Here is a 144,179-nt window from a genome sequence, read left to right as displayed (position 1 = left end):
CGTATGTTGAATTTGCTAGGGAACAAGAAATGATGTTCGATAAGTGGTGTAGATCACTGAAAGTTGACAAAGATTTTGTTCACCTTAGGGAAGTTGTCCTCCTAGAAGAATTCAAAAAGAGTCTTCCTTTTGGCATTAAATCCCACTTGGATGACCACAGAGTTACTGAAGTCAGTAAAGCAGCCATAGTAGCTGATGAATTTGAGGTCACACATAAAGGTAGTGGAGATAGGCCTCCTTTCAAGAATTATTGGAAAAAGAAAGGTAAAGGGTCATTTGAATCCCACAATAAACCTAGTGAGGGGTAATATGCTAGCAAGGACAAAGACACTAACAAGAATCAGGCTAGTGGGGGCACAGAATCAACCAAAAGGTCTGAGAGTCGCAGTTCCTAAATTTGTACTCATTGTCATAAACCGGGACATTTGAAAGAATCATGTTGGAAATTGGTTGGAATGCCAACCAAAGTTAAGAAAGACATGGGTTTGTCAAGCAAACAAGTGTTCCCTCGATGGAGTTTGTCCCATCAGAGCCCAATCGAGATGTTGAGAGTGTTTCTCTGGTATTTGCTGATAAAGTCAAGCAGGGTGATGAAACCTTTAGAAGTTTTTTGTATGATGGTGAAGTATCCCCTTGTTCGGCTGATGCTGCTGGTAGGTCAGTGGTTATCCTTAGGGATACAGGGGCTGCACAGTCCCTGATGGTGCCAGGGGATTTGGCTCTTCCTCCAGAGAGTTCAGAGAATGCCAAAGTCTTAATTCAAGGTATTGGCCCAAATTTCATGTCGGTTCCTTTGCATAAGGTCGACTTAAAGTGTGACCTAGTTAGTGGTCCTGTGACTGTTGGTGTCGTTCCAGAATTACCCATGGAAGGTGTTGATTTCTTGTTAGGTAACGACTTGGCTGGAGATAGAGTTGTTGCATCTCCAGAGGTTTCGGAGAAGCCCGTTGAGGTAGCTGAAACTGAATTGTTGCAGGAAGATTTTCCAGGGATTTTCCCGGATTGTGTTGTTACTAGGTCTCAGACTCGTAGAGCTGAAAAGGATGATGCGGAATCTGCTGATGTAGAGGAGAGTACTGATGTCTGGTTAGCTGAAACCTTTTTCAAGGATTTGAATGGGGACAGTGTTGAAGGCTCTGTTGCTAACAATGATAGTTTGTTTAGTAAATCCTCCCTTGTACAGGCACAACAGGCAGACCCAGAATTGAAAAGCTTGTCACAGAAAGCATGTTCTGAGGCTGAAGCTGATAAGGTTCCTGAGTGCTTTTATATCAAAGATGACATTTTGATGAGGAAGTGGAGACCTCAACGGAGACCAGCTGATGAAGATTGGTGTATAATTCACCAGGTTGTATTTCCTCCCTGTTACCGCACAGATATTCTGAAAATGGCTCATGAGTTACCTATGGCAGGTCATGTCGGTATTCGGAAGACAGAAGATAGAATTATGAGGCATTTCTATTGGCCTAAGATGCACAAAGATGTTGTGAATTTCTGTAAGACATGTCACACATGTCAGATTATTGGCAAGGCACAGCCTTCTATCAAGCCTGCTCCATTGATACCCATTCCTGCATTTGATGAACCTTTTACTAGGGTTCTTGTTGATTGTGTTGGACCCTTACCCAGAACGAGGTCGGGTCACAGATTTCTCCTGACGATTATGGACTTGTCTACACGTTTTCCAGAGGCGATACCTTTAAGGAGTATCACTGCAAAGACAGTGGTGCAGGCGTTAGTGCAGTTTTTCACTAGGTATGGTCTCCCTAAGGAAATTCAGTCTGATCAAGGGTCAAATTTCATGTCAGGAATATTTCAGCAAGTTATGAAGGAGTTGGGAATGAAGCAGATCAAGTCCTCTGCTTATCACCCACAGTCCCAAGGAGCGTTAGAACGCTATCATCAGACTTTGAAGACCATGATTAGGGCTTATTGTGAAGACTACCCCGATGACTGGGATAAAGGGATCTCATTCCTACTGTTTGCAACTAGGGATTCCCCTAATGAGTCCACAGGTTTCAGTCCATTTGAATTGGTCTATGGTCATGAGGTTAGGGGTCCCCTAAAGCTTATCAAAGAGAGGTTTATGGTTGAGGATGATGATGTAAACCTTCTAGACTATCTGTCAAAGTTTAGAGAAAGGCTCTCAAAAGCTTGTGATGTGGCTAAGGAACACTTGAAAGAGTCGCAGGGAAAAATGAAAGCTCACGCTGACAAAAATGCAAAAGAGCGAAGTTTCAAGTCTGGAGACAAAGTGTTAGTGTTGTTGCCTTTGCAAGGTGAGCCCTTGAAAGCTAGGTTTAGTGGTCCCTTCATAGTCAAACAGAAATTGAATGATGTCAACTATGTGATCAGTACCCCTGATCGAAGAAAGTCTCAAAGAGTTTGTCATGTAAACATGTTGAAAGAATACTTTGAGCGAGAGGCTAGTCAGCCAATAGGTACAACACAGGTCAAAGAAGAAAAGAAACATGTAAATGTACATGAAGAAGAATGCTATGGAAAGACATACAATGAATTGTCTTATACAGATGTATCTAAGAACGAACCATGTGGTATAAAGTTGTCTAACTCAGAGATGTTAGGAAATATGGATGAGGCATTAAAACACCTGCCTGAAGATCAGAGAAATTATATATCTGGCCTGTTAAGAGACTATGAAAATGTATGTGAAGACAAACCAGGTCGTACACCTTTAACTGTACATGATGTAGACGTAAGTGATGTAAGACCTATCAAACTAAATCCTTATAGGCTCATTCCAAGCAAGTTGGAAATGGTGAATAAGGAAATACAGTTTATGTTAGATAATGACATAATCGAACCGAGTCAGAGTAGTTGGAGTTCCCCTATTGTAATGGTTCCAAAGCCAGACGGCTCTCAGAGATTTTGCATTGATTACCGAAAGGAAAATGCAGTAACTAAGACTGACTCATATCCAATTCCTAGGTTAGAAGATTGTATTGATAGAGTTGGAAATTCTGCCTATATCACAAAGATAGACTTGCTTAAAGGATAATGGCAAGTGCCATTGACTGACCGAGCCAAAGAGATATCAGCCTTTGTCACACCTAAAGGTTTATTTCAATGCAAAGCCATGCCTTTTGGAATGAAAAATGCACCAGCAACCTTCCAAAGGTTAACAAATCAAGTGATTGCCGGACTTGACAATTGTGTCGTATACATAGACGACATCCTAATGTGCAGTGATACTTGGAATGATCATCTGGATCATCTGAGAGCACTGTTTGATAGGCTGGATAAAGCCAATCTAGTAGTGAATCTGATGAAGAGTGAATTTGCCAAATCAAAGGTCACATATCTTGGTCATGTGGTTGGTCAAGGGCAAGTGCTACCAAGAGAAGCCAAGATACAAGCTATCTTAGACTTCCCAATTCCCACAACTAAGAAAGAATTGCTCAGATTCTTAGGTATGAGTGGCTTCTACAGGAAATTTGTTCCAAATTACAGTACAGTGGTTAGTCCTCTGACAAACCTGCTGAAGGCAAAAGTGAAGTATGTTTGGTCTGAAGAATGTCAGAGATCATTTGAAAAATTAAAGGCCATTTTGGTGAATGAGCCTGTTTTGGCAGCTCCAAACTTCACAAAGCCGTTCAAAGTAGCTATTGATGCTTGTGATGTTGGAGTAGGAGCAGTATTGCTCCAAGAAGATGAAGAAGGCATCGAAAAACCAGTGTGCTACTTCTCTAAGAAACTCAATCGGTTTCAGAAGAAGTACTCAACTATTGAAAAAGAGGCCCTTAATCTCGTACTAGCCCTTCAGCAGTTTGAGGTGTATCTAACCAATGGAGAGATTACAGTCTATACAGACCACAATCCTCTTGTGTTTTTGGAGAAATTCAAAACAAAGAATCATAGACTGTACAGATGGAGCCTCATGCTCCAACCATTCCCTTTGAAAATTGTACACATAAAGGGAAAGAATAATGTAATTGCTGATTAGTCCGGTCTGTTAGCGTCAAAAACACCCTACTTGTGGACACGGTGGACAAAAGCATGATTTTTTCTCCAGACCTTTGTTTATGTATGAGAATTAAAAATGGGGTATGCTCCAAAAAATCTGGCTGCAGGAACAGTGAAAAAATTGATAAAAATGTCAGAATTTATGAGTTTAGATTTGTCTGATATATAGACTAGCGCTAGTGCAAAACTCAATAGCAGTGCATTATTTTGCATTGGTTTAGTTCTTGAATTCAGACCCTTTTTGAACAGATATTCTGTTTGTCCTCACATCTCAATGCACTAAATATCTGAATGCAGATGCTAAACAAGCCGAAGGGTGGTGGTGGAGGGGGTTGAATGTTGGTATGTATGTACATATTTTGGTCTTGGGGTAAAGATGTGCAAGACACATTTTTTGCATGTGTTGGAAATTGTGTTACCATGGTAACAGTGTATTATGGCAAAAATAAGGTACAAATCTTGCAGTTAGAACTACTTCCTCTGTTTTCATCCGATTCTCATGAAATTTGGCATACACATTGGTCTTGAGGTGAAGATGTCTGTCTAAGACACATTTTTGTGTGTCTTTCGGAAATTTTGTTGCCATGGTAACAACATATCATTTGGTGAAAATTTGGGGAAAAAACCTTACAATTCAAACTGCTTCATCAGTTTTCAATCAATTCACATGAAATTCGGCACACACATTGGTATTAAAATAAAGATGTACAAGGCACTTTTTGTGTGTGTTTCAGAAATTGTGTTGCCATGGTAACAACATATTATATGGCAAAATTTAGTTAAAAACCTTGCAATTTGAACTACTTCATCAGTTTCAAACCAATTCTCATGAAATATGGCTCACACATTGGCCTTGAGATAAAGATGTGCAAGAACCTTTTTTTCATTTGTCAGAGAGTGCATTGCCTTGGTGACCACAAAGTCATATAGTCAGAAATACGGGGAAAACTTATTAATTGTGGATCAATCTACTTCTCAGTTTTCAGCCTGTGCTCAGAAAAGTTTACACAAATATTCATTTTGAGTAAAGATTCATATTCAATGTTAAAGGGGAATCCAGCCTTGGTCATAAAATGTTGTGTGCATGGAAAAGGAGAAAAATAAGAATGGTGAAAGTTTGAAAGCAATCGACAAGCAAAGTAAAGTTATGGCTGCTTTAAAATTAAGATCCCTAAGGCTACTAGTATGTAGATTTCAAATTGGCAATGGGTAAGTAAATTATGACAAGGGGCGAGGCCGCAAGGACAACTTTCCCATTGGCCTTGTACTTTGATTTTTGTTCTCCTTAACTCCATTGGGGCCGTAATATAAACCTGTAAGTATAATGTTTTATGTCTCATGAAAGAAAGACACAATTTGAACTAAAAACTTTTGAAAAAGACATTTTAGTCAATTATTTATTCCTATACATGGAAGAGTGGTCCTTGCCTTACATTATTATGACATCACATATACGGCCAATTTGAAGGCTTCATGGGTATAGTGATTACCAATGTTTACAACTTTTATATATTCACAACTTTTTATGGTTTGTCCGATATTCAAATTTTGACCTATTGTCTGATTTTTCCTTTTCCTCTAAAAACAAGTGTTTATTTGGGTTGGATTCCCCTTTAACATCATATAATGTGGAGCGTTGTGGCCCAGTGGATTAGTCTTCGGACTTTGAAACAGAGGGTCGTGGGTTCGAATCCCAGCCATGGCGTAATTTCCTTCAGCAAGAAACTAATCCACAGTGTGCTGCACTCAACCCAGGTGAGGTAGATGGGTACCGGTAGGAAGTAATTCCTTAAAAAGCTGTGTGCGCTATGAACGCCTAGCTTAGCCGGGTAATATAGGAGCGCCTTGAGCACCTAACAAGGTGGATATGTGCGCAATATAAATATCCTATATTATTATCATTAATAGCGCAGGGTATTCATGGTATTAATCACCTTCAATAATATTTATAGGTTCTTTTTTGGGGGGGCGGAGGAGGTCCTTAAAAAACTGACAACATAAAAATATAGAAGGTTAAAGGCAATGACCATTAGGAATTTAAACACTCTTAAAGAAAGCACCCCTTCCATTTTTTTTTTTTTTTTTTTTTTTTTTTTTGGGGGGGGGGGCTTTAGAAAATTGCCACATAAAGAGTAAAAGGAAATAATTACAACTAGGAACTGAACCCCCCCCCAAAAAAAAATGGGGGGGGGGGAAGAAAAATCCTTTACACTTCAGCGTATTAATTTAAAGCCTAAAACATTCTGGTTTGATAAAAGATCATTTCCGGTGCCCAATTAATCAACTTTTTATTTATCTCCTACACAGTCTTTGTTCATTTTAGTTCCTACTCTGACTTTCTTACATCACTTTTTGCACTTTTGAGCTTTGCCATACCTTCTTGTTTTGTTTCCTCTCTCCCCCTCTTTTTCTCCCTCTCTATTAAAGTACATTTTTCTTTGCTATTTTAATTCATTATTATCTAGCAACAATTATTCCATTTTGAATGCTTACACCTACACTGAAATATAATACCATGACATTTATTGTTTTCTTCATAATCTATGATAATGGTGTGGTGAAGCTCAAAATCAATAGAATAGAATATGAATAAAAGACTGAGTAGGAGAGTATAAAGAAACAATGATTAATTGGCTACTGTAAACAATTTTTTTACCAAAGCAGAATGCATTAGACTTCAAATGAATGGCCTGAACTCTAAAGTGCAAAGGACTATTCTTACATTGTAATGGGGAGGGGCATTTTTCTGCTCAAAAATATATCAGCCCCCTATTTTTTTTTTTTGGGGGGGGTTAAGTTCCTAGTCATAATCCTTTAACTTTTACTTTTATGAGGTCATTTTCTAAAGACCCAACTCCCCCAAAAAGGGAGTAATGTCTTGCTTTAAAATGCAAAGACCCCTGAGGGAGGGGCAAAGGCGTAGACTGGTTGAGCATGGGGAGATAGAACTAAAAGTGGTATGGGGAGGGGTGCACATCTTGGGGAGGTGGAACTAAGGTTTGGAAAATCAGCCGTTGAAAGTAGAAGTACACATTTTGTTTTGCTTGCCAGTGTTGGAACTCCTTTGCCACAGCGAAAGGCTTCACATTCACCCAGTGTACCCCCAGCCTATATGCCCTTAGAGCGGATGCTTATTTTAAGAGTGTTTATGTTCCTAATGGCCACCGCCTTTAACCTTCTTTATTTCTATGTCAGATTTTAAGGACCAATCCCGCTCCTCCACCCAAAACCTAGAAATATTACTGAAGGTGATTAATACCCCCACACTCTGGCGTGAACATTTTAATGCAGTTTAAAATTTAATATGAATTTTTACCCAAAGATGAATATTTCTTCCAACTTTTATGAGCACTGACTAAAAACAGGGGAAGTAGATTGATCCACAATTGATAAGTTTTCCCCGCATTTCTTACTATATAACTTTGTGGTTACCAAGGCAATGCACTCTCTGACAAATGAAAAAAAAAGCTCTTTCACATCTTTATCTCAAGGCCAATGTGTACGTGAGCCATATTTCATGAGAATTCGTTCGAAACTGATGAAGTAGTTCAAATTGCAAGGTTTTTACCTATATTTTGCCATATAATATGCTGTTACCATGGCAACACAATTTCTGAAACACACACAAAAATTGCCTTGTACATCTTTATTTTAATACCAATGTGTGTGCCGAATTTCATGTGAATTGATTGAAAACTGATGAAGCAGGGGTTTTGTAAGTTTTTTCCCCCAATTTTCACCAAATGATATGTTGTTACCATGGCAACAAAATTTCCGAAAGACACACAAAAATGTGTCTTAGACAGACATCTTCACCTCAAGACCAATGTGTGTGCCAAATTTCATGAGAATCGGATGAAAACAGAGGAAGTAGTTCTAACTGCAAGATTTGTACCTTATTTTTGCCATAATACACTGTTACCATGGTAACACAATTTCCGACACATGCAAAAAATGTGTCTTGCACATCTTTACCCCAAGACCAAAATATGTACATACATACCAACATTCAACCCCCTCCACCACCACCCTTCGGCTTGTTTAGCATCTGCATTCAGATATTTAGTGCATTGAGATGTGAGGACAAACAGAATATCTGTTCAAAAAGGGTCTGAATTCAAGAACTAAACCAATGCAAAATAATGCACTGCTATTGAGTTTTGCGCTAGCGCTAGTCTATATATCAGACAAATCTAAACTCATAAATTCTGACATTTTCATCAATTTTTTCACTGTTCCTGCAGCCAGATTTTTTGGAGCATACCCCATTTTTAATTCTCATACATAAACAAAGGTCTGGAGAAAAAATCATGCTTTTGTCCACCGTGTCCACATAATTCCGCTAACAGACCAGACTAGATGCTCTTTCAAGAGTATAAAAAGTGAAATTATTCATGCTTTTGACCAAGTGTGTCATTTGAAGAAAATGTCTTTGATGTTCATTTATTTAAATATGTTAAGTACTATACCTTTGTACACGATAACTGTAAACAATTTATCAAGATGACTTAGAAAAGTTAAAGAAAAAAAGTAACCTTTACTACGGTAAAGCTTTCTTTTCTCCGGTGGGGGAGGTGTTACATATAAGAAGAATTGTAAGAGCAATTATATTCATTAATTTAGTTATTTCCTCTTTAAGGATAGCCAAGAATGATAAAGAACATTCCAGAGCGTGTTTGTAAAAGCTTTTGTTATGCAGGCCTCGCCTATTTAAAGGCCAAGGAGTTTTATTTTTTAATAGGGAAAAGCAAACAATATATTCCTCAGGCAGTGGAAGAGAACAATAGGATTCCAGTGGTAGTGGACATGAACAATAGAATTAGCTATGTTGTTGATTTTTACTGAGGTCATTTAAGAATGTTTTAGAAATGTAGAATGCTCCAGAAAGGAGAATGTTCTAAATAATAGTGAATACTAGAAGTCTCTAGAATAGTTGAAATGGGTATATAAAAGCTGCAGTTTCTTCACGAACATCATCATATGAGATCACTTCATCACATCATATTAGATCACTTGATCACATCAGATCACTTTATCAGATCAGAACTCAGAGTTTCATGCCAGACTTTATGTCAGAGCAGAGCTTATTTCCCCCTGGAATATTTATCTTCTGTGGAATTATTTGCCCGCCATCAATGAACTGTTTGCAGTTATTTTGAGAGAGGAATTCTCAGTTCTCATCGAGATCATCAACATCATCAACCTGTTTAATGAACGCTTTTCAACCCATGGATTGCTGAATTTGACTGTTAATCATCATCAACATCGTCTTCACGGACATTTGAACTTGTTACAGTGACTCTTATTATTCATCGTGCTTCAACATCGGTTTCATCGTCGATATCATTGTGACCTTTAAGGAATCTTTGCCAACCAAGTGGGATTTTATTTGGATTTACTATTATAACCCTGGATTGTACATCGGACACTTCAAGAGACTGATGTAAGATCATTGTTTTTGGTTTAATTAGTTTAAGTACATGATTTATTACCTGTAATATAAAAAAAGGAAATCAAGTTTAAACTTTAAAATCTCAATTTCTGATTGTTATTTGTTGCAGTATCGTAACAAGTTGCAGACGATCTCTAGGCCTATTGACCAAACCATTTAAATATTTTGAAGATATGATAAAATAGTACAGTCAGTACTAAAAAAAGGATGTTTGGGCATTAACAAATTATCTTAATTTTGAGAAATATCACTGCAGAGTTGCAGCCAGGTTTTTTTTTGCGGCGTTCGGAATTTTAAAAAAAGTGAACCTTTCCACATGTAGCTTATGATCATAACCGTACCCATGTTCAGCTCCCTTACTTCCAGGGGCGGATCCACCTTTCCCGAATAGGAGGCGGAATAAACTAGTTTGTAAAGAAATGGATGAAGGGAACAATGGTAGGCGTAGCTTAAATCAAGGTTCCCCAGAGCTATCTACCCTTTGGATTGTTCTCTTCATCCATTTCTTTACAATATTTAAATAAAAGAGTTGCCAAAGCTGTTGTACATGTATAACTTTACACATTTGTATACTTTCTGCCATACGTGTACTGTATCAAAGCAATAGCTTTGATCTAGCTGAAGCATGGCGGCTTGTCATTGTTCGAAACCCACCTTCACCCGACAAAGGAAATTATAATTGGTATAGTGTCGAAAATCTGTCTATCTGACGGTCAATCGGATCGGGGTCGCCCTAGCCACTAACCCGTCTCTGTGGTCTAGTGGTTAAGGCACCGGCGTTCAAAGCTGGGGGCCCGGGTTCGATTCCCGGCAGAGACATTTTTCGGCATCACCAATTTTTCCAAAGGGTAGATAGCTCTGGGGAACCTTGATTTAAGCTACGCCTACCATTGTTCTCTTCATCCATTTCTTTACAATATTTGAATAAAAGAGTTGCCAAAGCTGTTCTACATGTATAACTTTACACATTTGTATACTTTCTCCCATACGTGTACTGTATCAAAGCAATAGCTTTGATCCAGCTGAAGCATGGCGGCTTGTCATTGTTCGAAACCCAGCTTCACCCGACAAAGGAAATTATAATTGGTATAGTGTCGAAAATTTGTCTATCTGACGGTCAATCGGATCGGGGTCGCCATAGCCACTAACCCGTCTCTGTGGTCTAGTGGTTAAGGCACCGGCGTTCAAAGCTGGGGGCCCGGGTTCGATTCCCGGCAGAGACATTTTTTCGGCATCACCAATTTTTCCAAAGGGTAGATAGCTCTTGGGAACCTTGATTTAAGCTACGCCTACCATAGTTCTCTTCATCCATTTCTTTACAATATTTAAATAAAAGAGTTGCCAAAGCTGTTGTACATGTATAACTTTACACATTTGTATAGTTTCTCCCATACGTGTACTGTATCAAAGCAATAGCATTGATCCAGCTGAAGCATGGCGGCTTGTCATTGTTCGAAACCCACCTTCACCCGACAAAGGAAATTATAATTGGTATAGTGTCGAAAATCTGTCTATCTGACGGTCAATCGGATCGGGGTCGCCCTAGCCACTAACCCGTCTCTGTGGTCTAGTGGTTAAGGCACCGGCGTTCAAAGTTGGGGGCCCGGGTTCGATTCCCGGCAGAGACATTTTTTCGGCATCACCAATTTTTCCATAGGGTAGATAGCTCTGGGGAACCTTGATTTAAGCTACGCCTACCATTGTTCTCTTCATCCATTTATTTACAATATATATATATATATATATATATATATATATATATATATATATAGTGTGATGATAAGTTTACTTCTACCAATCGCTGTTGAGTTGTGAATATTAAACATAATGAGATGAGGCGAGGCCAACTCAACAGATGACGCAGGACACCATTATATATATATATATATATATACATTCTGACCTGAACTGGCCATATTAAGCAATTATTGTAACCACGAACAGGAGGTTGTCTTATCAAACAATTAATGCGATCGCAAAGCGCGAGGTTTGTTTGTTTGTTTTTATTTCCATATAAAACAAAATATATACATGATCAAATTAAAAAAGAAAAAGAAATATCGTCAAATAAAATATGGATGATTGCCCATTTATTAACATAATACCGCTGTTCTGCCATGGGGTCCTGGCAACTTCAATACATATTATAAGAAAGATAATAATATACACTGTAGATACACAATACATAATCGAGTACATTACAAGAAAAAATGCAAAGACTAAAACTAAATTACGGTTACAAAATATACCATTGCTGAGAAAATGCCACCCCCCTCCCCTTTAACCCACCCTCTATAATTATTGATTACCAAAACGCCCAATTTAGTGTGTTATTACACCAATTACTATCGTATGGCAGGGTTAAACCTCGTAATTCCGAAGGTTCTTTATTCCGAAATTCGCAATTCCGAAACACGCAAATTGCCTATACCTCGATGTTCGTTAATCCGAAAACGTAAAAGGGTTCGTTAATCCGAACATTTGTGGCGTTATTCCGAAGGTTCGTTATTCCGAAGGTTCGATAATCCGAAAACGAAATAAGGTTCGATGTTCCGAAGGTTCGTTCATCCGAAAACGAAATAAGGTTCGTTGTTCCGAAGGTTCGTTTATCCGAAAACGAAATAAGGTTCGTTGTTCCGAAGGTTCGTTAGTCCGAAAACGAAATAAGGTTAGTTAATCATTTAGTTTTCGGACTAACGAACCTTCGGACTTACGAACCTCATTTCTTTTTCGGATTAACAAACCTTCGGAATTACGAACCTCACTTCGTTTTCGGACTAACGAACCTTCGGAATTACGAACCTCATTTCGTTTTCAGACTAACGATCCTTCGGAATTACGAACCTTCGGAAATACGAACCTTCGGAATAACAAACCTTCGGAATATCCGAACCTTCGGAATAACGAAGCTTCGGAATTACGAATGTATGCGGTATGGCAGTGAATAAGGGATTGCGGATTTCAAATATCAAAATAGAAAAAAAAATCTGAATGTGTTTATTGAATGTATTAAGTGCGTCCAGTTGGCGTCGCTTGAGTGGTAGTTCATTGTACAATACAGATCCATGATATAAGAATGTACGTTTACATTGATTTGTTCTTGGTTTGGGAAGCATTAGGTTTGAATTTGATCTTAGTCCATAGTGCTTTTCGTTAAAAACAAATTTGTCAGTCATAACTATAATCGGGTGTTAATTTATGCATGGACCTATTACGAAGGTCCATGATTTATGGAACGTTTTAAACAATAATGTGTACATGTGTCTCCTACGACGAGACTTCAGAGTTTCCCACTTCAACATATGGTGAATGTGATGAAATGATTTATGTTCATAGGGGTTGACTCAAATAATAGTTCTTCCCGCTCTATGCTGGAGCTTCTGGAGTTGGTCAAGATAATTATTATTGGCACTTTGCCAAACAATGTCCGCATAATCGAAATGGGGTAAAATCACAGAAGAAAAAATACATTTTAGATTTGACTCATTAATAAAATATCTCAGTCTCCTTCGAAAGCCAATAATTTTCCCAATCATTTTGTTCAGTTGCTCTATATGAATATTCCATTTAAGTTCAGGGTCCAAATTTAATCCAAGACATTTGAAACTAGTGACTTGATTTAGTCTAGTTGAATTTAACTTGATATTGAGAGTATGACGTTTAGAAAGCATACTCTTTGTTCTAATTAACATGCATACTGTTTTACTGTAGTTTATCATGCGTCTATTTATATTCATCCAAGATTGGAGGTAATACCTTGGTCACATTTGTTCTAGGGCGGCCGTACGGCGAGTCGAAAACAGTCGTTTTATTCATTTTTATTCAAACCACCTATATGTAGCTGGTACAAAAAAATGTTAAAACGATTGTTTTCGACTCGCCGTACGGCCATCTAGAACAATTGTGACCAAGGTATTACCTAACTCTTCATTTAATACTGATTGATTCTCATCAACATCATTATGGGAATAATACAGAACCGTATCATGGGCATAGAAATGCAACTTACACAACAATGGTAAATCGTTAATGAAAATCAAGAACAACAGCGGGCTTATTATTGACCCCTGAGGCACTCCATAATCAAGGGTTATGACGTCAGATAATGTTTGCCCAATTGAAGTTACAATACGTCTATTTATGAGATAGTTTTGGAACCATTTCAATGCTGTTCCTTGAACGCAAATACGAGAGAGTTCTTTTTATAAGGACATGGTGGTCGAGAGTATCAAATATGTAAATCTACAAAGACACATCCATTGATCCAGCGCTTTAAGCCATTCATCAGTCACATTGATTAGAGCAGAAGTTGTGGAGTGCTTCGACCTGAAGCCCGATTGTTACTAGTAAATCATTGTCATTCAAGTAACGGAGTAATTGTTTTTTAACAACCTTCTCTAAAACTTTTGAGACACAAGGCAATAATGATATGGGTCTGTAATTATCCTGTTCACATTTATCGCCTTTCTTGTGCAGTGGTATAATTTTTTCAATTTTCCATTGGGAGGGAACAATACCACCCATTTTAATTTATTAATTAGATATGCAATTATTTGATAAATTTCCGTTGCACATGTTTTTAATGCAAAAGAACTGATTCCATCCAGCCCGACTGATTTCTTATTCTTAAGACTGTATATTTCTTTCAATACGTCTGTTTCAGAAACTGTCGATAGTTTAAAATTGATTTCAAAACGACTAAGCAACAGGTTTCCCATATCATTATTTGCAACTATACACATTTGTGAGATATTAGCATTATTACCTGCATGTCAAACATTGGCAACACTGGCAAAATGGCTATTAAAATGATTTGCAGTTTCAAAAGTATCATGATTTAAACTCGAAATAGATGACGAGGAAGTTATGTTGGGTAGGAGAGATTTAAGAGTTGGCCCAGTTTGGTTTCTGTCTTTAGTTTCAGTCAGCTTATCGAAACAATATTTTCTTTTAAGTAGTCTGTTTTCAATGTAACTTTATTTTTCAACTTTTTATAGTTTTTCCAATATAGATCACTGTTATTAACCTTTGCCTTTTGTTTCATTTTTATCTCGTTTCTTCATCAATTCAAAAAAGGGGTTTGTTCAACCATGGGGAGCGTTTTTTCTCACTCGCTTAGTTTTGATTGGCATGTATTTTTCAACTACACCCAACATAATTTCCTGCCATCTATCGACAGCGCCGTCCACACTGCCCATTTAAGAAAATAGACCAGTCACTGTCCTTGACTTCTGTTTTAAAAGCATTTAAATCTATACCTTTTGACTTACGAAATGTGACAAACTTAGACTTAAAGAGTTATCAAGTGATTGATGAGCGTTCAAAATTAAGAAACTCATGGAGTGGTCACTAAGACCGTTATGAATTACACCATAAGAATGTACATTTTCTTGACAGTTCTTTATAACATGATCAACAAGTGTTGACGAATCTTTGCATATTATTGTGCATTCGGAAGTATTTATTAGTTTCAGACCATAAACGGCATTTAGTTGGTTGTATCGTTTACATTCACTTGCCGGTGGTTGTTTTAAGATATCAAAATTAATATCTCCCATAAGAAAAATAGGTTTAATAAATCCATCAAGAAATGTTAACATAGTTTCATAGTAATCAAGAGTATCACATGTGGAGCTAGGAGGCCGATACCATGTGGCAAATATGAACGGTTTATCTCTTTTTATATGGGGAAACGGGCTTCAATTGATGAAAATTAAACTATTGTGAACATAGATAGCTACCCCTCCCCCTTTTCTGTCACAATCATTTCGAACAATAGAATATTGAGGTATATAGATCTCTGCATCATTGATACTATCGTCTAATCTTGTTTCATTCAGAGCTAATAAATGAATGTCGTTACTGCATAAAATTGATTTTATTTCGTCAAAATGTTTGAAAAGACTGACCACGTTCAGATGTAGGCATTTTATTCCACTCTTTGAAATCTGGTCGTATTTCAGCCCCAAATTATGGACAACATTCCCATCTAATTCTATATTTGGAATATAAGATACACTTGCAGAAATTTTACTTTCACCATAAAACTGTAAATGTTTCATTGCACACTGTGGACATTCCCAATTCAAGAACATTTCAGTGTTATCACCGTATAATTTTACTGGCACCAGAGCACATGATATGTGAATCCAATTTTTACATTGCGTACATAAAAGGCCTCTTTGATTTGATTTTACAGACTTCCTACATAATCCGCACGGATATTTCCTTACCATCAAAATTTAGCTTAAAAGAAAATGGAGTTCTCAAGATAAATAAATTAGTAAAACTACTTAAACAGGTTAGATATACAAATGTCGAACATTGAAGGTCAATCGAAAAAAAAAAAGCAATACATTTGTCTTTGTTAGAGTGATACACCACACACGATGCCATCGCAATTCACACGTCATAGATTCATCAACGGAAAAAGATGTTTCTTACAGCTTTTTTAAGATCTTCGACGGATATGATCAACTTCTTATTGGTTTTTCCATTCCTTGCTGGCTGGGCTACGGAAATCCGTCCATCTTGCGACCAAGCGGAAGCGACATTACTTGATTCCCTAGCTGCTCTCGGTAATTTGTAGTTTGCAAGAGATAAATCTTCCGCTATTGAGAGACCAGAATCTTTCAGCTTTCGCCTCGCCCTCATGACAGATTGGCGAGCGCGGTGTGTTGCGAATTTAACAAGAATCGGGCGATGACGAGATTAAGAATTATTCGGCAATGAACCGGACGAATTCAATGGTGTTGATCCTCTCCTTACTGGGCCCGTCTGTTACGATCTTATAAGCGAATCGTGCTCTAGCCGGGTAAGTTCGCGTAAAAGTGTCCTATTGCAAATATAATGTACGAGCGCACAGTGAATGGGGAGTTTATGCGAGAATATCGCTTCAATAAAATATTCACGCACAAACACTCTGTATGTTTCGTTTTTCCAACTACTTACGTTTTTCTTTTGGGGTGGGGAGTTGTAGTCCGTTCTAGAAAAAACACATCTTTCTCATCACAAAATAAAAGACATTTAAGACATATACCGTATTTATGTCAGTATTCGGACAGATGTGGTCTCAATGTAGATGATCAATAAATTTACCTTACCAAGTGCTAAAGAATATTCTTGCATTGATTCCAATGTTCATTTCATGGCCTGCCGACGTCGGAGTCGAGCGTAACAACGTTTGTTTCGTACCCCTTCCGCCCTTTCAGTATTCGGACAGTAATTTTCGGACAGCTGGCAAAATACGCGCGCGCGCTCATTATCGATACCGGTACGGTACCGGTACTATTGTTTTATTTTGCTTTTAAAGTGAGAAGATCGATGGAAGGGTCTTCTTTGTTTTTAATTTAAATAAAGGGGTGGGTGAGCTTATTAATTGTTTGCTTTTATTTAAATTATGATCTCATTGATTCAAATTATAAAGGGGGCTTCATTGTTGTTTGTTTTTATTTCATTTCTTATTGAATAAATTATTCATAGTGATTGAAATGATAGGGGGGGGGAGGGCTCGTTTTTTATTTATCATGATTTTATTAGAGATTAATGATAAAAGGGGAGAAACATGGCTTGTTAATTCCGTATTTTTAAAAATATCATTCTTATAGATATTGAATTCAATAATAGCATTGCTTTATTCTTTGTTGCTTTTTATCTTAATTTTCATTTTGTGATTGGAATGATAAAAAGACGATGCGGGGCTTCTTGGTTGTTTGTTTTCTAATTTACTTTTATTTTAGTGATTATAATGGTAAAGGTTGGGGGTAGGTTGCCTCAACTTTTTGGGGGAAAATATGAAAATATAGGGAAGTTAAATTATACATTTAATTTTTTCTGCTCAGTGGAAATGAAATAAATGAATTTGAAAATAGTGACAAAGCTAGTCCTATATCCATCCCGCTTTTTAATGATGGCAGCTAGGATATTTTTCAAATATTAACCTATATATTTTGTTATTATTTTCTTGTATCATGCTTACACCCAGAAACAATCACTCCCTTGGCATTTTATCGTTTTGTTTTGTACTTGTCAGGATATTTCTTCTTCTCATGATGGAATTCCTCTCTTGACAAATGTAAAAGTTCTAACTTAGGCTCTTTGCTTTCAATTAAATGTAGGCCTAATATCACATCATGTAACTATGTAATGATTTTCTAATATCTTTTGGTTACAAGATAAAATTTAAGAAAAATTGTGATTGATTACGAAGGGGCCGCCTGTCATCATCACTGATCGTCGTAATTAACGTCACATCATTATGATTATATCAATATAAGTAGGTTGCGGGGCAAAGTAAAATATTTTTAACAATATCTTTTGGGGAGGGGTTGTGTGCCAGTGTGCTTTAATTTTTTAGTGGTATCTTTATATATACCATTATTGATGATCTTTGTTCCATTTCTTTTCCCAGGTAAAATAACGGAGAATAGAAGAATTTTCAAGAAGTACAAGGCCTATACAGGATGATATTAAAGGAAGTGGAATAGTGAAAATAAATTTAGTGACGCTCGATCGTAGGGTGACGAGTCCCCTTTATCAGAATTTGATGATGAAAAATGATAATAAGAAAACCCCGATAGTGATAATTTTCGTGTTTTCTCTTTCTTGGTTTTTAAAAGGGAGTAAAAAAAATACACAAAAGGAAGAAATGGAAAAAAACGAGTAGAGTAGGCCTATCTACGGAAAGGCAATGGAGGCTGAATACTAAAAGAAAAGAGAGAAGGGAGATTAATAGAAAGATGAAAAGGGAATACTGCATGAAGGAGGGAAATGCAAGGAGTGGACATGCATATAAAAGTAAAAGAGGAGGGGATGAGGTCAAAGAGAAATTGAGAACTTAAAAAAAAAAACGGAAGTGAGATAAAAACTGGTGAAGACGGAAAGGATAAGAAAGTGAAAATGAAAGAGAATTAGGTAACGAGTAGGGGAAAAGAAAAAAAAAAGATTGGGAAGGGGGGGGCTGGAAGATGAACATTTCTTATACCAATATCTTTGATGTTGTGCAGAATCCTGATAGGTGAAAATATTCAAAATGGAGATAAATGTAAAAAAAACATGTTGGACTTGTTGGTAGTCATTTGTATACTTTGAAAACAAACAGAACAACTCTTTCTTAGAACAATAAAAATGAAAGACACGCTTATTGTGGATTATAACCTGACATGGTACTCAGAACATTATTATGTATTTCCAATTTTTAATGACTTTTAACTTACCCAAGTATCAGCACAATAACTAACAAAACAATATTCTTGACTCAGTTATACCATGCCGCATCCTAGATTTTATTCTCCTAGCTCTTCCACCGCTTTTTTTTAAATCTTTTTCTTCATCTTCTTGTTTTTTAATGGAGGTCCCAGTTTTATTTCCTTTTCTTCTGCTTTTTTGTTATCTTCTACTTCCTCTTCTTTTTTTTCCTCCTCTTCTTCTTTTTTCTTTTCTTTCTTCTTCTTTGCCTTCTTCTTTTTCTTCTTTTTCAATCCTTTTCTTCTTTATTATTATTATTTTATTCAGCATTTCAACAAAAAAAGGTTTACAATCAATCAGTTTACATGACAATATAGGGCCTACAATGACAAAATGAACAGGGATGTTTACAGTACAAGTCCAAGTTGTCTGGGAAAGAATTACTATAGCCCGCAGGCTTTCTTCCCCGACCTGCACATATAAGGTTACATCCACAAGAATAAAACATATATATAAACTTTAAATCAAACAATAATAATTTCAAACAATATTCTTTTTAGTTAGAGAGGGATCTGTTGCTACAAAATATATGAATAATAAATCAAAGTGTGTCTAATGACATTTTTTTAAACGAGATTAAATATGATATAAACAACTGATCAACTAAAAAAAGCAAACGCACATGTATCAAATACAGTTTTAGTGGGGATGGGCATAATCCAAACCATAAATGCCCCCACCCCCGCAAAAAAACCACAAGAGATAAATTTATCCGCCTGATGGACACTTTTGTTCCATAACAGTATTGTAAATAATTAATTCACTATATCATACATTAAAAATAGTGGTGGTATATTAATATTTTGGCTTCATAACTTTAATATAAAGAATTAATTTAATACATTTATTTTATTTCAATCACTCAGAATAAAAATTAAAATAAATAATACAGGACAAAACACATGCCTACCATCCCTTATACCAACCATTTTAATCACTAAAATAAAAATCATTAACCATTTTGATCACTAAAAATAAAATCTAAAATAACAAAATCTTTATATTACATTTCTTATGAAAGTTTGAATTCCCCCCAATATTATCATTTCAAAAATTAGGCCCATGTTGATAAAAATGGCCTCATTCTAGAATACTGACTCATTGATTGCACAAATTCATATAAAATATCTAGCTCTTCTCAATTTAAAAACAATTGATAAAACCGAAAATAAATTGCCTAGGTTTGAGACTCCTCATTATTATCCTCTAGTAAATCTGGCGAAAAAAATATTCTAGAACCAGACAGACTCACTGGTATAATAATAAATTTGCCATTTTTCCATGAAAAGTTCGTGTCAAGATATTCCTACAGCTAGGTCCAATTATCGTAGTTGATTTTTACTATAATTATAACTGAGAATGAAAAAAATAATAAATACTTCTAGAATCTAGACTACGCACGCTACGCGCATGAACTGAGTTATCGATTCCAGCTGTCCGAAAACTTAAAGGAAAATCCGAAATCGATCAGCTGGCGGAAAAGGTGACGTAATTTACGTCAGGAATGTCATTGCAATGGCAGCGGCGAGAGGAAGGTAGGTCGTCATCTCGTCTTTCCAATAATCCTTCAGAAATGCAGCTATGATCAACAAGAAGTGTGAAAATGTGAATTTTCGACGACGGTTAATTTTAGCCATCGGCGCTAATCTAGGAGCAAAGGGAAAAAAGGTCAGTGAATTGGGGATATTTTAGCGTAAAATTTCGGATTTTGCAAGGGATTTCCAAACGGGACTAACTGGCATACTGTGCGCAAAATACTACGATCCAGCCTAGCGCGCATTTGTGTGCGTATAATTGACTAACGCGCTCGTTCTCTATCGATTAGAAGCGAGACGTCAAAATCAGCCCGCTGTCCGAATACTGACATGAATACGGTAATAACCTGGTAAAAAACTGCAGCATATTTTTCATTTAGAGCAAATCATAGGCGATCGTGTATGTGTGCATGCAGTGAATCCTATGCGTGCATCCGGTGCGTTGGTGTACAAACAGGCCCCCGAAGCTCCGCCATTTTGTCGGAGACATTTGGGCAAATCCTAAGCCCCCATTTGCATATGCATGAATAATTCATCAGTTCGCTGCTCCACACATCCCAATAGACTCTTTATATGACGAAGCAGAAAGTGGAGATCAGCGTCACGCATGCGCATTGAGCGAGGTCAACTTTGCGTTAATTATTCATGAAATTTAATATATTCATCACGTGACTAATCTACTTCTTACTACTATTGACCAATCAGCGTTCTTCACTACAATGAGTCATCATGAATGCATGTTTTTCAATCCGTGCATAGAATGCAGTTTACATGCAACGTACACTAGCACCGCAGCCTGACACTTTTCTTAATCTTGTTTAACCTGGAGATGGGGGGGGGGGGGGGGGGGAATCAGCCTGTTTTTATCTTCTTTTTAACATCGGTGTAAATGAAAGGGGAAGATATTTACGAACTAGTTTATTTCACAATAACAATACGCCAATATAAATAATAACTATGTATTTCAGTTTGAACGTTTCACTTACTGGTTTTGTAATTTGGTTCTTTCATTTAAAAAAAATACGACCTTTCTCTGCTGTTCTCCAGATCAGAATCACTAGAGGCATGTTTCACATCGCAGTGTATGTTAGTAATGATATAGTAAAAACAAATTCTGAATCCAAAATTTCTTTAGAAAATAGGATTGGATTTAATTAGAACCTATTTATTTTCTGTAATTAATTCATAGTGTGTTTTTTACGCTAAGCCTTTCCAATTATTGATAATGATCATTTAATTCTTTTTTGCAGGGGGGGGGGGGTAATCTAATTTCTTTGTGTTCACTCTTTTTAAGAGCACAGATAAGTGACATGTCATTACCAAACTTCATCAGTTTCAGGCAGGGCGGATCTAGGATTTTTCCAAAGGGGGGCACATTTTCTCAAGGAAAAATTTGAAAAGCAAAAAAAAGGGGGGGTCTTCACTTTCAGAAGGGGGACACACTTTACATTACAATTTTTAATTGAGCCTGTCAAATTGGGGGGGGGGGCGCACTGGTCGGCTTTGCCCCCCCCCCCCACACACACTCTGATTGGCCTAATTTTTGTCTTTAAAAGTCATCTCTATTCATCTTATTCCTCTTCCCCACTCTTTATAAATTGTTTCTCCCTCATTTATCCCCGCCTCCTCTCAAAATAAATAAAGAATAAAATGGCCCTTTATGGTTTCTCCTTGTGGGTAAATTGTCAATTGGCTCTGTCCACTCTCTTGTGCACCCTATGCCCCTTCACATTATCATTATAATACATTATCTATTCTTTTAATCTCTCTTTGCCATATCGCACTCTCATTATTAAACCACACACACAACTCTTTCTCTTATATTTTCCACCTCTCAGCTCTTCCCGCAATTCATTAAAAAAAGAAAATACACTGGGTGATTCTAACTTTGGCGTTGGTGTTCGTAGCACAATTGAGTTCTTCCTTCCTCCAAAACCTAATGTGAGTTTACAAAAATAATCCAAATCACATTAATAGCTCAACATCAAGTGAGATGAATCTATGAATCAATTTGATTGTAATTTTGGTGCTGTGATGATGATGTAAAACTTGTAAGACGCCACACCAAAAGTTCAACAGCAAACTTGAAATCACCCATGTATCTTTCTCATTTAAAAAATATATATATTTAGAAATTCTCTATCACATCTACATAACAGCCATGGATCAAAAATTCTTTAAGGGGGGGGGGGAGTCTTTTGCCCTCCACCTTAAAGGTCCTGGTTCTCAAAAGGATTGTTTTCTATTTTATTTTCAAATTTATTCATTTTTTTAAAATATCTTTATATATTATTTGTTATGTTTTTTAATGGGGGTGATTTTTACAGAGAAAACCTGCAACTACCACCCCCTCCAACCTTGATCCATGGCTGCAAAATGTAGGTCTCATTACTCTTAAATTTATGCTGCTTGTTCACTATTGCTTGTCCATTAATTCTACTAGTACTTTCAGTGTCTCCTCAAATATCTTGATTCACCTAAACTCTCAGCTAAAAGAATTATAGAAGACTTGTTAATTCAGTGACAATGACAAAATTATTATTTCAATTCATTTTATTCCAAATACATAAATCAGGTAACAATTATTTTCCTCTTGAGTTTAAAGATCAAATTTTGATCAGAGCTCGTTCCCATCTGCTTAAGATGAAATGGTGTGAAAGAGACTACTGTCCTCACAAACACAGATGCAATGTCACATGCCCCCCCCCCCCGAATTCATTGATCATTATTTTTGTTAAAAATTCTTCATTGCCAAAATTGTTACACAATTTCATGTACATATTATAGTGCTGAATTATCATATTTATTCATCATTACTGTTATGTCATCGTAATGAATTTATTATTCTAAGTATTATTATCATAAACATCATCATTAACTGTACATCCATATTTGTAAAAACTACTGCTACAATCAGCAAGGATAATTACCCCTAAAATAACCCTATCCCTCTAAAATTGTTTGTGGGTTTTGTTTGGTCAGTGGTGAGGGGGAAGCGGTTACAATACTCTATTGTAAATACATGCAGTAATTCAGTTTGATATAGGATGTTTGGCATATTGTCAATGCATTATTCCCTAATTCTTTCACCAGAAAATTGTTATTGGAATTAAAAAAACAAACCCTTAATTTGGTCTTGTATTTCTTGAGTCTCTAAAACAAAGGATGTGAAGCAGAGTCATGTTCCATGTCTGTTGAAAAAAAAAACACACAAAAAGACAGAAATGTTAGCAATTCAATCAAGCCATCATCAAAATAAAAAGAAATTAAAAAAAATATAAAAGCTTAATGAAATCACAAGCCGAATGAGTCGCCTTTACAAAATCTGGTGTGGATTGAAGAATTCATGAGTGGGTAGGAAGCAAATAAATTGATTACAAAATGACTTTCCACTTGCTTAGCCTATAGTATAGTATATTCTGATTTTCTTATTTAATTTTGACAAGCTAGATCTACCGGTAGATGATATTAATTGTCCCGTGAAAATATGACAGGTGAAAATGAAAATGGAGCCTGTCAAAACGACTCCAGCCTAGTCTCTGAGCTGATTTTTTTTCATTTACTCAATAAAACTTAGATCTTGGTCTACCGTGTGAGCCCCCCCCCCCCAAAAAAAAAAAGGGACACCTCACAAAACCCCAATTTAAGGTAAAAATATGTCATGAACGCATATTATATACCACTAGAAAGAGTATATTCTCCCAAATTAATTTGATATCATATTCATGGTTGGATAGTCGGTATGTATTCTTTGCAGAGATGTAGATTTTGATTTGCACCAAAATAAGGCATGGCTAAAATTAATGACTCCAGATGCCAATGATGTCAAAATCTATAAGTTAGCAAAATTTCAAAGAAATTAATTTGTGTATTGACACTAAAAAGAATTTACTAAACAATTATCTTGTAAATTATTGAACATGGCTATTGAAATTTGAAATGGGTTTTAATATAACCATTGTAGGATTATGAAATCATCGACATCTGGAATCATTCTTGGATAAAGTCGTTTGGTATGTAAATACATGAAGTCATTCAGTTTGATATATAGGATGATTATTGTTTTTTTTACCTTTTTGAATCAGGAGGGTCCTGCAGCTTAATTTGGTCTTGTAATTCTTGAGTCTTTAAAAGAGGATGTGAAGCAGCATCATGTTCTATGTCTGTTGATTAAAACAATACACAGACAGAAATGTTAGCAATACAAGCTATTGTATTTGTAAAAAAAAAAAACATAACACTTGGACTATAGCGTATATATCTAGATCTAGTCATAGACTCTGACGTACATAGATCTGGAACTAAATGTAAGTAGATCTAGATCTACATCAAAAGTAGGCCTAGATCTAAATTTCATATTTGTTAAACCTACTATTCTGCGAACTTTCAATTTATTGAATCATACAAGTGTTAGATCTAGACTAAAGCTGTCTTGACCTAGACGTGTCTTTAAAATAGTTTCATGACATTTGCTCTGATGACAAGTGCTCCGATGGAAAATCTGCACGTTAGGCCAAACAAAAGCTAACCTCCAAAATTAAATAAACCCTTTGGCCTTAAATTAAGACCCTGACTGAAATAATACTAAGCCTAGGGCCTATATAGATTCTACAGGTCGCTTTGACTTTGTTGTAGGCCTAGATCCAAGTCTAGTCTAGGTCTATAACAAGTTAGACCTAGCCTAAGCTAGATAGGCTGGGAGGTAGAAATGTTTTCTTTTAGCTTTAGCCAAGACCTGTAATCAGATCTACCGATGAATTAGGCCCAACTTAGACTAGATCTCTAGTCTACTCCCCTCTACTCTCTAGATCTATGTTGCCGAGTCCGAGGCTGTCCGAAAGTGGCGACGTTCAGACCCCGGGGTAGGCCCTACGTCTAACTCTAAGTTTGATTAACTTAGACTTGGTCTAGATCTAGATCAAGGCGGTAGGCCCAACTTTCAAGTTTAAAAAAATAAAAGGAAACATAAGAACTAGTGTAGTACCGTATTATTAGTAGAAATAAGTTTGGGAAAAACATCTTTTTTTACAAAATGATCGAGGACTAGACTCTAGATCTAGTCTAGAGGCTACGGTCCTATTGTCTTGATATGTGAATTCAAAGGGACGGGTTAATGGAGTGAATGTCTTTCTAAACTCAATATGTGTAGCCTAAACGTTATCTAGATTCTAGTTCATTTCATGCCTGCTGAGATCTTCGGTAGGAATCGAAATTTCAGAGAAACTCTCGCCCGAAAGTCTGGCGTGAATTGAATATACGAGGTCTCAAATGGTAGCAGATGGAGATTTACATCAAGTAATATAGGCTTTATAGCCACCATTTTTAGCTCACGACGATGGAAATAGTTTTGAGTTTTCGCAAGTCGTTTGCTTCCTAATTGTTCACTTTTTATAAACAAAAATTAATTCACGTTATACCCATGACATCTAAAGATCCCATATAACATCAGATCTTTTGATTTATTTTTGTAAATGAATTAAAATTCAGCGTTAATCTGACAGTACTCACCGAAAATCTTTCAAGGAAATAACCTTCTTCTGTGCGGATTATGACGTACGAATTTCAATAGAAAAATACATTATTCATGAGGTAATGTCCAATCAAATCACAGTATCTTGCGAATACGCAAAGAAAAAATAAATGATTCATTAGCAATATGCAAATGGGGGCTTAGGATTCGGTTCAAATGTCTCCCAGGAGGTGTGGCCAAAAGTGGTACAAAATACGCTTATCACCATGGAGCTTCTATGGAGTATCTGTACGTTATATGCAAATGTTATTTAAATGAGGCTTTTCCGCGGGTGCTACCTTTCCGTCTATACGTATTTATTAGTCTATGTGTACAAACAAATGGTACCAAACAACACAGAGGCAGTGCGCGCACACACTGGACACATTTTCAATAAGCTAGGGAGCAAGTTACACTATAGCAAGAGTTTACAGTTTAAGACCGTAACACCCGTCCGGTGACTCCTGTCTACATCGTTGATGCTGATTTGCACTCTTAATTTATATTTAGCCATACGAAGAATGATATCGTCGGTACTTTCTCCCTCTGATTCTGGGCAGCCAAAAATCCGAATCGAGTTCCGTCTTGAATATTGCTCGGCTTCTTGAGACTTGTTTTGTAGATTTAAAATCTCCTCACTCTGTTCAGCTAATTTCTGCATCGCTCTGAATTTCGAAGAGTTCAAATCTTTCTCTGTCTCAAGAGAGAAGATTCGAGATTCATACATGGAATATCAAGTTGATGTGTAACCTTTTCAAGCTCTCGCTTAACGTCTTTCAAAGCATATTTCACAGCTTCTGTAACAGCTTTCTTCACCTCACACAAAAAATCATAATGATGAACGATCTCCTTAATAATTGTATTCGTTTGTGGGGTTTCAGCTGATTGAGACTGCCTGGTTTGCCTCGTAGATACAGATACATTTTGTAGTTTAGACATAGTGTAAGATCAGTGAAACCTGATAAGAAAACCCGGTAAGTTTCGTGCAACTCAATCCAAGAATGACAGCACATATTCTCTCACCCTAAAATGGTCCTTCAGTTGATGATTTGAATCACAAATCTGGTATAATGGATGGCATAAGATGGAAATATCACCGAATGTCACATGCTTAAGACGAAATAATCATACAAGCTGTCAAAATGTTGCAATGTTCATGCAAAATCTTGGAAAATGTTGGTAGTCGGTGTATCTCAAAACCACGAGGTGATTTTTGTTTTTAAATTCCGACCTTTAAACCGGACAGATTAAGAATATTTTTATTAATAATTAAGTACACGAGCACAAAGAGCGAACTGAAATTTTTGGCGATTTAAAGCTAAATAGGGCCATTCTAAGCAGATTTTGTAATGCAGGATGGATATCTGATATAATACATTGACTGTTAAATTACATTTTTAACAAAGAATAACCCAGTGGCGGATCCAGGGGGTGGCGCAGGGGGCGCCCCCCCCACCCTTATATTTGAGCGGCGCCGAAGGCGCCGCTCAAAAAAAAAAAAGTAAAAGAAAGAAAATGCGCTGCTTAAAAAATAAAAATAAAGGAAAGAAAAGAAAAGGCGCCGCTTAAAAAAATTATACACTGATATAATATTAGCAACAGTAAGGAAAGACTATCACCCAGCAAAGCACAATCATACCATCTTCCTAATCTTTTCTTTTAACTACCCTTTTCCCAACAACTTTGCCGGTTAAAAATAATCATCAGTGCGCTGCCTGCATATAACTGGCGCCAATCAAGAATAATCAGCGCCACCTAAATCTAAATCGGGGCCGGACAAGAATAATCAGCGCCATCTGGTTATAAATCGGCGCCAGTAAAGAAAATCGGCGCTGCCTGAATTCGTAACCGGCGCCGATCAAGGATAATCAGCGCCACATATATCTAAATCGGGGCTGGTCAAGAATAATCAGCGCCATCTGGTTATAAATCGGCGCTGCCTGAGTCTTAACCGGCGCCGGACAAGAATAATCGGCGTCCCCTGGTTCCAATCAATAGGCGCCGGTAGAACAATGAAGAAGGGCCTATTGCCAACCAAATCTAGATCGGCGCCGGACAAGAATAATCAGCACCACCTGGTTAAAATTCGGCGCCAGTCAAGAATAATCGGCGTCTCCTGGTTCTAAATCGGCGCCAGTCAATTATGAATTGCTGCTGCCTGAATCTTACGTGACGTCGGTAAAAATAATCAGCACTACTTGTTCTAAATCGGCGCCGGTCAAGAATAATCAGCGTCCCCTGGTTCCAATAAATAGGCGCCGGTAGAATAATGAAGAAGGGCCTATTGCCAACCAAATCTAGATCGGCGCCGGTCAAGAATGATTAGCGGCACCTGGTTATACATTTTATTGTTGAATGGTCATAACAAAGCTTATCGCATGCCCTTACAGAGTGGACTGGGGCGGGGCAGTTGCCCACAGAATGACAGATGTCATGAAATCTTTAATTTATTTTAAAAATCCCAGAATCATACAAAAGCGTAATACAAATCCTTTAATTTTGATCTTATTTTCCAATGCTTTAATAAAAAGAAGGTCAGTCACTTTTCTTCTTTACACATTCCACATTGTGCCACCTCTATGGCCTTTAGTTTAAGACAGCTACTATAGTGTTTTATGAAGATGATTCGATATTTTAGCCCAAAACTTTGCTAAAACCCGTTGCTAGTACCGGGAGTGTATAATTACGCAACCAGTCGTATATTGAGATTGAGCTACACAACTCGTTCTTTATTTAAAATCGTGCTTAAATTATCCGCTTCTCAGATGGAATATAAAAATTTTCATCTCGCGCTTCGCGCTCGCATCATTTCTGTAGCAAAACCCCATACTTTTCATGATTAAATAGGTGAATAGAATGTCCCTTTTTAGGACTAAACGTCAAAAGAACTCCCGCTTCGATTTGCAATAATCTTTTTCTGGATACAATCTTGTTCTTTATTACAAACGTCCATTAAACTGTCATTTTTTTTCAGATCGAAATATAAAAATTTTAAGCTCGCGCTTCGCGCTCGAATCTATTGTTTTTTTTTAGATACCCATCTTATTCATTGGTACCAAAAATGCATAGAATATCAAGCTTTCTGGTCAGAATATAAAGAAATTTCAGCTCGCCCTCGGCACTCGCATTGTCTGTGTAGTGAGATATGTATCCTCCTAATGAGTTACTACAAACAGTCCTAAACAGGCACATTTTTCCTGTTTTCAGGTCAGTATACTAAAAAATTTCAGCTCGCGCTTCGCGCTCGCATTAATTTGTTGGTGAGATATGTGTTTCTATCTCATGAGTCATATAAATATATATATATGCATATATGTGTGTGTGTTTGTGTGAGTTTGTTTGTTTTGTGTGATATCGAGCGCCTTTGGAAAGTTGATTCGTGATTTTGCTCCCCAAATCTAAAAAAAAAGGATCGACGCCCCTGTGTATATATATGTATATATATATATATACATATAGTAAAAAAAAACTTGTATCTCTATTAATATACAAAAGTATTGGCCTCATCGCAATAAAAGGGTTAATACACGAAATTTTGAAATCGCATATAACATGCATAATTTGTGTTACTTTTTGCTTGTTTCTTTCTTTAATAAGTTTTTCAATCTCTCTCTATATATGTTTTAGAAAGATTATATGTTTAAATTGATGTATATTTCTGTTATATTGAGATATGTTTAAGTGGACTTCAGGGAATGGTCGTACGCAGCAAGGGGGAAGGGGGTCACATTCGCGATCTGCTGTTGTGAAAAACAAATTTTTTTCCTTAACATTTCATGAAAACTATGAAAAATGTGCAAATGTGAGATGTGCACCAAATTTTCGAGTCTTGCCCCCCCCCCCCGGAAATATTATCTGCGTGTGGTCATGCAAAATGGCATGACTGGAAATCCTACATTCTGAAAAGAGCATTTGACAGGGTCAGACTTTACCCCTTTTTCAACATTTTCTTTTATGGCGCCGGCTAAGTGCAAAAATATGCGCCCCCCCCCCCTTTCGCCAAAAGCTGGATCCGCCTATGTAACCCAATATATAATCATTGCGAAAGCAAAGCGTGAGGATTTTTTTTTTTAGGTTTAGAACCTAAGAACTAGAAAATCTATAAAATTTTTATAGTATCTTGCTGAATAAGTTAAGTTGCAACATTATAAAACTCCCCTTGTAAGTATTATACTGAGGTATTATCACTGTTAAAGGTTGGGATTTACGTTGCTCAATTCAATATGCATAAATGCATAAATACATGGACATTATCTGTCACAACTGTGATGGATGGTTGAAATTTACCTTCTCCACTGCATATGACCCCCACGTCTTCAGAATGGTGGCAGTTATGGTTCTCATAACCACCGTGATTACAATGTGCGAGATGTGTTTCCGATCCGTCGCAGTCCACATCGTCGAATATAATGTCCCCGGTAGCCTCCCCGAAACGGACCAATGCAGAAGAGACACCTGGATACCCAAGCATTCGACAGACGACCCTTGCATCATCGATATCCCAATAGTCGTCGCAGATAGTACCCCAAGAATTGAGATATCGTACCTCGACACGACCTTCATTAGTTGCATTCCCGTCAACAAGGCGGACCGGCACTGTTGCAAATGAATTAATTACAAAGCATTGTAAGAAATCGACAAATCATGATTGTATAATATATTTCCCAAAGTGATTATCTTTGTAAAACACTTGTAGTTTGTGTAGGTTTCGTGTGTGGGGTGCACTTGCGAGTGCGTCTGCGGGCGTGCGTTTGATGCAGAGGCCGCTGAAGCGGGGGTGGGGGGCTGGTGAAGCCCCCTCCCCCCCCCAAACACATACACTTTTTTTCCAAAACCTTGTTCACAAACGTAAAAATTACCATGTGATTGTGATTTTTTGCATGGCCAGCCCCCCACTTTTTGTTTAGCACCCCCCCCCTTGAGAACCGTTCTGCGGCCCCCGTGATAGTGTCAGGGATAGTGTAGGCAAGCGTGTGAGTGTGTGTGTATGCAGTTATGGAAAAGTGATATAGGGTGTGTGTGTTGGGGTGGGTGAGTGTGGGTGTATATTGTCGGCGGGCTATCTGTTGCATTTTGCGTAGTAATTGTCGGCGGTAAAACTTTACTGTACTGCAGATGAATGAATCGTCGGCGTTCATCCGAACCGTCGTATCAGTCAATTTTGGTAAAAAAAAAAAAAATAAAAAAAAAAAAAAAAAAAAAAAATCGATTTTAAGTTTTTGCAGATAATGAATGCACAAGTCCTATTCTATTCATAAATGAATTTCTAGGCAGCAGTTTATTTTAGTTTCTGAGATATAAGGGGATTTTCTCGGCGATGCCATACAATTTTTTAATAAAATGCGCAAATCCCATTGGAAACGTGTACTGTAGCAGAGCGATACGACGTTTTGACTGACCGCGATTTCAGTGCGCGCAGTCAACCAAACTGTCGTATGTAGTATTATATCGGCCATCTGACTTTGCAGGTGAAAAGCGATACGACGTTTTGACTGACCGCGCGCATTGAAATCGCGGTCAGGGTTGTTGTAATCTAAACCACTCAAACCGAAATTACAAGCACGGAGCTCATTTGCGATATTTTCTATAATCCTTGGTTTTGTGTACAAATAAGGATACAATTGTCAAGCAATTTGGTCTTTCCAAGTTGGAATTCCAACCATGTATTTGTCTAGCAATGAATATGTTCTAAGGCCGGAGAACTAAGTGTGAAATTATAGTAAACTTTGAAGTCGATTTTCTCTGAAATGGGTTTTCAACCGTGGTATGTGGATACGACGGTTCGGATGACCGCCGACGGAATGTCTGGGGTTATATAAGCCTTTGAAAACATTTGTTGCTTATCAAATGCACATTACAAAAGTGAAAGTCATGCAGGCATTATTTACGGGAGCTTTTCAATTGCCATCGACTTCAGTTTGACGAGATGGAAAGATGTTTCACCTTGCCATGTCGACATAATGTTAATATACACAACAAAAAAGTAAGTCCCCCCTAAATCAAAATGATGTAATTTTTGAACGGAATAATTTTAACATATATTTCGTAGGTGGTTGTCTACACTCATTAAGCAACTCCTGGGGAAAAATGAGATTGATTGGTTAAGTCATGCATGAGTAATCAAAGATTGAATTAAAAATGACCATTTTTGAAAGTCACAAGAGTCGTTTTTCAGATTGTGTAAATACAAAATTGGGCGAAGGTTGTTTTTTGGTGAATTTCATGGTGCTATATAATGATGTTTTACTATCCATCATTTAGCCACGTATCCACAAAAGATTTTGTTAACGAATGTTCATGGTTGAGTGAGCACAATTTTTTGTGACGTATCATCATTGGGATTTATGGTAGTATCCTCTATAACTTAAAAAAACGTGTAAAAATTGGAAAATATTAGTGGCTCCCCTCCCCTAATTTCTCGGACCCCCTCCCCATTTTCAAATTCTGGATCCACCACTGATTATTTTGTCCATAAATTTAACTGATCCAGAGATCCAGATATTATGGATATTTGTTGAAGGGGGGGGGGCTTACTTCTTTGGTGTGTATAATTATGTCAAATTGGTGATATTCATTATCTTGCCAAGTCGACTAAACAAGTTGTATGTCAACATGGCTAGATACGTTATCTCGCCGAGTCGACTAAATAAAGTTTTACGTTGACATGGTTGACTTGGCAAGATTTGTCCACCACCGATCTTGCCATGTCTACATTATATGGCTAAAAAAATTAACTTCGCAAGATGAAATATCTCCTCAAGTCAATGGTACTTGGAAAGTAATAATGTGCGTACATGTTTTAATTTTGGTTATTTTATTGGAATCTGTTCGAACTAATTTTTAGTAACCACGGGATACTAATTAAGAGAATCCATATTAAAAGATGCTTATAAACAGTATTAATGTTTATTTGATATAAAAGGTATATTTTTCACTGAATTTGTCATCATCATCAGCATGAATCATCATCATCACCATCAACATTTTCATCATCACCAACTACCACCAGCAGCATCACTTTAATCATCATTGCCATCATCATAAGCAATAACGTTATTATTCTTACGTCTAATGCACGTGACTCCTGCATCTTCACTATGTACACAGTTGTGGTCTCCAAATGGCCTCTGATCGCAATGTCCAATAGTCACCTCGTCTCCCGTGCATTGGAGATTGTCGACAACAATATCGCCTGAACCTTCTCCAAATGCTGCACCCGTTGAATAGGACTCAGCGAAGGTGTAACCGAGCATCCGGCATACTACGTCCGCATTCGCAGAATCAAATAAATCGTCGCATACAGTCCCATAAGAGGTTTGGTAGAAGACCTGCACAGTTCCTTCTCTGGAGCTACTACCACCCGTCAGATATGCGCTAACTTTTTCAATAAAATAAAATAAACAAATATAAATGAATGAAATTAAATGAGTTTCCAAAATTTAATTCAACCGATTAATGACCTTCAGAATTAATGAGGATTCCAAATGTATGTTGAGGATGTCACATTGTTTGTTCTGTTTAATTCATTATGTTAAATTCAATTAAGAAATATTATGTGTCACGGTTAATCGCTCAATGAAGCAGGTATACACTCCTAACAAGTAGAACACCTCTGGCAGTCTCGCCTGCATTACGCAATTCGATATAGCAGCACTGCTGCATTTGAAAACAGCAAATGAATGAATATTCACAGAAGAAAACACTAATATGATAATAAAATATTATGTCCATTCACCCAAAATGACCTTGACCGTGATCATGTGACCTAAGGCATGTGCAGAACCGTGATCATTCATACTTGACTACCCTTATGTCAATGTTTCATGAGCTAGATTCATACTTACTAGGTTATGATGCCAATTCAACACATACTCCCAACACTGCCAGAGGTCATTAATCTTTAAATGACCTTTGACCTTGGCCATGTTCATGTAACGCGCAGGGGTATTCGGGGATACATTGCTGCTCTTATATCAAATTTTCCTGAACGAGATCCATAAACTTTTAAAATTATGATGACAATTCCACAAATACCCCCAACATTACCAAAGTTCGTTGACCCTAAGTGACATTTGACCTTAATCATGTAACCTGAAACTCAGGCAGGATCTTTAGTGATACACTATTACCCTTGTGTCAAAGTTTCATGAGCAAAGTCCATATACTTTCTAAGTTATGATGACATTTAAAAAACTTAACCTTGGTTAAGATTTCAATGTTGACGACGCCGCCGTCGGAAAAGCGGCGCCTATACAGTGCGTATCAAAAAAAGTTTACACTTAGAAAAAGTCCTGTAAAGTTATACATTTGTAATATCCTGAAGATTTTTGCACATTTTAACATTGGTTCATGTCCATTTAAGCAAATGGCGATATAACTGTCGAAAAATATTTCCGCTTGAGTGAATACCACTTACTTTTGAAAAGTTAGTGAAAAATGATTTGCGAAGAATTTTGAAATAGTTATGCGAATAAAAGTAGACCTTAATCATGAAGAACACATGGAATTTAGTTAGTAAAATTGATTTGAAAATATCTTTTACCTTTTTTAACTTGTTTCCTTGCCCAAAACACTTCGAAGAGTGCATGACGCCCCACCCCACTCCCCCACACACCAAGGCCATCGTGATGATATTTGCTTTACACTGAGCTGTGATTTACATGAAATGGCTTAGGCTTGATTTTCATTTTGTTAATCATTGTCAAGCTTGGGAAGTGTGGAGAAACAAGTATTGAATGAAAAATAAAACGTAAACCCACTTTAAATTATAAAACCTTAGTGAAAAAATGCTGGAGATGTCTGATATAAACTTTTTTCAGATTCAGTTATGTCCTCAGATCCAGCTGGCACAAAAATGGTAAAGGATGTGCTTAATAAGTGTTGAAATTTCAGTTTGGGTGGCAAAATTGTTACAAAATGCTTGAATGTATCCGTTTTATTCAATTGACAAAAAGTGCAAGGGAATTGTATGAGAAACGTTTCGCAGGGTAAGTTTTATTTCGCCCTTTTCCCTTGACACAGCGTGAAAACGAGCATTTCTGCGCAAACAGATTTCTGCGAGCTTTACAAAAATGGACAGTGCTCACTCAAGTGTAACATTCTGTCAAAACTTTTATTTTCATTGGATAGATGAGACCCAAACCCAAGATTATACGTGAAAAAAATACCCACATGTTGTATATTTTTTAATTCCCAGGGCTTTTTCAAAGTGTAAACTTTTTTTTTATACGCACTGTAGTATCGCTCTGCTATGCAGGCGAGACTAAATGTTGGGCAACATACTTTCTACACTTAAATTGGTTAAAGATTTATCTAATTCTGGGTAGTTTTCAACCAATAATGCGTGCTTTGGGTGAAAACTAGAAAACTACCCAAAGTTAGATAATTTTTCAAACCAATTGTCGTGTGGACAATATGTTGCCCAAATTACCTCTACTGATGATAAAAATAAAAACATTTATATCAAAATTATCAATCACTTTCATTAAAGAGCATTATGAACGTAAACTGCACAAGTACACAAAGTATACCTAAATATGCGACAAATAATTTGCAAGAATACAGGGTTTAACAAATTTAACAGCTTCGTTAATTAGTACGTTTTACCTTATCAATGATTTATCTAAACATGATTTGCTACCGTAGATACTTGGTATAGATCTGGCCCTGAAACATGTCGTGCCGACTATTATAATCATTGTGATTGAACTTGGTGCACAAGCACATTGCGCAGTATAAAGAGGAAGTTCCTTCCCTCCAAAAAAAAATTATTTGAATAAAAGTAGAAAAGTCCAACAAGGATAACACTAAAATTTTACCGAAATTGGATATAAAATATTAAGGAAAGTTTTAGAATATCGCTTAATTACAAAATATAGCTATATGCGCATCCTGGCCGGTATGCAAAATCTCAGATCAGATGACGTCACCAAATCGATTTTTGTTTCTGTATTTTATTATGAAAATTGTTTTTCTTCTTAAGGTCGAACAAGTTTGATTCCTCCCTAAACATGTGAAACTGAGAATGTTGTAATATTTTGTGATTCAATCAAGAGTTTCATTTATTGTAAAACATGCAAAGATTAGAATATTGCATTATTCATACAAAAATGTGAGAAATATTAATTAGTGTGCTACATTATTGAATCTCTCTTTTTCACATGACTGCTTTGCATATTAGTAGAGCGGATAAGCCGAACAATTGGGAAAATTATGACTAAAGCATGAAACTTCCACAAGTATTAGTATATGCCGTAAGATTTATTTTAAAGATGGGAGGTAAATTTATAAATGCCATTTTCGGTCGTTGCCATGGCAACGGATTTATTTCTCCAAAATAACATACATTCCCCTGTAAAAGGTAAATAAACGTGATATAGATGACCAAAATGATAATTTTCAGGCTCCCAATTGAATACATATAAAATTTCGAAATATTCAAGAACACCAAGATAGTTCCACTTGGTCTGTTGCCATGGCAACGGCTTGTTTTTCCCCAGAAAAATAAAAATTTTGATTAAAAAAACGTTGTAGAATATGATTTATCTTTAATTTCCCCTAATTTTACAGCGCTAAGCAAAGATATTTTGGTTGCTAAATGTATAAATTACATTTCGAGCTATTGCCATGGCAACCAAATAACTTCTAATTTACAAAAATGATATGGTTGACAGGAGAATGGACAGGTGGAAAATACAATTGGAATAGACTTAATCTGTATGCTTGTTTTGACCCCCTCATTTGAAAATAAAATACTGAAAGTGTCCTGCCGTTCTTTATAAAGATTTAAAAAAAGATGTTGCCTTGGTAATGCTTGAATTAAATTTAAAAGAAAACAAAGGGGGCGTTGCCATGGCAACAGCTTATTTTCCTCGAGAAAGGTAAAAATATTGATAAAACTGTAGAATACATGTATGATCATCATTCCATTTTCCCTAATTTTAAGGTACTAATCGAGATATATTTGTGACTAAATTTATGAATATAGCATCTTAAGCCATTGCCATGGCAACCAGATAACATCTAATTTAAAAAAACAACATGGATGACAAGGTTATGGACAGGTGAAAAATACAATGAAAATTAACTTAATGTACATGCATAAGGTTTTCAGAGAGTATTTCACTCCTGCAACACAAATACATGTATCGTATAACCAGTGTGCTGGCAATTTTATGATTTTCATGGGTAATTTGCGTATTTTGGCGGCCTTATTGGATTTTGCCAATTTGCGGAAAATGCTTAAGGTTACACGAGTGGCATCACTCAGATTCGTAATCAGCACCTTCGAATTGACAAGAAACCATAAAAAAATATTGTATATATGAAAAAACAAGGTTTGGTCAATTTTCTATGGGGCCTATCCTTGACTAATATCTTACATCTTATCTTCCTTTCCTTTCCTTTCATCTTATCTTTTTTGTTCTAGGTTGTAGAACTTTTGGGAGCCAGTGCTATGCGGATCGGGTCCGGGGCATTGGCGGCACGAGGATTTTTAACCCGGGGGGATACACACGACTTTTTTTTTCCTATTTCACAAAACGAGCGAGACGCGTGAGCTATTTTTTTTTCAATTTAGGCCCTACTGTCTTGAAAAGGGACCTTGAAAGGACTAGCTGTTTGCATTGGGTCATGAAGATGATATCTCACCAAATAAATAATGCGAGCCCGAGCTGAAAATCTTTGATATCCTAGGATGATAACTGGACGTTCTAAGCAATTATGAAATGGATGGCCATCTAACAAAACAATTGATGCGAGCGCGTAGCGCAAGCTAAATTTATTTTTTTTAATACGCAGGATGTGTATCTCGCTTAAACAAATAATGAAAACTCTAAACGCGAAAAGCATATCGATTTGAACACTGGACTTTTTAGCCCAATGTGAACAGATAATTTACTTATTGTTGGGAGCTAAAAGAAAGAAAAAACCTGTTTTGGAGCACTTTGCAGCTGCAGTAGGATGCTTATGACAATACATTAACTATAATTTTTTTAGTTTTCAAAATATCGGGGGGGGGGAGCAAGTGGAGGGCAACTCACTGGGGCAAATGCCCCCGTGCTCCCCCTTGGTGCCGTCACTGGTCCGGGGCGGAGCCCCTGGATCCTCGTGATATTTTTTAAAATTGCAGATGGCCACTCTTTTTTTATCAAACCGCGGGTACATACACAACACATAGCTTCAACGCAGTTGCGGATAATAAACGAAATATTTTGTGGCAACACAGCACAGCAACTGTGGTAATATTAAAAAAAGTCGCCAGTGAGCGAAGCGAGCCAAAAAAAAAAAAAATTATATTATAATAGCTTTGGAAATTTAGCCAAAGTAAACATTATGTGGCTTTTTACGGTAAATCTATCAAGCGTATAAAGCTTAACTTGGGCTAGGACATAAGGGTAAATAATAGTCCTTGGCTAAGGATTTTTTTGACCTGATTGTGACCATTATTGCATAAAATTTAGCAAGCTTATAATAGACGCCGTCCACCTTTCTTCCCGTTTATTATATTTTTCAATCCTCGGCAGCCCGGTCGTGTTATTAACTTCTTTTCTTTTTTTTTCTTGTCCCTTTTCTTCATATTCTGATTTTCCAATTTAGTTTTGGGGTCTACCTTCATTTCTCATTTCTTTTTGCCTCTTTCTCCCATTTTCCCCGCCATTCTTGTTCGTGCCATTAATGCACATCTTTTTATTTTATATCCCTCTCTTGCGAATGATGCTTATGTTTTTGTATTTCAGGCTGTTTTGTACTTTCTAACATGTTCTTCTTTCCTCCCCTTTCCCACTTTCCTTCCATTTTCCCTATTGTTGTACTTTTCACCCTTTCCCTTTCCTTTTTTCCCCCTTTCGTCTTTTTCTTTCTTTATTTCCCTTTCCTCCTTTCTTCTTTTCCCCGTTTTTTCCCCCGGTGAAATCTGCCAGGGGAGAGGGCAGCTTTCCCCCTGCCCCCACCCCCCGCCTGTTACGACCACTTCCAGTCGTAATAAAGTGGTCAAGCATGTACCGCGGGCGAGATAAAATAACGGGGGCTTTGGAGCGGGCTTATTGTAAAAAGGAGGGTCCTGGGAACGGGGTTCAGAACTACAAATGTTTGTGAAAACGGGGGTCCCTGGAACGGGTCGCCTGCGTGTGAGTGCGTATGCATCCCTATGCAAAGGGCATGTTACAACCGATAATCCCGACCTTTCGTTGGAGGACGCGAACGCTTATTTGCGACGGTAGTTGATTTTGGAAGAGACATTTGGGCCCGTCGTCATGGTCGTAAAACTCTGTCCTGCAATGCAAATTGTGTGACATGAGATTTTTTTTCGTTTCGCATCTGGAACGGAAACATTCAATCTGCGTTTCGTGTGCAAAATTCTGGTTGCTACTATGGTAACAGCGATATATCCGATTTAGGACGACTTTCCAAAGCCACATTTGGTTCCTCCCAGAGCTCGAGAGGCCGCCTGGGGGGCCCACTTCCATTGAAGAGTGGATACCAGGCGCGACCACGTGTAAAAAGGGAAAGAGTGGGCAAGTACGTTACGTATAGGCCTATGTAACGTTATAAGAGTGTCAAAAACGATGTTTAAAATATTGAAAAAGGAGGATATGTTTTCAATACTTGTAGGGTTTCACAAGCTAAATTCTTGTTATGAGATGCATTTTCATAATCTGGAAAAGCCTTGCTTCCCTTGTTTAGGGTGCTTTTCGAAACCGCATGGTTGTGCCTGGTATCCACTCATCAATGGAAGTGGTCCCCCCGGGAATTCGAATCTAATCCCCCATTTCTGGGGAAAGTAAAGCATAATGCCCATTACATTCTGTGCTAGAGGCATATCGTTTGTGTAGGAGTAAACAAAATTTAAAAAAAAAACGCACGTCTACATGATGTGTACATAATCAACGTATGCGAAATGGTTTCGGCTGGAGAGGTGATTTGACCCATGGAATCAATTGCCAGAGATCCACCAATAATCCACATTAAATGCAATATCGATTCGATGGACTGTAATGATCTATATCTAAGCCTTAATTCAGTAACTTTTTCTTCACTCAATATGTACTCGATTTGTTTGAAAAACCACTTTCTTATCCATGTCATAATCTATTTTAAGTCCTGCATTTCGAATATCTCCAGCCATCAGTCGTAATGTACATGCATGTATGGTGCGGGTGTCGCGGGAAAGAATTTTGCACACGATAAGCAGATCTGTAGGGCCTGTAACCCCCCTGTAACACAAAGCTTAGCATTGATTGTAGAGCAGTTTTCTACGTTTGATTCTATTGACTATAATGTACAATCAATCTTAAAAATCAAGTGTATGATTAAGCGCTAACTTTTGTGCTAGGGGACCCTAATATTAGCGTCCGTGAGGATTGCGAAAGGTGGCAATTGTCGCACCAACGCATAATGTCGCAGATTGCGACAGTAACCACAGATCAGTGACAGTTTTTAACGCATAAGATCCCATGTCTCAACGCATAATGTCGCAGCAAATTTTTAACGCATAACGTCACATGTCGCAACGCATAATGTCACAGCAGTATTTTCTTCAGGACTCGAGCTACAGATAAGATATAAAATATTGTGGCGGCCCTCTGTCTTGGAACGGGTCCTAGATGCTGGGGGCCGGCCTGTCCCTTGCCTCTATCACCTTCATCTGTTGATGAATTGCTAGCCATCCTAAATGCGAGCGGTTTCCGTATGGCGTTATGTAGAGACCCGGGCGTGTTCCGTTTTCCCAAAATATATGGGGGTGGAGTGTTGAGAGGTAGTGTGAACAGGTGAAATATAGAATTACAGGGGATTTCTATTGGAGCTGTATAATCTCTATGGGAAGGCTTATACTGTAGAAGTCAATCGGATTCCATAGATCACACAGGTTGGAGACGATGATTACATTTGGTTTATGACAACGGTCATAATTTAATTATACATTCAGCATCTCTTACATGTTATCACCATTAACACCGTCACCAATTATCCAGAATTGTATTTGCAGTAGTAGAAATTAAGCGAGCAATGTTCATTTCCAAACCTTTTCTTGATTCAGCCCTGTTGGAGAGGAGCGCAGAGAGTTCGTCGTCCGACTCCGACCTCAGCCGCCGTCGAAGTGACGAGATCTGTGTGTGTGTATTTGAGTTTTGTCAGACGTGTATCAATCAGATATGATTATTTACGTCTGGGACCGACCTTTAACGTCACCATCCGAAAGACGTGACCAGGGCTCGAACCTCGAACCTCTGCATCAATTTGTAACTTCCCCACAGCTTGGATTACAGGCGCACGCCACAACGCCCCACAAACGGAGTTTCGCAGTGACGAGATCACTGCGAAACTAGCCTGACGCACGATCCGCGCATTGAAAATTGGAAAATAGGACCAGTGCGTCGTTGTGCGCTCAACTCTTGTCAGAATTTGTGAAAGGCTAGCGAACTTGCATCGAATACATAACATATTGCTAACGCGCTGCACGTATACTTGGCGCATACTGACCGTACACAGAGCGCATATACAAAACCTCCCAACGAATGCATCACGTATTGCGAGCGTGTTGAACGAATGGCTAGCGCATGCACTGCGCGTTCAACGCGCAGCCCGCGACCGAAAACTTCCAGTCACGTGACTGTGGCTGCAAAACTAAAAAGAACCTCGTGTAGTGATAAGTTTAGACCTACAACCCAAATTTTCATCTTTGCATCTTGGCAACAAAGACAATGACTGGTGGTCGTCGTAAAGGAAGAGGTCGTGGAGGCCGCAGAGGCAACAAGGAGCTTCCCAACCCCAATCCGGACACTCAGCAGCCAAGCCAAGAACATGAGCTTATTCCCAACCCGGATCATCGGGAGACCAGCCTGGATCATGAGCTTACTCCCAACCTGGACCATCGCCAGCCCAGTCTGGACCCTGATGTTGCCCTTGAGCATGGAGACGTGGTGGATGCTCAATCCTTTCCTTCCTCGTCCCCTCAACGCTCCCCCACTCATTCGCATACTGGGTCCGTAGACAGCCATGTGTCACTGGCATCGCATGTGTCGTCAGTCGCAGAGATCCTCCCAAAAAAAGGCAAAAAGAGAGAAAAAAGAGCCAACAAGCTGTCTGATGAGGAGGAGGAATTGATGGTCGCCTTCCTGGAGGAACACGATATGCTATGGAACAAGAAAGTTATGAACTACAGGAGGACAGATATGAAGAACGCTGCGTGGCAGAAGCAGGCGGAAACCATGTCCAAGGAGGTATCTCATCTGCAAGGTTGGTTCAGGGGCATGAGGGACAACTTCACGCGACTAGAAAAGATACCTAAGTCTGGGCCCGGGCAACGGGTATTTACAGAGAGGGAGCTCTGGACATTGACGAAGTTCCAATTTCTTCAAAAGATTGTGTACCACAGACCAGAGCCACTTAGCAGTGTAAGTACATATTTTCGAACTTTTTATATTGTTTAATGTTATTTAACTTGTGATGTTACCATCGTTCAAAAAATGTAATTGTATCTATAGGTCGAATGTTTTTATACCAAACTTTGTAGTCAATTTAGCCTTAGGAATGTCTAAAAAATATTGTTTGTAAATCATGGTATATTTTTGTTTTGTGCTTACAGGTGAAGGATACAATTAATGCAAACAGTGGAGATCTCTCGGCTGCTGAAACTGAGTGCGCCCTGGTCGGCATGGAGGTGACCGAAGAGGAGGAACAGGCTCCAAAATCTCCCATAATGCTAGTAGAAAGAGAAAGAGCACGAAGTTGGAAGACACAGTCCTGGCCACATTACAGGAGCGGCTGCAGGAGTCTGGCCAGCAGATGATCCAGTTGCAGCAGGCAATGCGACCACATACACCTGCAGAAGTCTTTGGGAACTACGTGAAGGGGACACTGTTGAACTTGTCGGAACGAAAATTCAAAAAGGCGCGCACGGCAATCAGCAGGATCATAGAAGAGGCTATGGAAGATAGCGACGAGAAAGAGCCTCCACGAGTCACACCATCACGTTCCAGCTCCTTCCAACCCAGCTCTGCACCCCCCTTCTCGTCTTCTCCCAAGCCGGCGGAGCAGTGGCAGCCGGCCCCAGACCTGTGGAAGAGCACCAAACCACCAACTGCGTCGATATGGCAATCCCAGGACTGCGGTTACGTGGAGAGGTACAGATCCAGCATGACCAAACAGATCCCGCCGCCTCCTCAGGGTCCAACGCAGCTCTCCCACCATCTGCCTTACACCCAACTGCAGCCACATCAATACCCGCAGCAGCAGCATCATCAACACCAGCACCCCAATCATCAACATCGATATCAGCAGCAGCATCAATACCACCACCCCAAGCAGCAGCAGAGCGTGTCCGATATCATCCGCAGTGCCCACCAAGTGCTCCCCACAACCTGTGAGCGGGACCTAGGAGATATGGCTAACATCTCAGGCTTATCTTCATTATTGGAGACATCTTCAACCTCAGGTCAGATGGCATCTTCGACCTCGGGCCAGATGACACCCAGGGATTTAAATACTCCTACTATGTCTGGTGCCGGTGAGAATCAGTCTTGATCAAGATTGGGAGGGACGCTAAAGAAAGATGCACAAGGACAGTTTTGGATTTTAAGACATATTTCATTGTTGAGCTTTTAAATAATGAGGACGCGGTGGCGAGTTTTACGCATCTATTAATTGTTAAGAAGTTGACAATAGTCATGTTCGTTATTTAATTTTTTGAATGTGAAAATAATGTTACTTTCTTCATCCGTGTTTAATGTTCATGAGTTTTGTAAATGGAAAAAAGTGTTATAAGTTGTACAATTAGGAAGTTGGATATGTTATATTTATGTGAAACAAAGCATTTCGTGTTTGCCTATTTCTCATATAGACTGTGTAGTTGTATAAAAGATTGAAAACAAGTTTTAAAAAAGTGGTGATAAATAATTGCTTTTACACAAAACGTTTTGTAGTATTTCATTTCATTGTTAAAAAGCGATTGTTGATAGAGAAAAAGTTAGATATTGAATCGTTTCAACGTACAATTAATGTGTTTTGTATTCATCCGTTTTTTAAGTTAAAAAATTAAATTGTTACAAGTATTTCAAATAGAAAACTGGTTATTTCATATGTTTAATTGAAATAATGACCTTTGTGTTTGCCCATTTCTCACGTTGACAGTGTGGATGGATATCAAGTGGTAATGAATGTCTTGGTAAATGATTGTTATCAACCTCTCATTTCAACTGTTAAACAATGTGCTTTGTATTCGATTTTAATATTACAAAAATGTCAAAAGAGAAAGCGTTGGTTATTGAACATAGTAAAATTTTTATTTCACCGTAATCAATCGATTTTGTCCTTCTAAGTATAACACGTCTTGTTTAATGTGCAGTAGATTATGGAAACTATCCCTCTTAAACAAGTACCTCAATTAAAGTTTCAGTGCTTGTACCAATTTTTTGTTCATTTTTGTTCGTTTATATTGTTTTAACTATTGATTTGCTATTACCGGAATAGCTTCAAATCATACCAATAAACAATGAAAACTGATATAGTAACTATGGTAAACTAAATCTTGAGTTTAATGGGTCAAGCATGAAGGGGACTTGCCAAGTTAATCAAAAAAATATTTAATGCAAAAGATTAAGACAAAGATTTTAATGTTATAGAAATGCTATGAAAGAAAACACTTATAATGATTTTAGTTTATTCCATTTCTGTTTTGTACCCCTCCCCCTTCCCTCCTCCCACTAAAAGTGGATGGGGGTATAACTAATTTAACTTTGCAAGGCCTTTAATAAAAACAATTGGTGCAATGAATAAATACAATACAGTCCTGTTTCTTGTCAAACTACATGAACATGTGTTTATTAAACTTATACTTCTGCAACATGCAAGTTGGATCTACACAATATACAAGTCGACATAATAATCAATGAAATGGAAATATAAAAACGCGAATACATTTAGTTCTTGAAATAGCTCTAATTTATGATAATTACAAAATATAATCACATAATTAAAGAGAAGACATGAATAATGAAAAAAGATAAAAAATAGGAATTGAAAGGGATATCAGGAAAATGGGAGCAGAAGTACATTAGAACACATTTGGTAAAAAAGACTCAGGTGATATCCAGTAAAAAAAAACCCTATAAAGCAATGTATACATTTGTAGAAATAATACTATGTTATTAAGAAAATATATTTTGTTACTTACACTACCAAAGAAAAATAGTTTGAAAATATTTTATATTCAAATCAGTGTCAATTTATGTTAAATGAAAGTTAAGTTTTGTCAATTTATGTTAAACAAAAGTTAAGTTTTGAAGAAAAAAAAAGTTTCCGGCAGGTTTAAAAAGAGCCAAAAGGTAAAGAGAGGGGAAATATGAAAAAAAAACTAAGAATAGACACATGTAGGAGAAAAGTGTGTGTGGATTTGTAATCAAATGTATTTGCGCTGTTAGCGAGAGTGTGTGTGTGTGCGTTTGTATAATTATGTATGTTTGCAAGTGCATGCTTGTCAAATAAACAGTTTACAAAGAATGAAATGAAATAGTACAAAGCATTAATCAACCATCATCCAATCACATCTCTGTATAATCAAAGCTGCCCGAACTGTTCACATAAATGTCTATATCATTTTGTCCTGCCATGGAACGGCACCGGCTTCGGAGTTGACCCAGTGCTTGATAAGATTCCTCTGCATTTTTCCTTCCCTGCTGGAGGTATTGCTGCCAGCGACAGAGATGGTGTCTTGCATGTTAAGGCTTGATCTCCATGCTCCTGGGACGTAGTCATGCCCAAGATTCTCGGCACGGCCAAGCTGCTGGTTCTGCATACCTGGGTACCTTGTCTTCATCAAGTTGTGGAGGATGATGCATGCCGTGACAATGAGCTTGACGGTAGCTGGCTGCTGCTGCATTGTGGTCAGGAGAACTTCAAACCTGTTGGAAAGAATGCCGAAGGCATTTTCGACAACCCTTCTGGCTCGGGAAAGCCGATAATTGAAGATGCGCTCCGACTGCGTCATACCTCTAAGACTGTACGGCTTCATCATGTTAGGGCGTAGAGCGAATGCATCGTCGCCGACGAAAAAGTATGGTACATCCTGGTTGTCGTTGGGAAGAGGATCTGGATCCGGGAGACCTAAACTGCCATCTTCAACACATTCTCTCAGCTCAGAAGCATTGTAGATCTGAGCGTACGATGCCGATCCCATACCACCAATGTCTACCAAGATGAAGCGATAATCAGCATCCACAAGCGCCATGAGGACAACGGAGTAGAATCCTTTGTAGTTATAGTAAAGAGAACCACTGTTTGGAGGACATTTGCAGCTGACATGCTTTCTATCGAGTGCACCACAGATATGGGGGAAGTTCCACTTCTCCATGAACTGGTCAGATATGGCACGCCACTCATTGGGAGTGGTGGGGCACTTCATCATCTCACCCTTGTACTCTTCGATGATGGCCTGGCACACTTCTGGGATGAGCAGGGATATGGTATTGTGAGGGATTCTCCATCCATAGGACATTGAGCGATACTTGGTCCCAGACGCAAGATGTCGAAGGGTGAGAGCAAGCTTCAGTCCAGGATTGAGGGCATCTCTGTAGGTTGTATTCTGTTTGGTGATACTCGGGCCCACTCTTGTTAGCAGTTCGTCGAACATCTCTGGTGGCATTCGCATGAAATTTTTGAAGGCTGCCTGGTCTTCGTTGCGGAGCTCTACAAGAAGTTGATCATACAAGCCAAACTGTCTTCTCCTTCCGATCCAGGGTCGGACCCAGTATCTTCGTTGACTTTTTTCCTTTCTCCCTCTGGAGACTTGTAGTTGGTGAATAGTCAGTGCCATTAGGTTATGCTGATGTTGGAGAACTGCAATTTTATATTTCAATTGAGTGTCAGGATCATCCATCTTCCGAGGTGCTTCTTTCGAGGGCTGGAGGAGAAGTGATGAGGAGGTGGTGCCGGATACACTTATATGCCCTATGACTACACGTGTGTGTGTGTATTTGAGTTTTGTCAGACGTGTATCAATCAGATATGATTATTTACGTCTGGGACCGACCTTTAACGTCACCGTCCGAAAGACGTGACCAGGGCTCAAACCTCGAACCTCTGCATCAACACGCTAGGCACACGTCAGGTATATGTTAGGAACACGCAATATAAACGTTGTGTGCGTTAGAGACGTGTTCAGCACTCGTTTAGCACTCGTTCAGCTCGTTCATATTCGTTGCGTGTTCGTTGGAATGCACGTTATGTGTGCGCCAGTTGTTCGTTCGAAATCAGCCGCCGAACTTGCGACGGATACTCAACGTAGGCTCAGCGTATGTCTAGCGTTGGTCTAGCGCGCTTTGCGAATGTATGGCGACTTCATGGCGAATAGAATCATGCGTCGAGCTCTGCGCATATTTTTGAGCATGCTCAAAATATCACGACGCACAAGCGGAGAGCGTCGAATACATAACGTTGGTAAAACGCGCTCGTCGAACGCTTAACGAACAATTGCGCAGATCTAGCGAGTAACAACGCATTGACCAAAACTGCCAAAATTCAACACGTGGGCCATGCGCCTCTCGTGCGTCGCCTATATGTGACCGGGCCGCAGTGCGTTGCGTAAGTCGATCATTGAGTTCTAACGCACCAAAAGCTATAGCGCCATCTACGTTTACTGCATTATAACAAAAAACCGTAGCGGACTGGTTCGCTACACAGCCCCCCTCTTCAAGGAATGTGTCCTCACATTTGTTTTATCCTCACGTTAGCAGAGGGATTCCAAACAATTTGACAAAGCAACCAAAATGTATTGAATTATATGCATCGCTGTATTAATCATACTGAGAGTTATGTCCTCTTTATATACATTCCTTATATGGATACTATGTACAATCAATCTCTCTGCAGCTTCCATAACTTATTTCTGTAAGCTCGCATTGATAGCAACATTATCATCATTCTCATTAGTTGTATGAAACGTGTTCACTCTGTGGACATTAACTCTGAATATGAACATTACAGCGAGTGCTTCTATGCAAAATTAGTTTTATAAATATCTGTGAGTCGAGGACACCTCCTTGAACAATATCATCCGAAAAGATAATGGTGTGGTGTTTCACAAAAAAAATAAATGACTTACACTACGACATAAATATGGCGAAACATTTATATATATACAAGTCCAGTATAGATTGGGTTGTTTTCCACATTGGTTCAACAGTTCGTGTGGATTAGTGCTTCTATCTCATTATTTCATTCTTCAACCGTCAGAATCCTTGCGTCTTCTTTTAGGCCACGCAGTAGATCCATAAAACGATATATATTAACAGTTTGTCAGTTTTAGAAACAGCTAGAATACAGTTCCACATCTATCTGCAAATGGAAAGTTATGAGTGTTCAATAGAAATAGTCTGGAGGCCTTCTCCGCCTTCTTGGATAGCGTGAAGGGTTGACGTCTGAGTCACTAGAATCATCAGGTAATGGAATTCCTGGTTCTACTGTAGTCTCAGTAGAAGCCTGAGTAGGTTGTCCATCATCCACAACATCTGGTTCACGATTGGTAGTCACCTCGTCTGTTAGGTCGGCTGGCTGAGTCCTCCAGGCCTCCGGTACATCAGATCCGTTGTAGAGCTTCAGTCGGTCAAAGTGGACCACTCTCAGTTTGCTCCTGGGGGATCTCTGGATACGATAGGTCACGTCGGAAAGTCTGGACACCACTTGGTAGGGACCTTCCCATTTAGGTGACAATTTGGGGCTGACTCCTTTCTTCCTGGCATTGTTGCGGAGCCAAACAAACTGTCCAGCTTCATAGAGTTTCCCATCTGATTTCCGATCATAGTTCCTCTTCTGGCGTCTCAATTCAACACCCTTACGTTGCTGGGCCCTCTGGTATGTCTCTTCCATCCTTTCCCTCAGCTGCTGAGCATAGTCAGTCCACTCACTTCCATCCTGTTTGGAGAACTGCAAATCGATAGGTAGTGAAACCTCTCGGCCAAACATCATCATGTTTGGAGTCTCCTTGATTGTGTCGTGTGTAGAGCTTCTGTATGCAGCTGTGGCATAGGGTATATACCTGTCCCAGTCCCGCTGGTGCTTCTCTGGATCCAGTAAGGTAGCAAGAATGTTGATCAGTGTCCGGTTGAACCTTTCAACCATCCCATCACTCTTTGGGTTGTACGGTGTCGTCCTTGTCTTTCTGACACCCAGTAGTTGACACACTTCTTGGAAGACGTTGGACTCGAAGTTCCTGCCCTGGTCACTATGTATCTCATTAGGAACTCCATAGCGGCAGATGAATTCGTCCACAAGCTTCCGTGCCACTGTTTCAGCTCTTTCATCTGGTATTGCATATGCTTCGACATACTTGGTATAATAGTCAGCTACCACAAGAATGTACTTGTTCCCGTCATTGGTAACTGGCAATGGTCCCATAATGTCCAGGGCGATCCTCTCCATCGGATATCCACTCTGCCTCTGCTGTAGCGGAGCTCTTTTCCCTGGTCCTGCCTTCTGTCGGCGAGCGCAGTCTGGACATTGCCTAATGAAGGATCTGACATCTTCCTTCATTCCTACCCAGTAGAAACGTTCCTGTACTTTGTGTAGAGTCTTCGTCATACCAAGATGTCCTGCCATGGGAGATGAGTGTAGGTCCTGTAGCACCTCCGGTATCAGAGATTTAGGTAGTACATAACGCCACCTGACATCACGTCCATCTCCTGATTCCCACCTCCTGTAGAGAACACCATCTTTGACCTCTAGCTGGTCCCAGTGATCCAGAAGAACCTTGACCTTAAAAGGATATGCCGTCGCCTCTTCCCGGGATGGCTTCCTCCCTTCCACCAGTGCATTTCTGACTGGATTTATGTTAGGATCTTCCTGTTGGGCCTCTTGGATGTCAGCTAGGTTATCATTCCTCAACGTGGTAACGTTGATATTCCCAGTGTCTCCTCCATAGATGCAGCCTCCTTCTCGCTTACACTGCCTGCATGGTCTTCGTGATAGAGCGTCAGCGTTGCTGTGAATCCTTCCAGCTCTATGTATAATCTCAATGTCGTAGCTTGATATGACTTCCAGCCATCTTGCCAGCTGACCTTCAGGTTGCCGGAAATTTATCAGCCATCTCAGAGCTCCATGATCAGTCCTCACCTGGACGTGGCGACCATACAAATACTGCTTGTAATGTTTGAGGTACACTACTACAGCAAGTAGTTCCTTACGGGTTACACAGTAGTTTCTTTCTGGTTTGCTTAGGACTCGGCTTCCATAGGCAATGACCCGTTCCTGGCCATTCTGTATCTGGGAGAGTACACCGCCGATACCATCATTGCTGGCGTCTGTGTCCAGAATGAATCTTTCCTCCTCGGTAGGGTATACCAGTATTGGAGCCGTGACTAGTCTGTGCTTCAGTTCCTCGAAGGCTTCTTGGCAGTCCTGGTTCCACTCAAACTTCCGTCCTTTCTCTGTCAGTTGATGCAGAGGCCTAGCAATTCTGGCAAAGCCTTCAACAAAGCGACGATAGTAAGATGCAAGGCCTAAGAATCCTCGGACCTCCCTCACTGACTCGGGTCTGGGCCATGTCCTGGTTGTTTCTGTTTTGTCCTTTTCAGTCGATATACCTTCTGCAGAGACGACGTGCCCGAGGTATGAAACAGAAGTCTTGAACAAGTTGCACTTCTTTGGCTTCAACTTCAGCCCTGTCTGTCTTAGACGTTCAAACACCTGCTGCAGCCTCACCATCTCCTCATCAATGGATTTCCCGAACACGATCACGTCATCCAAGTAGACCAATAATGTCTCCCAGTGCAGTCCTCTCAGTACCTGGTCCATGAGCCTTTCAAACGTTGCTGGGGCGTTGCACATGCCAAAAGGCATAACCTTCCAGGCATACAGTCCCCCATCTGCTAGGAAAGCTGACTTCCTCTTAGCATCCGAGTCAAGCTCTACCTGCCAGTACCCACTAGCAACGTTGAAAACCATTTGGCTCCAGAGAGTGCATCAAGGGTTTCGTCGATACGAGGGAGAGGATATGCATCCTTGATGGTAACACTATTCAGTTGCCTGTAATCAACACAGAAGCGCTGGGAGCCGTCTTTCTTCTTAACTAAGACGATGTTGGCTGCCCATGGATTGTCTGAAGGCTCGATGAGTTGCCTGTCCAGAAGATCATTGACATGCTTCCTGATTACATCTCTCTGTCCAAACGGATGTTTCCGTGGCCTCTGTTTGATTGGCCTGGTCTGTCCGGTGTCAACTGTATGTTTCACCAGGTTGGTTTTCCCCAAGTCATAGTCTCCTTTGGAAAAGACATCCTGGTATGTAGTCAGAAGCTTAGCAATAGGTGCATGGTACTGCTCTGGCACCTCTTGTATACTCCGCTCGTACAAATCAGTCAGGTACTCTGGTAGATCAATCTCCTCACTGGAAAGCTGAGATGCTTGGATATCTGGTTCTGATACTGCCGACAAATATCCTAGCTCTGTCCCCTTCTTTATCACACGTTGTGATCCTGTAGGGTTGTATACTCTAACTGGGACTGCTCCATTACTAGTTCTGACGAGGGTCCTGGCCAAGATGATGCATTTCTGTGTAAGTTGTCGTCTATCATTTGATGCTTCGACCATGCCTGTAACGTCATCTGAAACCCCATCCAGTACTTTTCCTGTAATGATGCCTTCTCGGCCTGCCGGTATAGTGTACATCTCAGTATCTATGATGCGGAAGCACGTTCTAGTGTTGTCTTCATGGCGACACTGAACTGAACCCCACTTGGTTTCCATTGTAGCAGTCTCCAAGTTAAGCCTTGCTCCTAACTGTAGAAGATTATCCATGCCCAAGACTCCATCGCTACAGATATCAGCGACAATCAGGGTGATCCTTGCCTTCCCCTGGCCTATTATCACTTCTGTGTGGATCTTTCCGTCCACCTCCAGGTGTGAGCCATCTGCAAGCATAACCTTCTCTGTAGTAGTTTGAATTGTAGGCTTCTCTTGTAGTTTCCTATAGCCTTCCTTGGAGATGTATGTATCTGTTGCTCCTGTGTCTACCAGAAAACTCAGCTGTGTCCCACCGATAGTGACTGGCACATACATGCCCTTCAGAATTCCTTTGTTGATTTCTCCATTGTACCTGGTTGTAACTATTGGCTGTGTGACATTTGGTATTGAGGGGCTGGTGCTTCCAGGTTCCACGGCCGCGCCATGCCCCCCTGGGGCGACCTTACTTCGTTTGTTGAGCTCTGATATTGTTGCTCGGCTTGATGAATCTGAGCCTCGTCTCTCATCCTCTTTTTGCACTTCCTCTTCATGTGGCCTTTCTTTCCACAATAGTAGCAGCTACCATCAAATTTACTTGAATTCCCCTGCTGCTGCTTTTGCTTGTCACTAGGATCATTAGTCTGAGGTTGTTGCCGTAATGCGGTCCTGATGGCCTCCAATTCTTCCTTCAGTGTGGTCATCTCAGAATTACGCTTGGAGAGTTCTTTGTTCAAGGTAGCTACCATAGCTTTCACTTCTGAGATTGGTTCGGAAGTTGGTTTATCTTCCTCATTCTCTTTTGTCATTGCCCTGCTGTACTTGGGTTTCCTGCTACTTCTCTGATCCTCAGAATGGTGGAAGGCCTCAGCTACCACTGCTGCATGTACCATCTCGTCCAATGTCTTACATTGGTTGTTGAACACTGCCTCTCTAAGCTTGGGTTTCACAAGGGCGTCCATGAAGTGTCCCTTCGCCAATCTGTCCCGAACATCAAAATCCAGCTCTGGATAGGCCGATGCTGTGAGCTCCCTGATGCTTTGTGCAAGCTCCTTGAGTGTCTCGCCCTCCTGTCTCTGTCTTTGCTTCAGCTCTAGTAGATGATTCTCAGCCTGTTTATTATCTGAGAACCGGTTGGCCAGCATTCTCTTCAGATCGCTGAAGCCTACTGTCTGCCTTTGTTCACGTAGCAGCCTTAGTGCCTGACCTCGTAAGCATGATGCTAGGATCCTCCCCGCTTCTTCATCATCCCAGCCATTTACTGCTCGGCATGAGTCGAAATGTTGGCTGTAATCAATCCATGATGAACATCCATCATATTTGTCTGGCTTGATAAAGTGGGTACCCCTAGGCTTCTGTTGGGCATCCTGTGATGACCTTGGTTTTGACGTATGCCCATGTTGGAGTGTATCTTCCAATGCTTGCTGGATTATGGCCTGGAGCCTACTGTCATCAATTGGATGGTCTCGCACAGCAGTTGGTTGCACCGCTGGTGATGTCGTCTTCCTGGCAGCATTTTGTACTGGCGAATTAATAGGATTGCCTCTGCTATTCCGCCACGTAGTATTGGATGGAACTTCCTCCTCCTCAGTTGATGATGCTGTTTGTGTAGACCTATCTGTGCTTCCCCGAGTACTCAGTTTTCTTCGTCTCCGTCTGGTAGGCTTACTCTGCTCATTAGAGAATGATAGAAGCAGCTTCTCCATCTGTGCTTGCATAGATTTAGCCTGTTGCATCATCATAACCTGGGCATTGGCTTGCTGTTTCATTATCTCGTCCTGAGCTAGCTTGGCTTGATTTTTCATCATCTGTGCGATCTCCATCAGAGCCTCGGTCTTCTGCCTTCTTCCCCTACTGGTAGATAACTTGATTCCGGAATGGGTAGAAACTGATTCATCCCCTGAAGTATTGCTGCCATCTGTTCCAGATGTCCTCACATTCTCCATCCCACTTCTGACACCATTTGTGTGGCGGCCCTCTGTCTTGGAACGGGTCCTATATGTTGGGGGGGGCCGGCCTGTCCCTTGCCTCTATCACCTTTATCTGTTGATGAATTGCTAGCCATCCTAAATGCGAGCGGTTTCCGTATGGCGTTATGTAGAGACCCGGGCGTGTTCCGTTTTCCCAAAATATATGGGGGTGGAGTGTTGAGAGGTAGTGTGAACAGGTGAAATATAGAATTACAGGGGATTTCTATTGGAGCTGTATAATCTCTATGGGAAGGCTTATACTGTAGAAGTCAATCGGATTCCATAGATCACACAGGTTGGAGACGATGATTACATTTGGTTTATGACAACGGTCATAATTTAATTATACATTCAGCATCTCTTACATGTTATCACCATTAACACCGTCACCAATTATCCAGAATTGTATTTGCAGTAGTAGAAATTAAGCGAGCAATGTTCATTTCCAAACCTTTTCTTGATTCAGCCCTGTTGGAGAGGAGCGCAGAGAGTTCGTCGTCCGACTCCGACCTCAGCCGCCGTCGAAGTGACGAGATCACTGCGAAACTCCGCTATTTACAGTCTCCGAGAGCTGCCTTACGCAGTGCGTTGCGTAAGTCGATCATTGAGTTCTAAGGTTCTAACGCACCAAAAGCTATAGCGCCATCTACGTTTACTGCATTATAACAAAAAACCGTAGCGGACTGGTTCGCTACAATATGCTTTCACTAAGTATTTTGAGACACGAGAAAGAGAATTAAGTGATTTAGAAATCAGGATTACTCTTTGCATGGATATTTATCGGTTTATTGCCATTTCATCCACTGCCTTTTTCCCCACTATCGCATGGTCTGATATCATTTCGTCTACCTTTAGTTAGTCAAATATCAATTTAGTCCAATAACCATTTCGTCTAATTACCATCTCGTCTAATAACCAGTTGGTCAAATAGCCGTTTTGTTTATTATCATTTAGTGTAATTGTATTTTCTTTTCAATTGGTCCAATATCCATTTTGTCCGATATCATTACTTCTATTACCTTTTGGTCTAATAGCCAATTGGTCTAATAAGCACTTGGTCTACTCTCATTTCGTCCATGTTCAATTTGGTCTAACTTCAGTTGGTTCACTATTACTTTGTCTAAACCCATTTCGGCTAACAATCATTTGGTATCGTTGCCAATTAGACGAAATGTTTGTAATTAGACGAAATGGTTATTGGACTATGTAGTAGTAGTTACATTAGAGCGCCTCACAGGCAGCACTTGTATTTTGCTCTGCAAGTTTTGGTTTATTTGTGTGTTTATCTCTATCTCTATTGTTTATAAATTGTGACATCCTGTTTATTATATATCACTGATCTTACAGGACCACTTTGGTAAGGTTTTGTGCTCTAGAATCGATGTATTTCTGTGATAGATATTTTAATGTTTGTATGTCTAGTTTGGTTTAATTTGCTATGCCCATGGCTTCCATGTATGCATTGCACACATGTTCTATTGAGAAGCCTTTGGCTTATACCAGAACACTTTTATTGTATATATCCCTGTTAATCTTGTTTCTTTGTTATACATGGTCAAGTAAACCTATTCATCCATTGTTCTCAGTGGATACTAACATAATGGGTCTTACTCGATCTCAAATTCTTGAACTGAACTGTGATTTTAAGCTGCCTTGTGATGTATGGTCACATATCAAGGAATTGGGAATACACAGGAAGCCTATTACTAGGCGTGGAACAAGGGCTGGTAGGAGGAAGGACAAGAACAAGGCTGAGCATCGTTCAGAGAGAGCCGCCGGAAATCATCGAGGTAATACGAGTAGGTGTGGATCTGTGAAAGCATGCCTTTGGAATAGTCAGTCAGTTCGCAACAAGAGTGTTCTACTGTGCGACTTGATCATCGACAATGACTTTGACATCGCCTTCCTAACAGAGACTTGGCTTCAACAGGATGACCGGGTCATCCTAGGTGAGATTTGTCCACCTGGCTTCTCCGTTCTTAGTGTTCCTCGAAAAACTTCTTGTCGTGGTGGAGGTATCGCTGCAGTGTATGACAGCAATGTAAAGCTGCAGGATTGTTCTGATGCCCTCCCTGAAGTAAGCTCTTTTGAGTTTGCTCTATTCAGAAACCCACAAGTCAATTTTCTTGTTATCTACAGGCCTCCTTCTGGATCTCTGCCATCATCAACATTTTTTGAAGAATTCGAGGAAGTACTCAGCTGTGCAGATCTGCTACCGAACAGACTTGTGGTCATGGGAGATTTTAACTTTCACATGGACTGTCCAAGCAAGCCTGAGGTCAGAAACTTCAACTTGTTGCTTACCTCACTTAACTTCAAGCAGCTAGTTCAAGGATCCACTCATCGTTTTGGACATACCCTTGACCTCCTCATCGTTAAGGACAGTGACACTATCATCCAGACATGCTTCGTTGATCAGATCATCCACTCTGATCACTCTATGATAACGTTTGATCTTGATCTAAAGAAGCCAGTTACTTCTAGTGACGTTCGTGTTCTCAGAAAGTTTAAGTCCATAGATCATGATCTGTTCTCCAAGGATCTTTCTAAAAGGATAAACTCAATCATGGAATGTGATAGTAGTGACATAGATGATATTGTGCTACAGTACAACAAAGCTTGTCGTGAAGTCCTGGACACCCATGCCCCTGCATCAACAAGGTCAATGTCTGTTCGGGTGAAGCCTAGCTGGTACACCGATGAAGTGAATGAAGCCCGACGTACCAGACGACGTGCTGAGAGACGCTGGCGCAAAGCAAAGTCAGATGCTAATTACAGACTTTATATTGAGGCCCAGCAGAATGTAGTCGATGTTGTTGTTTCCGCTAAGAAAGACTATTATCGTAACAAACTTTCTTCGTGTAATACTAAGGACATGTATAAGACTGTCAACGAATTGCTCAATGCCAGTAGTAATGTCCTTCCTGTGTCTCCCAGCTCTCCAGATCTTGCTGAAAGTTTCTCAGATCATTTTGCCAGTAAAGTTTCTAAAATTAGGGATGATATAGAGGGCACTGTTTCAACTGATTGTAGTGTATCTAACGTATCTTCAAATGCATGTAAACTTGATTTAACTCTTGATAAATTTGATACTGTGAGTGAAAATGTCTTACAACGTATGATTTCTAAGTGTTCCTCAAAATCTTGCATTTTGGATCCCATGCCTACATGGCTGGTTAAGAAGCATTTGTCTGTTTTACTCCCAGTACTTACACGTATCCTGAATATGTCAATGTCCACTGGTGTTTTCCCAGAGAGTCTTAGATCGTCCATTATAACACCGGTTTTCAAGAAGTCTACTCTGGACAAAGATAGTTTAGGTAGTTATAGACCTGTTTCTAACATGCAATTTGTAGGCAAAGTGATTGAAAAGGCTGTTTCCAAACAGGTATCTACTTTTGTTACACAGAATAATTTACTGGATCCAATGCAGTCTGCATATCGTGAGGCACATAGCACTGAAACTGCATTGATTAGTCTACAGAATGATTTGAATTGTGCAATTGACAATAAGCAAGCTGTTTTCTTATTAATGCTTGACCTCTCATCTGCCTTTGATACGGTAGATCACAAAATCCTTTTGCAAAGGTTGGCTGATGACTTTGGCCTAGGTAATAATGCTCTTTCCTGGTTCAAGTCGTATCTTAGTAACAGGTCTAGTCGAGTACACATAAAAGGGTCATTTTCAAGTGAGAAACCATCGGAATATGGTATACCGCAAGGGTCAATTATCGGGCCTCAGTTGTTTACTTACTACATCGGTAATATTGGAAAGATCATCAGTCGGCACTCAATTCAGTATCATGTTTATGCCGATGACATTCAGATGTTCACCACTTTTGATCCTACAAAGCCTGGAGATGCAGCCTGCGCGTATTTTCGGATTTCAAAATGTTTGTCTGACATTCAATCGTGGCTTGTTGACAATAAATTGAAATTAAATTCTTGTAAAACAGAGTTCTTTGTTGCTGCATCTCCTGCACACCTTAATAGGTTCCTTGACCTTTCTTTTTCTTTTAATGACATAGATATTCCATTATCTTCAACCATTAAGGATTTAGGAGTTGTTTTTGATAGTGAAATGAAAATGACCGAACATGTAACATACTTGTGTCGCACTCTCAACTGGCAAATATATAATCTCAATCGCATTAGAAGTTTCCTGGATAAGGACACGTGTCATAATGTTGTTAGGGCTCTTGTGCTCTCCAGGCTCGACTATGGTGGTTGCTTGCTTGGGGGTATTAGTAAACAGGATCTTGGAAGACTTCAACGCCTTCAGAACAAATGTGCACGATTAATCTGTCAAAAACCTAAATGGTGTCATGCTACCCCTCTTCTAAATGAACTACATTGGCTACCTGTTTCTGATAGAATACATTATCGAATACTGGTTCAAACCTATAAATCTCTGTCAACCACACTACCTTCTTACATTTCTTCGTTATTTCATCAACAAAGATCTACATACTCTCTTCGTTCTGCAGCTGCTCCTTCCTATGTCATTCCAAAATCCAGAAAACAGGCCGGTTTCAACTCCTTTCAATCTCTTGCCCCCCGTCTGTGGAACAAACTCCCTCCATCTCTTCGAAACCTCTCTTCTCTTGACCTCTTCAAAAAACATCTCAAAACACACTTATATAACCATAAACCTTAACTTGTCTTATGCAACCAACAGCGCTTTGTATCCTCTGGAAAAAGCGCTATATAAATCCAATTATTATTATTATTATTATTATGTTGATAGTTGACTAACTAATGGTAGACGAAATGATATCAGACCATGCGATAGTGGGGAAAAAGGCAGTAGACCGATAAATATCCATGCAAAGAGTAATCTTGATATCCAAATCACTTAATTCTCTTTCTCGTGTCTCAAAATACTTAGTGAAAGCATATTTTATATCTTATCTGTAGCTATCATACCATGAGATATTTGGGAAAAAGGCAATAAACCGATAAATATCCATGCAAAGAGTAATCTTGATATCCAAAATCACTTAATTCTCTTTCTCGTGTCTCAAAATACTTAGTGAAAGCATATTTTATATCTTATCTGTAGCTCGAGTCCTGAAGAAAATACTGCTGTGACATTATGCGTTGCGACATGTGACGTTATGCGTTAGAAATTTTTGCTGCGACATTAAGCGTTGCGACATGTGACGTTATGCGTTAGAAAAACTACGACATTATGCGTTGACTGCGACATTATGCGTCGGACGCTCTTGGCATGATTTTTTTTTTTTTTTACAAGTGCACATCTAGTTTCCAATAATGCATATAGCATTTCCATTTATTTGAAAGCAGGATAAAAGAGCATTGTAGATTAAATGCCTTGCTCATGGGCATAGGTGCCCCGGTCGGGGATCGAACCCCGGACTTTCCATGTATAGCCAGGCGCCTTAGACCACTCGGCCACGGCACCTGATGTCGCAATCTGCGATATTTATGCGTTGGTGCGACATTATCGGTTGTAACAGGGCATATACAATGCATTCAGCTACCCCGGCGGCACGGGCGCAGGGTGCGCTCGCGTAGAGGCGATGGTCGGACGGCGCTCTGCGGCCACTTTTCACCAAAATTGTAGCTCAGCGGAGCGGATCAATGCAGGCGAAACGGCGTAACGAATAATATGCGAAGCTTTCGAACGGATTTCTTTCTTCTTTTTTCTCGATAAGAAGAAAATGCTATGCCTTGGAACGGAAATTTTAGTGTAAAAATGGGGGTCCCCTCCGCGGCACATACCCAACACGCATTATATACTGAGTGCGCCCCCCCCCCCCTCCCGGTTGGTAGCCATTACGTATACTATAAGCCTACTCACCAATTCCTTCGCATACGACACCTGCATCTTCACGGTGCCCGCAGTTTTCATTATAGTAGCCGTTGTGCTGACAGAATGCAATGTTTGACTCAGACCCTGTACATTGTACATTATCCAGAATGATGTCCCCTGTTCCTTCGCCAAAGTATGCTCCTGTGCGATAAGCTGAAGCTCTCGGATACCCCAATGTATGACAAACCACATGGGCGTCATTAAGATTCCAGAGATCGTCACAAACGGTATGCCAAGCATTTTGGTAGTAAACCTCAACTCGGCCTTCGAAAGATGAACTTCCATCACGCAAACGGGTCCGGAAAGGTTCTGAATTTAAGGATAAATAAAAGGTGTTATTGTAAAAGCAATTACATTCATTTATTTAGTTATTTCCTCTTTAAGGATATGTATAGCATAGAATGATCAAGAATGTTCCAGTACAGCTTTGTTAGACACTAATATTTGAATAATCTTTGTTATCCATGGAATGTCCCAAGAGAGACAATACAGACTGCTTTACAATAGACATGTATTGGTAGTGGAAATGAACAATAGGCTTAGCTATTTTGTTGACATTGTTATTTTCACTGAGGTCATTCAAGAATGTTTTAGAATTTAGACTGCTCTAGAAATGGGCAGAATGTTCTTTTTGCAGACAATACAAGAAGCCTCTAGAATAGTTAATACTAGAAGTTTCTAGAATAGTTGAAATGTGTATGTATAAGGTGGCAGATTCTTCAAGGATAATCATATCAGATCAGAACTCAGAGTTTCACACCAGACTTTATGTCAGAGCCGAGTTTATTTCCACCTGGAACATTTATCTTCTGTGGAATTATTTACCCGCCATCAATGAACTGTTTGCAGTTATTTTGAGAGAGGAATTCTCAGTTCTCATCGAGATCATCAACATGTTTAATGAACGCTTTTCAACCCATGGATTACTGAAATTTACTGTTAATCATCATCAACATCGTCTTCATGGACATTTCAACTCATTACAGTGACTCTTGTTGTTCATCGTGCTTCAACATCAGTTTCATCATCGCCATCATTGTGAACTTTAACTTAAGGAAATTTTGCCAGCCAACTTGAATTAAATACTGGATATTACTTTGGATTATTATCGCAATCTCAAGAGACGTAAGATCAATATTTATTTATGTTTTATTTATGACTGTAATGTTTAATTAATTTCCTGTAATAAAAGAAAAGGAAAATCAAATTCAACACTCATTATTTATTGTTATTTGTTGCAGTATCGTAACAAAGGTAAGTAATATAAGTTCTCCATACTAGAATCCTATTTTCTGAAATCATTCACACCATATTCCCTGAAAAAATAATTGGCTTATATTAAGGTAGGCCGTATTGTCCAGTGGTTAGAGCATTGGACTCATAATCGCAAGGTTGTGAGTTCGAATCCCCATTCTGCCATTGTCTCCGATATATTTCATAAAAAGGCACAAGAGTCATTCCCGTCGTCTGTAAGGTCAGCTACTACGACTGATCAACCTAGACGTGAAATTAGATGTTTTCAAAATATTCATTGGTATCATGGTGAAGTTTATCTTTACAACCCTAAACCATTACCCATCTTATCCTATCTTATATTATAATCCTATCCTAACCTTAAACCTATCATTATCCTACACCTATCCGCTGAATCTTGCCAAAGATTCCTATATTATATTGTGACAACTTCTTCCGAATTTCCGATACTTAGCACATTACGGTGCATAACAATTTTCTATAATTATTTAACCTTGAAAATTTCACCTATGAACTATTTATTTCATGAAAAATATATGGCAATCAAGCTACATACTTTTCATATAGGCGGATCTGGGGGGCGAGGGGCCGGGCCCCCTCCTATTGGCGGAGCAAAAAAAACGACAAAAAAGGGAAAGAAAAAAGGGGGGAAAGGTAGGAGATAAAAGAAGAGGAGGAGACGAGTGAATAAAATAAGATGTAGGGAAAGACTTGGAAATAAAAAAAAATCTTTCATGTCACGATTTAAAATTTTCGATCGCGCATCGCGCTCAGATTGCATGTTAGGTTATTTACGTATCTTTTTACAATATGGAGCTTAAATATCAAGTTTGGAAGTCAATATACAATGCATATTTCACATCGGAAATCAAACTTTCATTTTTGTGTGATTTACAAATTGATTTTAAAAAGTGCTCTGTAAAAATGTCAGTTTTATGGTCTGAATATTAACATTTTCTTCTCGCGCTGTGCGCTCGCAAATTTTGATTTATCACATACCTATTATTTTCGTGTATTCCATTTAGTTTTCAAAATATCCCTTTTCAGGTCTGATTGTCAAAATGTATCAAATAGCGCTACACCATCGTATGTTGATTGGCGAGTCATGTATGTCTCAATATTGATTATACAACAAACTACTTTAAGTCCCCTGTCCATGACAGTTTATAAAAAAAGTTTGGCTTGCGATTTGCTCTCGCATTAACGGTTAACAATATATTAACATGCATCCACTAGCGTACCTACGGGGGGGCAGGGGGGGCACTCTGCCCCCCCCTGACGAGCCACAACCCATACAAAATACATATCACTGCCCCCCTGACGAGCTTGAAAGACCTTTTATGCACCCCCCCCCCCCCCCCCTGACGAGCTTGAAGACCTTTTTTTTTTTTTTTTTTTTTTTTTTTTTTTTTTTTTTTTTGGCTTGTCAATTTTTTTTCTGGTACAATAACCTTTATTTTTGATTGAAGACCTTTTTTTTTTTTTTTTTTTTTTTTTTTTTGCTTGTACATTTTTTTGGCGGCCGATTTTGCCCCCCCCTGTGGAAAATTCTAGGTACGCCACTGCATGCATCCTATTCATAATTACAAAGGTGCTTGGAATGTCCAGTTTTCTGGCCATAATATCATCAGTTTTATCGCCTCATTAAGTATTAATAGATAAGATATCAATTTAATGATTAAATTGTCCCTTTTGTTTCATCTCGCGCTTAGCAAGTCATCATTTTCATGTGATGACATATCCTACGGATGTCCCGCGGTCCTATATCAAAACTTAATAATGATGAAAAATATCAGCTCTTTATTAAGTACTATCCGTCACCACTTTCCTACAAAGTGCTTGAAATATAGATCTGAAATTGACTCTTTTTTCAGATTGGAATATTTGATTTGATTTATTGTTTTCTTCTGCATCCATGGAACATTCGTATAATACATTTCCATAACATTATAAACATAATATGTTAGCATTTTGGCATGAATCATAAATAAAGTGTAATAAAAAAAATAATTCCAGACAAAATTGATTAACTACCAAATTATTATATGATATTCACAATTTGCAGGAGAAGGATTGTCATCATAAGCAGATTGCTTGAAGAAAAATGACAATCCCAAACTAAAACTAATTAAATTAATTAATACGTTTATAAAGCAGAATGGGCATATATTTTTAAAAACGAAACATCAATTCATGCAATATTTTTTAGTATGAAGATGAAGATGATAAAGGTGAGGGTGACGGTGACATGATGATGATGTGATGAAGGCCATGGAGATGATGGTGTTCATGATGGAGTTATTGGTAATGACTAAATCAAAGGAGGAATGAATTCACGATAAAAAAAGGATACAACGACATAAAAATTTTAATTCAAATATTCTGATAATAACATAGATTTAACGTTTGCCTTAAATGAGTGAAGAGACGAAGATTGTTTTACAGCAGGGGCCGCGGAAGCGGGGGGGGGGGGGCTGGGGGGCTTCAGCCTCCCCCCATGCACTTTTTCCCAAAACCGTGTACACAAACGTAAAAATGATCATAGGACTGTGTTTTTTTGCATGGTCAGCCCCCCCCCCCCCCACACTTTGGAAACCGTTCCGCGGCCCCTGTACAGACTCTGGTAGAGAGTTCCACAAATCTGGACCATGGTGTCTTATGGATCTCTGCGCAATAAGCAATTTGGGGTTAATTAAATGAAAATTTGAAGAGTTACGGGTAGGGTATGAATGAATAGATGTATTCAGAGTATAAAAAATGTGGAATGAAGGTGGGAGCATGCTATTTACGTACTTAAACATAAGTAGTAAACTTTGAAGTGAATTCATGTCGAATTCGAATTCGAATTGCAAATCAAATATTTTTGATTTGAATTAGATTTGAATTCGAATATCAAATAGTTTAAGCTCTCGCTTCGCGATCGCCAAGATTTTCGCGATAAAAGATATATTTATGACTAGATCCGTGGTCTAAATCTGAAACACGCGAGCGCATGTTCATTCAAATACTCAACTTGTTCTCTATTTGAATTATTATCCAGTTTCAGATCACAACATCAACAATTTTCTGCTCGCGCTTTGTGGTCGCATTATTAATGCAGGGGCGGATCCAGCCCTCGCCAATTAGGGGGGCGGGGGCGGATTTTTTTCTCAAGCATATTTTCCCCGATCGGCTGCTCGAAGATGATTTTGGGTTTCTTTGAAGGGGTAGTCCTAATTGGATGCATCCTACACGCTCTCTGTTGAACCAGAACAAAACTTCAACAAGAAACTTAATTTATTATCAATTGAAGATAAAATGACTAGTTTGTAGGATTCTGAGGAACACCCTTCCTATCAGCATCATAGATGGTCCAATTTTTATTCATTTTTGCACGACGTTGTCAAAATACTGAAGCAGGACCCTGTCATGTTTGCGGCAAGCTACAGACTATCCGATTGCGATGCATATAATACGGAATTGTACATTATCCGATACTTTGCGACTAGAGTGTAGTGTGCTTGGTAAACCTTCCGTATATTTATTATACTGCTAGATTGACCATTCATCATTTGTTTTATATCCTGAATTATTTGGAAATTAGAAGTGAGTGTAAATATTCTGAATAACCTATGAGTTATGAACCTCATATTGCTGCAATATACTTCACACTCGGAGTTAACTGAATCTATATGTATTGTATTTCGTCAACTTTATTAACTTATATACAACTGATTTCTACTGTGAGGTGGTGTGTTAACGAAACATTTCGTCATTTTTCGTCATTTCGTTTCTACTTTTCGTCATTGAGTACTTATTATTGATAGACTGAAATACCCTCACACTATTCCAATATGGCGACGCCAAACGACCAGGTAGATGACGCCACAAACAAGCTCATCAATGACATGTTCTCACGCTTTAAAAACGAAACAATATCAATGTAATCGTTCACGAAGCAGTGAAAGAAGAATTTGACAAACTTCTTGATCGCTAGAATGATCAGGAGAAGAGAATGATAGATATTGAAGTCGAGAGTAAAGAACAAGCTAAAGAGATTAGTCGCCTCTCCGGTATAATTGAAGTTCAACGAATAACAATTAATAATCTCCGCTTATCAACAGAGGATTTGGAGCAATACTCGCGCAGAAACTGCCTGCCGTTCTTTGGCGTCGAAGAGCGGAGAAATGAAGACACGGATGACCTCATCTGCAAAATAGCACGTGATCAACTAGGATTGGAGATCTCCAAACAAGATATTGATCGCTCGCATCGGCTGGGTAACCCCAATAAAGCGCAAACATCGAAGCGCCCTCGACCGATAGTTGCGAAATTTATTTCGTACAGAACTCGCCATGAAGTCATTTCTCGACGTCGTCGTCTGAAAGGTACTCGGGTGGTTATCCAAGAACAACTGACAAAATACAATCTGAACCTGCTCAACTGCGCAAAGAAGAACAAGAATGTACAATCAGTATGGTCCAGTGATGGTCGAGTAATAGCAAAAATAACAACCAACAATGGCAAACCGATGAATAAAGTAATCCGTAAAGAAAATGACCTCCGATTCTCATAAACATTTCAATGACATAAATACCGTGTTTACACTTAATCGGCAATTGGTTCTGAACCAATTGCCGATGCAGAATCGGCATTTGGATTGCGTTTACACGTTGTTACAGCTCACGGTTCAGAACCGCGAGCCGATGCAAAAACTTGAAATGATACGCATACCTACAATATACGTCATAATAAAGACAACGCTGGATCAGTGCGCTAACAATTACGTCACAATGGTAAAGTAATTGAAATGCGCACAAATTGCCGGTGCAGAATCGGCTTTCTGTTTACACGTAGTAAAAAAGCCGATTCTGCATCGGCTCGCGGTTCAGAACCTACTACTTTGGTGGTGCAAATTGCCGGTTCTGAACCGCGAGCCGATTCAAGTTACTCGCGTTTACACGCTATGAAAAAGCCGATGCTGCATCGGCTCGCGGTTCAGAACCGCGAGCCGATTCAAATGCCGATTAAGTGTAAACACGGTAAAAATGAATCAGTCATTTCATTATATAGCTGACAAATAAGCGGAACTCCTATGTCTTGTTTTCAGCTCCTTCATTGATAATATGGACCGCCTATTTTCTGTTAGAAAGACTTCCTTTGATTGTTTGATTCATCAGTTTTTAGTACATACAATCTTTTAAGATTTGTTTTTGTACTTTATGTTTACATGGTATTACTTTTTTTTATAAATAACTATTGAGTTTGTATCACCTCTTTATGGTCAAGTATCCGTGTAGTAAATGTAATAAACCAGTAAAGAGTAACCAAAAGCCCCCTTTATGTACCTCATGTGAAAAATGGGCACATATAGTGTGCGAGGGGATTCCCAAATCCAAATATGATGATTTCAACGAAACTTTCGAAAACTGGCAGTGTACCGTGTGTATCTTGAAACAATTTCCTTTTTGGGATCAGGAATGTATTCCCTCTGTAGAAAATTACGTTATGAATTGTTCACATTTTCCGAATAATACCCAAGTTGATGATCATGCATACAATATACTTACTGATTTTCCAAATGATAAAGGCATTAAGTTAGCTCATCTAAACATCAGAAGTCTGAGAAATAAAATTACAGATGTGCAACAATTTCTTATGTCAAATCCTTTCGATATTTTAGGACTATCAGAAACATGGTTAAACGATGATTGTTCAAACCATATAATATCCATTGACGGTTATAAGATTGAAAGGAAAGACAGGGAAAGTACTGGTGGGGGTGTTGGATGTTACATCAGTGAGAAATTTAATTACATGAGAAGAATAGATCTGGAAACCAAAGAACTTGAGGTTATGTGGCTGGAGATTAAAAGAAAAAATAGCAGTTCGATTTTTGTTGGTATTTTATATAGGAGGCCTTCCTCACTAAGTACCTATTTTACCACCCTTGAAGCGAATGTTGAAAAAGTAATATCATTATCAAATAATATAATTTTGATGGTTGATTTCAATTGCAACATGAGTAATGATAATACGTTGTCTAAAACAATTAAGGATATTTGTCATACTTATCAGCTTAACCAGTTAATTAATGACCCCACACGAGTTACACCTCACAGTAGCACAATCATCGATTTAATACTTACCTCAAATTCAAAAGTGTTAAGTCGGGTGTAATCTCTATTGGTTTTAGTGACCACTGTTTGACTTTTGTAGTAGTGAAAGGCAAGCACACAATGTTTCATACTAAAATAAGTAAATTTCAGGTCTTTTCGCAACTTTGATGAAAAGAGATTTCGAGATGACTTGAAAAATCAAAACTGGAATGATTTCAATAACGAAAACGTTCAGGTTGACGAACTGTGGTCTCATTTCACTACTTTAAGTGATAAACATGCACCTTTTATTTCTGTCAGAATAAAAAGAAATGGAATACCTTGGATTACAAATGAATACATAAATTTGGCACGTGACCGTGATTTCTTTAAGAAAAAGTAAAAAAAAAACGAAGAGTGATTACTATTGGAAAAAGTTTAAGTACTATCGAAACAGAGCAAATAATTTGAACAAATTTCTTAAAAAAGAATATTATCTGAATAAGTTTTCAGAATGTGGAAATGATTTGAATAAAATTTGGAAAGTTCTCAAAGGGCTTTTACCATCAAAGAAACAGGAAATAAACAACACAATCCTGAATGATGAAGAAATGATATCTGACAAAGTAAAGGTGGCAGGTTTATTGAATGAAGCTTTTAATAAAGTAGGCTAAAACCTACAAACAAGCTCAAGTTCCAACACAGTAGATGGTGATTTTAACGATTTACAAACGTTAAATCAAACTAATTACTCTTTTGAGTTTCAAGAAATCAAATCTGAATTTGTAAAAAATGAACTACGCAATATTGATTGTAAAAAGGCTGTAGGAATGGACGGTCTACATCCTAAGTTACTAAAAGTATCTGCTGATATAATTGCGGAACCACTTTCTAAATTGTTTAACTTATCATTAAAAACTTCACAATTTCCATCTGATTTCAAAGTCGCAAAAATCACGCCAATTCACAAGGGTGGCTCGCTCAGTGTTGACAATTTCAGACCCATTTCAATACTGCCCTCTATGTCAAAAATCCTTGAGAAAGCAGTACACAAACAATTGTATTCGTATCTTAACCAAAATAGTTTATTATCGGAACGTCAATCTGGATTCACACCACTCCATTCCACAGCCACGTGCCTTACAGAAATTACTACCTGTTCGAAAATATGAATCATGGTCAGATTACGGGAGCTATATTTTATGATCTAAAAAAAGCATTTGACGTAATTCCACAGAATAATACTTGATAAACTGATTTTCTATGGTATGAATAATTAGGTACGTGAATGGTTTAAATCGTACTTGGTCGGAAGACAACAATGTGTGAATATAGATAATTATTGTAGTGAGTTTTTAACTGTGAAATCCGGGGTGCCCCAGGGGTCAATCCTGGACCCCTTGATCTTTGTTAATTTATTAACGATATTAACAACTTAAGAATTCATAAAAATTCAAAGATTTCACTTTATGCAGATGATACTGTTATTTTTAACAATTCTCATAACTTTTCTGAAGTTCAATTGAATTTACAAAATGACTTTGATTTAATATGCAGGTGGTTTGATATTAATAAGATGTATATTCATCCACAGAAAACCATGGTCATGCCTTTCGGCACTAAAAGAAAGCTAGATAATCACCAATTCAAGATCAAATTATACGATAACTACCTGCAGTGTGTTGATAAAATGAAATATATTGGGGTTATACTTGACTCACAACTGACCTGGTATGAGCATATAAGATTTATAAGTACTAAAATATCACGTACAATTGGATGTATTCGCCGCATAAAGCAATTAATACCTCATAAAACTCTTGTAACCTTATATTTTGCTTTAATATTACCACATATTGATTATTGTTGCACTGCATGGGGAAGTTGTTCAAAAACAAATCTATCCAAACTACAAACATTACAAAATAGATATGCGAGATTAATATTAAATAAGGATTATAACACACCGCAGTGTACACTTCTTACAACCCTAAATTGGCAATCCGTTGAACAAAGACTAAAATATCACTACTGTTTATTAGTATTCAAAATAATTAATATAAAAGCCCCTAATTATTTAAAATAGCTTATTACTTATCGCACCTTTAAATATTGTACCCGCTATGCACTAAATTCTCTTCTCGACATTCCATTCCCCAAAACTGAATTTAAAAGAAAGTCCTTCTCTTATAAAGCAAGCTCCCTATTCAATAAACTCCCATTTTCAGTTCAATCCACCAATTCTATAAATTCTTTTAAACGAGGTTACAAATTGGCCAGACATTTATTATAACAAAGTATCTACTAGTATTCCTTCCTTTTTGTTTGTTTTTGTTTTCTTTTTTTTGTGTTCATTTTATAGATTATAACTTTTAATGTAAATTTTAACTTGTATTTATGTATATATTATCATGTTTATGGTCTATTTTATGTTTGTAAAGGGGGAGGGCTTCGTTGTAAAGCAGTTTTATAACTGAATCGAACTACCCTCCACCTTATTTTATCATTTGTTATAAATAAAACATGAATAAATAAATAAATAAATAACAGTCACTTCTTATTACTTATCATGGACCTACTTGTAGGTCCATGATCTTATACTGTAGATCAACATAAATATCATAATCCTCATTTATATAATGGGGAATGTTTTTATCCTTTATGGGGAATGTTTTTTATCAATTTTTATGTTTTTTATGTGTATAACATGCGCTCATATTATACACATATACATGTATATTATTTGTTATTACTTTTTTTCTTCTTAAAATTGCAATTAGCCAAAGTACCTGCTCCTGTTGCCCGCTTTCTTTCTACTTCTCTGTCCCTCCCCCCCCCCTTACCTCCCACTCTCTCCCTAATGTTATAAAACAAAATAGTTCTCACAAGACCCATCAGTTACTTTTCTTCGTAAAGTGCACATAAATTGTTTGTATTTATTTTTAAACAAAAGTTCTATATATCATTACGACCCAATATTTTTTTCGTTGTAATTTTGTAATGAACCTAAGATAGGGGCTTGCCTTTTGTACAAGCTTTGCGTTTTTCGGCAAGACCCTCCGTTTTACTTTTAAAAACAAATGTCATCGTAGGTAATTTTATTTATTGAACTGTTTTCCTTAAATCTAAGATTGTGTTATATACATTTTATGTCTTGCAGTATTTTCGACCTTGTTGTGTTATATTTATCATAATTATTTTGTGAAACGGAAATCAATACATCAAATCAAATCAAAATCCTGAAAAAGATGTTTATGCAACTGAATAATTACTACGTACGCGAAGTGCAGAAATGAACTGATGGAAAAGGTACATGTTAAAGACTGCATGCACTTAACCATGAAGACGTTACATATTTCAACAATCAAATAAGTGAGCGCGAAGTGCGAGGTGACATTTTTTGACATTTCTACTTAAAAAATGGAAAATTGTAATCAATTTTTGTAATCGTGAATAGGATAGATATATAACTAAACAATTAATGCGAGCGCGAAGCGCGAGCGGAAAAAATCGAGATGTAGACCTAAGAACTGGGCACTCTATTCATGTTTTGTAAAATCATGAAAAAAAGAGTAATAGGGGATCTTCCTACATTAATAATGCGAGCACAAAGCGCGAGCAGAAAATTTTTGATATTGTGATCTGAAAGTGGATAATAATTTAAATAGAGAACAAATTGAGTATCTGAATAAACATGCGTGCGCGTGTTTCATATTTATACCTAGAATCTAGGCATTCTTAAAGGGATGGTCCGGGCTGAAAGTATTTAAAGCTTAATAAATAGAGTAGAATTCACTGAGCAAAATGCCGAAAATTTCATCATAATCGGATAACAATTAACAAAGTTATTGAATTTTAAAGTTTAGCAATATTTTGTGAAAACAGTTGTCATGAATATTCATTAGGTGGGCTGATGATGTCACATCTCCACTTGTTCTTTTGTATTTCATTATATGAAATTAGGTTTATTCAAACTTTTTCCGCCAAGAACTAAAAAACTTGGATTGACAACTGATTTAGTGCATTGGATATTTATTGCTGCAACTAATTTCATTGTAAGGGAGACATATTATTCACACAAGTATGAAATAATTAAAAAAATATAATTTTATGTAGTAACATAAGAAAACGGAAAGTGGAGATGTGACATCATCAGCCCACTTAATGACTATTCATGACGACTGTTTTCACAAAATATTGCTAAACTTTAAACTTCAATAACTTTATTATTTGTTTTCCGATTTTGATAAAATTTTCGGCATATTTTTTAAATTAAGAACTTAAAAAAATTCAGATATAAATACATATCAAGCTGCTATCTTCATGTTCAAATACAAAAAGGGAATACTTTCCCCTTCCTTTCAAAATATGTTCGCAATCAACAACACCATCCATCCAACACGAAACTCTGACAAATTTCATCTCACAAATCCAAAACTAATAATAGCACACAAATCAATTAGACATTACGGTGCAGATTTATGGAACAATTTATCACCTGAAATTAAGTTATGCTTTACACTTTATTAATTCAAGGCTGTTTTGAAGAGAAATGCACTGTTAAAATATAATCCCTAAAATCTCTGTGTGTTACGTACCAACCGATATTACAACCCCCCCCCCCCCCCCCCCCGGCACTTGCACTCTCGCACACTTGCACTTTTATCAACATGATTATAACTTCCTCATTTTAATTTTTCTTTCCCTATCTACCTTTTTGGTAATATTCCTATTATTTTGTGCAATAAAAGATAAGTCTCTTTTATTGCACTGTTTGTCTGATTTTCCCTCTTTCCTTTTGCGGCCTTTATAAATTTCAAGCTCTAAGCTTAAGATGAAGGTCTCCCACATTTCAAATATGTATTATGTTTATATCTGTATATATATGATTTTTTCTGCTGTTTTTTTTTTACAATTAAAAAAAGAAATTTATCAGGTATAAATATATTTCAATTAGATTGTATATATGCATATGTTATTAATTATATCATTTGCTTATTATGTTATGCTAAGGAAAAAATTATTACACTTGTATATACTTTTGTTATTGGAATGTGGAAATAAATAAATCAAATCAAATCCCTCTAGAAACAATCTATTCCGAGGCGCATTGTTATTATCATTATAACTCCGAATATGAAATTTCATGAGATGCTAAATCACGTCCAGGGTCCCGTAACACAAAGGTTAGCGATAGATCGTACGCTGGATTTTCACGATTGATTGTACATTGTAGTCAATGGAATCAATCGTAGAAAAATGTTCTACGATCATTGCTAAGTTTTGTGTTACGGGCCTCAGATGGCCAAACGTTTTCCCAGCGTTGGCATTACGTAATTGTTTTTTTTTTAACAACCCAGGAGCAAACTAGATTCCAACGTTGTACCATCGCCACAATTACTATTTTCATTATTCAAGTCAAGTTATATTGCAATGCAGATATTGCAGGTTGAATCGTGTACAAATCAAATGGTTGACTATTATATAAGAACGTTATCATGATTTCATAAAACATAAAAGATGGTTTCCTCGACATATTTACAACATATTTTAAAAAAAAATGAAAATATTTTTACAATATTGTCAAATATTTTATCATGACCTTTCTAGAACATTTGATGTCATGTCAATCATATTGTATTGTAATAAAATTTTTCAAAACATTTTGTTTTCATCATCTAATCAATATTTTCAAAATTGATTTTTTTTTTTTTATTTAACTAAAGATGTCAATATGGTGTTATGAAAACATCAAAAGAATAATCCTTCAAAAAATATATTAACATTTTTGAAAACGAAAAAAATTGAAATAAAAGCTTAGTTAGAATATTCTGTAAATAAATAAGTGGTTTGGTGAATTTTTTAGAACGTTTGATGTTGCCGTCAATCCATTTTAATAACATTGAAAGCGAATGTTTAACATTGAAAAAATTTTATTAAGATGTTTCTTTGCTTTAAAAAAAAGGATTATTCGAATAACCGAATAAGACCGTTTGCGAGAGAAGACAGGTCCTTTAATAAGGAAACCGATAATTGGCAAGCCATATACGGCCCGCGAATATCAATGCGCGTGCCTGCAATTCCTTGGGAATTTTCCACGGAAACGCCCCAAGCAACAGTTATGTGATTGGCTGAGCACGGCATGGGCGGCGCCGTATTAAACGCAGCGCCGTTGGTTACAGCTAGGCAACGCCAACGGGGGCACAGCCTCTACGCCAAAAAGAGCCAATGAAATGCGTTGAAAGCATATTAACTATATCTATATATAACTATATCTATGGTTGGAAGTAATCAGGGACGCGCGCATTGTGCGACAGAATTGGAAACACATGCTCATTCTCAACTCAGCACTGGGGGATGCAAGACGTTTATTAGCCCTCCCTCTCGCCCATTTAAACAATGGTTGTTTTGAGTGGTTGATTATTAAAATGTTGTTAGTGTCAGAGGGTATTGAAGGTATTCTTTGTGATTTCTGCCAGTACTCAAAAATCTGTCAAAGTGCTAACCAGTTTAAGTGCGGTATAATAGCGAAATTTTAATAACGGGTTTCAAGATGCTGAATGAGCCTGTTTAAAGGACAAGTCCACCCCAAAAAAAGTTGACTTGAATAAAAAGAGAAAAATCCAACAAGCATATCACTGAAAATTTCATCAAAATTGGATGTAAAATAATAAAGTTATGACATTTAAAAATTTCGCTTAATTTCACAGAACAGTTATTATGCACATCCTGAAAATCGTAGAAAAATGTTCTACGATCATTGCTAAGTTTTGTGTTACGGGCCTCAGATGGCCAAACGTTTTCCCAGCGTTGGCATTACGTAATTGTTTTTTTTTTAACAACCCAGGAGCAAACTAGATTCCAACGTTGTACCATCGCCACAATTACTATTTTCATTATTCAAGTCAAGTTATATTGCAATGCAGATATTGCAGGTTGAATCGTGTACAAATCAAATGGTTGACTATTATATAAGAACGTTATCATGATTTCATAAAACATAAAAGATGGTTTCCTCGACATATTTACAACATATTTTAAAAAAAAATGAAAATATTTTTACAATATTGTCAAATATTTTATCATGACCTTTCTAGAACATTTGATGTCATGTCAATCATATTGTATTGTAATAAAATTTTTCAAAACATTTTGTTTTCATCATCTAATCAATATTTTCAAAATTGATTTTTTTTTTTTTATTTAACTAAAGATGTCAATATGGTGTTATGAAAACATCAAAAGAATAATCCTTCAAAAAATATATTAACATTTTTGAAAACGAAAAAAATTGAAATAAAAGCTTAGTTAGAATATTCTGTAAATAAATAAGTGGTTTGGTGAATTTTTTAGAACGTTTGATGTTGCCGTCAATCCATTTTAATAACATTGAAAGCGAATGTTTAACATTGAAAAAATTTTATTAAGATGTTTCTTTGCTTTAAAAAAAAGGATTATTCGAATAACCGAATAAGACCGTTTGCGAGAGAAGACAGGTCCTTTAATAAGGAAACCGATAATTGGCAAGCCATATACGGCCCGCGAATATCAATGCGCGTGCCTGCAATTCCTTGGGAATTTTCCACGGAAACGCCCCAAGCAACAGTTATGTGATTGGCTGAGCACGGCATGGGCGGCGCCGTATTAAACGCAGCGCCGTTGGTTACAGCTAGGCAACGCCAACGGGGGCACAGCCTCTACGCCAAAAAGAGCCAATGAAATGCGTTGAAAGCATATTAACTATATCTATATATAACTATATCTATGGTTGGAAGTAATCAGGGACGCGCGCATTGTGCGACAGAATTGGAAACACATGCTCATTCTCAACTCAGCACTGGGGGATGCAAGACGTTTATTAGCCCTCCCTCTCGCCCATTTAAACAATGGTTGTTTTGAGTGGTTGATTATTAAAATGTTGTTAGTGTCAGAGGGTATTGAAGGTATTCTTTGTGATTTCTGCCAGTACTCAAAAATCTGTCAAAGTGCTAACCAGTTTAAGTGCGGTATAATAGCGAAATTTTAATAACGGGTTTCAAGATGCTGAATGAGCCTGTTTAAAGGACAAGTCCACCCCAAAAAAAGTTGACTTGAATAAAAAGAGAAAAATCCAACAAGCATATCACTGAAAATTTCATCAAAATTGGATGTAAAATAATAAAGTTATGACATTTAAAAATTTCGCTTAATTTCACAGAACAGTTATTATGCACATCCTGGTATGCAAATGAGGAGACTATGACTTTATCCACTCACTATTCTTTTGTATTTTATTATATGAAATATTCTAATTTTCTCATCATTGTCAAGTAATAAAACGATTAATTTCTCCCTGAACATGTGGAATTAGCATGTTTTTGTTTAATACTATATGGTTTAGTCAAGTCGGTCCTTTTTGTCAAATCTATAAAAACATGAAATATTGTATAATTCAAACAATAAAAAACAAAAGAAATAGTGAGTGATGGACATCATCGACTGACTCACCTAGTTGTGCATATCAATGCTTTGTGAAAAATAAGCGAAACTTTAAAATGTCATAACTTTCCTATTTTACATCCGATTTTGATGAAATTTTCAGCACTATGTTATTTGGATTTTTCTCTATTTATTCAAGTCAGCATTTTCCTGTGGTGGACTTGACCTTTAAGAGGCAATTTGTGGCAGTTACAAATCACTGAAATAGCCTTAGTATTTAGTCGGTTACTCAATTGATGGGTTTCACGGACTAGTTTCGTGGTGCTTTTAGTGGGTCCCACCATTTCAAGCAAGCTTTTTGTTATATAATATTAATTTATCTTGGGAACGTCGTGGTCTACCAGCATGGCGTGTTTTCCTTCGGCAAGAAATCTACCCACATTGTGCTGCACTCAACCCAGGTTTTGTGAATGGGTACCCAGTATGTAATTCTTTTAAATGCACTGAGCGCTTAGAGGCTGCCTGGGCTAAAGCTCGGGTGATAAAAATAGCAATTATACGCCTCGGAATAGATTATTTATAGATATATGGTGCAACATAAGTGCCTGTTGTAATCATCTGTGGTTGATTGGTAATCTACGGCTGATATGTAGTTGTACTCCTGTATATGATGTATGCACTGCAAACAAATATTGGGGGGGGGGGTTACCGCCACGAGGGTGATTGTGTGTCCAACCAATTTTGGGCAGTATTTTACACGAAGCATGGAAGCATAATATTGTCCAGTAAAGTTTTTAAAAAAATCAGCAATTACTTTAGAATCGGCAAAATTTTCATAATACTGGATAAATAAAAATTCCCAAAAGAAATGCCCAATGTTTGTTGGGCACAAAGTTGCCCCCGTAGACGAGTTTAACGACCGAGACCGGATTTCATAGTAGTTTTTGTGCTATTTTTTATCCATTTTCTTCATCCATTTCCCAAACTTGAATACTTCTTTATCAATTCTTGAAAATTCAAAGGGGAGGGAGGAGGGGGGCACCTCTCCATCCCAATGTAACGTTACCCGTGAGAAAAAAAATGCAGTTAATGTAAATGGCTTATCACAATTAAGTCCCTTTGTGATGCATACGGTCCATTTTATCACCCTGATGCGGTTCAACGACTACCGCAACATTTTTTTTTTAAATTTAGTTCATGCTGTCGTGTTCATTATATTCGAATCACGGTGAGTGAAATAAATCCATTCGTGTTTTCACCATGTGTAAATGTAAAAAATAAAATAAAAAGAACTGAGAATAAACCTTCTTCAACAGAGACGGAAATCAAATCGTCAACCTGTCTTTCAATGAGCTGTATCTGGTTACCTTCCCAGCTAACACAATACGTTATATTAACATTTATAAAAGATTCTAGAAATGCTTCTAAAAATATTTTTAAAAACATTTGTATAACATTAATGAAACATTATTCCCATTATGTTAAACATGAAATAAGCGTTATTATGTTGTCAAGCATAATATGTTTTGATGGCTTGACAAAAAAACATTTAAAAGATATTTTTCAGAAATGTTATTTAAACATCTTATCACAAATGTCCATTCTTGATGTTAAAATGGCACGAAAAAATATTCTTAAGAAAACAAAATAATATTTTTTTACGTTTTTTAATGTTACACAATCAATGTGAAAATAACATTTTTAAAACTTTCTAAACCTGTTATGACAATAACATCTAATGTTATGAAAAGAGTCATGAATATATTTTTCAAAATATTTCAACAGAAAATGTTTTTCTGATGTTTTTCAAAAATGTTTAAAAATGTATTAGAAACGTAATAATTTTGACGTTTTTGTGATATAGTTTTAACTTTTTTAAGAGAACCACAATATGATATTTTACTGACACCTTTATAATGTTATACCTTGGATGTAAAATGACATTATTGATTGATTGATTGATTGATTGATTGATTGATTGATTTGTCGTTTGATTTATTGATTTAGTGAGTGAGTGAAAGTGATTTATCTATTGTTGATTGATTGAATGATTTATTGATAGGTCGGTTGGTTTACTGCAGGGGCGAATCCAGGATCAAAACTGGCCAAGCATTTTTAAGAAAATGTAAGTGTATATTGTATGCAAGAAATGTTCATGCTCGTTTACCCCATCCCTTTCTTCATATTCTGATTTATTCACGTTGTTCCGTAAACCTTATAGAATGAATGGTACATCTAAATTGAATATCATTAGCAATTATTAGAGATAAACTATAGTATAAGGTCTCATTTATTGTATAGACCACCCCTTCACTCTTTTAAATGTATTACATTTTTCTTGGGATTTATTATGATATTGTGAGATTGTATCACCTGTTGTTTTAGTTGCTGTTGTTGTAAATATGTGAATTTTCTTGTTTATGATCTTTATCCCCTAATGAAGAGTGTGAATAAAATGAGTTTGAACTTGAACAATGAGACAGCGAAGAGCAATAGTTATCAAAGTAAAGAAGCATGGGCGGAAATCCCAGGGGGACAGGGGGGACGCGTCCCCGCTACCCAAAATAGTAGGGGGACACAATATCAAATGTCCCCCTACTATTTTTGGTCTTTTATGATGGAAAGAAATACATCATTCAAAATCAAGATAAAACATGTATTTTGGACGAGATGACCTTACTTTTTTTGGTGATAGCCTTTTTTTTTTTTTTTTGCTTGTCAAATTTATTTTGGTCGAAATGATCTTACATTTGGGGTGATAGCCTTTTTTTTGGTTGTCATTTTTTCCAGCCCCTGGTACCCCCTACCTTTGGGAAGAGATTTTAAAGAAGTATTCAATTTAACAATGATATATGTTCTAACATAACGTGTAGGCATTATTACAAACCTATTATGTGAAATATGATTATTCAAGTTCACACCAGCGAAACCGATTAATAGTATATGTCATTGGTAAATACAGAATAATTTTTGTCGTCTTTGGTAGGTTTCGTTTGGTGTAACTGTCACATACGAGTTACGACCAATGCTCCATCGACATCGTTCGTTGAAAATCATTGATTGACATGATAAAACAGGTCTTATCTTATTTATTTTTTTAAATCAAGATAATTTGATATAAAAACTCACCAACTGCGTACACAGACACCAACAATTGGATGAAAAGAAACAAAGTAATCATTCTAAATTTCTCGAGCTCCTTCATATTCGCATGACTTATTCAGAACAATTTTTGAGACACTGAATAATTCAGGAGATTATTTCCTTGTTATTGGTATTATTCCATATTTTGAGGCGCAATCTATTTACACAGACCTACCTGCCGGGACTGAATAAACATTGTGCACAATGAGATCACTAGAGAAGAAAGGACTGTTTTGGCATGTTGACGATATCACAGAACATGTGAATGTCCCCAATTTTTCCCTACAACAACAAAAATGACATAATAAATGTTATTAATGTCTATGAAATTACACTTGCAAAAATAATAAAATGAATACATTATGATATAACGACCCTATGCGCTTCTAAAGGACTTGGATATTCATTATGGAATTCACAATGAAATGGAGGGGGGTCATGATAATAATGACGCAGTTTTGGAGCTGTTGTGGCGCAGTGGATTAGTGGATTCTGATTTTGACATAGAGGGTCGTGGGTTTGAATCCAAGCCAAGGCGCAATTTCCTTCGGCACGAAATTTATCCACATTGTGCTGCACTCAACCCAGGTGAGGTGAGTAGGTACCAGGCAGGAATTTATTCCTTGAAATGCCATCGCACTGTAAAATGCTTTGGGGCTAAAGCCAGGATAATAATACCGAATTGAGCGCATAGGGACGCATTTGGCAGTGATATGCGATATATAAGCATGTTGGTATTATTATTATAATAACGTCAGATTATCAATGATATTTCCAAAGCGCCTTTTTTTCTATAAATAGGGCCCACTAATCGCATTACACAAAAACAAGTATAAAAAAAAATAGTGTATGTGTTCAAAAGTAAACTGCAAAAAAAAAATTGGAATCCAGAGTTAATTCTAATAGTACAGGCTAGGCCCCATAGAAAATGGACCTAACCTTCTTTTTTCAATTTCATATAGGGAAAATGCTTTTTTTTTGTATGGTTTCTTGTCAATCCGAAGGTTCTTATAACGAATCTGAATGATGCCACTCGTGAAACCTTGAGCATTTTCCGCAAATTGCCAAGATCCAATATGGCCACCAAAATATGCAAATTACCTATGAAAATCAAAACATTGCCCGCACACATTGGCTATAAAATTCATGTAATTGTGTTGCAGGATAAAAACATAATATTAATTTTCTTGATATTCAAAGTGGCCGCCATGGACCCCTGTATACTCTATTATGTACAATATGAATGGGGAAAACTACTTTTCACGAAAGTGAGCACTAAAATGCAAGTAATTGTGATATGAGATTGAAGTAATGAATGGAAACATGATTATTAACGAAATATGTCATTTGTTTTATCATGTGATAAATCATGTATTTTCATATTCATAATGGCCACCAAATACCCGAACAGTATTATGTACAATGTTAAGTACAATCATATTGTTATGAAATAAAAAACGAGATTATGCCTCTTATAGCCTGGACTACATTTATACTAATTACATTCACACGTATATGATTATTTTTTAATCACCCATGACATGTATAACAATAGCGCCCCCCTATTTATCGTATTTCATATTTCCATTTCATCATTGAAGATAATCAAATGTCTAGTTTACAGCTACATATTCCCTTACATCAACATTTTGTATATTTTTTTTCAGAATGGAATATCGACAATTTTCATATCTTCTATATTTTCATGAAATTCTAATGGCGTGTTATGCATGTAAAATATTATTATTCCTTGTCTGGGTTTTTTTTTTAGGGCATCGATTAAAAATATTTTTGTGCTGATCTTCTGTACCTGTTGAAATAATGTTCTAATGAAATATTGAAAATCTGATGGATTAGCGAATACCTGGGCATTGTCAATATTTGTATTGAAAACGATGATAAATATTGTCAGCACTGACCATGCTGACAAGTTGTCAGTTACCATATTAACAGTCAGGGACCAGTGCTTTTCAGCCAATCAAAACAAAGGATTTCATGAACAATGGAGGGGCGCTAGGCAATGGTAGTTTAGGGTATCCTAGGTTATGTTGACTTCAGGTCGGGTGGGATATCACAGTGAAAGGTTCGGTGGAAGTGGTGCATTTCAGGCATTGGAAACTTGGAGTATCACAATCACGGTGAAAGGTTCAGTTGGTTTGTGCTAGGTTGGGTGGACTTAAGGCAATGGTAGGATGAGATAGATAGATAGATATCATGAGATAGGTTCAGTGGAGGGGTGCTAGGTTAGGTGGAGTTAAGGCAATGGTAGGATGCAGTATTCCGGTGATAGGTTAGATGGAGGAAGTGCTAGGGTGGGTGGAGTTAAGGTAATTGTTGAGTGGGGTATTACGTGATATGTTCAGTGGAGGAGTGCTAGGTTAGGTGGAGTTAAGGCAATGGTAGGATGCAGTATTTCGGTGATAGGTTAGGTGGAGGAAGTGCTAGGGTGGGTGGAGTTAAGGCAATTGTTGAGTGGGATATTACGTGATATGTTCAGTGGAGGAGTGCTAGGTTAGGTGGAGTTAAGGCAATGGTAGGATGCAGTATTCCGGTGATAGGATAGGTGGAGGAAGTGCTAGGGTGGGTGGAGTTAAGGCAATTGTTGAGTGGGGTATTACGTGATATGTTCAGTGGAGGAGTGCTAGGTTGGGTGGAGTTAAGGCAATGATAGGATGGGGTACCACAGTCGAAGGTTCGGTGGAGGGGTGCTAGGTTGGGTGGAGTTAAGGCAATGATAGGATGGGGTACCACAGTCGAAGGTTCGGTGGAGGGGTGCTAGGTTGGGTGGAATTAAGGCAATTGTTGGATGGGGTATCACGTGATAGGTTCAGTGGAGGGGTGCTAGGTTGGGTGGAGTTAAGGCAATGGTAGGATGGTGTATCACGTGATAGGTTTAGTGGAGGGGTGATAGGTTAGGTGGAGTTAAGATAGATAGATAGATAGATAAATGGTATTTATTGTGATAAAAATTCAATTAGCAGCCAAAGGCTGAATTACATGAATTTGTACAGAGTAAAATTTCAGTAAACAAACAAGCGAAACAGTAAAAAAAATGATAACAAAGTATACTAATGTATAATATTGGAAAGGGGATACAAAGAGAAAAGTATACAGAGGGAGAAGTAATGTCAAAAGCAGGAATGGGGAAAGGTTAGGAGTAGACTAAATGTATATACCTTTAACATAATGAACATTTTAACATAAATATATATTTAACCAATTTTGAATGGATAACAATACATGTAGATTGAAGAGTGGATTGTATGAAATAATGCTTCCTTTTTAGAAAAGAAAAAAAAGGAAGCTATTAATTTGGGTGAAATTGAAGAAGAAAAACATGTATAAACATTATAAATGAAACAGTAATCTGGGTTGGGATTGTTCTCGATATGCTTGATAATGATTCTAAAGAAACACTGTGTTGATGATAATAATAATAGTTGGAGGAATCGGAGTAATGAATGAATTATCTCAAAAGGAATTTAAATTAAAAATAAGAGGACGTGGAAGTAATATGATCTGAACAAAAATATAAATATAAATGTAAAGTGGGTTATAACATTATTAGCCAGTGATTTTTCGGAAAAGAAAGTTGAGTGATTACTGCAGAAATTAACAATTAGAAAAATATTTCAAAAGTCAGTTACAGTTTAAGAGAAGCTACAAATAAAACAACAAAGGTATAAAGAAATAGTTCTTCACAGTCCATGGGAGTTTAAAAGTCTCGTAAAGAAGGGGACTGGGCTGTTCCTGTAGCGATCAGTTCTACTTCTAGGTTCGATGCATATTCTTCTTGTTCTTAGTGTCCTTGTATTTGTGTTCCTATCAAACCATGGGCACCCAGATTCAAAAGCTTTCCGAGCAAACTGTAAGCAAAGTTGATTACGTCTACTTCTCAAGGTAGGCAGCTGTGCTGATTCGAGAGCATTCTCATATGAATGATATTGAGGGCCGAGGATGATTCTGAGGGCTCTCTTCTGCACAGCTTCGATGTTTTGGCTTTGGGCTGAGGTCAGCGAACCGTGCCAAACAGGGCAAGCGTATTCAAATAGAGGACGCACGAATCCTGTGAATACGACAATCAAGTCTCGTAGTGGAAGAGCGAACCGTTTAAGAGATCTTACCATGAACATTCGACGGTTGGCTCGCGATACGATGTCACGAATGTAAGCGTCCCACTTAAGATTTCCTTGAATGATCACCCCGAGCACTCGTTTGCGGCACGCAGCTCCTCATTATTGAGATTCACTTGAGTTGGCGGAGGAAGATTTTTCTTGAAGCATACCTGCATGGTGGAACATTTCCTCGCGTTGAGTAGCAGATGGTTATCACGGCACCATGACTCAAGGATAGAGAGCGAGTCGTGTAACACATCATCACGATCCAAGACATTGCGAGAAATTGCTATTGTCATGTCATCTACGTATTTCCAGTGAGCGACAGGCTGGTCGCGTAAAACATCATCGATTAAGGCAAGGAAAATCAAAGGACCAAGGCGTGTACCTTGGGGGACACCTGCTTTAACTACTTGCCAATCTGAAAACTTTCCTTGGTAACGGACACACGTCATGCGACTCGTCAAGAAGTCACATACCCACTGGATAATATACGGGCTTGCTCCAAGATTGATCAATTTGGTGACTGCGATTGTATGACTGACTCTGTCGAAAGCCTTGCTGAAGTCCGTACATACAATAGTAGATACATTATTAGATATTTCAGAGCTTTCAGCAAGAAAGTTGACGATGTCTACCAAGCAATGATTGGTTGATACCCCAGGTCTGCATCCATATTGCTTGGTGTCTAGGTAAGGGTTAATGTCCATTAACAGGCGTTTCGCGATGAATAGCTCTGCGATCTTGGAAAAATGGTCTGTGAGTGAGATCGGCCTTAATTTGTCAACGGTGCTAGGTGGGGAATCCTTAGGAATAGGCACAATAATTGCTTTTTTCCATTGCGATGGCACGGAAGCTTGAGCATAGGACACATTCAGAATCTTACACAGAGGTGAAGAGAGCTCAAGAGCGAATTCTCGAATGCGACGTGCAGGGATCCCATCAGGCCCGCTTGACTTCCCAGGTTGGATCCTCCTAAGTTCCTTGTAAACTTCCCACGGTTGGATCGTAGTGGGTTTACCAGAAGGAAGGTAAGCAGGTAACTCACTCGTAGACAGTGCTGGAATATCTTCACTAACATTAGCAAAGAAGTCATTGACTGCGTTGGCTATACCACACTGGTCGTCCTTTTGGATATTTGGAACACGGATTTCGTTGTTCATTCTTTTATCCGTACCAGTCATGATTTTTATGTTCTTGTACCAACTAGAAGGGTTGTCACGTTTCAGTTTCTGAACTCGATCAACGTAGAATTTAGATTTCAGAAATTTTACATTACGCGCAACGATAGGATGGTGTATCACGTGATAGGTTCAGGGGAGGGGTTCTAGGTTGGGTGGAGTTAATGCAATGGTAGCAGGGAGTATCAATGTCTTAGGATAGGTGGCTGGGTGCTAGGTTGGGTGGAGTTCAGGCAGTATTTTTTATAGGTCGGGTTGCAAAGTACAAAGAATAATCATTGAATAAAGCTGAAGAGAGGAGACGGTAAACTTGCTTGATAAACGTACGTTGTCATGACCAATCTTTGACTGGCTTTTATCCCTAATTAGGAACAAAACTTTTAAAATTCAGAAGCTAGCAGAAATATATTTTTATTTCTCCCCCTTTTTTGTCCTTTTCTTAATCGTGGAACATGTGGGGTCCAGCCCCCCCCCCCCCCCCCACATGTATATAGACCAGTGACACAGAAACCGGTTATGGTCGAAGAAATGTTATGAGTTTTGAGTACTTGAAACATCAGCTGCCTCAAGATAATTTTCTTCAATAAAAGAGAGTATATTTCCTTCTTTTATTTGTTTATTTAAAGAAATCCTAATCGTTTCCTTATTGGTGCGGAAACTTAAACCATCTTGATTATTTAGGTCTCAATGGAGTGGTCAAGTGTTTTGTAAAAAAATGTTTACTGGTCTCGGAAATCTGCTACACCAATTTTTTGCAAAGGTCCCTACGTATTTTCGGACATTCCCAGATTACATAAAAAAGTATCCATGGTAATTTCATTTTCTACTCGAATCTTATAATTTCTTGATTGTATGTGAAGATATGGCAAAGGCCATACGCCTCGGGGTGCAGATACCACTTCCCCTAGAAATATAGAACTTTCAAAAATATGTAGGATCTCCTTATTTCACTTTATTAAAGCCCCCCCCCCCCCCCCCGCCCGCCCCGTGATGACATGCTCCGTCACTTCGCTCCCTCGCTTTCTAGTTTCTTCAAAAATTCTTACGCGTCATCCTCCGAGAAATATTTCTGCGTACGGTCATACTTCTGGCATCGAGAGTGAAGTGTTTTTAATCCGTTCAGAGTATCGTGTTGACATAAATATGACTTTATCATGTTAAAAGTCAATAATTGAAGAAAAAATAGTGATGTATTTCTGTGTCCAAGAATACATGAATTCATCTTTGATTTGCGGATGCGGAAACCATGGCAACGCAGAGAAGGGATGCCCATTTGTGAAATTACAAAGAAATAGGGGTAACCCTAAATGGTGACACGACATTTGTTCTGGCGACAATTGTTCCGGGCTTTATTTCGTCTCAGATATAGGGTAGGGGTTGCAATAGGGTTTCATGTTAAGTTTAGGAATTGGTAGTATAGTGTTAAATCCAGGGTTAAAGTTGGTCATTCCATTAATGAGTGGAATTTGCAGAGGAGCAATTATCGTGGAACCACCCTAATCAATATGGATCTAAGAACAAATATGATGTTGAGAAGTAAATACAAAATGTTGTTGGCTGTGATTTTCTTTTTATCATGATTCCTTATTTTAACACTTGAAGTGGGAAGATTTGTATATTTTTACGTCAATCAATGAATATTTTTCTCGACCAAGTACCTAGATCAATAAGCATGATAAGTGAAAAGAAAATCTATTCTAGTTTTCATGTTCCCGCACCCGACATTCTTTCTTAATTTCTTTACATGTTTTTTTATACTTTTCTTTGAAATAGGATAACTTTCGAGTATGATTTGACAATTGTGATTAAGATTTATTTCAAATTCGCTCTTGAATTTCTATTTCCTCATTTATGTCCCACTTAGTGCCGCGTTTAGTATTACTAAAATGTAAATCAATATTTTCACAAACACATTGCATTTCCTTCACAAAAAAGATTCTTGACACAAAGTGGTCATTCTGTTTTTCATATCATCATTGGTCACACGATTATATCAATGGTCGCAACAATACTTAGTTGAAACAATGTCTAAGATGGAAAATAAAGGAGCTATCATCGCTCTGCTTTTCTTTTTGGAGTTTACATGTTCTTTTGGCGTCGGTAAGTTTTCCAGGTTTTGTCATTTATTTTTGTTCAATGCCATCATTTTCAGAATTATCCATTTTCCGAACATAATATAGGAGCAGCCATCGCTCTGTTTTTCATTTTGGAGTTTGCAGTTTCTTATGGGGTCTGTTATAGGTTCCAGTCTTTTCTTGTTTTTTACTATCTTTGTTCAATGCCATTATTTTCAGAATAATCCCTTTTATTGCCAAGTTATTATATCTCTTGTTTATGTTTGTAGTTTGTATGTTATGTATATTACTGTATTATCCACCGTCACTGCATATTGCCCTATGTCAGGTTCGTTAAGACCGGGTGGGTGTTTCATAAAGCTGTTCGTAAGTTAAGAGCGACTTTAAGAACGACTGGTGATCCTTTCTTGTGGTAAATGGTATATTCATTGGCGATGGTTAAGCGCGTAAGAAAGGTTCACCAGTCGTTCTTAATGTCGCTCTTAACTTACGAACAGCTTTATGAAACGGCCCCCTGAGGGTGTTTCGTAAAGCTGTTCGTAAGTTAAGAGTGACTTTAAGAACGCCTGGTGAACCTTTCTTACGCGCTAAGCTATCACCAATGAACATTGAATGGTGCATATTTACCACAAGAAAGGATCACCAGTCGTTCTTAAAGTCGCTCTTAACTTACGAACAGCTTTATGAAACACCCACCAGGTATATACCTGCGATTATTTTCATGATTGTCCCATTAAGTAATCCTTTCATTGTCTTGAGGCGTTGTGGACGAGTGGATAAGTGTACGGACTCTGAACCTAATTGAGGTCTTAAAGTTGAATTAAGAAGACGATTCCAAATATTGAGATATTTACATTAATAACAACCTTACAACCCCCCAAACACTAATAGGTGATTCGACCCCCCATTTTCTTTTTTCAAAATAGTGAATTTGAACGATTTATCCCTACCCATTTTCCCTGAGTTCGCTCCTGCAATGCCTACCGAGACGGGTGTTCTTTGAGTGTGACGTCACCGGGGGGTATTCGGTCCCGGTTTAGTAAACAAGGCAGTGCCGTTTTGTGTACTACTATGGAATAACTGCAGTTGAAGTTGTATCTGCGAGCCATAGAACTTGCAAAGAGGAAATGATTAAAATATTTGTGGCCGTACTATTATTCCAAATATGTGAATTCCCTCAGAATGATACCATAGACCCTAAAGGAATAATTTCAAGGTGAATAATATGAAATTTGATCGAGATCTTCTCACCAGTCGATAACGTAGCAGACGTGTTATTATGACATATTTATCCGCGTGTGACGCGGCTCTTGCAAAAAAACACAGTTGGTTGCGGAATTGCTTTGTGCCGACCGGCCGCCCGCTCCGGCGCAGCTAGCTGTCGAGCTACCGTACCGTTCTTGTTGTCTTCAACCATAGAGATGTATACTAATTACTATATATCTTTCTGTCTTCAACTCACTTCCGAATTGCGTTTGTATGTGTGACGGTGACCCCTAGCGTAATTAAATATAGAAAACAACTCAGAAGGCCGAGAAAGAATACTATACGTTTGGTTCAAGATTGTTCTGTGGAATGAGCTATGAGTGGAAATGATCCAGAGGATATAAAAGTGGAGTCAAAGACAAAAGAAAAGAAGAAAAAACGCCAGGGGATCGCTGCACGGCCATGAACTAAGTCGACATACCAGACCATAACAGTACACTCAATGCCTGGGTATTGTGTGTACTAGTATTATGCGTTCAGCGCGCGCTGAGCTAGCCGCCGGAATTACTTTCCAGCTACTCACTTGATTGAACATCGTGATAAAATAAATGAGAAATAGTGAAAATATCATTCAATAACTCACTGTTTGCTATCTTACATCATGATTGAAGAGTTCATGGTGGTTATTCATACTGTTTTTTATACAGGGAAAGTAAAGATTTGTACATATCAGTCCTATTTGTTTGATTTGAGTTGCTTTGAAAAAAAAAAGTAAAATATCTTTCTCTCTCTGCATAGCATTTCTGTATGACATTCAGGCACCTCTTATACTAAATTCCCCCCGGTGACGTCACACTCCGAGTGACTTTTCTGTACACTCGTCTCTCGGGCTCTGACAGGTGGCTAATTTCATAGACTTTCAAAGCAAAATATCGAGAAGGCAGAGGATTATTGTGACATGATATGTGTTTGAACAACTTATATATACTATATATTGTATGTAGAACCTATATTTATGGAAACTCACCCCCTTCTTAATTCAACTTTAAGTTCGAATCCGACCACGATAGGCCTACTCGCATCCTTTGGCAAGTGATTTATCAATGCATTTGCCACTCTCACCTATTGTAGTACATGGGTAGGGGAAGGCGGGGTAAGTTGAGCATAGGGGCCAGTTGAGCCACCACTCCCAGTACAATAATGAATGAGTTGGACATCGTGGTGGTGCCATGTATTGATGACCCATTGCTTAACCCCTAACCCCACCACATGTTTTTCAACTTTGAAACAAAAAGTATTTTTTTAGAGGGAAAAATACAAATTTCAGCCAAAAAATTAAAAAGGGTGTGAAATAGACAAGTGCTTTTTACACAAACACGTCTTTAAATATAATAAAGACATAAGAACAACATTGTTAGTCCAGGTATGGATCTTCATTCTTGTCGTTGTTGTTTACATGATGGATGCATAAGAAATGTGTGGATGCGAAATTATCGCATTAAGTTAGGACTTGGGTAAGTTGAGCAAACCAACATGGGGCAGGTTGAGCCATGGTAATTATTATGGTAATGTGATATAAAAAAAAAAAAAACTGTAAAAAGCCATCGATATGCAGGCAGAAAGGAGCAAATTTACATGACTGTTCTTTTCCTTTTAGAGGATGTTGGTATTTATAGAGAATAAGCGAGTGAAAAGACTTTAAATAAAAAATTGACATGGTAGTTCTTACCCCATAAATTTTGTACATAGTTTTTGTGGCTCAACTTACCCCAGAAGGTGGCTCAACTTACCCCACACATGGGGCAAGTTGAGCCATTTGACATCTCCTTTTTCAAAGGTGACAGTGACTTTCACTGTGGGGGTAGAAAGTTATACATGTATATAGGTGAAAACTATTTCAGAAGAATTAGATTTTAAGGCAATGTACTTATTTTTCCAAGATCATTAATCATATCAATTCTAACATGCAAAAAGCAAAAAGTGTCACAACTTACCCCGCCTTCCCCTACCCGGTAGAAAGAAATTCATCGAATGCTTGACCGCCTGTACACCCCAGCTAAAGCAGGGGAATGAAAATAATATCGTGTCAGGCAGGCCTGGACACTATAGAAGGAAAAGGATGTGGCTACCCTGGGTAAATTTGACGTTATTGTTGTTGTCGTTAAATTCATTTATTCAATTCCAATAAAAACATACATATATCATACAGTTGCAGGAACACTTCACTAAAATTAAAATATAATATAAAATTAAAAAGAGCACATCAGTATTGTAATAGGGTGGTCATAACAAAACAGTATGGAACTGTCTAGAAACTCTAGATAATGTCTGTTATTATTATTGTTACTAGTATTATCATCATCATCATCATAATTATTATAGGCATTATCATCATCATTATTTTCAATAACCTTCTTATTTCTCAGAACCTCTACGAACTCGTCTTGTGGGCGGGAGCGGTCCTCATGAAGGCCGGGTCGAAGTCCTCTACGATGGCGCATGGGGTACGGTGTGCGATGACGGCTGGGATATCAACGATGCCGACGTGGTATGTCGAAGTTTAGGCTTTTCACGGGCTTTGACATTCAACCACCGGTCTGCCTTCGGACATGGCGAAGGAAGGATAGCTCTATCCAATGTCCGTTGTGCGGGTACCGAACTCAACATTGTTTATTGCTCTCAGGAGAACTCAGTTAATACGTGTACCCATCTAGAAGACGCCGGAGTGGTCTGCAAGGGAGCAGGTATATCTATATTCATCATTTGCTGCAAAAGAAGTTAATAATTGCAATAGCTTTGTTATGATTTTGGAATTCGGTTGGTGTTTAATGTCACATGATATTTATTTTATTATTTCCTAATTAGGAATTATCTGTATTTATTTCAAAAAATGATGTTGCTTTGGAGATATTATTTGTGAACATTTTAAAGAGGGATAATGGCCTATTTCGTCAACATGAAGCTAAGAAATCTACAAGTTTATGTTTCTTCTTTGCGTGTCTTCTGTTTATCTTTTGAAATAAAGAAAATATTTCATTGTGTTTTACTTGCTAGTTATACGCACTTCAACATAATGTTGCAAGGCCTTATAAATACGCATGGTCAGGGCGTTGATCCATGTTTTGAATGGTAAGGGGAGCATAAGTGGATTTTTTTTTTAATCCCCATATCATAAATACAGATTTTTTGTGGACGCCAAAAAATGGCACACCCCCAAAAAAATCAATATTGGGTAAAATGGGAACATGCATGATTGTTGGGTAAAAAAGATAACAAATATTTTGTAAATTTTACGCAATGTTGCGTTGAAATTAACCCTTAAACCCTGCACTGTGACCAATATTGGGGGGGATACCTGGCAAACAAATTCCCTTTCGACCCGATATTGGGTTTTTTTACTTGATGTTTTTAGAGTGGAATATTGTATGCTCAATAGTATTTTTATACCACGTTAATTGGTTTTATATTGCTTTCCAATGTTTTTTTGAAACGTAATATATGTATTGCATATTGTACATTTTACAAGTTATCAAAATTATTGGGGGCATATCGATATGTTTACCACCATCTTCCATTATTTTCATTAGGGGTCCATTGCCGCCTGCCCCCACCCCGGACCAACGTCTCTTGGCATGGCGTGTATATAAAATTACATTTCACTTTTAAATTTAATATGAAGGGGATGAAATGCGGAACGGCAAGGAGTTCAAATGTGTTATGGAAACTGTTATCTTGATTTAGTGCTGCAAGAAACTTACAATCACTTGCAAGTCAATTTCATCTCCACCAATTCAATCATAAGACTTGCAATTAATTGTAAATTTACTATTGATCACTCACTTGTTTGCTTCTTGCATCGACAAGAATAAATTGATTTTTTTTTCGAAATTTGCAACTGAAATTTGCAATTTATTGCAAATTTTTTTCCGGCGACAGCCCATTAATTTTTCTTTGATCTTACATTTCGTTATTTTTTCGGGTTTTTTTTCAGATCCCTTACCTACCCGTCTTGTTGGTGGAAGTGGCTCCAATGAGGGTCGGGTCGAAGTCTTCTATGATGGCGGGTGGGGTACCGTTTGTGATGACCAATGGGACATCGAAGATGCCCATGTGGTGTGCCGATCATTAGGATACGCAAGAGCTTCGGCTTCTAACGGGAGTGCAGCATTCGGACAAGGGACTGGTGATATCATCCTGGATGACGTGCTCTGCACTGGGTCAGAACCGAACATCGCATTTTGCCAGTACTATCAGGACGGTTACAAATCACATAATTGCGGACATCATGAAGATGCAGGTGTTGTGTGCGAAGGGATTGGTGAGCTCTTTTTAGTTTTGAATCTCTTTTTTTTAATTATTGTTTTCCATTATTTAACATGTTAAATTGATAACCCAATAACTTGCTAGTACTTCCAAAATCTACATAATGCATTCAAGGACAGCCATGACAACTACACGTATAATCATTAATCATTTTAAAGACTTCTCTTCCAGACACCCCGCTCTTCCCATATCTTCAATGCCACAATGGGTGATTTATGGAATTAACTTTGTCAGACAAAATGGGTGTGACTTTATGCCTATATTATACCAAATCACCAAATTTCTCACAGAAATATAGACAATTCCCCTGTCAGGGAACCTGGTGATCCTTAGACGGAAATAAATGGCCTGTTTGTATGATATCGAAAAAAAGAACATCTCATGTCAAAATCCACCAAGAGGAAGGCGGTTATGAATATACCCTGGAAAAAGAACAATTTATTTAATTATTGTTTTTTAATTGCTTTCTCATAAAGGAAATCATTCATATTGTCCGGATAATATTATGTGCACCCAAGGGCCATAAAAAGAGAGCTTGAGAATTATGTCTCTCTGATGATACAGGCGTGACATACAGTACAGACATATTATGAATCAATTGTGGCATCCACATATCCCTCCAAAACTTAGCTTATTACCGTGAGTTTAGACGTATCGTTGAGAGTCCCTAATTGTTCTTGTCGTGCAAGTTTGTCGCTGCAAGACAGTAGAGTCTGTTCAAAGAATCGCATGAGGGGAAGCATTTTCAGACCAAGCCCCTGTCACAAATGTTAACGATTAATCGTTGATTTGAAAAAGCATTTATGATTGGTTCCTAGTCAGTCTACTTAGCAAAATGTGCGAGCAACAGAGATCTATAGGCTATTTCAATTAGCGATTCATAGCTAACCTTTGTGTAACGGGGCCCAGAATGCGTTATTTATACCTTTCATGTTGAATTTTGACTTAGTGGAACAGAATCTTGTGATCTCAAAGGATTCGGTCATAATTATCTATCACTACAGTGTCAGCTCGTTTAAGAGGTGGTGGTAGCGAAAGAGAGGGTCGAGTGGAAGTGCTCTATAACGGCGAATGGGGAACCGTTTGCGATGACCAGTTCGATCAGAGTGACGCCCACGTCGTGTGTAGGATGCTTGGATTCTCACATGCAGAGTCGCTCTCTCTTGAGTTTGGGCCAGGCAGCGGGGCCATCGCGGTGGATGATCTACAATGCAAGGGTACAGAGAGGAACATTCAGGAATGTCGTCGAAAGACTGACGGACACAACTGCGGTCACGATGAAGATATAGGAGTCACATGTGTCGAACGTAAGTGGTGATGGGGATGCTAAACAATGTAACAACCGATGTTCAAATGTTTATGGAGGACAGACGTACGTAAGCATGAAACATTACTGTAATAATAAAGGGTTGCAAATGTCGTCATTTGGAAAAAAAAATCAGTTTCTTTGCTTTGGTTAGACGGATTTGATCGTGGGAATCTCTTTGGAAGGTTGACGTAAGTCGCACAGAACTGGGAAGCCTGGGGTTGATACCGTAAGCAGCCACGTGGATAATCGGAAAAAGGGAAATAACAAATCACAAAGCATATTTTAGAAAATTAAGACATACTTTAATATTTTGTATTGTGATTCAGTGTGTCCTCAATGTGGATCATGAAAATATAATGGTGAGAGGTTTACATTGTAAAGTCGGTGTGAAATTATTGTGGAACACCCATTACTATAGAGTCACCAATGAGCTACCCGTTCTTGAGAGACTCTTGCGCACAAGAACTGTCACTGGGTCAGTGACGTATATTCACAGTGGACCCGGCCATAAGAATGGTATCCAATTATAGAAATTTATCAAATTCTTCCAGTTATGAAATCCATGCAGAATGCATTTGCGACAAAGGGCCCATTTCAGTTTGCTGAGATCCCAAGGCACGAAACATATTCATCCAACGTAACCATAAAATAGGGTATATAGACTATTTCATTCAAGGTAAATTTCATTGAAATCGTGGGGAGTTATTTGATATGATATGGGAAGTATGTTAACGTTCTACTAAGTTTATTCAATGTCCGTTTTACTTGTTTGTTTCAATCTTGGCTATTCCTCCATTTAGTACCCGTCCGCCTGGTAGGTTCTTCAAGTCCTAACCAAGGTCGCGTTCAGCTCTACCATGAAGGTTCCTGGGGATCAATCTGTGATGACAGATGGGACATCAATGACGCCATGGTCGTTTGCCATATGCTGGGATATCAAAGTGCCTCCGAAGCCCTCACTGCCAATCCTTTTCCTGAACGGGGTGATGATCCTGCAGGAGGAGTTCTTTTGGATCAAGTTCAGTGTGAAGGTGATGAGACGCACATCGGTCGTTGTCAGCATAGAGGATTCCGTCCAGAGGGCTGTGACCACGATGAAGACGCGGGGGTCGTCTGTGATGGGAAAAGTAAGATCAATTTATTTGTGTTTCTTTATCCATCCCTATAAAAGAGATCAAAATAAGAAATGTAAACATGTTGATTTATGAGAAGATAATAAACGATGTACTGCAATATTTTTTTGCATTTTCTCCAAATGAACCGTTTGTTTAATGTTGTCATTAGTTTGTTACGCATTCCTACGCAAAATTGAAAAAGGGTTTAAAGAAAAACAGTGGAAGCCTGAAGACAATCTTGATCGTACGGATGCTGAAAGGAAGTGAGGCATTTGCTTGTTGTGCATCATTCGTCTCATTGGATACTTTGAATACAGTCGTTCATGTTGTCTTTATCCCTTGCAGGTGATTTCAGGGTCCGTTTGGTAGGTGGGCCAGATGAAGCACAGGGACGTGTTGAACTTTTCTACTTCGGAGCATGGGGTACAGCTTGTCATCTCAACTGGACCTCGGCTGATTCTAGGGTTGTATGTAAGATGCTGGGATACCCGGATGTTTTAGACACTGCTTACCACTCTGCATACGGTCCAGGAAGCGGCAGTGTTCTCCTCAGACAACCTAGATGCTCAGGAAAAGAATCAACCCTTATGGACTGCCGCCAAGCTTATCCACTGGGCATCACGGAATGTGACCACACAATGGATATAGGGGTTACATGCTTAAGACCGAGTAAGCATTTATTGTGGACTATGACTCACATTAGTATTGGGTAGAAGAATAATGCGACTCGCTCACCAGTCACACACACACGCGCGCTCGCAACCCCCTCTCACACACCCACACAAACCCTCAAAAGTCCACTGGCGAACTATGGGGGCAAGGGGAAAACGTGGTGAGCGGTGCCACTTTTCGGAGCGCAAAAGTGGGGGGTGAATATTGGAAGAAAAAAAAACAAATTTGATCGCATGAAGGACTTAAGAAATCGTAGCCGTCAAAAGTTGGAAGGAGCGTGGCTTTAGCGCTTGCCCTGGCGTTTAATTGGAGGTAGATGGCTTTCCGATTGCCATGTATGTTATTGGAAACGGTGTGACTTCAGCGCTTGCCCAGAGGACTATTAGAAGGGGTGTGGCTTTGACGCTTGCCCCGGGGGTTATTTGAAGGGATGTGTCTTCAGCGCTTGATTGCCCCGGTCCCAAAGATTCCTAGATACGCTTATGCTTCCCCCTTTTTCCTTGTTTTACTGGAAGGCCATCAAGATCCACCTTAATTTTTACGTCAGATGCGGTATAGACACTAAAAACGATTAACGTTTGACAAAAAAAGATTGAGTACAGTTTGATAGACTCATATACTGAAAAGAATAGTGGCTTGAGTAATAAGGTATTATGATTAGGAAAGGAAAACTCCTACGCACCTATAATTTTTTTTTTCAAATCGAAATTACTATTTATTATTTTTTTGTTTTGGCGTCGCCTGTGCCTGGGAGGCGAAAATCGAACTGAATCACTGTGACCCGCAGGTCTCTCCTCCCGATATAGCTGATGGGAGGAGTGCAGGTGGACCACTACACCGGGATTTCCCCCTGCATACGAAAAGTGCAGTGGGTTCTTGAACATGCAAAGGTGGTGACTCTCCTCTACAAGGGGCCTCCATTTAACGTCCTATCCTATTTTGAGCTATCACAGTATTGCTGTTTTTACCTAATATACACACGTTTGGAAGTCTACTGAGTGACATCAATGCGATAATGGAGATCATGATACAATAAGACAAAATTAAAATTCAATTTTTTTATTTCAAAACTGTTTGTTTGATATAGCATGCCTCATATCTACTGAAGATGTGAAGTCATGTTAAAATTTGTGTTATTTAATAAGGGGGAAGCAACTCGACTAAAATGCCAATTGATCTAATTTAATTAAAAGTGGGTAATATCGGGCTACACAACACATCCGTCTTACTTTGAGACTCATCGTTAATCTTTCTTCCTCTCCTTTTTTTAACAAGTTGAAAAACCACAGGATGGTTGGGGCGATCGCCCTGCTTGCTACTTCGCACGCTGCCCCTGTGTGTTATCATCTGGACATGGTGGAAGCGAACCTAATCTTTGCTGTGATTTGGTATTTTTTCTTTCAATGATCATTGCATCATTTTGATATTGTTCTCTCTAATTTCTAAGATGCCCTCCAGGTTCGTTTGGTTGGATCGCAATCTCGTAACGAGGGTCGCGTTGAGGTGAAGTACCAGGACTCTTGGGGAACGGTATGCGATGATCACTTCGACCTGAACGATGCCAACGTTGTCTGCAGAATGCTAGGCTATCAGAGGGCAACCAATGTCTCATGCTGCGGGGCTTTCGGGCAAGGTTCCGGTGGCATCGCGTTGGATGAGGTGGACTGTAAGGGTACAGAATCGAACCTCGGGGAGTGCATGAGGAATGTTCTAGGGGTGCATGACTGCACCCATTCGGAGGATGTCGGGGTCACCTGCATCGGAATGGGTATGGAAGATATTTTCAAAATAATCTCCCATCGTCGTACGCTTCATTGCTTGTGTTTATCGTAATACTGCGGCCTATTTTGGCAAAAGGAATCAAGTATAACAAAATCTTAACTGTATGTACAAAGGGGATGGACGGGACTGTGATTTATATATATAAACTTGATTTATTAGAACTATAGTTAGTCTGCAATCTCTCACGGCAGGATATGGGTTTTTTTTGTTTTGTTTGGAAGATATATTTACATCGATAACTCTTTCTAGTCAAAGTGAAAATTGCTTCCCTTTGTCAAAGTAGGGCAAAGAGGGCAGCTAATGATCTAACAATCTTTAAGTCATCAAATAAGTATCTGTAGAGTGATATTTCTGTTCTTCTAAGGTCCCTGTCCTGCCCAATAAGGGTACAAGATCTGGGGTCCCTTGCAAAAACAGTTGAGTTAACACGAAACTGAGACAATCACGCGCAAGTCCAGAATGCGCGATATTGATTGGATGAAAATCAAGTTTGTATGAATTTCAGAGTTGCGTTCGATTACAATTCTTCCAGCAACGAGCCACTGGTTTTGGTGTTGAAAGACTCCGGAATCTTTGTTTTAATTCTCTAGGAATACCGATATGTTACTGATCCTTCCCGCATGCATAAGTACATGTGTATATGATATTTATATCTGTCTATATATCTTAAGTTTTAATAATGTATACTTAATCCTATTATTATTCCCACCAGCACCGCTGGAATCAAAGAGTGACTCATCAGAAATACCACTCAAAACAACTTTGACATACGGTAAGCAAAATATCTTTCAATCGCAAAAGAGTAAATGTTTTCAACAAATACTAAAACAAAAGAAGTAGGCATGTTGTAATCGTGTAGCTCTTTATATTGGATGTATACATTATGAAACAAAAAGGACATGTCAAAATTATCAGCATTGTTCAGCATTCATATTTGAGAAAAAGTGCAATAAGTATATTCAGCACATGCGTAAATGTATTTGTTGTTATTATTATTACCATGATTCATTATTGTCATTATTATTATAATTTTCCTGTTTTCATTATTACATTGTTATTATTATTTTCATTATTATTGTTGTAATTATTATCATCATTAAAATCATTGCAATCATAATTGATACCTTATTAGTATGATAACAATTATCTTCATTAATAAGCGATGCTCATAATTTATCGATATCTGCAATGAGACTGTTTTATGTAACATATATCTTATATACCATGTATACTGCATTTCCATGAACAAAAGTGACCAATATGCAATAACATCTTTGCAACCCGATTTTCGAAGAAGTAAAAATAAACATTATGCAATCCGATTTTCGAAGAAATAATAATAATGATATTCCAGTCTGTTCCAAATCGAAATGACGTCATCATTTGCTGCCACCTTTTCTCCAACCACGAGGCTAAATGGAAGCCACGTACATTTCTGATGTTAGTGTTCCTAGCATTTTGCGGAAATTCAAATAAAATAATTGTACTTCTTTGAACTGCCATATTCAGCTCAAAGTGCGATTCGTTCCGAAAGCGTGTCGTTATAATAGTCTTATCGTGTAGTGTACCCCCGCCAGGGAGGATTTCGGTAGCTTATATCATAGTCACGTGACGACTATCCTCTCATCATGATGTAGGTATGCTAGGAGGCCTGAGTATCCTGTTGGTCATCTTCCTCCTGTTCTCCACTTTCCTGGTCAATAAGGTGAAAGTTTACAGGTAGGTAAGAATCATCAAGTAACAAACAACCTGATTGGTCAGGAAGTGACAGGTAATAACAAAGCATCATGCAACAGACAATTTTATTGGTCAGGCAGTTACAGGAATAAAACACGAAGCATCATGTAACAAATACTCCGATTAGGCAGGCAGGTAAAAGTAGAACAAAACCCGGGATCCTTGGCCAAAACTAATCTAATCTAAGTAAGAACGGAACCTCGTGTATCACAATGATCACTATGATTACACTGTGCCATTCATTCTATAGTTACAATGCAGTTATATATATAATCAAATTACCAACATGGAGGGGCTAATAAATAACATAAAAGAGTAGAAAAATGATAACTTTTTCATTAACTTTTTCATTTTTCCCCCGGGAAAGTTTTTGGCTAACATTATTTTGATTCCACGAAAAACGTTATCTACATGATTCGGTATAATAAATTCATCGCGATATTACATAAAACAAGGCATATTATAAGCCCCCCCCCCCCCCCCACACCTCTCTCTCTGTCTTTCTCTCCATCTCTCTGCTTATATCATTTATACATTCGTTTGCTTTTAATGTTCCAACAAATATTCCAATTACATCACATATTAATGGGCAATAAAATATTGTCAAGCGAATGACCACAAATACCACAATGTCTTCGACATTGTGATCAATTTTCTTTTGGGTTGAAATCCTTCAGGGCGTTTAAAAAAAACAATATTAACAATATCTGGTATCTTTAAGGGTTCACAAGAACAAACAGTACTTATGACCTGTATGGTAGGTTACAATTCGAAGAAAGAATTAATATATTTATTATTTCCTTGTTGCGGTATATCTTATTCAGGAACTAATATAATTTCAGTTGAATATGAAACCGATTATTTCAAGTAGTATCCTAGAGAAATAATAATAATCATTATTTCAAGAAGATGAAAAATTAATAATTTCAGGATGTTTTGCCAAAGATGTTACAAAGAAGATTCATAGGGTCCGGATGAAGCATCTAAAGTTTCTTTTGATATAGTATGCTACTTAATTCACTTAAGATTGTATTTCGTTGCAAGAAGAACAAATTTCCCCCATAAGCTGCTTGATTTTCGAAGCAAAAAGAATGTACATGAACGCATTTGAACCTCGTGTTTTGGAGTATTTTAAGATATAAAACACTGAGAACTGAAATTCAATTTCACTGGTAAAACAATGGTCCTTATCTAACTTATCAAACATGAACTTGCCGATTATGTTTGTATGGGTTTTTTTTACTGACTATTATGAATGTAGAGGTGAAATGGGAATGTAAGGTGAGGGTATATCCCATGATTTGAAATCGAGTCTCGATGGACGTTTCTTTTAAATATACTACTTAGAGCGTCTTCAGGAAGGTTAAACGAGTAAATGCGTAATTTGCGGATTAGATAACAAACAGATCACCAATCATTTTCTTCCCCACCACCCTCACCATACTGAAACTATACCACTCCAAAGTGACTGGTCTCTCGTCTCACTCTGAGAGGAGAGTTATTAGGGACCTTTAAAGATTAGCTCTTTAGCATTTTGATGTTACGTATACAGATCTCGACCCAACCCCTATATTATGTGCTGCAGTCAGGTCAACGAAAGCCAACTTCAAACCGACCAATGGTATATGTCACTGAAAAAAAAGTAAGTGATTTGGTTAGTCTGTAGCAGCTTTCGCCATCAGTGTGAATGTAGCATACAGAATGAGACCTGAACAAGAGCATGCCTTTATAATCTTATCCTACTATCCAGGGACAAGTCCTTACGACGCCCTCAACGTTGGCGTCCTGTCCAACCTCGTCCAGCAAGTCATGTGTTGAAGACCAACCACTACGGGAGCTACGCCCAGCCAGCCAAGACTCCTGCGGGATTGTACCCAAGTCTCTCCATCATTAAAGCGTCACCTGGCAAAGGAACTGTGAAGGCAAATGAGAAAGGAAAGACTGGAAGTACGGGAAAGGTCAAGCCAAATGATGGGAAAGGGTCTAAGGGTTCTGGACCCGATAAACCAGTTGTAGTAGTGGTTAATGACTCAAAGAAGGGGATGCTGACCTCTTTTGTTGATAAGCTAAAGTTAAGTCGCTAGGCTGTTGAAACGAATGATAGTTAATCTGTTTCGGTTTGCCATCGAATTCAAATGATAATGTACACTTGTAATGATCATAATGTACTCTATAATATAGATAATCGATTATTATTTTTAGGGGGGTTCGAGTTGTTCCTGATGCATGCAGGGCGAATTGCTAAAAGGGATCATACATTGACGAAAAATTATATTGCTGAGTCAGGGAGGAAGTTTGCGATCATGTGATCCAAAAGTAGAGAACATGGTTACCATCCATTACCAACAGGTGACTTCCCTGTTGAGAGAGTCTGTCATCAGGTAGTCATATTGCCACTACTCCGTCTTGAAAAGGGTGGTGCCAAGCGTCATCGCTGGCTTCTACAAGACAGCATCCAATGAATGAAAAGTATCGTGAGTTCCAGAGTCAATTTTTCATGATGAATAGGCCTACATAAAAGGGAGACAATCCAAAACTCTCCACATTATTTTGATCACTTCGTCGTGACGCAGCAGCAACTACGCCATCTACGACGAAGGACTGATCAAGCTTGCAGTCTTGAAGGAAAATCCTAAGAGTCATTTATTTTCTCATTGCGTAAAACACTTGTAGGAAGTTAAATTTCATGAAACAAGTTTCATTAACGATTGGAAGAAACCCAATTTAACTATTTTGTGGTTGTATGATCATGATTATCGGAAACTATCTTGGAAATTGTACATTTGAGAAACACTAATTATCATTAGCACGCAGTTGCAAGTATAGAGCACATAGGCCATATGCATGTGTTTATTTTAATTGTGTTTTCTTTTTATTAAATAAACACGCAAAGAAATTGAATTTATTTCTACTTCTGAAGTGGAGTTTTAATTTTTACATAGAATTACATTCATAATAATCCAGTTTATTTTTAGATCGAGTAGGCCCAGGCGAGATTAAAATATATTAGAGAAACGTGCACTGTGAAAATTAGACAATCATGTATAAATGAGTGGAAGAACCTCAAGAGAAGTTGAACTATTTACACAGATTTCGTTTAGAGGGTATCAGACAACTGTAAGAATAGTGTTATTATTTAGAAAAAAATGAGGAAAAGAAAAAGAATTGTTATTTGTTTAAACAGTGTTCCTCCTTCCCTCATTGACACGCGGACGTTAATATGACCTACACCACCCCCTCCCGTATATAGCAACAGGGTAATGTGTCTTAATAAGAAGTGTTACACCAAAGAAACTGACCCCGAACCGACCGATGGTTTGCCATTGGAAATAACGTAATATGGTGTGGTCTGTTCGGGGTCGGTTTCACAAGTGAGAAAGTGTCATGCGGTAGCCATATAGAAGGAAACTTGTGCGATACGGTTTAGGTGTCGTTTCTTGTAACACGTTTAATAGTTTATTTTAAATAAATGAGGTAATATATTGCACATTTTGGTTAAGTATAGTAGATTAGCGTGATTAGGTCTATGTAACATTAGCGTTATCATAATATTCTAAGTAAGTTGGATTTTATCTTTTATTTTGCTGTATCTATCCCATGAGTATAGTAGACGGAAAAAATGATTAGTCTTATTTGAAAATATAATCTTGTCATATGACTTATTGCCAGGTTGTATGGATAAAATAAAAATAACCGGCGTGATATTTTGTATTTATTACTTTGTATTGTTGTTCAATTTGAAACTTTATCATTAACGTTAAGGAATGCTCACCATATTCATTGACTAAAATGAATGCTTTAATTAATTTGCTTTATCACATTTATTTTTGGGATAATCAAAGCATTCATTTTCAGTTTTTGTCAAATAAGCCAGTTTCTTCATTAATTAACATTTTCAGTGTAGTGACTTGTACGGTTTTGTTGATTTAGTTTAATCACCCCATTGCTTACAAACTATCTTAAAGGCTCAAGGTAGAATATTTTTTTAAATACTTCTCTTCCTTTGCTTTGCAGGAATTTTCCTCTGTGTGATATTTTTGTTTGCCGAATAAATGACAATGATAATAAAACGGTGTCGAAGTTGTTTTTTTTGTCTAAATAAAGCTGCTGGATTCAGGTCACAAGATCATTTTGGATTTTTTTTTGCTATAATAGCTAAGTAACAAGTCCTCTAATTCACAAAGTAGTAATGTTTTTTGTTTTTAAATTTGAAACTGATCAAATATGAAAAGCCCCCTTTTCACAAACTCAAACTAAGCTTTAACTTAAACTTCAATCTTTATCAGAGTTTAATGTCTGCAAATTCTTTGAAAAGGAGCGGTGTTTGAATGCTTTCCATGGTCCCCTGGTTAAAGGGATGGTCCGGGCTGTAAGTATTTATAGCTTAATAAATAGAGTAGAATTCAATGAGCAAAATGTCGAAAATTTCATGAAAATCGGATAACAAATAACAAAGTTATTGAATTTTAAAGTTTAGCAATATTTTGTGAAAACAGTCGTCATGAATATTCATTAGGTGGGCTGATGTCACATCCCCACTTGTTCTTTTGTATTTTATTAAATGAAATTAGGTTTATTCAAATTTTTTCCTCCAAGAACTAGAAAATTGGATTGACAACTGATTTAGTGCATTAGATATTTATTGCTGCAACTTATTTCATTATAAGGGAGACATATTATTCACACAAGTAATGAACAAATTATGATTTTATGTAAAAACATAAGAAAACGGAAAGTGGGGATGTGACATCATCAGCCCACCTAATGAATATTCATAACGACTGCTTAAACTTCAATAACTTTATCATTTGTTATCCGATTTTGATGAATTTTTCGGCATTTTGCTCAGTGAATTCTACTCTATGTATTAAGTTATCAATATTTCCAGCCCGGACCTTCCCTTTAAGGATATATTTACAACTTAAAATAATTACTAGAATTTAGAAATCTTATATTCATCTGGTTACAGCTGTATTTTTGATACGCTCATGCTGTTGTATGACACAGCCGGCCCGTGCAACCCCCCCCCCCCCCTTTGAGAGACACGATGAAAATTTGTAATGCAAATTTGCCGCTATTGTGCCCCCCCCCCCTTTGAAAGTGTGGACCTTTTTTGTGTGTTTTGTTTTGGGTTTATGCTTGTCAAACCATTTATTTGTGGACGAAACGACCAAAAAAATTGGGTGAAAACCTTTTTTTTTTTGGGGGGGGGTTGTCATTTTCTTCTGGGAAATGTTCCCCCCTCCTTTTTTTTGGAAAATCCTGGATCCGCCGCTGGCTTTAGCAGTTCATGAGCGAAAACAAAATAAATGTAGAAAAAAATATTTGGTATATATATAGGATTTACAAAATGGTTGATTATTTCAAGACATTGCCAGTGTGGTAGTACGCCCGTACACGCGATGATTGGCCAAATATTGTTTTCACTGATATCTTTAACAAACAAAATGGGTATTCTTGTTAGTTTACAAACACTGAAGGTCAATTTTTGCCGGGCCGGTGGGGGGGGGGGCTGTAGTTGCATGCCCATGTTAAAATCTCGTATGCAGCCCAATCATTTCTTCTTCCTATTCTTCTATAGATTCTTCTTCTAATTCATTTTCTGCTTCTCATTTTGTCTTCTTTCTTTCTATTCCTTCTTTTTCATTTCTTATTCCTCTTCTTCTGCTTCCTTTAATCTTTATGGTTCTTAATTGGAGATGTTACCCTTGAAATAAACGCGCCCGGGGCCTGGAAAATGGAAAACTAAAATTCTTGGCAAACTAAAAAAAAAAAAAATTGCATGCGGCAACATCTACGGAGTTATCCGGGATGGAGGAGAGGGGGTGTCACTACATGACAGCAAATCGTCAGTATCGACATTATTCATGGTAAGGTAAATCCCGAAAGTCACACTTTTTCTGTCAGACTGTAGGCCTACTGAATATCAGAATCCCAATCGAAATTATAAAGAATCTAAATGAAGGCCTGAGTGCTCATCCCGGGGCTCACACAATAACTTGCAATGCCTAAGTCTTTTGTATATATAGGCCCTATAGGCATATAACGCTCATGCTATAGGCCTCTATAGTACTGCATAACATGCATTATATGTCCTGTTGATATCATTGGTCTGAACATGGACCTACATGGCCTGTGAATAATAAGAAAACCCGGAAATATCAGCTGAGTTAACTCGACTGCAATTCTCCAGAACAACGTCGCGATCACCCTACGGAATAATTGCACTTGCTCAACTACACAAAGTATAGGTACAGTAAAAGGAGGCATTCTTTAGCGTGTGGTGTATATAGGCGAAGTGGTAGGAAAACAAAAACACGTAGGAGGCATTCTTTAGCGTGTGGTGTATATAGGCGAAGTGGTAGGAAAACAAAAACACGCATTTCTAAAGCTCAACTTCTTTGTATATTAAACCCGGTGTGCGTCTTCACTACAAACAAAACGTGAGTTTATACAGGTATCCGGCGTATTTAGTGTTGCAAGTAAACAGCTGCAGACGACTCGATGCGTGCCTGGGATGAGGCGAAACAAGAATATATCTTCATTAGCTGATGATGATGAGTTTGACAGTTGTCATCGGAAATCCGTGGCCTGTAAATTTGTTGTTCTGAGATGAGTGTTCTCCCCCAGCTCTTACAAGACCTAACGCAGTTTATGACGATCGTTTTTTTTAGCAATCGTGCTCTCCTTAAACCGTGCGTTCACTTGTGTTGTGTTTGTGCAGTAACTGCAGCCGTCTTCCAAATTGACTTTTTATAATTGGTGTTTACATTACAGTTCAGTGCTGTCTTCTGATAGTTTTTGGGTGCCACATTTTAGTGATATCAAACCTATTTAATAATCTATTATCTACCATAAAATTTCATCGACGATAATTGTACCAGTCAGAGACAACTTACCAATGCCTTAAAGCCAGGTGGGTCGACCTGAAATTTCTCTTCTACTTTTGGTTTTTTTGAGGGGCTGATCTCCCAAGGAAGTTACTTATCTCGTCGTCGGACAAACTTTTCACCCATCTCTTATTCCGAAGATGCGATCCATGGCGCCGTTTGTTTTAGTGGTAGCGATGTTGGCTGCAGGGATGCTCCTGGTAGATGCGTACCCCAGTGGACCACCCCTCTCGGCTTGTAGCAATATGAGACCAACTGGTCACGGTACCAGTACACTCACAGGGACCACGCCCTTCTCCATCACAGCCAATACTACCTTCTATAACCCTGGAGAGAATATTGAAGGTGAGGCGATCATCTCAAACATTTTCATTAACTATAACTGTACGTGGTAGACTCATAGCATGAAGAGAGTGAGACGTATTTACATGTATGTTACAGATAGAGGCACCGACTTGTGAGGAATAACACAAAGTCATGTACAACAGCTTAATATGTTTGAGTGGAAGAGAGATTATCGAAGAAAGAGGAAAGGAGAGAGAGAGAGAGGAGTGGGATAACGTATGCCTTGATTAAGACGCTAAAGTATGATTAATGTGCGCGTCGTTGCTTTTTTTTTTGGGGGGGGGGGAGGGGGGTTGCCTTTTGCCAATGGTTATCACTGACCACTGAATCTGTATAGTTACTACTGGCTGTCACGCATCGTTACCATAATAGTTAGCAATGGATGGCAGAGTTACCATAACGATCAACTTTATGCAAAGAGGCCCTTCATATCAATTTGTCCTTTTAAAAAAATAAAACAAAAGAAAAGTACATAAATTAACCATTGGATACATTGTTAATCACACTCATTCTAGTTAATAAAGCTGTAAATTTTATTTTCTTTGAAATACTATATGAAATTCTATGAAATACCGATGGGAATGTTGATGTTTCTTCCAGCATGCATAATAGCGCGTGTGAATTCCTTGTAATGCAGGAGTTGATGAGGGGCGGGGAGGGGGGAGGACTTCCCCTCTTCACTGGTACCATGCTGGTGTATAATAGTAGATCGGAAATGTTTCATAACAACTGTTTCTAATACACCAAGACAGTTGCTTCCATATACAAGCATGCTTCTCACAGTAGGCGATGTGATCGGCCGGGGGGGGGGGGCGTGGTGACGATTTTGTTAAAGGCGTACTCCATGACTCGAAATTATGATTTGAATAGTGAGATAAAATTAGCTATATAATAATAAACAATTTAAAAATCGCATTAAGAAAAATCGAAATAAACTCATGGCACTTGTAATATTCTCAAGATTGTATTTGTTTGAGAGTGCTATACGCGTGTCGTCATTATGGCAACATGAATATGCAATGAACGATTATTCTGATGCTGTCTCCTTACGTTATATTTGTATTTGCCATGTGATTCATGATGATCATATCCCAATTAACTGTTCCCTGATTGGACTATGAAAATTGAATGCATTCGAAAGTAAGACAGGCATTTTCATTGCATCTATTATATTATTCTTGAATCACATAAATGAATCGTGACTTAAATCAAGATCATAATCAAATTTTCTAAAGGAAAGTGGAGACGTAACAATCATCCACTCGCTTCAGTGTTGCACACACGACTATTTTACAAAAATAATGCTAAACTTATAAAAGTAACGTCTATGTTGAGTCCTTTTTCATTCAACTGATATCATGGTCTTTCTGGAAGGCCTCGTTACAAAATGGCTATATCATCATGGCATGACGATGCTTGGGGATTTTGCACTGATATAAATTTGTCTAACCAAGGGGCATCTTGGTCTCACCATGGACATGATGGAGTAGGTCCATGGTCTCAATGGAACAATAAGATATCGAGTCTTCTTTTGTGTTATAGGTCGATAGCTAGTATATTAAATCAGATGTTACCCAAAGTACCCCTTAAACTGGTGCGCGATTCTCATCAACAACTTAAGATCTTTAATACAATAATCAAGTTTGGTAGTCATATTTTATTAGCCGTTATACTATTTTGCCTATATACGTGACGTTTGATGATTTTTATGAATCAGTAAATACCGATTCGACTTAACACTGCATGGAATGTAAGTTTCCTGATTTTCAACCCTGTTTCTCTCCTTCTCCTCCTTCTTTCTTCTTCTATTTCTTCATCATGTACTTTCCCCTTTCTTCTTTTGCTCCATCTTTTCCCTCTCCTTCCACTTTTCTAGTATATTTTTTCCAGTATATTCTTTTCTTGCATATACCTATACGCAAAGCTTGCTAAGTCCTTTTGTCTCTTTTATATAATTTTCTTTATTTGTTCTACCGCTTATAAAAACCTAAGAAAACAAGAAAGAAAGGAAATCAAGCTTTGTTGGTTATTCTGATCATCAAACCACGAGGAATGATGGTTAAAATTGGTTTCACTCCATCGTTTCTTCATCCCATGTGTATCGGCATTATTATACAGTTGCATGGAAATCTGACTCGATGTATGCATAGGCAAAATAGAAGCCCTTCCTTTTTCTACCTTGCCCCGTTCCTTCCTTTTTGTACCTTGCCCCCTTCCTTCCTTCCGTCCCTTTTCCCTTTATTTTTTTTCTTTCTCTATTCTTTCTTTCTTTCCGCTTTCTTTCTTTCCGCTTTCTTTCTTTCTTCATTTCCTTTTTTGTCTATATTTATCAGTTCATGATGTAAATTTATAATGGATTCTTCTACGAAAGAAAAAGAAAAAATAATCAGAACCCGCACATAATAAACGCGGCGCTTGTTTTGTATTTCAAGTGCTGATCGAGTTATACAACAAACAGTATTTCTATATATTATGTTGTAAATAATTTGTGCAGAATATCATTGAGACTTCACCGCGCACAACATATGCTTTCATGCATGTATTTTTAGATTCCGCAATTTCAATGTGTCACGCTTCATTTACTATGAAAAGACAATGTTGACAGCGACATACTCATGGGCATGGTGAATCGCTTCACAAGCGATTCGCTTGTCATTTTCGTGCGAGCACAAAAGAACTATTGATCAATCATTCGAAAACTTTTCATTCAACATGATACCGGTATGAGACCAGATTATTGTCTAATATCTCCTTCCAAACAAGGCGAACAAATATTATTTTCCCCATAAAATAGCGTTTTATTTCAACAATTTCAACCAATTTTTGACATTGAATTTCTTATAAAATTGACACTTAAGACGTATCCACTATGCACTACTTCAATAATTTTGGTACATGAATTGTGACAATATTAATGTATAATGTGAATTACATGGCCTGAATCCAATCCCGAAAAAAATGTTTTTAATTTTTTCCTCCAGATTTTCCTCGTAATTGGATTCTGGAATTTTTTGGTTATTTTGTTGTGGTTATGTCCATGGCGCTAAATACAAACACCTTTTTATCTCATATCATCCACAGGACAGACGCATTCATGACGCGCATGATCATGCGAACGAACATGATGAAGTAAGAGCCTGAAATAACACTTTAAAAGAGTCTTGGGCATAAAGTGACTTTATCCTCCTGTCGCGGATCGCAAATCGAGTTTGTCAGAGTAATTTGATAATTGACTGGTGTCTATCAGCTGACATCCTCTCAGTAAGAATCTATTACTGCCAAGCTATCAAGCAACTTGTGTACACATCAGGGGAAGCGCCAGCAATTTTTCGATAGGGGGTGCATGGGGGGGGGAGACGACCTATCATCTGACGTCCCATCTTTTATCATAAATACATGGCCCACTTATCTACTCTGAATTGTTCTTCCTCATTTCTTCAGTTTTTTCCGACCCCTTTTCTCCACTTTTTTGTTTTTGTTCCACTACATAACTAGCATAGGTCTTCCATGCCCCCCCCCCCCCATGACACCACCCGCGGGCGCGCCCCTATATGTAAATGATAGGGGAGGGGTTCTGGTTATGGGCAAGGGTACCGTGCTTTGTCTGTGTAGCAATTTTCTGGTTGGATTTTAGTCACTACTCAGACAGTTAGATTAGATTTACCGCACCCCCCCCCCTCGTGAATATACAATAAACATCATAATATAGGGTATTTATTAAGCGCATATGATTTAGTTATCGATGCAGTAAGTGGTTATCAATGATCTAAAAAAAAAAATAGAGTGCTAGTAGATTGAGGGGAAAGTTTTACGTGCAATAGAAATATAAATGACGGGAAATGTATCAGTATGACTATCATGAACGAAACAATGGTATATATCTGTTAATGGTAAACCACACCTAAAAATACACTTATTAACAATGGGACAGCTAGCATGCTTTATGTTCGTATATAGGTTTTACGAAGTAGAGTTTGAAAGAGGAATGAGAAATTTTAAAAAAAGTTCATCGACATAATTTTTTTATGCATGAAAAACTTGAACAATAATAGCTGTTTAAAGAATGATTATATTATTATTTTTATTGCTAAAGTTTGTTTTATTTCACACAGTGACCATATCTGGCGCCCAGTTCATTGGATTCTTCGTTCAAGCAAGGCAGCGGGATGCTGGGAGTGACATGAACGCTGCAGTAGGGACCATTACACCGGGTAATACCAACATTGGAAAGACACTGGACTGCTCTGGAGGTACAAAAGTGAGTGGAATTCACCATAGTTCTTATTATAACCAATGGTCATAATATTAGAAAGCCATGCAGATATTATTTTTATCTCCATCTATATGCATTTTATATTTCCATCCATCATAAGGGTTTGATGTTTTTATATGTGGTTCAGCCAACTACGTTTTGCTCCCGTCTTAATTTCTTGATATTTTTGCTTTGTTTTGTTTTTGTTTTTTTGTCCCCGCTTTTACTTTTCGAGACCATGGCCTTATATCTTACGACATATCCGAGGATACCTTTTTTGCACTTGGCACCTTTGTTTACATTTTGAGGAAAGTTCGTTCAACCTGTGGAATTAAGCGTCGACTCGGCTTTAATCGTACTCTCGGGATTATGACGTCACCAAAATGTGGGACGGCGCGCGTCGTGACGCATTGTATCCATAGAGATATATACCAATAAAAATTACGGGGATTCCCCTAGTAGGATCGATCGGTCAGAAGTCTTTAACAGAGAAAATGGGGTTTGCCAAAGGTTGAGAGACTGATAAATGAGGGGCGGGTAAAAAAAAGCAAGAAACAAAACCGAAACAAAACAAAAAACAAGAACAGCCGTTCGACTTAATTAAATACAAGGTAAAGTTTGCTATTACTTAGGTTCCATCTTATCATTTTCTTCCTTCTCTATCATGTCTATTATTATCAGTAGTCTATCATCCTGTATTTAATGATATCTTGTTACTTAACTCAGATCACTGTACAAAGATGTTGTTAAAATCGTTATTTATCTCTGATTATCGTTCTTTTCTCCCTTTTTTTACCAGAATGCCTGGTCGCACAAGACAAATGCTCCGAAGACAAGCGAATCGGCAATTTGGACAGCGCCATCTGATGACCACGGAACGATAGCTTTCAGGTATATTCGTTGGCTAATCACGTCCGGGATTGTGCGGGAGGGGGGGGGGGGGGTGGATATAGGATATAAGTTGCATACAAGTATTAGTGTTATTTTGTGTCCCCGGTGTGTAATCACTTTCTCAGTATGTCACTTTTTGTCAAAATGAATTTGTTAATCAATTACAGAAGCAAGCCCGTCTTGTTTTTTTTTTTTGTTTTTTTTTTTGGGGGGGGGGCATTTTGTTAAAATTTAAAAAATGGTTCTTATCGACTACAATGGTCGACCATTGAGGTAGGTTGCCTACTCAAACATTACGGAAGGCTAATACATCTGGCTAATGGATACCATATGTATTACCCCCCCCCCCCCCCCACACACACACATACACACACTCTCTATTTTCGGCCCTGAAATTTGCAGTGTAGGGCGGTGAATATAATTAATGCGTATGTGGTCCACTGTGATACGAAAATCTCAAATAATTACCCTTAACTTTTTCATGCATATGTTATTTCAGGGCAACTATTGTACAAGGACCTAGCAGTGATCGATATTGGACTGATGTGTATTCTGCTAATCTACCCTTTGGAGCTCCAGCAAGTCCCACCAGTTCAGGGGGTAAGTACAATAGGCCTATATCATGCCTTTTAAAGAAATAAAGGTTGGCGGAAGTAGGGCCCACCGTTAATTCTCATTTTGGGGTCTATTTAAATGATTCTTTCATTTTCTTTTCTTTAAAAACAAAAACTTGTTCTCTTTTATTTTTAGAGTTCTCCATCATACTTTCTCCCCTCTCCCTCTTAATCTCTTTCCCCATTTCTCTATCTGTATATCATGTATATCTCTCTTTCTCTTCCTATTATAGGCCTATCTCCCCAGTGAAATCCTATACTCGTATAACGTACCATTTCTTTGTAATGTAACAATAATATTGTAATGAACTACAATCAAAATCATTATATTATACACTGGACTGTTTGAAATGAGATAATCTTAACCTGTGCGGCATGCAGATATTCGATTTTGATTTAAATTAGTAGTCGTTTTATAATTTTTACGTATATCGTCCATTTATTTAAAATCTGAATATTCGAGTGTGTTGTGTCAAAATTAAAAGGTTGCTGATATTGATTATCATCCCTTATTATGCAGGAGGTACGACTACCGATAACGGGAACGGATCGAGTAAGTATAATGAATAAAAGAAGAACAGATTTGAGTTGTATGAGTAATATTATCCCCTCTATATTCCGAACTGTTTTGCTTTATACAGGGGGGGGGGGGGTGGGGGCTCAGTAACTTAGTCTTTGACAGCGCGCAGTCGCGCCGAACTACCATAAGTACGAAACCACAAAGTTAATCAATCGGACTGCTTCTATAATTTTTAATCATAATTCCTTTGCATTTATGCAGGAGATATTACTATGACTACCGATGATGGAAATAAGGCAAGTGAGTTTGGGGGTGAAAACACAAATAGGATAATTTCTTTCGTTTTACTATCCCGCAATTAGTAACCATCTGGAATAAAATTATTGGAAATGGTTTTTTGACGGATTTGAGGAGATATGGGTGTCAACATTTACACACAAAAAAGTTAGGAGGAATACGGGTTATGGAAAGTGTTTTTTTTTTCAAGGTCAAAGGTCAATGACCTTTTTAAATATATTGCAAAATGGTATCTCCCATATAAAATATTACAGGTTGGTGATCATGGTGTCAAAATGCACAGATTCTTACAAGAGGATCAAATAAAATCAAATTAAGTACCTAAAATGCACATTAAACAATAACATTCAAGGTCAAAGCCTTTCAAAGGTCAATTACCTTTTTCTTAAATATGTATCATACTGTATAGTAGTATCTCTGAGAGGAAACAGCAGAGGTTGGTGATCGTTGTGTCAAAAGGCACAGTTTCTTACAGGAAGGTGAAATAAGATAAAGGTTAATCACCTAGAATGCATATTAATCCATACAGTTCAAGGTCGAAGGTCAATGACCTTTTTACAAAGGCTATATATCGTATAATGGTATCTCTGAGATAAAACGCTGGTGGTCGGGTCGTGTTCTAGTGGTTCTGACTCTTGCCTTTCAAACAGATGGTCGTGGGTTCGAATCCTAGCCATGCGCATGTTTTCCTTCAGCAAGAAATTTATCCGCACTGTGCTGCACTCAACCCAGGTTAGGTAAATGGGTACCCGGCAGGATTAATTCCTTGAATGCTTGAGCGCCTAGGCAGCCCATGCAGCTGAAGCCGGAGTAATAATAGCAGGGCCCACTGGGAGAACAGTTTTCGGAACTGAAGTGGCTACCCTGGGTAAATATACCGCTATTATTATTATAACGCTGTATGTTCGTGTTTTTGGTGTCAAGAAGCAATTTTTGCAAGAAGATAAAAAAGCACTAAATAATCATAAAGAATAATCATTCACCTTTGATATCAAAAGTCAAAGGTCAAAAGTTAATAAATATCTATAATTCCATGCATGATTCCCCCCCCCCAAAAAAAAAAATTAATCCATTATAATTAACATTTTATTTGTGAATAATAGAAAGAAAGATGGCTATTTGTAATGAAAACCTGGATGTTTAATAATTTCACTCTGAAATAAGGATAAATAATGGCCATGAAAACTATATTCAGAGGTTAGAGGTCAATCTATTCACTTATTCACTTATTGCAAAAGAAAGCGCTTCGCATTTGTACCGGTTCACAATATTTATCTCACTCCAAACCATTATTTTACCAATTAAAAACTCTGACAGTATTTGACATTAATACACTACAAAGTTTATTGTTCATTTTCAAGTATTTAAATGGGATGCTACCAAATTCATTTCAAAATTTTTATACTTTGAATAAAACCATTCATGATTACCCCACCCGTAATTCCTCTAATTTACATTTAGTCAATCCAAAACTACGTATTGCCCAGAGATCCGTAAGACATCATGGTCCTGACCTTTGGAATCCTCTCCCAGACTCAATTAAATCCTCTTGCTCCCTACACTCATTCAAAGCTAAAGTTAAGGTCATGTTACTATCGGAATATGTAAAATAAACTTTCTTGTGTCATAATCATGTTCCAATATTCCGTTTCCATCATCATTAACATTATTTCCACCACCACCACCGTCACCACTATCATCATCATCATCATCATCATCATCATCATCATCATCTTCATCATCTTCATTTGTCATTATCATTATTATTATTTTTTTTTTTTTTTACTTGATTATATATATTATAGCAAGTTTTGGCTTGTTAGATTTTGTTCTTCTCTTTTTTATATTATACTTAATTGATACTTTAATAATTTGTTATTGTCCATTCTGCTCATAATATGATTATATGGTTAAAATATGTTTCGGTTTGTCATATTTTTCAAGCATTTTTTTGCTTACTATGGCAATCCATCTTCTGCTATTAATTTTATGCTAAATGATTTATACCTGATTTATTGTCAATATATGTTTGTTACATTTATGTTATATTATATTGTTATGTAGAAGAAAAATAAATTCAAATCAAAATCAAATCAACTATTTCAATAACGTCAGGGAATTTAAGTAAATAGGTCGATAACGTGATTGTGGCACGTAGATAAAGTGATTCTGATGGGAAAAGGACTGGCCTGCGTAGAAAACACAAAATTAATAGTTGAATCCTTGATCAATGATGATGTCGAAATAAAAGTTTGAGGTGAAATTGAGATCAAACAACACTTCTTAATATATATTGTAATGCATTGCCAAAAGTGTTTAAAAAAATCATGTATGAAATAATTTGAAATGGTGAAGTTGTCTAAAGTAGCAGCATTTAGATATGCATTTTATAAATCTAAATTAAGGTACTAATTTCTCTGTAGCAATAGGTCACTAGCCTCAAATGCTAATCAATACTATAAACTACAACTTAATCTGTAAATGGATAGGATAGGCCTAACTCTCATGTCAAGCATCATCCGAGAACATTTTCAAATAGCCATGGACAATTATGAAGAATTAAATCAAGGCAATCATTAGAGCTGCAGCTTTTGTCATAGTAAATGAAGTTAAGTGTCTCAACTTCAGCAAAGAGTAATCAAACTCTTAAAAACCTTCTGACATTTTCAGGACTTTGATCTGGCCCATTCCATGAAAGCCTAACGTTCTGTCAAGGATTATCAAACCAGGATATATGTTATTATTAATATGTTGCACAGCTCGATGCTCAAGAACTGAAAGTGGTGCTGTAGGTCGATGGATGTGTACTTGTAAGCTATTATCTCCTTTTGAATTTCATTACTAGTATCATATATGCCTAATTTGTGCATGATAACAATAAGTTTTTCTGGACCAAATACATGCATGATCCTTGTACAAACAGATACCTCGTAGAAATAGCATCATGGATGATGTAAGGCAGAGAGCAGATATTATGAAGTTTTGTCCTGCAGCATTAGCATTTCAAGAGATTCTGGCGCAGCTCGCAATGGGAGGTAATTAATTATAAGGGAATTCATCTTTGATGAAGTTGAGAGCTGCAGCTTTAAAGATGGTCTTCTTTTTATCTCCATCATCATCCCTCTGCTGTTTGGAAATGCTCTCAGATGATGCTAGCTGTGACATGAGAGTTAGACCTATCCTATCCATTTTCAGAAGATTAAGCTAATAGTTTATAGTATTTATTATAGCATTGAGGTGAGTGGCCTCTCGCTGGAGAGAAAAATTATGATGCATTAAATGCTGCTACTTACGATAAAATCATTTCAAATTATATACTTGATTTCATTTATTTATCATTGCTTTTGGCAACTCATCACAGTATATGAAGAAGTGTTATTTGATATTTTGGAAAGAGTGCATTGAACTCTAACCCTTAAATACATTCACATAAAGGATAAATGTTTGGTTATTTTTATATACAGATCTATATAACATAATGTATTTCCTCTGATCTTGGATTTCAAGGGTGAATTTTTTTCTTTTTTATACTTATTTTTGTGTTGTTTAATAAATCTTCTTGTACAAATCTGTGCATTTCGGCACCAAGATCACCAATCTGCAGTGTTTTATCTCAGAGATACCATTATGTATCTAATTTTAAAAAGGACATTGACCTTTGACCTTGAATTTTATTGGTGAATGTGCATTCTCGATGCTTATTTCTATTTTATTTAATCTTCCGGTAAGAATCTGTGTATTTTGACACCAAGAACACCAACCTGCGCCGTTTTATCTTACAGATACTTGTAATATGGTAAGTTCATTGACCTTTGACCTTAAATTTTATGGGTGAATGTGCACTCTAGGTACTTAATTTTATTTTATTTGATCTTCTTGCGAGAATCTGTGCATTTTGACACCATGATCACCAACCTGCACCTTTTCATCTCTATAAGATACCATTATACAGTATTGTATATAATGTAAAAAAGGTCATTGACCTTTGAAAAGATTTGACCTTGAATTTTATTGGTGAATGTGCATTCTTAGTACTTAAATTTATTTTATTTGATCTTCTTTTAAGAATCTGTGCATTTTGACACCATGATCACTAACCTGCACCTTTTCATCTCAGAGATTACCTTATACAGTATGGTATGTAATGTAAAAAAGGTCATTGACCTTTGAAAGGCTTTGACCTTGAATTTTATTGGTGAATGTGCATTCTAGGTACTTAAATTTATTTTATGTGATCTTCTTGTAAGAATCTGTGCATTTTGACACCATGATCACCAACCTGCACCTTTTCATCTCAGAGATAACCTTATACAGTATAGTATGTAATGTAAAAAAAGTCATTGACCTTTGAAAGGCTTTGGCCTTGAATTTTATTGGTGAATGTGCATTCTAGGTACTTAAATTTATTTTATTTGATCTTCTTGTAAGAATCTGTGCATTTTGACACCATGATCACCAACCTGCACCTTTTCATCTCAGAGATAACCTTATACAATAGTATGTAATGTAAAAAAGGTCATTGACCTTTGAAAGGCTTTGCCTTTGAATTTTATTGGTGAATGAGCATTCTAGATACTTAATTTTATTTTAATTGATGTTCTGGTAAGAATTTGTGCATTTTGACACCATGATCGCCATTCTGCGCCTTTCCATCTCAGAGATACCATTATACAGTATATATGAAAAGGTCATTGACCTTTTACCTTAAAAAAAAACACTTTCCCCAACCCATATTCCTCCTAACTTTTTTTGGTAAATGTTGACACCCATACCTACTCAAATCAGTTGAAATACCATTTCCAATAATTTTATTCCAGATTGGCTATTTTGGGGTCTAATTTAGGGATACTATTTTGTTAGTGCTTGCTAAATAATTACTCATTGATAGGCCTACATCCCTCATGTTTATGTGGTTATTACTACATTTAGCTTATATCAATGATGATGAACCTAATATTGAGCGCGTATCCTGCGGCTGGTATGCGACTGATATACGCCTAGCTTGGCACTACGACGAAAACCTCGATTCCATGCTAGAGAACATCGTGAAATATATAGGTCGATTTTGTTAAATTTTCTTACAACCAGGGCCCCGTAACACCAAGGTTAGCGATTTATCGCAAAATTAAAATAAATGGCCTATCAATACAATCGTCGCATACGCATTTAGGTAGACTGACTAGGAACCAATAATATTCTCTCATATCAACGATTGATCGCTAACCTTTGTGTAACCGGGCCCAGGGGACGTGTCGGATCTGTCAGTTACCATTGCAATATTCAGACACCCAGGCGCGGATCCAGGGGAGGGGGGACACAATCAATTTTTTTGGGTACAAAATATCCTTTATTTGTGGTTGAAAACCTTTTTTTTTTTGGCTTGTCAAAATTTTCCTCCGAAAAATTTGCCCCCCCCCCTTTTGGAAGTCCTGGATCCGCCCCTGCAGACACCTGTGCGTTTCAACCAATCAGCATGCGAACCAGTTGCGACCCGGGCGACGTCCTGAAAGAGTTGCGTTTGAACGCAACTGATGATGCGATGCGATTTTTTTTCTGCGACCCGATGGTGACTAACGTAACTGGAAATCTAGAAGCTGTAAAGAAAACCCCTAGCTGCTTTATCTTAGTATTATTTGAGTGAAAAAGATTCACCATCTTTGCGATTAATTGCTTCTACTCTGATTCCCTTCTCCCAATACTCAGTCGCAACAGTCTCGCAGACCAGTCGTAAACTAATCGTATCATCAGAATGTAGACATTATTGTATAGGGTTAGGTGGAAAAAAACATTGAGTGTCCATGGTGGTGGGTTCAGTTTATCATGACTTGTAGTCTTATAGGTTTATAGCATTGCCATTACATTCCCCTCGGGGGGGGGGGGCAGTCAAATATATTGCTGTACACATGCGTGACCAAAAAAAACGCGCCTTAGGGGTGGTTTTTTTTTTCAATTTTGAACACGGGCCGCACGTGCACTCGTTAAATAAAGCCCACGAAAACTTGTTTTGGGGGTTATTTTGCACACAGAGAAAAAAACTCGTTTACAGGGGGTGTTTGGAAATAATTTGGTCAGCATGTATACAGCAATACATTTACAGTGTTCATGCGTGGTGTTTAATTCTTTCAAACACAAGGATGTGACAAAGGTTATGTTTTAAAAACATGTTTTGCGTCCCATTACCCAAAAGGACTGGGGGCCATGATGCCCCCCCCCCCTCCTCTTCGCCCTCAACGCTTTGCGCGATATTTCCAAAACCCAAAAAGATTTAGCGCCGCAAAATATTTATGATCTCTTTCTTTTAAGTCTCGCACAACTCTTATTGAGACCAAATTCGCGACATATTAATACGGGTATATATAGCATGCATGGCGACGTCACATGACTTTTTACGAGACAAAATGTCATGCCGCAAATGGCTCATTTTTATGCTTTGTGTAGTCTATAACATATATGGGAGATGAAATTCACAAAAGGGCTATTATGTTTTGTTCCATTGGTCTGCTTAATTAATTTAGGGTTAATTTAGTTGTTAAATGGTCTTTGATAATTTCCATTGAAAATATATAAAAAAACAATGAAAAACAAAAGATGATAAAACAAAGAAATGCATAAGAAATTCTAAAAACAAAGAAATAGGCCTACATTAAAGCAAAAAAAATTGGCTTTCGCAATATTTCTTTATTAAAAACCTTTAAATTAAATTACAAAGATAACATCTGGAAAAAAAAGAAGAAAAATTTGAAGTGAAATTGGGTGTTAAATATAATTTTCACGAATAAATTTGCATATTTCATTCATGATAAATTAAAAGTTATTATTTTCAGAATTATACTGTCATGTGTTAAAGAATGTGCGTGTCAAATTTCGGCACGATCGCGCAAACGGCGGCCGAGATCAGAAGGGGGCCATCATGCCCCCAGTCCTCAATAAATCTCAATAGCCCAGTCCTTTTAAGGTTTAAGTTTCTTATACATGTTTTTCATCGTAAATAAAAACAATACTTAGCTGCAAAACGTTTAATGTAGGACTTGTGTATATATATAGATGTTTTAATCTTTTATTTATTTTCATGGTTCTTTTTTTTTTTTTTTTTTTTTTTTTTTTTTTAGTTTCTGATGCAAAATGATGTAGGCCTACAGTTAATACTAAAAAGGGAGTCTTAACATCATTGACCAGCATGCTCGAAACCCCTCATCTTCAGTGTTATTTAGGATACACCCATGATTGTTACCTGCTTCACGTATAGGCCGATCCCTTATTGTAAGGACCTCCAAATTTCTTACCCCTCCCAATTAACACCCCCCCCCCTTCGCAGGAGTTGTTCTACCTTGCAACTCCCTTTTTGTTGCATTTGCTCAATGTAGGCTTATACCTTATACCCCCATTACCTCAGATGAGCTCTCATTCCAACCCTATTTTCAAAACGCTCTCACCCTGCCCCCTTCCCCCTCCATGCATCTCAGACTCAACTGTAATTAAAATGGGTGGCTTTTCGAAATTTCTTCAGTTTAAAACAGACGGATATCCGAGGACCAACATGTCCATCGATATATCAATAACATTTTTTAAAAACAATTATTTGTGTTTTTCTTTTCACAGATGCTGTCTCTGGCTCATCAGTCCTCCTTGTTCTATCATCATGTGTGCTAGCTGCAATAGGCCTACAGCTATATTTTGGATTATGATCCTCATTCATTATCGCACAACATTATGCACAACAGAGGTGGAGACTTCGCGAATGATGCTAATGTTAAGCTTTAAATTTCTCATCAATAATATTACGCGCATTAAAATTTTGGCGTAATTACCCCCACCCTCCAAAAAAAAAGAGGAAACAATGGGGGCGGGGCACTCCAAGTTGGTTGCGTATGGAGCAACATAGACGATTTAAAATTAATATCTAAATTTTATGATTGATTTTGATAAAAAATAATATTCAATATTTAAGTAAGAAGTAACAGGAGCCTATATACTCTTACTGTTTATTCTTGGTCGTGAAACTTTGGGGATAAAGTGCCCCTCCATGCTCCCATCTGTACGACAGTGGTGTTTTTCTCAGTAATTTATAAAATGATTTGGGAAGTAGGCCCTAGGCTTAAATCGTCCATAATGCGCTCTGCGCAAGAATCAATTTAAGACGAGAAGTTACATGATGGACCGAGACAAAAGTTGTATTGTAGGTCATATATTTTAGAGGTTGAGAATTGATTGATTGGCCCTCTAACATGTGCTGGTTGTCATGGTTACAGCCAGGGACGGCGCCAACAGAAAGTGGCGGGGGCGACCGCCGCCCTGGGTTGATTTTGTTATATAGTGAAAAGGGGGAAATGAAAAAAAAAAAAAAAGAAGAAACAGTTAAAAAAAAGTGTCATAAAGAGGTTTCTGAGTGGGGTAATACACCTGTCATTCGTTTGTAAAAAAAGAAAAAGTTATATTTATATTTAGGCTGTCTTGCATGGTGCCATTTATATTAAATAATGTGTACTCGTATATGATGTCGGGCAATAACTTATATAGATTTTATATGGCATTAAAGAAAAAAATCAAACTCGTGTCTTACCATGGTCTTACATAATGTGAAGTGAAAATAATAATGGATTTGATTCTTGAGTTTACAGAGATCCGGAAGCGAGAAGGGGGGGGGGTGATGAAAAAAAATAGTGAAAGAATAATTGGAGAAATTAAGGTAGAGTTTGAGCAGGGGTACTTGTATCGGTTGTATCGCGAAATATTCTGTATCAGATTCATGGATCTAACTTCGGTTTTTAAGAGTCTTAGCAAAGACGTTTAAAAATACTTTAGCAAAAGGAAAATCTTAATATTTTTGCTCCCAAAGATGCAAATTATCAAGCCACTTGAAAAGTGGTCATGGTTTTCTTGAGAATACAACCCAAGAAAGTACTGAATTGGCCTTACTGCTGCTGCATTGACCCCCCCCCCCCCCCCTTGTTGCGAGTTTGGACATTTTACATTGTAGCTAGCCTATCCTATACAGTGGTGCTCGAAGTTAGTGAACCCCATCAACATTAACAATGAACATAATCTAATCCAAGTTTTGCCGTGTTTTACATATTTAACTGTATATGGCAGCTAATATAGTGAGTCCAAACTTCGCGCGTGTCCATACTTCGCGACGGTCATTATCTAAAAACTAGCCAATATCCTTAAAATCTGACATCATCAACGTGAAAAGCGACCTAAAATTATCCTTTGGTGTAAGTTTCTTTTCGGATGAGTTCAGTATTCATGAAAATATTGACAAAAGATCGGCAAATTTGTCACCGTTAGCGCCCGTTTTGAAGAAATCTGATATTCTCAACAAGCATCACGATATCACCATTTTGCAAGAAGAAATCATCAAAAATGTGAGTTAAATGTGGTACTAACCGATTCTATAGCATTTTGCCCTCAATCTGATATAAATATTTCACTTTTTGAGCTTGAGATTTTGTTTACATCTCCACAAAAACTTTGGTCCGCGAAGTTAGGTCACACTTTTTCAGAACGGTTTTCCAGCACAGCGCGCATTCGCCGGCAATCGGAATAGAATTTTTAGATCGCGATACCGGCGAAACCCCTTGACCTACTTTACATTTTCGTCCATGATTTCATAGTTTACGATCTTGCCGTGAACGTGGTAACTATTTCTTGAATTGGTTTTGTATGAATTATGAATATTTTGTGAACAAATTTAAGCCTGATGAATATTTTTGAAAAGTCCGCGAAGTTTGGACACCCCATCATACGTGTATTCAGGTCAGGTGATAAAGTGCATTCAATACAGTTCGTGTCGGCTTTGGGCCGCTCTGGGCTCGCCGAACGCATGCATATATACCTGGGGAGGGGGGGGGGGCTTTTTTTGCATCTTTCAGATGATTTGTCAGTGGACCAAGGTTTTTTGTTTACTCTGAAGGTGAGACAAGTTTTTTTCCTTTTTAGCTCATAGCAAGTCAAGTTTTTTTTAGGGGGAGGGGGGGGGGGGGGGACTTCCAGCCTCCCGGATACTAAGTATCTAATGGTGCCACCCTAATTTAGTTGCTTGTACATTCAACACTCGGCATAAACATGATAAACATGGAGTGCATTTTGAGGTGGGGTTCACTAACTTTTGAAGAAATTTGCGCACAAAATTCACATGTTATTCATTTGTTTGTTTGTATTACAGTAACAATGAAAATGAAATGAGAGGGGGAATTAGTAAATGTTCGATAAAAGGGGTAGTTCCTGCTGAAAGTAAAAAGAAAGATGGGGTCGACGAATGTGGTCAAACTGTGCATAGCATCATATTTATTTGAACAGTGGTATGCGATGTCGGGGCAGCGTGGCCAGTGATAAAAATCAAATTATGCCAGAGGAGCAGCGAAATTATGCTAAATTGCGAAAAATTATGCCAAACCGTTTTGGACCCTAGGATTTTCCACAGGGGGGGGCAAAACCGTCCACCAAAAAAACTTGACAAGCAAAAAAAAAAAAAAAAAAAAAAAAAAAAAAAAAAAAAAAAATGGTCTTCAATCACAAATAAAGGATTTCGTATAGAAGAAAAATTGACAAGCAAAAAAAAAAAAAAAAAAAAGGTCTTCAATCTTCAAATAGATCAAATATGCTATTATTATGCAAGATTCTTTGCTTAAAACAGCCTAATTATGCCCCAAATTATGCTGAAAGGGTCGAAATTATGCCAGAAAAAAAGTATAATTATGCCAGAATTATGCCGGCATAATGAATTATGCTGAAAGGGTCGAAATTATGTCAGAAAGCATAATTATGCCAGTTCTGGCAACGTTGTGTCGGGGGGGGGGGGGAGTTGTCACTAGACCGCATGCAAAATGCGTTTGGTTTATCCCGGCGTTTATGCAAATTCACCGCTCTGCTTGCACTCTCATGCAAATAAGGTGTTCATTGAACAATTTGGGCGTGGCTTGAACACGCGCACTGGGCCGCTTGGCTCTCGTTGAGTTAGGATCCGATGCGGTGATTGGTCAAAAGTTCCATTAGATTATCATGCGTGGTATGATTGGCCAGTTCAACTCCCTTGAACGGTCCCTAATTTGCATAACATATCTAATAAATAGCAAGTCGTTTCAAGTGACTTGCATAGTTTTCCGATTAACTTCAATCGAACTACGAACTACTGAAAGATGCCAAGAAGTCCATCGAAGAGTAGCCCGAGGAAGGGCAGTCCTCGTAAGGGGAGTCCTCGCAAGGGCAGCCCGAAGCGTGGTGGAAAGGGAGCAAAGCGAGCTGGAAAAGGAGGTCGCCGTAGGAACGTTGTCAAGCGTCGCCGCCGTCGCCGAGAGAGCTACGGCAGCTACATTTACAGGGTGCTGAAGCAGGTCCACCCAGACACTGGCATCTCGAGCCGTGGCATGTCTGTGATGAATAGCTTCGTCAACGATGTCTTCGAGCGGATCGCTGGGGAGGCTTCTCGCTTGTGTCAAGCCAACCGACGTCGCACCATCTCCAGCCGGGAGATCCAGACTGCTGTTCGTCTACTTCTCCCAGGAGAACTGGCCAAGCATGCTGTATCCGAGGGAACGAAGGCTGTGACCAAATATACCACCTCCCGCTAAATTTCACCAGCTTTCGTTTAGCTGGAAAATAACCAAACGGCTCTTATCAGAGCCACCAAATTTTCAAGAAAGAATCGAAAATACATCTCTTTTTGCCCAACACCGTACTACACGTAGGCGTAGCTTAGCCTTAGGCTATAAATAAACTTTTAGGCCCTAGGCCTAGCAATCTTCACCCCGGCCTTTGTAACGTAACGTAAGAAACGGAAAAAAAAGTCTGGAACTCTTGTCAGTCTGTGCTTGATTGAGCAAGGGACCTTGACCTTGGTAAAACTTTATTGAAAACCAATGATCAAGAGATTCAAGATTAAAAAAAGAGTAAACTTCCAAGTTCCATGATAGGCCCCCTAAAGAAAAATAGGAAATTTGAAATAAATCTAGTAGAGGTCTAGAACTAGGGCCTAGGTCTCGGGTAGATAATCTAGACTCTAGAATCATTCCAGATAGGCTAATTGATGTTTGCAAAATCAGTCTAGATCGAGGGCTACCATAAAATTGAAATTTAATTTGTCTTTGTCAAAATTTGTGCTAGGTTTAGGATTTTTTTTTCAGGGAATTGAAACAATTCAAGGATAGTTTTGAAGTGTGACATGAAAAGGAAAGGCCCAACATCGATTCCCAGACAACCATCCCTGGGAAGCGGGGGTGTTTCAGGAAATTGGGTTTGTGTGCTATTAAAATGTAACTTAGACTACGGTTTTACCCAAATCCCCTTCATCTGCAAGCACCCCCCCCCCCCCACCCATTTTTAATGGGGGTGTCAATTTCTGACTAAAATCGGCTTCATTTGTGAGTAAAAAACTTTTTTTTGTTTGTTGAGAATATCAGATTTCTTCAAAACGGGCGCTAACGGTGACAAATTTGCCGATCTTTTGTCAATATTTTCATGAATACTGAACTCATCCGAAAAGAAACTTACACCAAATTTTCAACCGATCAACAGCGCGCATTTGGGACTTGCGATTTATTTTTTGACTTGCGTTTAAACGCAACTCTTTCTGCAACGGACCTCTGATCTGTTGTAAAACTTAGGAAAAAACAACCATCAGCCCAGGCCTCTTTAAAAATCATTCCCAGGCGACTATCACAAGTCTTTGTTCAATTTGACTATAATCGTTTTACACACGCCCTACAAGCCAAGTCTTTTTTACACAGGTCTGTAAAAGGATGCGTATAAATGGAGACCTAACTTAGTTTATTTTTGTTTTGTAAAGTTTAATTTCACTTTAATTTACAGCACAGCATCATTCAGGAAAGGTAACATCCATTATTTCTCTGTACAGATCAAACTAAATCTGTCTTTGCTCTTCATTTTGTGACCACACCATACAAAGCATGCATCATACACCCTATAAGTCAATTTTCCTCATTCAGATTTTATTGGGTAAAGACGAGAGATTCTATGGAGGCAGATTCACATGCAGAATTTTTGCATCCTAAGATAGCTTGGAATATTCAGTCACGCAATAAACCAGTTCCAACTGAGCCAATTTCATCATGGAGACCGGTTTAGTAGGAATTCAAGTGTGATCAGCGTCTAATATCAACCATCATTGCATGCGTCTCTCTTTTTTTTTTGGGGGGGGTCCATTGTCAAATTCTTTTTTTTAATTGAGAAAATAAAAACATGGGTAATTCTCTAAAGTAACCTTTTTCTTTAATAGACTCATATTTCTCTCCATCAATACTTCACTGCATCTACATCAAAAACATTTGAGAGCAGTACAATTATTGAGGTAGGTGCCGTAGAAATAGAGAGAAATCATTTCAGAAAGTACCTACAAAGAGGGAGTCGGACATGGATATTTTATAGACTCGCCCCTATGAAAATAAATTTTCTAACCATCACACATAGGCCTATATGTATGTCAAAAGTTAGTCAAAACTCAAACACAAATCACAGTGTGCACCCAAGGATGAATGTACGTTTATTATTGATAATCGTTTATTAAGTGACAATAAAATCTGTGCGATGCCTAAAGATGAAAATCACTCACAAACACATGGATATTTTCTAGCGCATTCTTTCTCGGCTGTTGCAATTCATTTTACATTGGATAAGTTCTATGTTTTCAAGTGACATTCCCACCCCCTGGCACCCTATTTCAATTTCTTTGCTTCAGTTATTCCTTTTTGTACGTATTAAATTACCCCTTTCCATTTATGATACAACATAGTTTCAGCATGTTTGCTGTGCTTCTAAAAGCATTTTTTTATCAAACATAAATTGGTAATTAATTTACAAGCAATCTTTTTTTTCTTCTTAATTTGTAAAAATTGTTTAGCCCACGTTACAAAGTATATTTTTGACAATGATCGCCACAAAATGGCACAAGTCTGACCAGTTTGATGAGACAAATAAATGACTGTATTCTAGATATACACATCATTCATTTGCCCTTTAAGGTTTACTCGTATCATAAAGCTTAGCGATCGATTGTGTGGTTGATTTTTACAACTGAACATACACAATATTCAATGCAATCAAAATTAGAAATCAGCTCTTAAGATCAATCGCTAAGCTTTAAGCGACATGATAATTCAGATACTGAGATTGTGTAACAGCCAAAACCGAAACCAGGCATACCGACAATAACTTATATTGTAGCCCACAGAAAGCTGAAAGACCTTTTTTTCTTTTTTTCGTGTTAAATCATGGAATCACTGTTAATATTTCAACTCCATGGCATTTTTAGACACATGCAATTTACTATCACTACTAATTGCTAATTAACCAAAATTGATTACAAAAAATCATCAGAACCACTACTCCTTATCATTGGTGCAATAAACTTGGCATAAAGTGTCTACTGTTTTATGTAGCTGTGCAGAGGAATTTCACATGTAGCTGTGACACATTTCTTAAACTTTTTGATAGTGGAGCTTAAAAAAATGAAAAACACTCAAAATATACAAACTGTTGCAAGAGGGCACTTTGCCTCTTCCCCTCTGCAGAGATCTCTGATTTCTAGTGATGTTTACAGCCACACTGCTCTTGAGAGTACATATAGGAACATGTAAATATGATGAATTGGTTGGAAATGAATACATGAGAATCTGGTGAAAATTAATGTACGAGGAGGGATGAGAATATGCAGGGGAAAACAAATGGAAAATTGAAAAAAATGAAAAAAAATAAGCTGAGAGAAAAGGAATACCAAAGTAGTGAAAATTAAGAAGTGACAATGCAAATTGTTGTTCAACTTTGATGCATTTTCTGTAAATATAATTATATGTAGTATACTGTATATTACATAGAAGCATAAAACTCCTCGAATTTCACTAAAATAAAAATATCAAAGTTTGATATTATTCTCTCCCATCTGATAATACAAATGCATGCTTGATATCATCAAAATAGGTGATATTTACTTCTTTTGAAAGAACATTTCGAAAATTTTCAATGTCTACCTCATTCACAATCTCAAGCAATGCACTTCCAAGCAAATGCATGAGGTACAGCACTAGTATCAAAATGAAAATTAAATATCCCTTCTGATGGTCTCAAGTATGCAATGATTATTATTAATAGAACATAAATAATCAACTAAAGTGACTTATCAAAGTGATATTTCTCTTCTTTAATGTCACTAATATATGATTTCTTCTTGCGCAACATTATCTTTCCTTATCCCAAACATCATAACACCTTGAAATTTTAATATTTTAAAGACTTTAAGGAATACATATCATTATATCGCTCTTAACCATTATATAATAAATTCTATATATACATTTACTTTAGGTTTTAATTGATTATGTACCTAGAAGTCAATGAATGGATAATGAACTATTCCCATTACTACAATAGTGAAGCCTACGACTATATGATTTCTCAATTTTAATGCAAGAACCTCTTGTACCTTCTTTGACCAAGCAAGAGCAACACTTAAAAAAGGTGACATGATTCAACTGTGCATCCAAAGCATTTCACCATAATTGATAAAATAAATGATGCCTTATGGAGTTAAATGTTACAGTCGCATCAATGAAACAGACTCTTGACTGATCAAAGCTATTGTCATTTTGAATGGCATATTAGCTTGGAGTTGGTTTCGTAAATGTGACTGTACCTAAGCCTTGATCCAAATGTTGGCATTGAACGGAAGACTATAGGTTTTGAGCTACTTTCAGATATTAGTACCAACATAGTAGGTATCACTTAAAAATTCTGCAAACCATGAGGCATTACTATCAATCAAACTACAGATTGTTTATATGTTGGCTACAAACAAAAATCTTGATAGCTTTGCTTATTAGAATATTATGCAACATCACTTTTTCTAAGAAAGAAAAATCAATATTTCAATAAGTCACTCTCATCTTGCATGTATGTTACAATGTCTCCTCCTAACCTTGAAAAAGGGAAATGATTCATTTTGGGATTGAAACATTGCATGATTGTGTTGATTTAATATCTACATATGATGCATGAAAGAAACGCTTATTACCCCACCATAGTTATTCTTTTTTTATTCTTAGATTCTTTTATCATAAATAATACTATTGCAAATTTTTTTTTGTCATTCAAGACTTAAAGCGTTTAATTTGTTGCCAGTATTGTTGCTCTTGTTGACAATGTTGTAACTCTTGTTGCAAGTGTTGCCTATTCCTGGTAGGCTGGTGGTGGAGGGGGTTTGTCTATCTTTATTTTGATTGCTTCATCATAAGAAGGCAGGAGTGCCTGAAATTGAAATAAAGAAAGAGGTTACAACATTGTATACATCCAACATTTGACATGACTGTATTGCAAAATAAATGATACAGATAATGCCCAAACAATCCCCACATGTCATCTAAAATTATTTCCTGCCCTCTTTTCATTATCAGAGACTCCTAAAAATTATAATGCCTTCCCTGAATTTCCTTGGGGTAACTGAAATATTGTATTTTGATGATCCATATTATTCTATTCTATTGCATCATCATTATTCCTACAACACGTATTACTATTGTACTACTACTTCTACTACTACTACTACTACCACTTCTACAAAATGATCCATATACGAAGTTGATCTGTTAAATCTGTCTCCTATCCCCATCCACTTCCTTCAGCCGTTCTTCCTAGAATCTTCCAATCTACATGTATTCATCTACCCCCTCCTCCTCTGTAGTGTACACTGTACAAGTTGGAAATGAATTTGTCGAATTAGGTAATGTACTTAGGTACTGTACTACTGTAGTAGGTTTCACGGTACCTACACCATGTATCTTTCTTAGGCAAATGTTGGTCATAAAAAGGACTACCCAATCTCTGAAATTTTGCCTATGAAAGATACATGGTCTACCGTGAAACCTACTACACTATTCTTCTTTGCCATGGAAACCTTCAGAAGTTACATATAGGAACTTTAGCTTAAGCAAGAACAAGAAATTAAAATGTTTGCAGGATATTTACCTCTGTGTCGGGGCATTGCTCGATTTCTCTCAGCTCCACACTGGCGGTGTGCTTGTAGCAGGCCCAGATACATGCAATGCAGTAGAACTACAGAGTGGAAGATGATAATAAAAAATACACTGCAATAAAGAATTTAATAAAAATTTTAAATGCTGCTTACTACATGTATTACCCCAAGTTATATGGCTACCGGGATCTGTGGGTGTTTCATATAGCTGATGGTAAAGTTTAGCACAACATTACGCACGACTGGAACATGTTCTTTATTAGATCATAAATCAATTACATAGTACAAGTATACAAGTATATAGGGATATCCCATAGCACAAGAAAGGATCACCAGTCATGCGTAAAGTCATTTGTATTTTATGAACAGCTTTATGAAACACCCAAGCATTGAATGAGTTATTCCTACATGTACCAGGTACCCATTTACTACAACTGGTGGAGAGTGGCAAATGTTGGGAAACACCTTGGAAAAGAATGAAAGAGGAGACAGAAGGGGAGGATACATGTCATGTAGATTAGAATGATTGAGTAGAAAGACATGGGAACGAAACAGGGAGGATAAGAAGGAAAGAGGGGGCGCACATGTAGAGCATGGTGGTAGATAATAGACTTTACACTGTAGGAAGGTCGGATAGAAAGACAAGGGTACGAAGTGGGTAAGGATAGGTAGAAAGGAAACAAAAGAGGGAGACAAAGCGAATACAATGTAGAATATAAAAGGATCAAATAGATGAAACAAGAAAACGAGAGATAAGATGGGGGCATAAAATATTGAGAGAAATCAGTATTAAAATGTATTTAAGGAAGAGGATACAAGCATATATATGGAAGTTGGTAAGAGGGAAAGGCAGGGGGGGATGAAGAAAAATATAAAAAGAGAGAAACCAAGAAGCGGACGAAAAAGAGAGAGAACTTTCTAGTTCTAAATCTAATACTACTAGTACATGGGGAAGTAGGAATTAAAGGCAAATAAAATGCAATACCAAGAAAGAGAAAGAACTGAAACAAAAAGAAATCACTACATGATATACAATACACATCCTTCCAAAATAAAATTGAATATTTAGTGTAAACAATTATTATTCTACAACAAAATTGGCAAAGTTCCCAATTTCAAATATGACTACGAAAATCTGTAATATTGAGACATTGCAAGCAGTTTATGAATTCCATACCTCCCATTCATATAAAGCACAAGCTGTCTAAGGATCTGATAATTAAATTATCAACTTCCTGTCACTCAAATTTACATCATGATTTTACATGTAGTTGTATTGTATTCAAATTGATATCAGTATCACAATTCACACGTGTACATGTATATGCAGGCTATTGCATGCATGTACAGTATGTTGCAAAATTGAGGGCTGAGAGGTATTTGTACTACTATGTATGTATATATATATTTTAACCCTAAAAAGACATTTTTCGCGATAAATCCGCCACGCGAAATTTTTTGACCGCGTCGCTAGCTGACTTTTTACCTTAAAGTCTCTCGCAACTTTTGAGACCAAAATTGTGACCCCCGGGTACGCGGTTCCGAAATCACGCAACATTTCGTAAGTGCATGCAGACCCAAAATTACTCAAAAACGTGAATTTGTGTACAAATCCAATGCAAATAGTGTTTTTAACCAAAATTCATAAATGTACCATTATTTTTCCTTTTACTGCTTAAAATCAATTAATTTTATCTATTTTATGGTCGAAGTAAAGTCCCCGACAATTTCCATTGAAAAAACAATAAAAAACAAAAAGTCGAAAAACAAAGAAATACATAAGAAATTTAGAAAACAATAGAATACATAAGAAAATAAATGTGATGTTGAAATTTTTTTTAAATAAATTTGATCAGATGCCTATCTAGAGTATGTGAAACAAAAATTAGCATTTCAGGGGCATTATTTTATTAATTAGAGCAAACTTATGATTTTACGCATAAATTAGCATAATTAATGAGACATGAGATTTTTTGCAGAATTTGATATGATAGTTTTGTAGATAATGCCATGGGTAACACGTGTGCCAATTTTCGTCGCGATCGCGCGATCGACGGCCGAGATCATAGGGGGGGGGGCTGAATCAGCCCCCCCCCCCCCAGTCTTCTTAGGCATCAAATAGCCCAGTCTATTTAGGGTTAAGCCTGATTCAAACTTTCATAAAGGTCAATAATGTGATTTACACTATCATCATCTATCATTCCAAATGCATGTAAACACTCAATCTTTTTTCAACTGCTAAAATTTAGATTTGGCATGAATGGGTTTTAAGTATGATGAAACAGTGAACCCGTACCAAGTCTAAGAATGAGTGTTACTTATGCACGTTTCTCTCCAGTTACAAAACCTTTGATGTAGTGAAGGATATGATAACATCTGCGAAGGTATTATTTCCAAGAAGCTATTGCCTTACATATATCTCTGTATAAATTCAATGATATAATTACAGTGTAAATCACACAAGTATACACTATTAACAAACAAAATGTGCATACACTGTACACCTTCATGAATCTATAAACTACTCTATCTACATGTATCTATCTATCCATGACTTATTTTCTCCCTATCAATATAATAACTAAAAAATGTTTTCTGCTTTGCTATGGGATGAAAAATGTGAAAGACAGTTATGAAAAATATTGTGTTTTCATAACTGTCTTATCTACATGTATCAACCAACCTATCTTTCTATCCTTTATATCTAGGACCTAATATCTGGCGGTTTAGAACACTTACCTTAAATAACATGATTGCGAGGAAAATTGCGAGAGCGATGAATGTAAACCATGGTGATTCAATGTCATACTTGCTAACAGGTAGGTTCTCCTTCCAGTGCATGAATTCCTGAGGTCAAAGGTTAAATGGCAATATAACAAATTATAACTCAGAATGCATAGTTCATTAATCACTTGAATGAGATTAAACCAGCAATATGAGTTACTAGAAAATGAACAAAAATGACAAATTGTCCAAAGGTGACTAAAAATCAATAGTGCGTAACAGATGGTGATAGAAAAATAGCTCGTTTGGCATCATGTATATATATGTAGCATAATATATTTAATGTTTGCACTTTCTAACATCATAAAAACAGAAGTTCCATGGCCTGACACGTAAGATCAATAAGGGGATTTCAAGTCAATATTAAGTCCCAAAATCAGAGTGAAAATCAAAATTTTTATATTTTTCAAATACAAATGCAGCACAGGAAATAAACGAGGGCACGGCGGGTGACTTTGCCCTCATAACAGCGCAAATCGGCCCTAACCCCCCCCCCCCCCTAAATGCATGCTTTGGGGCGATCATTCTTTCTAGAGTTGCCCCAAGATCTGTTGCAAACAATAAAATCATTATTCTATTCTAACTATGGCAGAACAATAACTGCATAATTGCTTGTCGTTATTGAATTACAACTGTACATGTACCTGGTTGTAGGGGAATTTAGGGCTGTCTTCATAGTCAAAGTCAGGATAGTAGGACATGACACCGATGCAGGTAAGGAACGTGATGAAGAAATCAAAGAGCTGAAGACAGAAGAATGGTAGGATGTACCCGGAGCGATACTGAATGATCCCCTTCATCATCATGGTTGTGATTAGCAGGAAACAGAACACAATCACAAGACCAACGCAGTAATCAGCTGGAGAAAATAAAAGTGAGTAAGTACATGTATTGTAAAACATGATAAACCATACAGGATTCTTAAAAATAATACATTTTTGATTTGGTAGTTTCTTTTTCATTTGTTCTCCATTACATGTATCTCATAGTGATTCCCCAGATACAGGTTTAATGTAAAAACATTTTATTATGGTCGCCTAATCCTGTATATGCTGTACTATTAATATTTCATGCATGTACATGTATTTTTATGAATGACTGAAATAAATTTGTCATGATTTGAATACGTGTACATGTACCATTGATTTTCAGCAAACATTAATCCAACAATGCAAAACATTTAGAACGATAATATAAATGTACAGCAAACCAAAACTTTATTTGCTTTTATATTGCACAGATATTGGAAATGTGATCTCTGTATCAACTTTGAATTGTATGTTTTTGCTAAATAAGCATACAACTTACAAGATAAATTTATGCAAAACTGATATTAGAGTAACCCCATCCACAGGGGGTTGGAGTACAATAAACTACACATATCAAACAAACAAACAAGTGGAGCGCCTCTGGCAGTCTCACCTGCATTACGCGATTCAATATACATGTAGCAGCAGTGCTGACTTTGAAAACTACTGTAAAATAATTATTCACAAACAACATCATTCATGATACAATACTATGTTTCTTGAAACTAAATGATATTTGACCTTGATCATGTGACCTAAGACTTGTCAGTGATACTTGATTACCACTATGTCCACAATTCATGAACTATATCCATAAACTTTTAAAGTTATGACAGCAATTTGATAATTACCTCCAACATGGCAAAAGGTTCATTGACCTTAATCACCTTTGACCTTGGTCATATGACCTGAAACTAGCACAGGATGTTCAGTGATACTTGATTACTCTCATGTCCAAGTTTTATGAACTACATGTACATGTAGACCAATACAATTTCAGAGTTACATGTACATGTATGATGGTAATTCAACAATAACCCCCAATGTGGCCAAAGTTCATTGACCTCAAATGACCTTTGACCTTGGTCATGTGACCTGATACTAGCACAGGATGTTCAGTGAAACTTGATTACTCTTACTGTATGTCCAAATTTTATGAATCAGATCCATTTATAAACTTTCAAAGTTATGTTTTCAACAAATACCCCCAACTTGGCCAAAGTTCATTGACCTTAAATGACCTTTGACCTTGGTCATGTGACCTGAAACTCGCACTGGATGTTCAGTGATACTTGATTACTCTTACATCTATGTAAAAGTTTTATGAATCGGATCCATAAACTTTCAAAGTTATCATGGTATTTCAACAAATACCACCTATGCAGGTGAGACAAAAAACCTATTGATCAGATACATGTAAACCCCTGCATACAAATCAAATTACATACCGTACATGTTAAATTTGCCAGGGTTTCTGTGTTATGGATAAGATTTATTCACAATAAGTAGATCCCTCCCAATCCGAGTACAGGAATGGGGGGGGGGGGGGTATTTCATGTACATGTATAGGCCTACACTCAAATTATAAACCTTCCATATACATGTACATTCAATGAGACTAAAATTAAGAGGTTCAGCCTGCTACCGTAATTTTTAGCTATTAAAATAGTACCCTAAGAAAAAATAATTACTGGTATTAGGAGTGGGCTATAAATGGGTGATTTTTGGTTTTACTGTGGGAACAGTTTTTTTGTGTTCCTTTTACCTTATCTCAACATGAAATGACAATATTTTTTGTCTCAGGTCCGAGAAAAAAGTGTGCCGGGCCAAAATCCAAAATGGCCGCCAAAACCCCCCAAAATCACAGTTTTGGCCACAACTTTTTTATTTGGTGGTCATTTTCTCTGGTTTTGGTGTCTATTCATATGTTTTTGGGGCAGGCAATTTGTATTTCCTATAATTAGTACTTTTAAACCATTATTTGTAGAGTTAAAAGGTAATTATACCTAAATTTTCCCATTTTTGTATCCTTTTTTCAGCCAAAAAGTGGGTTTTATCATCCTGGGGTTCTGGTATATTAGATGGTACGAGGTCAACAATAGCAAGCAGCTTCATGTAGCTATATTGCTTTTATTCCTCCACTTTGGGTTTAACGGATATTTGTGAAATATATCTTATCAAATAAAAGAAAATGTCATTTATCCATAGGGGCTATACGGTGTACAATGCACTGTACATACTACACTGCATATATCCATGCATTGACCACCATGGCATATGACAAGGCCTGTATATAAACTATAGTGTCATAGAAATGAGCTTCAAAGGTTTAGAAATTAGATTGTGAATTTGATTCCTTGTCAGCTGATGTACATGGTGAAACCAGCAACGTAAATTACACTTACATGTAAATATCAAATACATGTATATATACATACATCACATTTTTAGCCATATCTTCTTCATTTGGAGGCTTTTTTTAAAACCTGGTTCTGGTGTCTAACTGGCCTATGTTTATGGGGTCAGGTAACTACTAGTATCATGGTAACGCCAATCAACAGCCAATCAGAATAAAGGATTGCATGCAAGTTACCATTAAGTTAAGTTAACATAATGGTAAATTTTTATGCAACGGGGCCCAGAATAGCTACAGTGTAAATTACCTCTCTCCGCCCCCTGAATTAGCATATTTGACAAAACATGTCGTCAATTTCTGAGACAAAACATATCTTCAATTTCTGAGGCATCTAATTCTAAACCTGAGAGCTAATTTCTATGACACTATAGTTTATACAAGCCTTGTTATCTGTCATGGTGGCCAATGCATTTATGCAGTGCAGTATGTATGTACAGTACATTGTACATATGTATACTGTATAGCCCCAATGGATAATTGATATTTTTTTATTTAATAAGATATATTTCACAAATATCCGTAAAACCCAAAGTGGAGGAATAAAAGCAATATAGCTATATGAAGCTGCTTGCTATTGTTGACCTCGTACCATCTAATATCCCAGAACCCCAGGATGATAAAACCTACTTTTTGGCTGAAAAAAGGCTACAAAAATGGGAAAATTTAGGTATAATTACCTTTTAACTCTACAAATAATGGTTTAAAAGTACTAATTATAGGAAAAACAAATTGCCTGTCCCCCAAATCATATGAATAGACACCAAAACCAGAGAAATTGACCACCAAATAAAAAATTTGTGGCCATAACTGTGATTTTGGGGGGTTTTGGCGGCCATTTTGAATTTTGGCCCGGCACACTTTTTTCTCGGACCCGAGACAAAAAATATTGTCATTTCATGTTGAGATACATTACAAGGAATAAAAAAAAACTGTTGTCATATTGAAATTACAAAAAAAGTATTTTTGACCCATGTATAGCCCACTCCTACTGGTATTCTTTTTTTATCATAGCAATGATTAACGACACCTCTATGTCTGCACTTCAAAAATTGATTTTTCATCTACAGCTGTATCCCTGGAAATTACTGCACAGATGGTGTGCATGTACATGTACAGTACATCATGTATACTGTAAACAAAACAAGCTGTACTATGGAATGAGTGGGAGTATCTGGTTGCAGGTTTGCAATGGATTGTAATCATGCCAGGGCAATACTGATTGACTCTTAGTCTGTGTTTGAATAAAATAAAGCATGCACCAATGATCTTGATGGCCATTTACCGGTATTGATATCTGTAATGATTGCTATTTAGCAATTGATTTCTTAATACAGTACATGTACAAGTCATGTACTGAACAGTTATTACAAAGTAAGTACTGTACATTTGGTATTGAATGCTAACAAATTAACAGGCCATTACTATTCCACTACTTGACCCCCATCAAGATATTGTTTTCCATCGGGACAGGGAAGGGTTTCAAAGATGTTAACACCACCACAAATCGCTGATCCGTGCAACATGTACACATAAATTTTTTTAATAAAAGAGCAGCTGATATTGAGTTGAGGATAAAATGTCAGTAAGGGCATCGTGGTCTACATGTAGATCTACATGTACATCAATTTGGACAAAATACACTGTACATTCTATTATCCACAGGTCTTGCCCTCGTTTGGTCCAATAACCATTTCCGCTAATATGTACCCACATACAGATAATTACAGACAGATAATTTCATGTAATGTACATGTATACTCATTTGGTCCACTGACCAATTGGTCCAATAATCATTTAGTCTTGAATGATCAATTCATCATCATTATCATCATCATAATCATCACTATCACCATCATCATCATCATCACCATCATCATCACCATCATCATCATCACTATCATTGTAATCACAGTCATTATCATAATCATCTGTCACCATGATCACTGTCATCATCAGCTCATCATCATTTGTTAAACTCACATGCATCATGTTGACTGTTGGCACTGAATGGAGCCTGTGGTGGGTCATCTAAATCCATGTTCATCACAGCATTGTCACCTCCTCTCATGATCATGGAAGCAATCAACAGCATGGCGAACATCTGACCCATCTGAATAACATGAAGAGAGAAAGAAGACATGGGGATTTATCATTTGCCATTAACATGATTAATGCCACATTGAAGATTCCTGGAAAGAATGCTGGTCAGCTGACCAGGATAAAACTCAACATCGTCACTGCTAGCTTTATATCCAACCTGCAACCCCCACTTTTGGTTAGTTTCAGGAAAAATGCCTAGTCTTTTCTTGTCGTGTTTTTTATATGAATATAAATTGCGCGCCTTCTTTAGGTAAAAAATTGATGTTGTCATTCTACAGGCAGCGCACGACGTCAAGAGCAAGAAAAGATGAGGAACAGAGGGGAACAGAGGGGAACAGAGTGCTCAAATACATGTAAGTCACCAAATGGACTTCATATCGATCGGTAAGTGAAATGGAAAAATTTGATGAGATTATAATATTCATAGCAATTTCGTGCAATCGCATGGAAGTGTTTTATCTGGACTCAAGGAATCTCCAAATTCTGTTCAGCTCATAGAGAGTTGCATGAGTCGTGCCTATTTTACCGTGCACGGCGGCATGTATTGAACCCTTGAGTGAGTCCTACGACTTAATACTGTAGTGTAAGAATCAAAGACAAAAGTTGCGAGATAAACAAGTAAAAAAAAAATAGATTACACCCCCCCCTCGCCTCGTAACCAATGTGCATGCGCACGTGCAGTAACTGAGGATTTATTCCTGTGAAACACTTGTTCACTGCAGCCATCCTGCCTGTGGCTGTGGGGAATCTACAGGTAGGACTATGGCATGTCAATGCTGTACAGAGGCAGAGCACACACTTTAAAAAATCATTAAAAATAAAATATCATTTTTGTGACCAAAATTACTCATTTCCATACAGTTGCAATCTATTTTTCATAAGAAACTTGGGAATAACTTTTGTATTCACTAGAGCGCTCAAAAACTTGAATTTTTGGCATATTTTTGTGTACGCCCTCTATTGGTGGAAAATGATATGGCAAGAAAATTTTCAATTTTATCTCTATTTTTAATTAAGAAAAAAATAATTTAAAGAATCAAATTTACTTAAGGGCCAAGTTGTATGAAGAATAGGTGTAATGGAAACTGTCAGTGTAAAAAAGTCAAGCATTTGTCCAAAAGAAAAAGAGAAAATAAGCCAAACATTGACATCCTTATTTTGCCACACATGGAGATATAACTGAGAACAAGGTTATATCATAACCAACGAACGTAGAGGGCAGCAACACACAAGCGTGTTGCTCTAAAGAAGGTCAACTCCGCTCGAATTTTGTGACCATTCTAAAAAATAAGGTGGGTTTTGGGGAACTTTGTAGAGTTGATTTTTTTTTCATTTGATAATTAAAAACATTTTTTGATGAAACATTTTTGGATCAGTTGTTCTTTATAGTAATATTTAAAATAATATTAACATTTTAAAAACATATATTCACCTTGAATAGTCAGGATTTTATTATTTTCTCTCATTTTGGAATACCGCCTAGCCTAGGTACACAAGAGGTTGAGAGCTAAGCAGACGACAAAACAGACGTAGCATAAGCATGGAGTGATGACGGGTTCAGCGAAGGGTTCAGAGAAAATAAGGTGGTCATATTCAATCCCGAAATGCTTTGCGAGTGGTCACAAAATCGTCTCGGCGCAAATCACCTAATACAGCCGTCTGGTGAAATCGCTGATAACAACAATCACCGATTTGGTAATGATTTCAGTTTCTTCAACTTATATTTGTAATTGTATGGCTTGAAATATTGATGTATGTTTTTAAAAGTATGCATAATCCTATAGCCCAGGTATTTTTTAATGTTATCTTTGATATCGTTGTAGACTGTAGTCATATCCTTGGCTTTGTTATTGTTTTCGTGATCTCTAGTACCGTAATTTGTTGTTGTATTTGCTCGGCGTTTGATTTCGTTGGCATGTAATGTATAATGAAATGTGCGCGCAGCTGCAGCTCAGCTGCATGCGCGTATTGAGTCGACCTTCCTTAGACTCTAGAGCAACACGCTTGTGTGTTGCTGCCCTCTACGTTCGTTGATCATAACCTTGTTCATTGAATGAGTGCTGTGAAATTCATATGACCATGTCACACAAAACTGTGCGCATCCCCATTGGAACTGTGTGGACAAGATTCTTCAAGAATTGAATGCGCCCATGGCCATAACGGAATCAGCCTTCTGAAAAAGTTATGTTTGTACCCCCCCCCCCCCCTTCCCCGCATAAAGCACCCAAATTCTCACAATTTCAACATGGTAAAGCAAAGTTTACATGGGGGAAACCACAGTAAAATTGATCGACCGTACCTCAACAATCGTTTGTGATTTCATGTGTGGGATATTGTTGTGAAATACGACTTACCAAATGCCATAATCCGATGAGGATAGATCCTGTTCTCACGTCCAAACATAAACAACATGCCGGAGCATTCGGCGATCCCCACCTTGTTCTCATGATTATTGCTGGAAATTCACACTATAAGAAGAAATATGGTCTCCACGATCGGAAACACTATTCCTTGCTCGCGATGGAAAGGAAAACTTGGATAAATAGAAATGAATAGATCACAATTTTAACTGAAAATAACGGGAACGTATTTCGATATAGCAGAGACTTCTTTCCCGTGTTTTATTATGTTGTCATAAATGAAGTAGTTCCGTGCGCGCAGTGATCGTTCATCAAGCAAGGGGCTCGTATAGCTCATACGCACACCATAATATAGCTCCAGCGGGGTCACAACTTCTGAATTAGTACAAAATACAACTGAATTATGCCATGATAAAGTTTGCTTATCGCAAAACTGGAGTGATGTGCTACTGCACCTTAACATTATTAAAGGAAAATGAAACCTTTGAAACAATAAAGATAACCCGTGAAAAATCAACAGCGGCGTAACAGGGGTCGGTGGCCAGGGGGGGCAAGAGCAAAAAATTTCCCGGTCATATCATGAGATGAACAGGCATCTAATGGTGTAATGAGGCGACTATTTTGAGAAGGCCAGATATTGCGTATCGGGCAGAATTTATCTTTTAAAAAGTTGCGAGCGAGCGAAGCGAGCGAGCAAAAATTTTGACATGATATCCAAAGAATAAAATATTTCATCCTTCTCTCTTTAGATTCCAATTTTGTGTGGTCTGTACACCACTGTGAACAGGATTCTTTGCGGTAGTAGCGAGATAGAGGAGTAACCCCCCCCCCCCCCCGAAAACGAAGGGCGCAGTATAGGACATGTACTGTGCTAAAAAGCTGATTTATATAAGTCCCGAGCGAGCGAAGCGAGAGAGAAAAAAAAATCACCTTTTAATGAGAATCTAAATTGAGCTATATTTTGACATTGTATTCAGTAAATAAAATCATATCCTATACTTTTCCTTTGCATTTCTTTCCTTCTTTTTTGTGTTCTTGTTTGTAGAACTTTTTGGGGTCATGGCCCAGCCCTTCCATACGCAGTGCTGTGCGGTTGGGGTCCGGGGCGGAGCAGGCCCCCGGAACTTCTTGATATCAAGCCATTTAAACCTCGCAGATTGCCGCTATTTTAATCAAATCGCGGGCATATACAGAATATAGCTTTTACACAACACATTTATTCAACCCAGTTGCGTAATGAACCAAATATCACGAAGGGGCAAAACATAGCAATGTGGGAAAAATTTGTAAAAAGTCGCCAGCGTGCAAAGCGAGCTGGAGAAAAAGCCTATTGAAATTAAATTCTAATAATGTGATAGATTTTTCCATTATATTCAGCAAATAACACATTTCATTGTTTCCATTCATTTCAGTATACGTTGTCTCCTATAATGTCTTTTATTTCCTCTTGGGTGTGGTACCAAGACTCCCCCCCCCCCCACGCGCCTGTATGCCAGTGATTGAACGTGATTGAAGGGGGGCATTATAGAGTCATTTGAAGGATATAAATGAAGAGCCCCTACTGCGCTTATTTGCATAAAATTTAGCAAGCTTAATGTTGTATGCAGTCCATCTTTAATTCTTCCCGCTCTTTAATTTCAATCATCGGCAGCCCGGTCGTGTTATCATTTTTCTTTCTTGTTCATTTTCTTTGTTTTCCAATTAAGCTCTTGATTAATTACATTCTACCTTCGTTTCCCGCTATTGTTGCCATTTTGTCATCATTTCCCACCGTACTATTGGATGGTTACAGCCCGATAGACCGCGGGTCCGATAGACCGCGGGTCCGATAGTCCGCGGGTCCGATAGACCGCGGGTCCGATAGACCGCGGGTCCGATAGTCCGCGGGTCCGATAGACCGCGGGTCCGATAGTCCGCGGGTCCGATAGACCGCGGGTCCGATAGTCCGCGGTGTGTGTAAAATTATGATCAGGATATAGTGAGATCCAATGCCATCAAGAGGTCAAAAGGCCAATGATACGAGTCCATGGGGTTCTATAACGATGACCCAAAGGACAATCGCCCCCTGACATCTACTTCAAAGAAAATATTATCCCCATATTTTTATCGTCAGGGACTGTTACCCCCCCCCCCCCCGGAAATTTACCCTCTAGACGCCATACGGAGCCTCTAAAATGCCATCGACTTGACGACATGGCGAGATACTTTATCTTGCCATGTCGACTAAATAAGCTTATCATGTCCGCATGGCGTGATACGTTATCCTGCCAAGTCAGTCCACTTATAAAAAGTTATATATGTGTCAACATGGCGAGATATTTTATCTTGCCAAGTCGACTTAAATAAGTTACATGTAAACATAGCGATATATCGGGATTCTCGCCGGGACTTGTACACTTCATATCTCGCCATGTGGACATATCGACTTGACAAGATAGAATATATCGCTATGTCGAAATAATAAGCGTATTAATTACTTAGGCGGCGGAAGCGGGGGGGGGGGGGGCCTTTCCCCCTAAATTTGAGGTGGGGGACGGTCCCCCCTAGATTTTTAGTTGAGAACCTTTTTTTTGCTTGTCAATTTGTTTTCTACGCCCCCCTAAATTGAGGTGGACCCCCCTAAATTCTTTTTGTCCCCCCCCCCCTAATTTTGGTTGATAACCTTTTTTTCTTGTCAAAAATTGTTGGTGGTCCTTCCTATAAGTTTTTGTTGATTTGCTTGTCAGATTTTTTACCTGTGTCCATCCCAAAATTTCAGGTGGACCCCCCTAAATTTTTTTGCCTTCCGCCGCCAATGATTAATTAAGACATGGCAAGATAAAGTACCACGCTATGTCGTCACGTTGATGGCATTTTCAAGGCTCCGTACTAGGGGTATTTATCCGGGGTAATTGTCTGGAGGGTAAATTTCCGGGGGGGGGGGGGTATCAGTCCCCGGCGGTAAAAATATGGGGATAATATTTTTCTTGAAGTAGTTGTCAGTGGGTGATTGCCCTAATTGGGTTTTGTTATAGAACCCAGGCGCGGATCCAGGATTTCGTGGGGAGGGAGGGGGGCCAAATTTGACTTGATTTTTGGCGCCCATATGTGTACTTTTCGAAAAATGGTGCCCACTCCCTCCCGGCCAGGCTAACTTAAGTGCCTTAAATGGATTTTGAATTATCTTATAATCACATTAAAAAAAACCCCAAAGACCACTTTTTCAAATGTTCTTGAATAAAAAATACATGAATATATAATGTAATATCAATGGGAGCGCGAAGCACGAGCGATTTTTTTTTTTTTGGGGGGGGGAAGGGGGGTCAATTTGGTTTAACTTCCAACCAGAGTAGGCCCTACTGGAATATTGTTTGAACGGGAGCTGTAGTTTCTGTACTGTTGTGTTAGAATACCCTTCAATAATATTAATGATAACCATACTGTTGTGTTAGAATACCCTTCAATAATATTAATGATAACCACTTGGGAATAATGCAATCTCGAAGCAATCGACTAATTCTCCTCATCAGTGCATGGCGTATTTATTCAGCATGGGTGCACGGGGGGGGGGGGGGTGGCGAGGGCACCAAGTTAAAAAAAATAAATGAAATGGGGGGGGTAGACGTCAAAGAAAATCTGAGATTTCATTCTTAAAAATAAATTGAGGTATCTCACAAGGCGAAGCGCGATCTGATTTTCGAATTTCGAGGGGGCTCGGTATGGTGTATCGCATAAAATTAATAAGAAGTTGCCAGTGAGTGAAGCGAGCAAGCAAATATGCTGACATTTTTATTTAAAAAAATACAAGGTTGTGATAGATTTTGACATAATATTTGGAAAATAATATTATATTTCATCCTAATCCCTTTCCTTTTCTCTCTATTTTTTCTTAGTCTTGATTCTCTCTTTTTTTTTGGGGGGGGGGCAAAACGCCCATGTCCTAACAGTCATTTCCTAGCTTTACTTTATAAGCAACATAAATGTGTAATAATCTCTTAAGCCCTATGTAATCTAAAAATGAAATTTCATGTATTTTGTCCTGAAAATTGAACATTTTGGGCAATGTTTGTGAACCTGAACAGGACGCGTATGTAACTAGATAATTACCACGAGCGCGAAGCGCGAGCAGAAATGTTAAATATTCGTTCTGGCCTGGTCGAAAAGGGACCTGTTAAGGATGTTTTGCAGTTGGCCATATACATATACATATTTCAACGATTAAATAATGCGAGCGCGAAGCGCGAGCTGAACATTTTTTATATTCCAACCTAAAAAGATGAGATTTCAAATCCCCCAATGGGACATTCGATTCATGTTAATCATGAAAAAGGATGGGTAATTTTTGGTATCTTCTTACAATAATAATGCGAGCGCAAAGCGGGAGCAGAAATTTTTTGATATTCTGATTCGAAACTGGATAATTTTAGCACGTTTTGAATAAGATCAAGCTTTGTATCTCAAAAACATGCGTGCGCGTGTTTTAGAGTTAGACAGAATCCTGGCAATCTGAATACATTTCATTTTTCATCATAAAAATCAATAATGCAAACGCAGAGCCCGAGCTGAAAATAATATTTGAAATTCCGATATGAAAAGGGTCAATTTAAGCACTGTTTACAGCACTGTGTATATAGGGAAATTTGATAGCACTATATAAATAAGCGAGCGCGAAGCGCGAGCTGATATTTTATTATTTATTTGACCTAGGATCGAGACATTTTAGGCCTCAGGACATTTTGTCATCATATAAGAATAATGACTATCTTCTATTTCTTTTCCTAAAACTTGTTGATATTTATTTCTTAAAAAGGGACAATTTAATTATGAATTCATACAAATTTTATTTCATATTTATTAATCTGTTAAGCCTAATGAGTGTGTGAAATTTGTTGACAGTGCATGAGGCCTGAAAACTGGATATTTAAGTATTTTTGTAATCATGAATAGGATTAATTGGTTGATATATTTTTAGCAAATAATGCGAGCGCAAATTGCGATCCGGAATTTTTTAATGGGGGGATTTAAGTAGTTTGTTATAGAATTAATATATATGTATACATAACTCACCAATCAAAATGCGAGCGCACAGCGCTAGCTCATAGGCCTTTATTATTTTTTTTACAATAGAGACACCTGAAAAGGTATATTTAGAGAATCTTATATGAAATATAAAAAGACAACAGGTAGGCCTACTTGGCAAATAGTGCGAGCGCACAAAATGTTGCAAATGTTGATTCAAACCATAAAACGGACATTTTCCAGAGCACTTAAAAACATAAATTGGCAAATAAAACAAAA

General features: G+C 37.8%; 6 protein-coding genes and 1 long non-coding RNA gene across 7 annotated transcripts; 4 read left to right on the top strand and 3 right to left on the bottom strand.

The window, feature by feature from the left end:
• Nucleotides 1-22,752: 22,752 nt before the first annotated feature.
• On the bottom strand, nt 22,753-25,750 carry LOC135157331 (uncharacterized). Its single transcript, XR_010296335.1, has 3 exons — nt 25,726-25,750; nt 24,290-24,380; nt 22,753-23,408 (listed from the first exon to the last, which is right to left on the bottom strand). It is a non-coding gene; the product is annotated as an uncharacterized LOC135157331 (long non-coding RNA).
• Nucleotides 25,751-45,311: 19,561 nt separating this feature from the next.
• LOC129267454 (uncharacterized) lies at nt 45,312-46,535 on the bottom strand. The gene has a single exon (XM_054905164.2). The coding sequence runs from the start codon at nt 46,533-46,535 to the stop codon at nt 45,312-45,314; it is 1,224 nt and encodes a 407-aa protein (XP_054761139.2).
• Nucleotides 46,536-55,002: 8,467 nt separating this feature from the next.
• Nucleotides 55,003-58,333, top strand: LOC135157233 (uncharacterized). Its single transcript, XM_064112186.1, has 2 exons — nt 55,003-56,380; nt 58,320-58,333. The coding sequence occupies exons 1-2, from the start codon at nt 55,003-55,005 to the stop codon at nt 58,331-58,333; spliced, it is 1,392 nt and encodes a 463-aa protein (XP_063968256.1).
• A 27,046-nt stretch (nt 58,334-85,379) lies between these two features.
• LOC129280373 (deleted in malignant brain tumors 1 protein-like) lies at nt 85,380-101,709 on the top strand. The gene is made up of 10 exons (XM_064112115.1): nt 85,380-85,527; nt 89,135-89,452; nt 90,700-91,026; nt 92,036-92,338; nt 93,141-93,467; nt 93,801-94,124; nt 95,575-95,895; nt 96,622-96,681; nt 97,547-97,628; nt 99,397-101,709. Exons 1-10 carry the CDS (start codon nt 85,452-85,454, stop codon nt 99,728-99,730), a joined length of 2,472 nt encoding a protein of 823 aa, XP_063968185.1. The 5' UTR covers nt 85,380-85,451; the 3' UTR covers nt 99,731-101,709.
• A 2,013-nt stretch (nt 101,710-103,722) lies between these two features.
• Nucleotides 103,723-119,764, top strand: LOC129280380 (putative defense protein 1). The gene is made up of 6 exons (XM_064112114.1): nt 103,723-104,881; nt 108,994-109,139; nt 109,933-110,024; nt 110,524-110,624; nt 111,159-111,191; nt 119,055-119,764. Exons 1-6 carry the CDS (start codon nt 104,677-104,679, stop codon nt 119,138-119,140), a joined length of 663 nt encoding a protein of 220 aa, XP_063968184.1. The 5' UTR covers nt 103,723-104,676; the 3' UTR covers nt 119,141-119,764.
• A 2,738-nt stretch (nt 119,765-122,502) lies between these two features.
• On the top strand, nt 122,503-126,139 carry LOC129280669 (histone H2B.2, sperm-like). Its single transcript, XM_064111910.1, has one exon. The coding sequence runs from the start codon at nt 122,594-122,596 to the stop codon at nt 123,023-123,025; it is 432 nt and encodes a 143-aa protein (XP_063967980.1). The 5' UTR covers nt 122,503-122,593; the 3' UTR covers nt 123,026-126,139.
• On the bottom strand, nt 124,949-139,222 carry LOC129281055 (lysosomal-associated transmembrane protein 4A-like). Its single transcript, XM_064111909.1, has 6 exons — nt 138,897-139,222; nt 136,423-136,552; nt 131,862-132,076; nt 131,173-131,280; nt 128,427-128,513; nt 124,949-127,709 (listed from the first exon to the last, which is right to left on the bottom strand). Exons 1-6 carry the CDS (start codon nt 138,987-138,989, stop codon nt 127,632-127,634), a joined length of 711 nt encoding a protein of 236 aa, XP_063967979.1. The 5' UTR covers nt 138,990-139,222; the 3' UTR covers nt 124,949-127,631.
• Between the last annotated feature and the right edge of the window lie 4,957 nt (nt 139,223-144,179).

This window comes from Lytechinus pictus, chromosome 17 (genome assembly GCF_037042905.1).
Source record: "Lytechinus pictus isolate F3 Inbred chromosome 17, Lp3.0, whole genome shotgun sequence".
NCBI lineage: Eukaryota > Metazoa > Echinodermata > Echinoidea > Temnopleuroida > Toxopneustidae > Lytechinus > Lytechinus pictus.
This window is presented reverse-complemented; position numbering and strand designations above follow the sequence as displayed.

Coding starts and splice junctions, on each gene's coding strand:
- LOC129267454 (XM_054905164.2), bottom strand. CDS start 46,535: ATGGCACTGACTATTCACCAACTACAAGTCTCCAGAGGGAGAAAGGAA.
- LOC135157233 (XM_064112186.1), top strand. CDS start 55,003: ATGGGTCTTACTCGATCTCAAATTCTTGAACTGAACTGTGATTTTAAG.
- LOC129280373 (XM_064112115.1), top strand. CDS start 85,452: ATGTCTAAGATGGAAAATAAAGGAGCTATCATCGCTCTGCTTTTCTTT. Junction 94,125..95,574: donor GGTTACATGCTTAAGACCGA/GTAAGCATTTAT, acceptor CTAATTTCTAAG/ATGCCCTCCAGGTTCGTTTG. Junction 96,682..97,546: donor CAAAACAACTTTGACATACG/GTAAGCAAAATA, acceptor ATCATGATGTAG/GTATGCTAGGAGGCCTGAGT.
- LOC129280380 (XM_064112114.1), top strand. CDS start 104,677: ATGCGATCCATGGCGCCGTTTGTTTTAGTGGTAGCGATGTTGGCTGCA. Junction 104,882..108,993: donor CCCTGGAGAGAATATTGAAG/GTGAGGCGATCA, acceptor TATTTCACACAG/TGACCATATCTGGCGCCCAG. Junction 110,025..110,523: donor CACGGAACGATAGCTTTCAG/GTATATTCGTTG, acceptor ATGTTATTTCAG/GGCAACTATTGTACAAGGAC.
- LOC129280669 (XM_064111910.1), top strand. CDS start 122,594: ATGCCAAGAAGTCCATCGAAGAGTAGCCCGAGGAAGGGCAGTCCTCGT.
- LOC129281055 (XM_064111909.1), bottom strand. CDS start 138,989: ATGAGAACAAGGTGGGGATCGCCGAATGCTCCGGCATGTTGTTTATGT. Junction 132,077..136,422: donor CAACAGTCAACATGATGCAT/GTGAGTTTAACA, acceptor TATTTTCTCCAG/CTGATTACTGCGTTGGTCTT. Junction 128,514..131,172: donor TCGCAATCATGTTATTTAAG/GTAAGTGTTCTA, acceptor TCCACTCTGTAG/TTCTACTGCATTGCATGTAT.